Genomic DNA, 144,179 nt, shown 5'->3' on the forward strand with positions numbered 1-144,179 from the left:
ATTTTCAAGTTTTAAGAGTTTACCATCTAAATAAATACACAAATTGAAATTTTTTCCCCCCACACTGGATGTCATGATTCTGGGTTTGGAGGTTCAAGTGTACCGATGACCTGCATTCCATGTCCTCTTAGGTGGGAGGAGAATTGCAGAGGCTAGTCCTGGTCACACCCATTGACTCAGTTAACTTAGTGTTTGGCTGCTTGGCCTGAGCTGCTTCTATTCCACATTGAAGGTAGAAAAAGTGATTCTAGAAGGGGAATTTTATGAGGCAACTCGAAAACCATGTGGAGACCCTAATTGTGAGCCATTTCTTAATCCTGGCTCCAGTGAGCCATGGGCATGAGATGAAATTAGTTATTTGTAGAACTCCTAACAGTTCGGCATGAGCACTCAGTGAGGTCATATATATAACATCCCATGAGAAAAGCAGAGTTAACTTTATTGCCACTTTCTGCAGAAGAGGAGCCCAAAGCTCTGAGAAGTCCCATGGCCAGCCCCACTGGCATAGTTAGAGATGGCAGAGATGAGACCCAAACTTTAGTTGTCGAGCCCTTTCTATGTGCCCGGCTGACTGCCTCCTGTAGGGCTTCCTGGAGTGACGTCACCTGGAACAGATGTACTAAAGCGAGCCTCACACGTGCACTGTTTAACACTCTCATTGTTTGGATACAGATATCGGAGTCATGGTAGCTTTCACCCTGAGGAAACCAGGTTGGTATGGGGGTTTCTGTGTGTCTTGACTTATCTTGGGGTGGTCCTGGGAGGATATTCAGGTGATCTGAAACCAGAGAGCCCCATCCTTTTTATGAAGTGAGAGAGGTTCCCATGCTGGAATCCTCAGAGTACTGAGTAGGGGAAAGGGGTTTGATGGCCTCTGCCCTGGAAACTTCCTTCCTAATTTATTGGCTGATCCCAATATACTGGCTAGAAACCCCTTGACAACCTCTCATTTGTAAAAATGGGAAATAATAGCATCGGCATGGTGGTATGTTACGAGAATCCTGGGAGGTAGCATGTGTCAAGTGGTGCTCCTGGCACATAGAGAGTTAATACAGTTTTAAAAAATATTAAACTAAAAAAAATATTAAACTTAGGGGAATATTGTAGCACATTTCCGTATCATCGATGTTGTAATACAGGAGCTTGTAGCATGTTTTATACTTTCCAAGCCTTGTTTCCTGCTTCGATGCCTCCCTCTGAATTGGGTAAAAAATGCCTTCGTATCACATGGTAATGAAACATGCTCATCTGGGTTAAGTATCCGGTCCTAAATTCGAGACCCAGCAAGCGGTACAAGCAGGCCTATGAGCTATCTTCTCTCGTCAGCTCACTCTCTGCTGCCCAATCTGCCAGTGGCACGGTTATTCTAGGCTAGTGAGCCATGCCTTCTCTCTACTGCAGATGTCACGGGGCTGAGGAGGAAAAATCAATTTTCATCAAGAGGTCTTTCATGCCGGGAATCATGCTGGAAGTGCCCTTGATGACTGACTCAGGGTTTCAGGCAAACAACCTTGTGTGTTTGTGGAACAAATATCAACCCATCCAGGAGAGCTGAGCCGGTGGTAAATCCATTGGGCATTACTGGAAGGCTCTCTGGCTTCCTTGGTAGCTGAGTCTGAGCTGTGCCTACAGCAGGGATTCTCAGCACTGGTTCTTTTCCAAAGCAATTACAAATCTCTAAAAATGGTTCCAGACACCGGCATCTTTTAAACTCCCTGAGTGCCCCTAATGGTCAGCAGGACAGAGGTTCCGGTTCCAGAGAGGCAAGGGTACCCAATTTTCTCTCTGCCTCTGCCCTCATCAGTAACCTGTTACTGGCTGCTCGATGGGAGACTCAGAATGCTGAGGCCATCCACAAATGGTCATGGCATGGAGCCTTTGGACACTACAATGGCAAGTCAGGGTTTGGAAGGTTCTGGACTTGGCCTTCTGTTTGGTAACGGTCTTTTCAAAAAAGGAAAGTTATTGGAAGCTGCCTTTAAGAAAGTTCAGAAGAGGGAAATCCTCCTTGTGTATGTTCTCCTGAGATTCTTGGGAAACTTAGAATGATTTGCATCACAGATGATGGCAAATCAGAGGGGGAAATGGTACCTCCAGAAAGGACACATTCCAGCACTTTCTATATATTAGGAACTGCCTTCAGGGCTTTGCTTACTTCACCTCATTTTATCCTCATAATTCTGTAAACTAGGTACCTTATTATTTATTTCCATAGATTTATACCCATGGGGAAACTGAGACTCAAGGAGTACTGTGCTTTGCCCAATCCATCCATGTCTGGGGGCTTCCAGAGCCCATTATTTCCATTCTACAGTATCTCGGGGTCTTAAAAGATTTCCAAGATCTCATAAACCAGTCCCCATCTTCTGATGTTTGTTTTCTCTACAACATCTTTTTCCCAGTGGTCCCCAAGCCTTGCTTGTACACCTCCAGGAACAGAGAGCTCACTTCCACTCAATGCAATCCATTTCACTGTTCAGACAATACCAATGTGGAGGGCTCCTTAATCCTCAGTTGAATTAAGGCAGGACATAAAAAGAATAAGTCAACAAATAAGGAAAGAAAGAAATGGAGTGAACTTCTGTCACCTAGTAGCTTCCACTCATTGGTCCTAATCTTACCCTTTACAATACTAACAAGAATAACTAACATTTATTGAGCAACCAGTGTGTTCCAGCTACTGTGCTAAATGCTTTACATTTCTTATCTCATCTTATGCGTGAAGACCCTAACATGCAGAAGGTTAAGTCTGCATAGTTAGTACTGGGACCAGAGCCCAGATAGACTGCTATGGAGTCCCCTGGTCTTAGCGCTTCATGAGTTGTATATCTGTAGACACACTGGATAAGTTCGATGGCCCTCCACACTTCCCTCACATTGTTCCGGGACTGCAGAATGTTCCTGGGGAGGGTTTGCTGCCCTCCCCTCTGCTCTGTCCTTGTTCTTCCTTCTCCATTCCCCAAGGGCCAGCTCACCAGCTGCCTGACTCAAGGCCAGGACTTTCTTCTGTACTGGATCCATCCATCCTTCCATCCAATGTTCAGTCCCTCAACTCCAGAAAAGGATTCTCTCAGGAGGAGTGTCCAGAATGCTTCTGTTGTCTGTCAAGACAGAGGAGCAAGGCCCTTTCCTGGGGTAGAAGGAGGCCCCAAGTAGCTTTAATGACAATAATAGTAGTAGTTGATATTCTGGGCACATACCATGTGTCAGCTGAGCAGTGCACTGGTGGGTCCTCAGTAAGTCCCAGGGTCTCTTGACCTTGGAAGTGGTCTGAGAGCCTGGCTCTAGAGAGGGTGTTCACTCTGCTCACAGGAACCTACTCAGGGCGTCCACTGATTAGAGCCTAGGTTCCTGTGGTAGTTAGTTCTGACATTCAGAGCTGTGGGGCCTCAGAAACACTACCTACCCTCTCTGGGTCTTGCCTTTTTATCTATATGATGGGTAAGAGAGGGTTGTTGTGCTGATTAAGTGATGTTATTAATTTTGAGTACCTGGTACAGGTAAGTGAGAAGAAACAGCAAAATTCTAGCTGGAGCTATTTGTATTCATATTCTGGCCCATTTAAGTTCTAGGTGGGCCCCATGATTTCTGGTGGGGCTTTATGGTTTCTGCCAATGCAGAGCTATCTAAAGAGTTTGTTGGGTCATCCTGACTCTTGTCTTTTGATCCCCATCCAGGGTGGAAGAGGAGGCTGGTCAGCTTCCAGGAGAACTCACATTGAGAGAGAGAGAGAGAGAGAGAGAGAGAGAGAGGTGTGTGTGTGTGTGTTTATTTTCTCCTCTCTCTGAATGACTCAAAGTTACTATTACAGGGTTGTTTAGTTTTCTTTTTCTTTTCAGAAAAGGGATGTTTGGGCTCAAGCTGAAGAAGAGGAAGAAGAAAGCAGAGAAGGGGTTAATCCTAGCCAATAAGGCTGCCCAAGGTGAGGCTTTGGGGGTGGGGATAATCACTACCCTGGGACCCACAGGTCTCACAGAGCTAACCCATCTTTGGCTGAGAATGGAGCTGTCCCTCTGTGGGAGTGAAGTGGGAAGTGTGCTGCCTGCTGGGTCTTCAGGGCCTGATGGTCACAGGTACAGCACCGCCCCAGTGCAGCTGGTCACCTGGTCACTGGACCCAATAGGAGTGGGGTGGATACCTGGTGGGTCATGGAAGAGGACCTCAAGGGAAGGCAGTGGCAAGGTTCAAGCTCCTGTTTCTGTCCTAATTTGCTTGGGGTCCAGGATAGTCACGACACAGTTGTGATTCTCAGCTTCTCCCTCTGTCAAGTGGGCATGATGGGGGTTGCTGGGCTAACCTCAACCTGCCACAGAGAGGATCCAGTTAGATTTTAAAAGATAAGAGTGAGGACAGCAGCTGCTATAGGAGAGGCTTTACATTTATTGTCTCATTTGATCCCACCATCATCCTACCAGTGGGTGTTTTTGCAAGTGAGTTTGCTGAGATACAGAAAGAGTAAGTAAAGGATGGGAAGGACAGCTGCCAAATTAGCAAGGCACAGTGAAAAATGAAAATGCAAAGCCATTGTTATGAAATTATTAAATTTCTGGATGGCAATAGCAGAGTATTGAGCCAAGTGCAGTGAAGTCCTTTAGATCACAGGACCCTGTGTGGCTGCATAGACCCAGAATCCCTCCCGAGACTAGGAGCACAGAGCCAGAAGGCAGTGGCATTGGGATGTGAGTCCTGGATGTCTGACTTTTTGCCCTCAGAATGGGCTACTTGCTTCTTCAAAAGAGCAAATGAATCCCCAAGTTACAGTGTGAACTGTATTAGTGGGGCCAGGCCTGGCATCAGGTAGACACACCTGTTTGTTGAGTCAAATAGGATTAACCACTCCTGATGGGCAGTTCTTTAGTGGTCTTCTAGAGGCTTCTGCTGAGTGGCTCTGACAACAACCAGTTCAAGGCCAGCTTTCTGAACCACTTCTAAACCAAAATGGTGCAGTGGGTTTGCTTTATCTTCACCCTTCTTGTCTTCTTGCCTCCTCCACTTTTCACTGCTGTCACTATGGGTGTCTTGTAGTTACATGTCTATCTCCCCCAACTCCACTTCCTGCCCTCACAAATAACCTAGTATTACAATAAAAACCTGTGGAAACTTAGTCATACTAAAGTGTTGGTAATAACGATGAAGTCATCCTTGGATGGGATGAGAGAGGCATTTTAAGTGAGCACAAGGCTTAAAGCTTAATAGAAGTACTTGTCTGTTCAGTCAGATTGAAGGTATCAGGGAGTAATTGGGAAAGGCTTTTTAGGTCTTTTCTGGTGTCCTTGAAATTAGGCCACTGGAGTAGATCCTGGGCACAAGGTTGAATAAGATAGTCCTTTACTTTCAGGATGTCATGAAAAATGATGTTTATTACACACTTAATAAGTCCCTGCTGCTTTTTAGTTGACATGCATCACTCATGACTCTGAAATGTAGGATCCTTTGCCCCTATTTTACAGTAGAGGTGCAGAGAGGTTGAGTGCTTGCCCAAAGTCACGCAGCTAGTAAGTGGAGAAGGTGGCTCCTGAGCAGAAGTCAATCTTACACAAGAGCCTGAGTTTTCCTACTCCATGGGTCAGCCTCCAGTTAGGAGCCTCTAGTGACCACACAGAGGAGGAGAGTACAAGCTGGTGGAAATTTAGATCAGTCAACCTGAAGCATTTCAGAAAAGCTGGTTCCCATGGCTCATTCTGATTAGTCTTTAGCCCACAAGGCAAACAGGGCAGAGGGGAATCAGGCCCCTCCTAGAAAGTAAATAGCATTCATCCTGCTGGCCAGGGATTTCCACTGTAAGAGACTGACAAAACAAAGTCAATAGAACTGAGTACACTTTGGTCTCTCCTTTTTGGCCTGGCCTGGGAAGTTAAGGCTTAGCTGGACGAAGCATTTGGAAACTCTCAAAGTGGCTCTCATATCCACGTATCTGAGGCATAGTGGCTATGTCTTAATTTCATAAAATCCCAATGGTCCTAACCCATCCATTAATTAGTTACCTAACAAAGTTATTGGGTATCTCCCAAGATCAGCCATTCATTCATTTACTCAACAAATGCTAATGGACTGTCCACTGAGTACTGGGTCCTGTGCTAGATTCTGGTATAAATGGTGAACTCAGGTAGTTTAGAGGGAGGATAGCCCTGTGTAGAACTCTTCCGTTTGCCTTTCCAAATCAATTCTCCACTCTTTTCCACCTGTTCTTGGTCCCAGGAGGCTGACCTGTATTGACACAGAACCCAAGTCCTTTCCCCAGGGAGGACCCCCAGCAGGAAGTATGAGGGAGGGAGGAGTGTGAGGTCAGGTCCGGTGGTTGGATGTGTCCCTCCACTGAAGGGTGGTTGCTGCTCCTCGTAAGGAAGCCAAATGAACCTGACTTCCTCTCTTCCCAGGTTCTGGTAACTGCTGTCTCACCTCATTTTGGAGGCCTCCAAACAGAAACAGCTTGGCTGCTGTGAGCCCTGGAAAGCTAGCTGCACAACCCTTTGTGATTTTCTGGCACCCACACCTTTTTCAAAAGTCCTCAGGGGCACTTGGGTGGTGCAGTCGGTTAAGCCTCTGACTCTTGATTTTTGTTCAGGTCATGATCTCAGGGTCAGGGGGTTGAGCCCTGCATCAGGCTCTGTACTCAGCAGGGAGCCTGCTTAAGAGATTCTCTCTCCCTCTCTCTTTGCCTCTCTCCACTTTCTTTTTCTCAAAACAAACAAACAAACAAACAAACAAACAAAACAAAAAAGGCCTCAAATCATCCTGTTCTGGCAGGAGCATCTTTTATCTCTTGGGATCTGAGATGGTAACTGCATTACAGGTTGAGAAAAGTGCCATAAAGAAAATAGGCAATAGGAAGATAACACCTCTGTGAGGTAGGTAACATTGGCTTTGCCTGGCTTTATTGATGAGGACAACAAGGCTGAGAGAAGTTAAGTAACTTGCCCCAAGCCATAAAGCAGCAGAACTGGGATTTCCCCCCTAACTTTTGGAGTCAGGGTTTTGAGCTGTACCGTGCAGTCTCTTAGGGCATAAGAGTATTCCACTCACTCTTTGGTTTTTGGCAAAAACCTGACCGAGAAATGCTTCTTAGGCCTTGCTACACATTAGAATCACCTGGGGAATTTAAAAAAAAACTGACATCCAGGTGAAATCCCAGATCAATTAAATCAGGATCCCTCAGTAGAGGAAGAGGAGGTCTAAAGAGTATGTTTACTATCCATTCATTTAAATTTTCTAGACACTAGTGCATTCATTTCCTGTGGCTGCCATAATAAATGACTACAAAATAACCCACATTAATTTTCTCATAGTAATGGAGACCGGAAATTCATAATCAGTATCACCGGGCCAAAATCAAAATATTGGCAGGGCTCCACACCTTCAAGAGTATCTGATTCCTGCCTCTTCCATCTTCTGATGGCTGTGGTGGCATCTGTCCCATCTCCGTCTTGTGATCACATTGCATTCTTCTGTTCTCTGCCTCCCTCTTCTAACGATACATATGATTGTAACTAGGACCCACCTATATAATCCAGGATAATCTCCTCATTGTAAATCCTTAATTTAATTACATCTGCAAAGACCCTTTTCCAAAGTAACATTTACAGGTTCTAGGGACTAGGACCCGAGGTCTTTGGCGAATATAATTCAACCTAGGTGTCCTAGGTTTTACTCAAAATTGGCCCTCAAACAATCAGGAACAGACCTACATGGGACATTGCTATTAGAAATGCAGATTCTTTGAGCTCCAGCTCCACCCCAGACCTACTGAATCAGAATCTGCATTTCAACAACTTCCCAGGTGATTATTTTTTTCTTAATATTTTATTTATTTATTCATGAGAGACATAGAGAGAGAGAGAGGCAAAGATACAAGCAGAGAGAGAAGCAGGCTCCATGCAGGGAGCCCGATGTGGGACTCGATCCTGAGTCTCCAGGATCACGCCCTGAGCTGAAGGCCAATGCTCAACCACTGAGCCACCCAGGTGTCCCTTCCCAGGTGATTCTTATGCCCATTAAATTTTACCGATGAGGTTCAGAGGTAATAAATACACCTATCTCAAGGTCCACTGTGGCAAGGTCATAACTTGAAAGCCTGTCTTTAAACTCCTAATCCAGTTTTCTTTCCACAATACCATGTATATAAGTTTACTTTTCTTTGGAAGCAGAAGATGATTTTTTTTAAAGAAAAATTAAAGTATATGCCTGTCTTTTCTGCCAGTGAGATATTAAGTTTCATGCTGGCAGGGATTATCTTATAGTCTCCTTGGACCCCTTATGGTCATGGCATAGTGCTGGACAGTTGAGGCCCAGATCATCACTGTATATCATAATTGACAGAGTTTTCTTCCTGTGTTTGCTTCTCTAGATGGCGAAAGTGAAGCAGAGGCACCACAGGAGGGGCCTTCTCACCAGGAAGGACTTGGAGGAGGTTTTATTTGTGATCATGAATCTGCCACTTCTATCCCTTCAGCTCCTCCAAAGAGAAGGTACAGTGTTGCTTCATGCAGCCAGCACACACTACTGAGCACCTCCCTTGTGAAGATACCCTGTGGGATCTGAGGAATAGAGAGTAAAACCTGGTCATTGTCTGCAAGGAGACAAAGATGGGAAGACAGAAGTCTGTGTTTACTCAGTTTCCTCTATGGCAGTGCTGGCCTCTAGATACTGGTCAGCCTCCAGCAGGTCAGGGGCCCAGCTCTACCAGCTCTGGTCTTAAATATCCTGAGTTAAGGTCCTCTTGTGCCTCATAATTCAAGAATGACAGCAACACCAGGAGACAGACTCAAGACCTGTCCCTCACCTGCTCTTTCATTCATCAAGGTGCCAGATATCTCAGCTTTGTGTTTGTCCCAAATGTTGATACTACCCAACAAAAAGTTGGAATAGACTGGCCTTATACATGTGATTTGCTGTTATTTACCAGTGCTTGATGTGTAACAAGCCCAAACTCAGAGGCTTAATACAAGGATGTATTATTACTTATGAATCTATGAGTTAGTTGGTTAGTTTTATTGGTTCCAGACAGTTATAGACCCATCACTCATGTGTGTGTCTGTTCATTTGGTAACTATACTGATTTTAGTTTGAGGGTTGGCTGGTGGTAGGCTGGTCTAGGATTGCTCCAGTTGGAACCACTGCACTCTCCTCCATATGACATCAGATCCTCTAGCAGGCTAGTCCAAGCTTATTCCAATGGCAGTGATGGCAGAGTTCCAAGAGAAGGAAGAAGGAGTTGGAAGTACACAAAGTCTCTTGAGCCTATGCTTGGAACTAGCAAAACTCATTTCTGCTGCATTCTATTGGCCATTGCAAGTCACAAGTCCAGCCCATGTCAGAATGAGAGACTACAAGTTACAAGGCAAAGAGCATGGATCCAAGGAAGCTAATAGTTGTGGCTAGCAATGTCTCCAGTCCACCATATTTGTTTATGTCAATTTCTTACTCATGGTAATTCCTCATGCACTCCCTTCTATTTCCACTCAGAATTCTTACTAGCAAATTAGTGCTTCGCTGTGTGGCAGACCCTGAATTGTTATAACTGGGCTGCGACAGGATGGTACATAGTAGATATGTGTAAGGGGCAGAGGGCTTGAGAAAGACCTGGAAATCAGAGATCGTGATAGCTGAGAGGTTGCCTCTTAAAAGGAGACATGAATTTGTATGCATATACTCACTGCAGTATCCCTTCCCCCTATACTGCACCATGACAATCATGGCCCCCGAAGTCCCCTGAATCAGGATTTCAATTATTTTTAAATATCCTTAAAAGGATCCCTTGTGATTATCTCACCAGAATAACAGCACTGAATGGAGGAAGGCAGGAGAAAAAAAGGAGTAGACTTTTTATTTTTCATTCTGCATCAGTTGAAATTCTACCCACCAACTAATGCTCATGACATCCGATCACTCATAACATCCAATCTCTGCAGTAAAGTCTGTTGCTTACCTGGATCTCAGGAATGTTTCTCTTCTTTGAACCTGTATCACATTTTTTTCTACAACACATTTTACATTTTCTAGTTCTTTCTTGATATGCTTTGGTCCTCTGTCTTTGGGATGGGTTGCTAGGTTTATAAGGGCCAGGCTGCTGGCCATTCATCTGTACTTCCTCTGAGAACACAGGGCTTTCTCTGTGTAAATGGTCAGTATGAATTTGCCATTTTATTAATGGATATATATACCTTTTGAAATCTACACTTCCCTAGAAGCATTATTTCCTTTAATCCTTAGAGCAACCCTATATGGTAGGAATTGTTATTTCCACTTTCAGATGAAGAAATTAAGGGTAATATCATGAAATTGGGAAAAAAATTTTAATTTTTAATATTAAAAATATTTTAATTTTATTTTAATTCAGTCTGACTTCAAAGCTTTGAGATTTTTTTACTAGCTTACTCTGTTCTCCACTAGACTCAATTATAATCAGAAATGGAATGAAGTCAAATTGCAAGATGGTATCATCAGAAGGCAAGAGAATAAAATTCAATAGGAACGCAAGCTCATTTATTTCCCACCCATTGCCACCTTGATGATGACAGAAATTCTTTACCTCTTTTTACTACTACCCAGTTTCTAAATGCCCAGGTGTTGCACATCTGTTTCCAATTACTTACGACAGTTCAGATAAATGAAATCCCCTAGAATGTGAAATCTCACCAAGATGGCATCTTGGTCATTCTTTCCAATTTTCTCTTTTACTAATTTTTTTCATAAGCAATCACAAAACTCAGGGTTATTATATCTACTAGAAATGGCAAAGGAGGGCAGCCCGGGTGGCTCAGCGATTTTGCGCCGCCTTCAGCCCAGGGCATGATCCTGGAGTCCTGTGATCGAGTCCCATGTCGGGCTCCCTGCATGGATCCTGCTTCTCCCTCTGCCTGTGTCTCTGCCTCTTTCTCTCTCTCTCTATGTCTCTCATGAATAAATAAATAAAATCTTAAAAAAAAAAGAGAAATGGCAAAGGAGTCTTGCGAATAGGATGAGACAAGACATAAGGGAGATCTTTATATAGACCCAGCTCTGCCACTGACTTTCTGAGGCATCTCAGTTTCTCATTCTGTAAAATAAAAGATAAATGATACTGATAATCATACTCACCATAAGACTTGACATTTATTCTTGCTAAGCCCTGGGTTAAAACTTTACATGCATTATATCATTACATTGCATTATATCAAAACTTTACCTCATGTGGTAAATGCTATTATTAGCTCAATTTTGAGGACTGAAAAACTGAGTCATAGAGAGGTTAAGTCACTTGCTCATTTACATTTATCTCCTCCAGAGATGGAGAGAGAATGTATGATACAGTATAAATAAAAGCACTTAGATGTGGGATGCCTGGGATGTGGTTCAGTGGTTGAGCGTCTGCCTTTGGCTCAGAGCATGATCCCAGGTCTGGGGATTGAGTCCCACATCTGGCTCCCTGTGAGGAGCCTGCTTCTCTCTCTGTCTGTGTCTCTGCCTCTCTCTCTCTCATGAATAAATAAATAAATCTTAAAAAAAGCACTTAGATATACCCGGGAAAATATTATCATGGCTTATTGGATCTAAAACATGTTCTTACTTAATGAAACAAATATGTTAAATTTTCTTTTAATAGATCAAAACTGTTGACTAAGATCCATGATGGGGAAGTCAGATCCCAAAACTATCAAGTAAGTGAATGACTCCTCCTGCCCAACCTCCCCAGTTCTTGTGTGAATGGTGAATGAGCAGCAAAGTCCATAGTGCACACATACTGCTTTGTGTTGCAGATTGCCATTACCATCACTGAGGCTCGACAGCTGGTGGGTGAGAACATTGATCCAGTTGTGATCATTGAGGTCGGGGATGAAAAGAAGCAAAGCACAGTGAAAGAAGGAACCAACAGCCCATTTTACAATGAAGTAAGTTGTAGAGGCCACTAAAATCCTCTGAACCAACACTCCCTCCACTGCCGTCTGTGGTATTCTTCAGCCAAATAGAAAGCTGTGCCGCTCCTCACTGCTTCCCAACTCTCATCTAAGCCCGGGCAAACTCTCTGAACCTACTTACAAACAACTCCACAGAGTTTCACAAAAAGATAAGGAAAAGTAGAGGTGATGAATTCCTACTGATTTTGAATTCATTGCTGTGTTTTCAATATACTCATTTTCCTAATTCTTGTATGCTCATCTTCATCCATTATAAGCTCTGTTTTTATATTCAATAAATGTATTCAGTGTTGGTTACGAAGAAGATAAACATCTTTTTCATGAAAGAGACACTAGAAATTTAATCATTAATTTTAAAATAGGCATGTTGCATTGGAAAGTAAAGCAGGTGTATTTCTTTAAGCAGTAAAGAAGTTGTGAACATCAAAGAGAGGAAAACATCAGACAGGAAGCTTTTAAAAGAGAACACTAAGTTCTCTTTTTAAATAAAAAATTACATAGTAAAAAATGGTAAAAGATGCAAAGAATATAAAATGATATATGATGAAAATTATGTGTCCCTCTGATCTTTGATCCCTAAGCCCTCACTGCCCCCCAACCAGTTCTCACTAGGCATTTGTATATCCTTCCAGAGATATCCTAGGTATGTACAAGAGTACAAATAAATATTATAACCAAATAGTAGCATTCTGTCCATACTGTCTTAGATCTTGATCTTTTCACAAAACAATGTGTCTTAGAGATTAGTCTGTGTCAAGATATATAGTTCAATCTCATTTCCCCCTCATTGGTGTAGTTTCCCATTGTATTAATACACCATAATTTACTAAACCAGTCAATATCTCATTGATGGATATTAATTTTTCATCTTTTGGCTACTGTTTATAGTAATATGGAATAACTGGGGCAAAGAGTATGTGTACTAAAAATTTTGATATCGCAAAATTGTCCTCTAAAGAGGTAACAATTTGTACTCCAAGTAATAGTGTATAAGAATGCTTGTTTCCCCACAGGCACTTTGATACCATGAATTATCAAGAAATGCAGCAAACTCTTAATTATTTTTCTCATGGGAGTAGTAATTGAAAAGGGAGACCACATAATGAAATCAACAGAAAATAACAAAATCCCATTTGAACTGTAAACTCCTTTCCTCATTATCCATCACTTCTGCCTCTGAACCTTTTACCATGAGTTTTTTCCTTCCTGTCCTGCCCTTACCTCCATAACAACTTTTAGCATGGATGCAATATGAAATACTGTGATGAAATGCTTTAAAACTGCAAAGATCTACAGATTTTGACATGACATGGGCCCATGTGTCATCAGTAGGCACTCAAGAAAAATAACATAGAAGTTGAACTGAAAACCTTTATTACAGCTTTTGATTTTAATTTTCAAGCTCTGGGACAGTTAAGTGTTGAAGGAACCAGTAATAGGGGCTGGGGAATATTTTCCAGCTACAAAAATGTTTTGGGCTCAAAGGTCTAGGGAGTGTGAGGCAGCTGAGTTTGAAATCTGAAACTCAGCAGAAAGCAGTAGACATTGCAACTAATTTATTGGTCCAAGGAACCCATAGCATCTCATGTATCAGGATAAGGAATTTTATGTGAGTTTTCCACAGAAAAGAAATTTGAACAATAAAACTCTTTAAAAGTTTGAACATACACATGAAAAACTTTCTGAAATGTCATGCCAATTTTCTCATTTTCTTAAACAGAAGACAATGAATGTAAGGTGGCTTCTCATTGATACCTAGGGATCGACATTTTGAAGGTTTCTTTATTATGATGTATAATGGCATCTTTCAATTTCCACATTTGGTTTTTCAGTTTTGCCCTTTAAAAGCAGGATGTGAGCAGTCAGTTCTCCCCTTCCTACTGCTGTCCTGTCATCTCTAAGGTCCCTGTGTTGTTCTTCCACCTGAAGCTCAAAAACAAATCCAGGAAGCAACTTCCTGATCCTGCCTCCCCCACCCCCACCAGTCCTCCCAAAGACACAACCCACAACAAAACACCACTCCAGTGTTTTACATCTTAGGAAAATTTAACTTCACATTTGTAGAATATAGAGACTGGTCTAGAGAATATCTTCAAGTCTAAAATTCAATTCAATTTTGATTTTCTCAAAAATCCTGAGAAAACTAGATTTGAATCGAGTTCACCCTGAATTAAAACGCTGAGATATGATTTTCACCCATCAATATTAATAGCAAAAAAAATTAAAGGAATTGACAATATCAAGGGTTGGCAGGGATATAGAGAAATGTCTTTTTAGTGTGCTGCCAGTGAGGATGTAAAATGGCTTGGCCTCTTTGGAAAGAAATTTTGCTGTACCTACTAGAAATTTACATGCACATAAGCCATAACCCAATAATTCCACATTTTATATTCATTTTAGAGGAAAATTCACATATATCTTGTGCAAAGATGGAGATAACAGCATTTTTTTTTTTTGCATTTGAAAAAATTGGAAAGAACTTAGGCGACCCTAAATAGGGGATGGCCAATTGATTCACAGTATATCAATGCCACTGAGGACCATGCAGCATTTGGTTAAAATGATAGAAATCTACAACTAGTCCAGTAATAAGGTTCTTAGATGGAAGCCTGTAATTTACGGTCAGAATGAATTTTATGTTTTTTAGTACTTTGTCTTTGACTTCATTGGACCCCAACTGCATCTTTTTGACAAGATCATCAAAATCTCAGTAAGTATATCATTGATGATGGGAGTGGGAAGTGATGGGAAAGATTCTAGGTATTGGGAACTCCCTAAAACAACTCAGCCTGCTGAGGGGTGAATAGGTTGGGAGGGTGAGTGTCAGATGGTGAGTTTAAAACCAACAGGTTGGAACATGAAATAACTAGTGCAGAGGAATTTGGGAAAGGAAACCTCCTCAAAGAAATCTGTGCTTCCTGGAAACAAATCATAAGCTACTCTCAAGCCATCATGAATTGAATCATGGAGTTTACTAATGTGGGAATGTGCAACATGTGCTTCAAATGCCATCTTGACAGATTGCCATTTTGAGTTGATTTATTTCTTTTTATGAGATGAAATGTGTTTCTCTTTTGGGATGATATCCACACTAATGATAATTAATTACATGGCTCACTCCTTCTAGTTGGTAATAAATAGAGAAGTAGAAAAAGGCACCAGGAGGAACCAAATACATCAGTAATGCTGGATCAGAGAATGTGATTCGGAGCAAGTGGTTGCCATTTGGCCTCTTTATCGCTGCCTCTGAGTGCAGACCTTTGGACCTGCTCATGGGGGGTTGTGTCTGCTGCATAAACCCTTCCTCAGTCCTGCAGGTGAATTCTTGTCTCTACAAATCATGTCTGAATAATAAAGACAGAGAAGCTTCTTGGTCTAGACAGGTTGTCTTATCTGGGTTGCCCACCATATAGAGGATAGGAACAAGGAGGGGAAATGCCCATACTGAAGCTGTACTAGCCCAAAGAGAGAGAATGGGGGCCAGACAGGAGTGATATCAAACTCATATCACTCAGTAAAAGCGCAGTGAGACCAGTGGGTGACAGACTGCGTTTATTTCACCAATCTGGGAACTCACTCTTTCTCCCATGAAGAGGGTAGCGTGGCTATGCATGCCTGAGAGAGGTGGAGTGGGTGGTGGAGGGTAAGTGTTCTTCTCTTAATTGTTCTAAAAAGACAGACTCCATACTTTATGTGCCAATATAAGACATGTGGAGAATGAGAAAATGTTTTCCTCAGCAGTGACACTAACTCTAATTAGAATTTTGAATATGGAAAAATTTGTCTTGGAGACTTCCTTACCTTATCTTATCACCCACCTATTTCTGTTATATTAATTATATATCTTATATTACATATGTACATAGTAATATATATTATATATAATATATAGGTCCTGAATTAAGTCCTAGGCAATAGTGTAATTTTTATATTCTCTTTCTCAAGGTCATTTGAAGAATGTGACTCTTGAAGAATGAGAAGTTATCAAGAGTCAAACATTCTTTAAAAAAGCCATTCTGCCTTTCTTTTCTTTTCTTTCTTTCTTTCTTTCTTTCTTTCTTTCTTTCTTTCTTTCTTTCTTTCTTTCTTCCTTCCTTCCTTCCTTCCTTCCTTCCTTCCTTCCTTCCTTCCTTCCTTCCTTTCTTCTTTCCTTTCTTTCTTTCTTTCTTTTCTTTCTTTCTTCCTTTCGAAAGAGAATCTTAAGTAGAGTCCATCTCAGCACGGAGCCTATTGCAGGGCTTAATCTCACAACCTGAGATCATGACCTGAGATCAAGAGTCGGATGCTTAACTGACTGAGCCACCTAGGCGCCCTGAGCCAAACATTCTTAATTTGAATTTCAGGCATGATAACAAGTGGTGCAGAAGGTATTTTGGGACCTGGGGCATCGTCTAGGACTTTGTTACATTGCATAGCTCTGGCAACCATCTGTTTATGAGATGGGCAGTGTAGTTGAGTCCTAAGGAACTGTCTAGATTTCAGACAGTTAATAGCTAGATTTTTACACTGTAGCATAGACAAATATCATGACTCTCTGGACAGTGGATTTTTAAACTGAGGACCAGAGCTGGTATTGCCTATCTTTCTTCCTCTAACTTGTAAAAAGAGAACAGTTTGAGCTTTCCAAATGACCCTTAGGGGCAGAGACCAAAGATTTTAAAGGGAAAATTCCCTTTGGAGGGAAATGTTTATTTTTTTAAGATTTTATTTATTTATTTATGAGCGACAGAGAGAAAGAGAGGGGCAGAGACACAGGCAGAGGGAGAAGCAGGCTCCATGCAGGGAGCCTGACGTGGGACTCGATCCTGGGTCTCTAGGATCATGCCCTGGGCTGCAGGTGGCGCTAAACTGCTGCACCACTGGGGCTGTCCCGGAGGGAAGTGTTTAATACAAGTTTTCTGATGGTCCATGAACCAAAAGTCAATGTGCCCCAAATAAATTCAACATGGGATAAGAAGGGGGGAATACAGCAAGCAGATGCTATTAGGATAGCAAGGCTGTAGCAGACTTTGGTGGTGCCAATGATGGTGGTACTATCTCCCCTTGTCAGTGGCCCCAGGCATGCAGGGCCCCTAGCTCTATGAGTGTCATCTCCCTGAAGTTCCTATAATCAAATGCTTGCCCACACCAGAGTTACCTGGCTCTCAGACTGTGTGGATGGATGATTTGAGGAGGCCTCTTGTTTTATTTAAAGCTCAAATGGGCTCTTACGTCCCGTCCCATCGTGCCCACAGGGATCCAGATGCCTTTGACCTGAGAAGAGAGCCTGAGTCAGGCTTGTGTTCTTGCTGGGGCCTTTGGGAAGCTACCTTAGCAGCCACAAGCATGAGGAGGTTTAGAGTGAGCTTTGTATGCATGGCCTTAAATAACTCCTCACCTCAAGGCAAGCTGTCCTTACTTGCCCTCAGTTCTCTTAACTCCCTTGCAAAATTTGGGCAAGGGAGTAAGGGTAGATAGGGAAATGCAAAGGGCTGTCATTTCTTCATTTCCTAAAGTCAACTGAATTTATTTTTACTGATTGCCCCCACCAAAAAAAAGCTGTTTATAAACCACAAAAGTCTCCCCTTCATCCATCATTCAATCAACCAATAATTCATTAATTCACTGAATGTCTATTGAATACCTATTCTGAACAAGGCCATGCATGTGGTGGGTAGAAGAAAGTAGGAAACTGTCTTTGATTCAAGGAACTCATATAACGTCATAGAAGGAAGCCCAGAGGCCCTCTAGTCTAACTTCCAGCTGGTGCTGGAATCCCTGTCACCACCTTCATGACATGGGGTTTTGGTGCACTGCTTGGTTATATCCAGTGATGGAAAGTTACTATCTCTAGAAAAGCCTATCCTTTGCTGGGAAGTTCTGTTATAAAACCTGTCCTTATAGTAAGTCTCTCTTCCTGTGACTTGGATCCATACAGGGAACTTACTCCCTCTTGTACATGGCAGTGTTTCCAAGATTGGAAAACACTTAAGTTACCATTATCCCTCCTCCACACACCCAGTGTTTTCCTTTCTGAGTTAAGGGTTAAATTACTCCTGCTTCTTCAGCAATCTCATACAGTGCACTTTCTGGACCCAGTGCCAGCTCTGATGCTTTCCTTTAGAACTTCCTCGATAGCATTGCATTAAAGTGTGTTGCTATCACCAGTCAGGCACTTTGCTGATGACTTCTAATCACACAAAATATTGGGGATGACCACTTCCCTTGTTGTGACTATTGTACATTCCCAAACTGCTCAAAGCCATATGTGATGAGTCCTCTGGGTAACTTGTGAGCAGAGTGTTGTGGAAGTTTAGGAAAGAAAGGGGACTTTCAGCTGCAGGGGGCTCAGGAAAGGCTGCTTGGAGGAGGTAACATTTGCTTTAGGCATTGACGGATGGGTAGAGTTTCAATAAGCAAAGATGAGTGTTGAAGGGTGGTCTGTCCTAGAGCTCACTTTGGCTTAAAAAGGTAGTTTTTCAGACAGTGAAATTTGTTAGATGTCCTTCAATAGCTGAAAACCTGCTAGGAGGAAGAGGCACAGGTGAGATACTTCTGGTTGCCCTTTCACTTGATGACCAAATGTCATTGTGCTCTAGACAAGAGTGAAGGGCAGACAAGCATCTAGGTTTAGAATCCTTGCTGAGGTGTCATGAACCCATTTCACAGATTTATCCTCAAAGAGAAATCTAGTGCAGCCAGATTCACTGTTCCATCTCTCCTCAGGTTTTTCACCACAAGCTGATAGGCAGCATACTGATTGGCTCCTTCAAAGTAGACCTGGGGACTGTATATAACCAGCCAGGTAAGAAATCATCACTTCCCAATCTCCCTTACTCATCTCTAGTTTGCCACACCTGGAGGTCACCTCATTCATTTACCCATCCACTTACCCACTCATTCAATAATATGAGCATCAACTACACAATTGGAGCAACACCTGGCTCGTTTCCTCAAAATTTACAATCTAATGACAAAGTTATCTTCTATGTCCATAATTCTGAGCAGTTTTTTTTTCTCCCAACAAATTCTGTCTATAATTTAGTGCTGTGATGCTGTGAGACACAGGCAAGAAAGGTTGCCTAGCAGTTACACATATGGACTCCAGAGCCAGCTTGCCTGGCTTCAAATTCCACCCTGCTCTTTCCTGTTATACAATCTTGGGCAAATCATTTGACTTCTCTGCACCTCAGTTTCTTCATCCGAAAAAATGAAGATAAAATAGTATCTCCTTTCCATGGTTGTTGGAAGATTAAGTTGATAAATATATATATAAAGTGCTTCATATAGAACCCAGCACAGAGTAATGACTGTGGCATGCCATCTAAGGGTTTGCTGTCATAATTCTTATTATCCCTGATATAATGGAAAATGAAACTCAGAGAAGGCAGGTAATTTGTCCAAGGTCAGGAGCTGATAAGGAAGAGGGCCATCAACAAATATAGGTCTTCTCAGGAAAAGCTCCTTCTCTTCTAAGCAATTCTAACTTGCATGAGTCCAGGGGCCAGGCCATGGGCATAACTGAGCACTGTGGGTGGGGTTGATACACTGAGTGGTGCTGCAGGCTGTGGGGAACAGAAGAGCTCATAACCCACATGAAAGGAGCAGTGGCTACTCAGCTCCTTTGCTACTTGCTGACGGGTGGAAATGTGCATCCTGTATTGGCAGATCTAATAATTTTTTGGGGGTAAGCCAGAGGTCTAGATTTTCTAAGACCTTTTAAAGTTTGGACTGATTCACTTGATGGGATGAGCACTGGGTGTTATGCTATAAGTTGGCAAATTGAACTCCAATTAAAAAAGGAAATAAAGTTTGGACTGACAGAAAGATCCATGAGCCCCATTGACAGCCTGTGAAATAGTATGTGACATCTCTACTCCATTAATGTCCTTCCAACCTGCCAAAGCTAAGAACCTGTCTAGGTGATTAGAACTGGGTTGAAGGCTTTCCAAACACCTGTGGCAGTTTGGAGAAGACTGAGAAGAGGGTAGAAATGAAAGCAGAGGAGGGAAAGAGGGGAGGAGCTGCTGCCTCCTAGGGAGCAGAGCCCAGGAAGCCTGGGGTGTGGGACAGAACTGGGTGCACTTGCTAGATCCAGCTGTGCAGGGGATCTGAGCTGTCAGGACACTTTTACAGGTCATCAGTTCTGTGACAAGTGGGCCCTGCTCACAGACCCTGGCGACATCAGGACTGGCGCAAAGGGGTATCTGAAATGTGACATCAGCGTGATTGGGAAAGGCGACGTCTTGAAGTCCAGCCCCAAAACTCCTGATGCTGAGGAGCAAATAGAAAAGTGAGACAGGCCCATCCAGGGTCATGCAAGAGAAATGATATCTCCCAGGTTCTATGTCTCTTTCCTCTCTCTCCTCTTTCTTCTTCCCTTTCCTGTGGGTACATGAGAACTGCCAAATTCATGACTTGTCTACCTGGGACTCTGCTCTATCAGAAGCACCAAGATGTGTCTTATCCAAGGTGTCACGAGCCTTTGGGAGGTCAGCTCCTAGGACAAGGACAGCCTGTCTCCCTATAACAACACAAAATAGATAAGCTGTTCTTGAGCTTATACTATTTATCTGAACTTGGCTGATTTTTCTTTGAAGGAATTATAATTTCAACCACTGGTTTGTGAAATGAGAAGACTTAATGCACTTCTTTTAAGGTGCAGAGTGGGAGACAGTGTTTATTCTATAATTCAAGGACTTGAATGAATTTGCTTTCAGTGTTATTCATACCCCTCACTGCCATTTACACCACAAAGAAAACTCATTTTAGCAATGAATCCTAATCTTTTCAGTCTTTTCCTCCTATATTAGGATCCTCTGTCTCCAAATTGCTTCTACCTTTTCTCTCTTCTTTCAGATGAGAGAGCTTTTTTATTTTTTATTTCTTGTTCCCTCTCAAGGAACCTTTTGATCCCTCAAGGGTTTCCATCAGAGAGACCCTGGGCCAGATTCTATGTGAGACTCTACAAAGCAGAGGGGTTGCCCAAAATGAACTCCAGCATCATGGCAAACGTCACGAAAGCATTTGTGGGTGACAGTAAGGACCTCGTGGACCCCTTCGTGGAGGTGTCTTTTGCTGGGCAGATGGTAAGGAATGTCATCACCACCAATAATGGACCAGAATGCTGCTCTTTACCAGGGACATTTCTAATCAAATGATATCAAGCTAAAATAAAAATTAGGAAGTACATGAGAGAGAAAGCTTTTCAGAAAAGCCGTTGAGTCACAAGCAGGAAAGTGGGGGTGATGGTGTCCCACTCACTTTCCTTTTGAGATCATGGAGAAGAGCATGGGGTATTGGGATTTAGGACTCAGGCAGATGGCTTCCTTCCTCACCTCTGGCTACTTCTCTGAGCTGTTACCTAGTTCTTAGGCTCTGTAGCATTGCCACCTGCTTCCTGACCTGCTCCCCAGGCTCTCCACTTGACCCTTGACCTGTGTAGCTTGGACATCTCTGTTCCCCGCTGTTCCCTGGTCAAGAGCCATTGGAAGTACCAAGGCCTGGGCACATGGCCACAGCTTAATCCTGATTGGATGGACTTGAAAGCTTCAGCTAACGCATATTGTCTCTGCCCTTACAATGTATATGCTACTCTAACTCCTCCTCTTGGCAGAGGGAACACTGGAGTATTTTTTACTTGGACCCCTTGAGTCAGATAGAACATCAACTCCATTTTATCCTATTTATCTGAACTTGGCTGATTTTTCTTTGAAGGAATTATGATTTCAATCACTGGTTTGTGAAATGAGAAGAACTTAATGCACTTCTTTTAAGGTGCAGAGTGGGAGACCATGTTTATTCTATAATTCAAGGACTTGAATGAATTTGCATTTGGTGTTATTCATACCCCTCGCTGCCGTTTACACCACAAAGAAAACTCATTTTAGCAATGAATCCTGATCTTTTCAGTTTTTTCCTCCTATAGTAGAATCCTCTTTCTGTCTCCAAATTGCTTCTATCTTCTGCTTCTACCCCATGAAGCTGGGGTCCAGACAACAGAAGTGATTTGCCTAAGGCCCTACTTTTATAAGACACAAACTCAAGGTCTAACTATATCTGCTGTATTCCTGGAGATGCGTGGAAACAACTCATGTCCACAACACGCATGTTGTGTAATTATGAGAACTTCCTGAGGGCAGGACTCATCAGTTACTCACCTTGTCCCTGTTGCCTGGCATGGTGTCTGGTGCAGAGCAGGATGTTAGTATAGTATTCCTCCCTTATTTGTTGTTTTGCCATGGTTTCAGTTACTCATGATCTACTATGGCCTGAAATTATTAAATGGGAAATTCTAGAAATAAACAATCAATTACTTTTAAATTACACATTGTTCCAACTAGCAGGATGAAATCTCACACTATCTTGCCTCATTCTACCTAGATGTGAATCATCCCTTTGTCCAGCGTATGGGTACGGCCAGTGGTTAGTCACTTAGTAGTTGCCTGGGTTATCAGGTGCACTGTGGTGCTATGGCAGTCCTTGTGTTCAAGTGACCCTTAGTTTACTTGATAATGTCCTCTAGATGCAGGAGCAGTGGTCCTGGCAATTTGGGTACACCAAAGAGAAGCTATAAAATGCTTCCTTTAAGTGAAAAGGTGAAAGTTCTCAATGAGAAAGGGAAAAAAATTATACGCTGAGGTTGCTAAGATCCATGGTACTTTTATTACAGTATATTGTTTTAATTATTCTATTTTATCATTAGTTATTGCTGGTAATCTCTTACTGTGCCTTATTTATAAATTAAACTTTATCATAGGTAAGTATGTGTAGGAAAAAACAGAGTATATGTAAGGTTATTACTATCTGTGGGCTCAGGCATCCACTGGTGTCTTGGGATACATTCCCTGCAAATAAAGGGGGGCGGTTACTGTAATGTTCTTGGGTGCAACAGATTTCTATTTGTATTGGGTGGAAATAGGTTCATTACTTCTGGCAATTTGCTTTCTATTTCCAGCTGGTTTGAAGAATTATCTTTAGTCAGGTCAGGGCACCTCTTCTTTCTTTCAACAGCTCATGTCTTGCTGGCTTTGTTTTTAGGGGCGCACTGCAGTGCAGAAAAACTGTGCTGATCCTGTATGGAATGAACAGGTGGTCTTCAAGGAAATGTTCCCTCCTTTGTGTCGGAGAGTGAAAATCCAGGTGTGGGACGAAGGCAGCATGAATGATGTAGCACTGGCCACCCACTTCATCGACCTAAAGAAAATCTCCAATGAACAGGATGGAGATAAAGGTAAAGCTTCATGTGTCTGACTTGGAGATGGGGTCACAAAATGACTGATTTGAAGCCCTCATTTTTTATAATGAGAAGATGGAGCAATGTGTTGCTCCACACATTTCCATGCTCTATGTGGTTTGTGGTTTGGGTTGGTTCAGAGCAGTGGGTGGAGCCGGCCCGTGAGAGCTGGGAGGCTTTGTTCTGGTCCCAGGTCTTCCATGAACATTGCTGGGTTCTTGAGGTAGTCACTCTCCCTTTCTGGGCCTTAGGTTTCTTAAATGAAAAACAAAGAGTTTAGATTATATCAGACATTGATAGGCTATGGTCCATGGGCCACATCCAGCTGACCAAATATGTTTGTATGGCTCATAAGCCAAGAATGGTTTTTACATGTTTAAATGGTCCAGAAAATATTGTGCCCCAACTCATTGTGAGGAACATGTGGTCCTGAGTATTGCACGATGTGCTGCTGACTGTGCATTCAGAGAGCCAGGGAGGGAATGAGGAGTCCCAGCTAGTCCACCAGTCAGGGGAAAGAGCTTTTACTCTTTCTTTATTTGAAAAACCTAAATTACCAGGTGATAACTTTCTAAATATTCCAACAAACCCTCCTTCTTTAAAAATCCCAACACACTTTTTCTCTGCACTACAAATTGGTGTTAATTGATGAATATACTTATGAATATATACGTGTGTATGTACATATACTGAAGGCTTAGCTTAAGCAGAAGACAAGATTTACATATTTTTATGCCTCTCACAGTGTGACACCCCAGAAAGACTCAATAAACACCTATTGTTTAAGTCTTTATATTGTGGAAGGGTTTGCCACAGGATTGCCTTATACAGAACACACACTCCACTCACCCTCAGAATTTCTCAACTTGATGTAAGCATGTTTTACCCCAACTTTTCAGGAGCATTTTGATGGTGTTCAAAGAAATGTAGAAATGAGTTTTTTTTTTTCTGCAGCATAAGGTAAATCTCCTGCGTAGCACTTAAAATGTAAATATTTACTTGTTTAATGTTTGCTTCTGCTTCATTCTCCACTGGGCTCCATGTTTAATGTCTAGAGCAGTACTAGGAGCATTAGATGTCAATAAACATTAGATGAACAGACAAGGATGCACGTCGGCCTTCATAGTATCATCACAGCTGTGAACAAGTGTAAATGTGTGCATGCAAGAAGGACTAGAAGGAAACACAGCAAATATAGCAAAATGGCAATTCTGGCTCTTTTGGGGATGGACTATTCTGTAAATATTTTCTCTTGTCTTTTCTGTATATTTTACATTTTAAATGAATGTGAACAAGTTTCATAAAGCTAGAAATAATCAACTTGGAAATGTTACTGGGCAACTAAAACTTGGGGCTTTTGCAGGCTTTCTACCAACCTTCGGACCTGCCTGGATTAACCTGTATGGCTCACCCAGGAACCACAGTCTGATGGATGACTACCAGGAACTGAATGAAGGCTTTGGAGAAGGTGTGTCATTCAGGGGAAGAATCTTGGTGGAAATTGCTGTGGAGATCCTTTCAGGAGGGGCACAGGAATCTAAATTTTCCAAGGCACTCAAGGAACTCAAGTTGTCTTCGAAGGACAAAGACTCCAAATCTTCCAAAGGCTCCAGTAAAGACAAGGGTGACAAAACTGATGATGGAAAATCCCAGCAGGCTTCAGACAAGACCAACTCAACGGAGGTTGAAGTGGAACGCTTCGATGTGCCCCCTGAGGTAGGTCTGAGCACTGTTCCACAGCCCCTGCCAGGCAAGCCCAGAGTGGAGGCAGCACCTGCCAGCCCAGCTCCCACAGGCTCCCAAAGGTGTGCAAAGGTCTTATTCCCCCTGCAAAATGTGTGTTGGCCCAGCCCTGTATTCTGGGCTGATCTGCTGCCTCTTCCTGACATCACAGCCATCTGTTCATGATAAATCCCTCCAGTGTCACCCCAAAACACAAAGTCCCATGAGAACCAAAGTAAAACCAAAGTAAAACCAAAGTAAAAGGAAAATAAAAGTATTCCAGGGAAGCGGGTGGTGGGGGGATAGACTGAGCTCTGTGTCCTAATTTTGTTTAGCTTTATTAGCTTAGTGTATGTTCTGGATGTAAGGTAATGTGGGATGAGGAATAAAGAGGGGCAAGAGTAGGTAACACGCTGAGATGAAAGAATGCGAGAAACATTCCCCTGTCCAAGCCTGGGGGGAAATCACAATTCAAAGGAATGCCTATCACTCAACATAAAACATGTTAGCATTTTTCCAGGCCAGTTCTTCTGTGTGATGGAAAAGAAATCCAGGTCTCCGAGATGGATACAAGCTGTGAATATCCCCTCAACTGTTTGTTTGGGAGAGAGAGAGAGAGAGAGAGAGAGAGAGAGAGAAAGAGAGAGAGAACATGAACATGACTGGGGGAGGGGCAGAGAGCAAGTGAGAGAATCCTAAGCAGGTTCCACACTCAATGCCCAATGCGGGACTCAATCTCAGACCCTGAGATCATGACTTGAGCCAAAATCAAGAGTCAGAAGCTCAACTGACTGAGCCACCCAAGCGCCCCCCCCCCCCCACCTCCCAACTGTTTAGATTAGCAAGACTGCTTTGTAGTTAAGCAAATGAAGGAACCTGTGTTTTGTTAGTAACAGAAGTGAGTGGATTCTGGCTCTTAACTTGGATGATTCTGCCTCTGGGAGTGTGTTTCCTCAGGTCAACCAGACAATCATTTGGGGTGGGAGGTGATGGCTGGTCTGGGTCACCTTATAGCCTTGGTAGAGCCACTTATTTTTACTGCTTAAGAAACAGTGTGGGGGAGAGGTGGGTTGTTTCCAAGGGCTGGAAATCTTGAGGGTTGGTTCTATTCATGGCTCTGATACTAATACCTCTCCATGTTTTAGTTTACTCATCAACAGAATGGGGGTAGTAATAGTCTCTTTGTCATAGGCATCTCCTGGGGGAAAATGAGGGAATACCGATTAAATAGGCATTCTTTGCACATTCATGGTAGTTAGGCAGTACATTTGCTGTTGCTATGACTGGTGTTCCTATGATTTATTCGGAATTCTCCACTCTATGTTTTGGACCTACTTTGGATATTTTGTGGACCTCCTCAACTCTCCTCTATGAACTTGTATATTGGGAAATATTCTCTGAAAATGTGTACTGTCAATTTGTTATGATTAGAATTGACATTGCTTTGATGTGATTCTATTTATGTGTATTTTTTCAGAATATATGCTAACTTTGGAAACATTTTTTTGACTTTGCCAGGTACCTTAAGTAGCCACTTATGCTAATAGCTGACTGTATCTGATTCTATAGCAATCTTTCCTACTGTCAAAACAATCCAATCTTTTCTAGACAGGAATTAGCCAAGTAGAAAGGGCCTAATAGAAGATTTTATTAACTCATGTTAATATCTTCAAGATATTTTGCTGAGGCCCCTTGAAAAAAAATTCTAGCAGAAAGCAAGGGTAGTTGGGAATATATGTAGAGTATACATTTCTTTTTTTTTCTTTTTTTTATAGTGTACATTTCTTATAAGACCAAGGGCCCATCTTGGCTCTTGGATAGAAGGTGGTAGGAGAGGAAAAATGCATGTCTCATTCAAACCTTTATTTCTCCTTCTTTGTCTCTTTGTCTTGGATTCTTGTTTGTGGTCAGTTTCTTGCTGAGCTTATTAGTTATCTATTGCTCTATAACAATTACCCCCAAATTTAGCAACTTAAAATTACAACCAATTATTTTTTCTGTGGTTGAGGAATTTGGGAATACCTAGCTTGGTGGTTCTGGCTCAGAATTTTCCATGGTATTTTTTTTTTAAGATTTTATTTATTTATTCATGAGAGACAAACACAGAGAGAGAGAGAGAACGAGAGAGGCAGAGACACAGGCAGAGGGAGAAGCAGGCTGTGGGACTCTATCCCGGGACTCCAGGATCACACCCTGGGCCGAAGGCAGGCACTAAACTGCTGAGCCACCCAGGCATCCCATCCATACGGTTTAATTAAGATGTTGGTAGAGGCTGTAGTCATCTGACAACTTGACTGGAACTCTGGGATCTACTTCCAAGATGGTGCACTGTTATGGCTATTGCCAGGAGGACTTGGTTCCTCACCACACGGACCTTTGCTTAGTATCTTCATGGCAGTTGGCTTCTCCCTGAATGGAGTGGGTGATCCAAGAGAGAATAAGGCAGAAACTTCAATGTCTTATGACCAAACCCTTAGTAGTCACATACTGATATTTATGCCACATTCTAATTGTTAGAAATGAGTGACTAAGCCCAGCCCACATTGAAAGGGAGGGGTATTAGGCTTCATCTTTTGAGGGAGGTTTTTCCAAGGATTTGTGGACATATTTTAAAACCACCACCCTGGGCTTCTACCTTCTTCAGAGCCTCAACAGCTCAGACGTCACCCTTACCAATATGGTAATGTTAATATCTATCCTTGCAGCATCTTCTTTTTTAGCTCTTCGGGGTTCTGAGCTCCTATCTTCCTTGCTGCAGCCATGCTTCATTGCATCCCTAGACAAGTGAGATCCCGTGACATTGGCTTTTCCAACTCACACCATCACCACTGTCAAAGCTTATCTTGCTATGCCAAGCTTTCACAGAACATAGCTAATCTAGTAGATGTGTTCATTTTCAGATTCTGTGAACATGTACTGACCAGCTTCTTTTTTAAACATCATCCTCAATATTGGTAGGAATACAAATAGAGTCTGACTCCATGGAAATTATGATATAGAAAGGGAGGTAAGACATACAAAATAAATGTGCAGGAAGTAAAAAGTGATATGTACAATAAGGAGCTAAAGATAAAGGCTAATATTTCCTGGAGTGGGTGAAATATTATGATTAAAATGTTCTCAAGTAAGACAGCTGGATTTTAGATGTGGCAGTGGTTACTGCCCAGCCTATAGAGAGACATTGCCTCTGGGTCTTAGGGCAAGTGACATAAGCTCCTTACACTTATTTCCAATAATAATCTCTACTTCATAGGCTCACAGTGAGAATTTAAATTAATTAACATACACAAAGTGCTAAGAATGGAGCCTGGCACATATTAGGCTTATTTAGTAACTTTGGACAGATGTTTTAAATTTTCACAGACTGCATTGTCCTCATCTTTTAAAAGGTAGAATGAAAGCATCTCCCTTCTAGGGTAGTTTTGAGAATTACATGAGATAAAGCAGGTAAAGGTCTTAATACCACATCTGACGCATAATAAGGGCTCAGGAAACATTATCATCATAATTTCTCCAACTCAGGAAGTCAAAGTATGCTTCCAAAAGAAAAGGCCATTTGAGTTAGACTGCAAAGGATGGGTAGAATTAAGAGATTAATTTTATCCATTGAAATGCTTGCCACAACTACCCTTCTTGTGACATTTGTATGTGCAGGCTTTACACATACAATGAGGTGCTCCACGTGGATGGTCTCATTATTCCCCCCTGTAGGCCCTGCAACAATGTTTATTTCACAGACAGGGAAAAGTGACACCCAGAGAGTGGACGTGATTTTCCTTAAGTCAACCAGCTTGGAAGTAGCAGCACTGGGGTTTGAAGAAAGGTTTATCTGGCTAGGAAATCTGACATCTCTCTTCCTATTTACATTGACCACATTCCCACCAGGTCTCCAAATACTTTTTGACCTCCTCCCAGAGAGTAAACTTGGCCCCAAGAAGGCAAGATAAGTGGCTTCTTTACAGCCAGTGGATACCGTGGCAGCAGGTGGGAAGGGTGTGTGCTCTGTGACTAAGATCTAGCCCTGGGGCCCCACCCTGTCCAATATCTTCTGATCAATAGAAACATTTCCTGCTGCTGTCAATGGCAAGGAGGCTACTATGTGAAGGAAAAAGTCACCTTTTTGAGATCTGTTGGCTCTCTGAGGGATAGGATTCAGAGCTCTTGATTGAATGGGGCCCTTAGCTCTAAAGCCACAACTACTTATTTTCCTTAAACGAACCTTATTGCTTCTCCATGGAATTTAATAAATCCAACTGGGAAACCAGGAAGCACAGACTATATGTAGCTCATTAAACCTCTTTGTTCAGAAATGTGATGCTGTGTCAGTGTGTCAGCTACATTTCAGCTATATCTGCTCTCTGGACCATCATCAACCTGTTCCACATCAATAGGAGTCACCTACAAATAGTAGTCCTGTCTTCCACAATGTAGGCTACTTGAGAGGGCAGCCTTGATGGAAATCAAGGCTCAAATCTTGGCTGATTTCAACATGCTTTGTGACCTGGGGAAGCCCCTTAGTCTCCCTGGGCTTTAGTTTATTCAGATAGAAGGAAGTTGAACCAGAGGAACTCCAAGACCCTTTTCAGTGTAAAAACAGATGTGATCCTGAGACCCTACATACTTATAGCTCATCCTGGATGCACTGGATTGGCTGATGTTCATGCAAGTGCCTAGCCCTCCTGTCTCTTTTATCCAGGCTTGCATTGTTTCAGGAAGCAAGATCTGTCTTTGAGCAGCAGCAAGGTGTTGGGTTATGACATAGGAGCCCAAAGAGCACCGGCGTGTAGTCAGAATACTTGGGAAAGTTACTAAACTCAACCTTAAGTTTAGTTTCCTTAGCTCCCTTCCCTGTAAAATGGGAATGGTCCAGATTTGACCTCTTGAGGTTTTTGAGGAACAGATATAATGGATGTGACCATCCTGTATAATCCATAAAATAATGCTCCAATATAAGGGTTTGATCCTGTGACTGTGTTTTCTAAATGCCTGCTCACCTGAAGGTCATTCCAGACCTGTGTTTTGCCAATAGTACCATAGAAGCATACACATGCCAACCTTTGTCCTTAAAATAAATTAAAAAAAAAAAGATTTTAATTGCAAGGTAGAAGCTCGGAAGATTACATCATTCTAGATAAATGGCTGAATCTAGATTTGTAATTTGTAGGTCCTGGTTCCTGCCTGCCTGATTGATTAATGGGGAAATGATGTGCCATTCTAGGGTGACACCAAAACTCCAGTGCCCGTAAATCATCCTGCACCAGTTAACATCACTAATTCAGCTTCCTGGTAATAAACTAAAAAAAAAATAGAGCCAGGCGTGTCTAATATTTTCTTTCTTCTATAGATTATACCAGAAAAATATGAGGAATTTTTACTCTTTGGAACATTTTTTGAAGCTACCATGATTGACCGGAAGATTGGAGATAAACCCATTAGCTTTGAAGTTTCTATTGGTAAGTGCAAACAAGCACAGTACTTGGCATATGGCATTGGCTTTACACCTGTTTCTTGAATGAATAAGTTAGTGTCTTCCATAGAAGTGATAGCATTCTGGCAGAGAGTTGCACCTCAGAAAGAAATGAATATTCTTTGTTCACTTTAGTGTTAATATATGAAGGATAGATTTATTTTCATACTTCATGAAAATAGTGGTAACTCCTCATAGAGTTATTGCAAGAATGTAATGAGTTAATGCATGTGAGGTCTTGTGCATATTATAAATGCTGTTATTATAACTCCCAAAAATCTTTCTGGGCTGTTGTATGACTGGGAAAACCTTTCCAAGAAATAGCATTCCATTAGAGAAGATCTTGTTTCACATCAGGAGAGTGCCTAAAGAGCAAAGGAAGTAGAGATGGAATCCAGTTAATTTGTGACTTAAATAGTTTTTACATAAGAGAACATAAGAGGTATGTAGATGATGGCTCACCATCATTGTCAATCTTATTGCTTTGGTTTGACGATCACATTTCCCATCTTCATACTGAGGTCTTATTTTTCTGCCCTGGGAGGATATGACCTTGGATCCCTACTGCCAAATAGCCAGATTCTGCTTGTTGACACCTACCTGGCCTTTCTCCCCTTGCTGTGATCTCTATAGGTAATTTTGGGAACCTGCTTGATGGAGGTTCCCATCATGGAAGTAAGAAGAAGTCAGCTGAATCAGCTGAAGAAGACAATCTCCCACTCCTGCAGGAAGGAGAAGGAGATGCAGCCCACAATGTTGCCATCTCTATGCTCTCCACCACTCACCCAAAGAAACCACTTGTGACAGAAGGGAACAGGTAGGAGACACAGGACGGGAGAACAGCCAGGGTTCTGACCGTTAGAGTCTGATCTGTTTCTGGGACTGTTTGATTCAGATCTTCCCTAAAACAAAAAACATCATTTTTTAATCTCGGTTATGGGAGCAAGGCATGAACAGGAGCAACATGGTCAGTGACACTCTACTGAATCCTAAGTGACAAGTTGACAACTCTCTAAATGTCACATCCAGTTATTCATCTAAAGACAGACCAATGATGATGGCTATTATTACCATATCTATAACTTTGAACATAACAAGGTAGGAAGGTCAGAATTTAACATTTCAATCCAAGCCCTTTTAATAGTTGCTATATTCATCTGAGCTCTGTGCTGTTATGTAAATGGGATTATTGGATACATCATTTCTTATCTTGTTTTTGCTGCAAACTAAAGAACTCAAAAAACAACTGTCAGCCAGCGGAAAAGACCATTTTGGGAAAAATCTGGGGTACCTCCATGCACTTATGTCTATTCTCAAAACTCACTTATCCTTAACCTACATAAACTTTCAACATCCAAAGAAAAGTAAAATTCTAGACCTCTGTTGTAAGAAATTGATATTGAGCATCAACCACGTGATTTACAAGAAGAAGGCAAAGCCACACACAGGGAGAGTTTTCTGTAATCTGAGTTTGTGCTATGAGAAAAACCTTTATCTTCTCATTAGGTTCTCATAAAAGAACATAGTTCTCCCCCTTTGTATGTGAGGAGATTGGAACCACACTGCTGGTGCTCTTCACTCTCTCCGCTCTTCCTGACCTAGACACTCTCTCTGGGCACAGGCCCATAGCTTACTGAGCACTGTCAGGATAATAAGGACTCCCAAACACATTTCCCCAGAAAGCCCTCTTCTCTGAGCAGCAGATGCAAACACCCCTATTGGATGTCCCAAGGTTGTAGCAGGTTCATTGTCTCCATAGACAACTTTGCTCCTCTTTCTATCTTTCCCATCTCATGGACTGGCCCTACCATTCTCTGTGTCCTCTGAACCACATACCAGAAAGCTGACAGCTGCCCTCTTTTCCCTTCCTTCCCACATCCAGTCAACAGTGAAGTCTGGTCAATTTTGGTTCTCAACTATTTCTCATATTGATTGCCATTTCTTTATTTCTGGCCATTGGCATCTTTGAACTGGATTATTCTAAAAACTTCCTACTTGACTCAGATCTTCTTCAAGAAATTCACCAAACTGAAAAAAAAAAAAAGAAAAAAAAAGAAAAGAAATTCACCAAACTATCTATCAGAGCCAGTTACTCTGAAATCATTCATTGGCTGCCTGTGGCTTTCAGGATTATTTTTAAAGGCCACACCTTGTCTCCATCCCCATCTACTTCTCTACCATCGTCTCCAGTCACTCCCCACACTCCACCATCCCTCCAGACACTCAATGTCTCTGGTGGTTCTCCAAATGTGTCCTGCTATTTGCTGCTTCTGGGCCTTTGACTATGCTCTTCCCTCTGCCAGTCAACAAGCCTCCTTGTCAGAACTTCTGGTTCCCATCACCCTTCAAGGTTAAGCTTACATTCTCTTCCTTGAATCCCAAGTCTGATTGGACTTCTGGACTCCCCTCCACCAAGTACCAATCACACTGCATTAAGATGTTTTTATTTGTCTGTCTCCTATGAGACTCCGAGCACTCTGAATACAGGGACTGTGTCTTATTAACCTGTGTATCTGTTCTTCTCTAAGCCTGGAATGTAATAGGTCCTCATAGATGTTTTTGAATGAGTTAAGGAATTACCATAACTGGATTTGGAACAGGGTACTATGGGGACGGAGAGAGGAGGCGAGTAACTTACTTTCCCTGGGGAGGAGGTGAGGAGTTGAGAAAGGTTACGGAAAAAGTAATATCCTAAAGGATGGGAAGGGGTTTAACTAGTGGAAAGAGAGTGTTTGGGACAAAGTATGAAGGAGTGAGTAAAAAGAATCTTAGCTGTTTATTAGTTCATTTTTGAGTGTGTCCTATATTTTCTAAATCCTGTCCTTCCCATAGACCGCCTTCCTTGAGATGTTTTTTTGCTCCCTGGAAGCCATATTTGGTTGTCCATTCTTGTTTCCACACCCAACAAGGAAACCAAACTTCCAAGTCTTTTGATGGTTTCTTTGTCTATTCTCAAAACTGAGTTGATCAATGAGTCAACTTATTACAGATCAATAAGTTGGTCTTATCACTGGATGTGAAAACTCAGGGAGACTTTTCTGAGAAAACTCAGAGATAGTGTTCATCCTTTTATTGGGACCAGGCAGGGAAAACCTCCCCTCCCTTGTTGGACTAGCCCATTTTTGATGATGGTTGAAAATGTCAGATCTAGTGTGGGAATGTTTTGGGGAGGAAATCAGAAATATCAAAGTACTCCTGGATGGACCTCATATTAGTTTTGGCCAGCTGGCTCAAGGAGACCAAAATTAATCATGCTGTTTCTTGGACTTTCTGTCTCTCAGGAATATTTCTCAGTCACTATATTGAGGTTCTGTTAACATAGTGGCAAACCAGAGTGGCAGCAGCTGCATTGGAAGATCCTATGTCTATGATAGACACATGTGTGCATGGATACATGGACACACAGAAGCATGCACATTCATGCACACACACGCACACAACCACACAATTGAGTTGTGTGTTGCCTTCATTAAAATGCTTCCTTGAGTTTGTTCTAGGCTTTACAGTTTTACAAAGCACATGCATTCACATATGATTTATATGTTGGGCTGGAGTTCAGAATGAGATGGAGCACAGAACACTCATAGCAGTTCATCATTTCATTCTCAGGACTCTAGGGCTACCCTTGCCCAAAGTCACAAGGTTGGTCTCGTGTCAGGGCAGCCATTCAAACTGGCAGCCTTCTTTTCCCACTGGCAGCACAGTGCCCTCATGGTGTACTCCCATCTGCTGTGCTCCATCTGTAGTGAGTTTGCCTGAGACCCAAAGCATCCCAGTCCCAGATCCAGTATGACTAGGAGAACTCTGGGAATCCAAAAAGACAGAGTCCCTGAATATCATTAGCACAAAATAATCTGAACCATAGAAACCTTAGAACAAAGGACAATTTTGGGCCAGAATGTATCTTGTTGGATTCTCAGTACAATAATTTTAAAAGAAATGGAAGCACAGTTTGATTTCTAACTTATTTATTTATTGTTCTCCTGCTATAATAACAACCTCAGGTTCTGCCAAGAATTTATTTGGCTTCTCTTCTAAATGGATGCTTCCTGATTTATTTTTTGCAGAATAGACTATAGGACACCTTTGCTAACTTTATGGTCCCCAGAAGAAATTTGGGTTGCAGAGCTAAAAAGAACAACCACCCATTCTTTCAGGCTGAACTTCTCCTTAGTTTTCTGGAATGAAAACAAAGCTTTCTCTCCCTCTGCCTCTCCTTTCTCTGCCTCTACATATATGTGACTCCAAACACCATCCACATTAATAGAGCCACACATCTCACAGTGCCCATTCCAAGAACTTTGCCTTGGCTTTCCTTCCCTGTTTCTCTTCTCAGTCCCAGCTGTTTGTAGGAAAATTACAGAAGGCATGAGGAAAACCTAGTCAAGGATATAGCTGTCATTTGTCAGAGAACTTCAACTTTTTGCCACACTTCTTCCACCTTACTGTCTCACCCCATTCCCCTTTTCCTGGGGGACCAAAACTGACAAATTAATTCCTTCTTTTGTGTCTTTAATCTCACCATGTTGACTATCTTTTTCTCATCAGCTTTTAAGCATATCCAACCATCATCCTCAAATATTTCTTTTGGCTCCAAATCTCCCCTTTAGCTATGTTGCCATTCCTTTTGTCTCTTCTTAGCCAAGTGGGTCACCTGCATTATCAGCCCCAAAGCCTGGCAGCGGTAAATTTTGGATACATGCATGAATGGATGGATGGATAGATGGATGAATGGATGGACGGATAGATGCATGGATGGACAGAGGACAAATAGATGAGTGATGGATGGAGGGATGCATGGATGCATGGATGCATGCATGCCTAGATGGCAGCATGGTTGCTCCAGTTTAGATTGCGGAACATGCTTCATCATCATTAATAATATATGACACTCTTAAAGTTCTCTAGCAATTTCATTCACATGTTATCTCAATTGATTTTCACACAGTGTGTATCTTGTAGACATTAAAGGGAAAATGTTAGTTTTTCTCCTTCTCTTCTCTTTTCAACCGGAAAGAAAAGTTCCTCCTTGCAGAAGTTTTGCGTGATAAACCCTGCCCCCTGGTGCTCAGCTCTAGGCTTTGCCTTGGGTCTGATAACTAGCTGTTAGTATCTCACCATTATCACTACATATCTATTCATTGTTTATTTTTCATAGGTCCCCAGTTAGAAAGGAGTTAATAGTTTGATTGTTTTGCCACCGCCTCCTTCATCCCATTCAGAATGTAAAAAACATGAACATGTGGCTGGAATTGCCTGAAAAATACCAGTTGCCAACTAATGTCCAGACCAAACTTGTTTTCACAGGAATTACAACTATTTGCCTTTTGAGGCCAAGAAGCCCTGTGTCTATTTCATCAGTTCTTGGGGAGACCAGACCTTTAGGCTGCACTGGTCCAACATGCTGGAGAAAATGGCAGACCTACTGGTAGGTGATTCTCAAAGGTGATGGATTTGAACACTGGGTGGATGGAGGCAAGGAGAGGGTGCCTCCTTTTCACTTAGGAGAGGGTTTTGACCTCAATTTAAATACAAATAAATTGCAGCTGCTGCATTGGAAGGCACAGAGTTCCTACCCTGTGGGTGTAGGGGAATGAGAATACATTTTTACTTTAAATAGAAATATCTGGATTAGAATCCCTGCTCTACTTAACATTATAGGACCTAGGGATAGGCTGTTTTCCTTATCTTCAAAAGGCAGGAGATTGACAACTTTCTCACAAAATTGTTAGATCAAGGCTTCAACTCATAAAAATTCTAAGTCCTTAACATGGAGAATTGCCTACACGGTGAAGTCCCGCCACCTCTCCAGTCCTGCCTCTCACATACTATCTCTTTTGTCCCAAGCACCTTGGACTTTTAGTTTCTTGAAGAACGAAGTTTCTGCATGCCTGATTTCCACCTCCATGCTGTTCCCTCATCTTGAGCTACTGTTCCCCTCCACGCTTCTCCTATATCACCCATCCACCTGCACAGTTCAGTTTCAACTACTTCCTCAGAAAAGACTTCTGGCTTCTCCCCCTTATCCTCTCTTGTAATACTCTGTGCTTTACCTTCAGAGCTCTCTGTACTTTACAATTAATTTGTGTGTTTATTTGTTCAATAACCATTTCCCACTGTTCTTTGGCATCTGGCATAAGACCTGACACCTGAAAGGGGCCGAGAGTTATTTGAGGGATTGAATGTTTGGGAGTATTTTTTTTTAAATCTTTTTTTTTTTTTATGATAGTCACACAGATAGAGAGAGAGAGAGAGAGGCAGAGACACAGGCAGAGGGAGAAACAGGCTCCATGCACCGGGAGCCCGACGTGGGATTTGATCCCGGGTCTCCAGGATCGCGCCCTGGGCCAAAGGCAGGCGCCAAACCACTGCGCCACCCAGGGATCCCTGTTTGGGAGTATTTATGACAGAGCCAATATGCAGTGACTGCTGGCTTGTTCTACTCAACCCTGGGGAGGAAGGCACCCCTGGGAACTCTGCTTCTTTGGGCAGAGCCTGCCTTTTGCAGCTCTGCCTCTCTCACATTTCTCTTAGTGCACACACAGCTTGAAGGAGCGTCCTCTACTTTCTGTCCCGCCATGCCTCACCAGGTGACCCTTTCATTCCATGACAACCTATTCTAAGGAAAGAACAAATTTCTCTCTCTCATTTGCTTTGTCATTCTGTCTTTAGTTGTGTGAAATAGAGAATCACCGCTGGCCTTGGGGAATCCAGGCATCATGGAGATAGAGCCTAAAGGGGGTAGAGGACCTTGGTCTGGTGTCACATTATGTGGAGGTGTAGACTCGCTTTGTAAGGCTGATTTTGCTTCTCCTTCAGGCAAAAGAGAGTTTATTTATAAAAGTCCTGACAAAACAAAGCAGAATATTTCCCTAGAGACCACAGCTGCCTTTTCATTCATTTCTAATTCCTTTCTCAGTGCCAGGATCCCTGCCACACTTGGCATATTGTGGCTAACGTGATTGAATGTTTACTAAGCACTAAGTAGTGTTTGAAGAAGTCCACACCTCTCTATGGTGCTATAGGTAGCCGCTATTATTATCTGATTTTATGGGAAACTGGGCATAAGGGGGTTAGTTCACTTGTAAGAATAGAGCCTGGATTTGAACAGAGGTAGTTTGACCTACACATAAATTTTTAACCACTCCGCATTTTGCCTTTCTTATAGTGAAGGGGAAAGAGGGAAATGTATGTCTCCAGACATCAAACTTTGATGTGTAGTAGATAATGTGGTTTTTGTAAATTTTAGAAAAGCAGTGATAACATATACATTTCCTTTTAAGTGTCCTATCCCTCCAAGCCACTAAATGGAATACAGCCTTTAGGCCTAAAAAAGAAAAGTATGATTATTAAATACACAAGCATAGCAATTATCATATGCAATAGCAATTATCGTATGCAACCTGTCCTCCTCCTCTATAACACTTCACCCCCTGCTCAAACCCCTATAATCAGAAGAATTGATAACCCTTGAAATTCAGGATTATTCAGTATTACTATATTCCCATATAACCAATCAACTTAAACACTGCTTTTGAAGGTTTTTTTTTATAATTGTATCTAATTTACTCTATTTTGTTAGGTATTTCCTGACATTAGGTTTTCCCACAGGGTAGACTCTAAGTAAATGGTTCCCCTTTAGGAAATGATCTGGGATAGAAATTATGAATTTGAACAACACAGGAGATGACTTGTATTTGGAATGATTCCAGTTAAGAAAAACAAGGTTCAAAGTTAGAATGCAGTAGCATTTCCCAGATAGGGCATAAGAAAATGAGGAAACTCTTCATTCATTTCTAAAACACAAAATCAACAGAATAGTATGTCTGAGATAGTACAATCAGTGTCTCTGCTAGAGTGTCTCCTTCTGCCTCTCATCCCTCCACCTCTGTGATTTGTTTTCAGGAAGAGAGTATAGAAGAAGCAAGAGAATTGATCAAGATTTCAGAGACAGCATCAGAAGAGAAAATGAAGACAGTGCTTAGTGACTTCATCAGTCAAAGCAGGTACTGGGAGAAACAGCTGGCATATGAGTTGCTGAGCTTATATGGAATCAGCTTTTAATTACCTTAGAAAAGAGTTGATTTTCTATGCATTCAGATGGCCATTTTATAGAGCTCTATCCATCTTTATTTTGTTCAGTAATTTAGTGGCACTTCTGGCTTCACCGTTGCTTCCCGACATTTAACTAAAGCATAAAGCAAAGGGGGGGAAAAAGAGAGAGAAGAAAAGAAAGACTCACTGCAGAGACTTTTAAATGAAACAAGAAAAATGCTAGGAGTGTTATGCCCAGCATGCTTCCTCACATTTGGTAGCTACTCAGCAGCTATTTGACAATTAGATGGATAAGTTATATCAAATACCATTTTTAAAAAGATTTATTTATTTATTTATTTATTTATTTATTTATTTATTTATTTATGAGATATACACAGAGAGAGGCAGAGACATAGGCAGAGGGAGAAGCAGGCTCCCTGCAGGGAGCCCTATGTGGGACTCCATCCCAGGACCTCGGGATCATGCCCTGAGCTGAAGGCAGACACTGAACTACTGAGCCACCCAGAAGTCCCTCAAACGCCATTTAATAGAATTTTTTGTATAGCACAATAAGTACCACATAAGGACTCTGATTCCAGGTGGCAAACAATATAACAAAAGATTTAAAAATAGAGTATATTAAATGATTTTTAGAAAGTAACAAATAATTCCCAATTTTAGTGGCTTAACATAGTATTGATCTGAGTTTATGTGAGTTAGGAGTCCAGGTGTGGCTTAGCTGGGTCACTTGCTGAGACCCTCTCAGAGACTCCCTACAGTCAAGGCATTGACTGAGGGAGGCTGCAGTTACCTTGAGGCTCCAGTGGGCAGGATTCACTGCCAAGACCACTCATATGGTTATTTGCAAAATTCAGTTCTTCACGGGCTGTTGAGTTGAGGACTTTCAGTTCCCTGCTGGCTATTGGTTGGAAGTCAGCCTCAATTCTTTACCATGTGGGCTACCTCTCATGACATGGCAGCTGACTTCATCAGAGTGAGCAAACTGAAAGAGTCAGAGAGAACATGCCAGCAAGATGGAAATCATGGTCTTGTATAACCTAATCTTGGAAGTGACATCTCATCACTCTTGACATACTCTACTATGAGCAAGTCACTAGGTCCAGTGCACATTCAAAGGGAGGGTATTGCCCAATGGCATGAAGAGCAGAAGAAGGAGGTCACTGGGGGCCATTGTAGGAGCTGCCTAACACATAAAGAAATGACCTAGACTAACACTTGAAATTAATTAGCTCAAGACTTAAGCAAAAATGAGAATTTGTCATAATGGCAGCAATGAAGTGGCAGAGATTTATTTGATGGAAGGCAAAAACTAGTAGATAAGGGGTAGCTAAGTAGATAAATGCTAGTGTTCTGCTTTATAAGTTCTATCCTTCCCAATTTCTCAATTACTTGTCATTTTTGCTTTAAAAAAGGAAAAAAAACAAATAAATATATATATTTTCTTTCTATTAACCTTACTTTTTCATTTCTCATTATAGAAGCAATGTGTATCGGTGCTATTCCTGCTGTGAGCTAAATGCCACCTGCAATTCTCTTTAAGCATCTTTGAAAAGCTTCATGAGCTCATATTTTTAGAAACCATTTATGGGCAAATTATAGCTCAATAATTTTCTATATTAGGGGGTTATTTGGGATGATAATCATTGCCCTTTTTCTTCAAGTTTACAAGCAACTGTCAACATATTTATGAGGGTCACACAGAGCTCAAAACGTTAGTTTTATATTTGGTAAACTTGGATTTGAGAAAGCATCTTGGATCTGAGGTCAAGGTGGGCTTCCTATTCCCTCCCCACATTTGTGGTTAACCACATTTGTGGTTGAGCAACTGGACTTCTGGGTCCCACCACCTTCGCCACTGCCTCAGAGGAGACAGGCCACTTGCCACATGAAGGCAAAAAGGCTGTCCAAGGCCACAGCAGGCTGAAAGATGAAGAATGAACAGAAACAGGTGTCATGGTCATTTACTCTGATTCTGATGAGGAAATCAATGATTTCTCCTCCTGTGAGAAAGGGAGAGAAATCAGAAGTGCCTACCTTGTCTCCTTGAGCTGGTCCATCCTGGGAGTGTAATGGGATTTCTTGCGGCTCTCAGAAAGGTAGACATGTGGCAAAAAGATGCCTTCCTCAAAATAGAATCCATTTTATTCTTTTTAAAAATTAAGAGAAAATAACTTGACCAGTATGTCCACAGAGGATTTCAGGTAAGGTTTCTAATTGCTCTGACATAGGACCCCTCACTGTGAGGTCTGGCATCTTAGACTTCCCCTTTTGTTTCCTTGTTTGCTTTCATTTCTCTTTGATTTTTCTCATCACAGTATTAAATGTTCATCTTACCAAAAAAAAAAAAAAGGTAAGAATATATAAAGAAAAAGTATTCTCAATTCTCTCTAATCCCACTCTCCAGAGACAAGTGATTTGTCATCCTGGATTTTTTTCCTGTGCATTTGCAAACCCACACATTCCTAAAAACACTACATTTTTTCACAAATATTATACACTTTGTTCAGCAAGTTGCTTTCCCACTCTACATCCTATCACTGGCATATTCCTACAGTAGTCATGATAGTGCTCAGTGTTTAATTGTGTGATATGTATGACATATTTAACTGGTCCCTGATATATTAGTTATTTCTAGTTATTTTCCTACTATAAACAATGCTACAATAAACATTACTATATGAACATCTTCTTGCAAAATTTTTCAATTGTTTTTGAAGGACAGAATTCTAGTTTAATTTATGGATCAAATTATTTTGTTAATAATTCATTTTTAAGGGCAGCCCAGGTAGCTCAGCGGTTTAGCGCCTGCCTTCAGCCCAGGGCGTGATCCTGGAGTCCCGGGATCAAGTCCCACGTCGGGCTCCCTGCATGGAGCCTGCTTCTTCCTCTGCCTGTGTCTCTGCCTCTCTCTGTCTCTCCCTCTCTCAAGAATAAATAAATAAAATCTTAAAAAAAATAATTCACTTTTAAGACATTTAAATTTTGGCAAGTACTATCAAATTGTCTCTTGAACATTATAACAATGATTGGAGGAGAGTGACTATTTCCCCCACCAACCTTGAATATTATCCAGTTTTTAATAAGTGAAAATGGTATTGATTTTAATTTGCATTTAAGTTATCACTAATGAAGGCAATATATTATTTTCCCAAGTTTTAAAGCCATTATATTTCTTCTTCCATTGCATTTATAACTTTTATCATTTTCTTATTGAGCACATTTTAAACATCATCCCTCAAAATGTTACTAATCAGTCTTTTGTAGGACTGTGAGGACATATCTCAGGATTGAGTCAAAATATTTTTTACATACAACTTTTCAGGAAACTCTTGCTGTGTGTTAAATGTGTAAAATGATGAAAAACTGCGTTATTTTGTGTTTGTTGTTATGATCTTGGATAGCAATCATAATATATATGTATATGAAAGAAAGTAGGAAAACAAGCATCTATTCCTCCAAACTAATATAAAGTCTGGGCATCATTTCCAATCCTCACTTTGTCTCTTAGAAAAGTTAGCACACCATTTCTTAATTCTAAATGAGAAATCTTGGTTCTGCAGCTTTATCAACTTTCCCATTGTATTGCAGAAAGTATATTTGCAAATCTCTGGAATTCCATAAATGGATTTTCACTAAGTAGATTTCAGAATTGTTATTCTTCTCTTATAGTGCCTTTATCTCTGAAGCAGAGAAGAAACCCAAGATGTTGAACCAAACCACTTTAGATAAGAAACGACTTACGCTCTGTTGGCAGGAGCTGGTATGTGAAAATCTATTTATACTTTGAACAGAATTATAACATGTGCTTTAAAAATAAACCTCACAGATGAGGCATAGGTCATAGACCAGATGAGGATAAGGTTCTAAAGGTTATACATTTGCGTGATGTAGAAGCATGAGTGAGAAGGGTAAACAGGAAAGGAACAGCATTTATTGACCATTTATAAGAATGATCTAGAAGCCCACCAGTCCTACATCTTATTCTGATGGATTTCTCCCTTGCCCATTTTCTCGACATCTGTATTTTGTCAAAGACTATAAACTCTTTGACTTGACCTTTGCCTGGCAAATGGAGAGACCAGAAAAATAACTGTTCTTCCCCTCTTCCATTTCCTTCCATTAAGAATTCTGTTTTTAAAAAATTAAGAGAAAATTTAACTTGACTAGTATGTCCACAGAGAATTTCTGGTGAGGTTTCTAGTTGTTCTGACATAGGACCCCTCATTGGGAGGTATGGCATCTTAGACTTCCCCTTTTGTTTCCTCTGTAATTGATTTTCTTCATCAGAGTATTAAATGCTTATCTTACAAAAACAGGGCAGGAGTGCTGTGTCCTGGAGAACCCACACAGCATTGCATGCCTCACAGATCCTCAGTCCCTGTTGAATGAGTGATGGCTGAGAAATACCAGACCAAGTCAGACTCTGGATTATCTTACCTCAAAGCTTTAGTTCCAGCTGTGGCACCAAGGGATGCTTTGTATGAGGCCATGATAATTCCACAAAGAAAAATTACTCAGTGTTTGACTGGTCAGGGACATTTAAAAGATGTGAATGGGTCCCAGAGAAATTAAATGATTTTTCTAAAGGTCACAGTTAATTAATCATAGTCTAGACACTAAAACCCAAGTCTCTAAAGTGGTTTACCTTTCTTTCCAGGAAAATAAACAAAGGTTTGTGTATTCCTCCTCTGAACTCCAAGAGAGGCCAGATTTTCACTATATAGAAGATCTCCCTCCTATTTCATTTCTTCTTTAGCATCTCTGACTGCCCTTCCCTGCCTCTACAACATCCATATACTACATATTGCCCTCAGAACGCTACTGTCTTCTCAGAATCCAGCAGTCCTTGGCCCTGAACAAGTCCATGAATTTGATATCTTGTAGTGGCCCACCTTTCCCTCCTCATCTCTGGACCTCTACTTCCACCTTTCCAATGGACACGTCACCTGCTTGTCTCACAGCACCTCCAACTCAACCCATCCTATTATACCCATCAGCTTCCAGTCTAACCTTATTCCACATCCTGGATTAGCACCACTAGCTATACTTGCTGCTCCAACCAGAAGCTGGAACTCAACTTTGAATATTCATTCTTAACCCTCAACAGTCAATTCAACCACTGGCTCTATTGATTCTTCCCCTTGAAGACTCTGGAACTTGCTCCACTTCTTCATCCCCAGAATTGTTGCCTATACTGAGTTCCATAGCACCCACTAGGCTTAGACTACTGCCGTAGGCTTCCTCCAACCCATCTTCCATACTATAACAAAATGGTCTTTCAAAAACACAAACCCGATTAGATCACTATTGCTTCAAAAATCACTGGCATCTGTCAGCCCTACATACCCTCCATCTGTAACTGTTTCCTCTGTCTGGACTGTCTTATTTCTTCTTATTACCTGATGAATTCTGTTCATTGTTTAAGACTCAGCTCAAATGTCATGTCATCTATAAAACCTAGCTCTGCCTCTCTCTGGTCCCCTGGTATTTTGTACATATGTTGCTTTCAGCTCACCAAGCTATCGGAGTCTCAGGAGGAGGAAGCCTGTGTCTTACCCTGTCCTAGGCCTTGGCTCCTAGTACAGTGCCTGCTACATAGCAGGTATTCAGTCCTCCCAGGCAACACGTACATAGGGCGTCCTATGTGCCAGGCCCTGTGCTAGGTCCTGGGAACGCAGAACCATGAGGACTTGGCACTTGCCCTTGAGGAATTTATTAATTGACTGGCTTGTTCATTCCACAAACATTTATTCAACACCTGCTATGTGCCAGGAACTCTGCCAGACACTGAGAATATAAGAACAAAGTAAGACCAAATCAGAGGAGGTCCCTCTCCAGTGAAGTTTATATATTTGTTACCTTTAGAAAGGTATGCAACAAATAAACAAAAATGATTACAGATTATGATTATGAAGGAAATTTTTTAAGGGTACAGTGATCTGGAGAATGTGGGGGACATCGTGTGGTAGTGACATTTAAGCTGAGTGTTGAGAAGGAATGAGCCATGCAAAGTCCAGGAAAGAATGTTTGAGCAAGAGGAAAGCCCATGCATACCAGTCTTGAGGATGGACTGAGAGAGGCACGTTTTGGGTCCCCTTGAGGACCCATGTGTCAGGGACCCAGCCTAGGAAGCAATACGAGATGAGGCAGAGAATAGGCCAGGGGCACTCATGCCATTGTCTCAGAAATCACTGGAAAGAGTTTGGGGGCTTCCTAAGCACAAAAATGTGGCTGAATGAATGAATTCAAATAAACACTTTCAGATGTTCCAAACACTTGTATGGAGCTCACTGCCAGCATTTCTCAAATAATGCCAGCTTGGTCTGGAAGCAACCCCCAAGCCTCTAGAAGAGGTAGTAAGAGCAGTGAGGAAGGGCGTTGGTTCTGGACCCTGCTGGGGCTCCACTCCAGCTCAGCCTCTCAGTACTGCATTTACTCTCCTTCCTCTGCTATGATACCCACCTGTCAAACAAAGGTGAGAGGACTTTCACTGCCTTCATATGCCTATGAAATTTCTGTTAAATGGACAGCATGCACACTGGCAGATCCTGACTCAGGCTCATGAGTGGCTCAGGGTGGAACTTACAAGCCCCTTCAGGATCCTCCAGCAACAAGATAGTCCTTGTCCAGATTTCTAGAAAGAGCTACACTGACCCTTATCTTGTTTCAGGAAGCAATGGCCAAGGAGGCCAAGGGAATCATTCAGCAGCAGAAGAAAAAGTTATCTCTTGATGAAATCATCCACGAAGCAGAGAACTTTGTGGAAAAAATACGCTTCCTTGTTGATGAGGTAATCAACTCTAAAGGCAAACTTCCTTTGGGAGATTAAACCAAATGTATTCCTAGTGAGGTTTGAATGTTTGATAAGAGTGCCTGAGCTAAGCAGGCACTATTAGTTTAGGGTTGTAAAGGAGATTTTTAAATTAAGCCAAATATGTACAGCTTTGTTGATTTTTAAATGAAGTCTGCATATTCAGCAGAAATAAAAAGCACATTCCTTAATGGAATAAAGAAAAGTCAAAATAAGTATGGGACCTTTGATAAGCTTTCAACTGTCAAAGGATTTAAACTCATATTCAGCAAAAGTCCAAACAGCTTCTCATTTTAAAGTTAGTTGTAAACACTATCTTCTGTGACTTCTAGAATGATCTAAAAAGATCCTCCTATTTGCTTCTGTTAGATACTGGGTTTTGTGTTGGAAGGTTTCAAGGAGAGGTACATACCTACTGCTTCTGTCAGTCTCAAAAGTTGTATTTCTTGTTGCAAATCTATCACTCCCTGGGGACCAAATAAGCAGTGAGATAGGAAGTCATGTCAACAGAGGCAGGAATTTTATTAAGCACCTAGAAGGTTCAAACCAAGCATCAGGACTTTAGGTCTGTGCCTGACTGACCCTCTAGGAAACCTCCTCACTGATATTTCTGTTTCCATATCAAGAGAGAAGGCATGCCCTTTTGGGAACAAATGACACCAGAGGATTATAGGGTTAAAAGATAGAACACCTGCTTTGAGCCCAGGAAAGTCAAAGCATAGTTTATGACAATGCACCTCCCTTTTGCTTTGGGCCAGCTATGCTGGCTCAGAAATATGCATTTCAAACACTCACATCCTAATGGGCCTCTTGGCAGGGAATTCTGTAATTCCTATCTCTATTAGCTCAATTTTAAAGTAGAATTTTATGTGCAATTTAGTCAAGTTTCTCCTGAAGAACCACCTAAAATGGAGCTTAAATACTTTGCAGCCATATTTTACATCGTAAGTCCCTTGTAGAATTGTTTTTTCCTTCCTTGACAGTAAACAGAAAGACATTCATGGATCTTTGTTTCTGCTTTTTCATTAGAATATTCTGGAGTGTTACCTGGCTCTACGGAGCACCCATGTTTGAGGATAAAACATTATTATATGATTACAAAAGAAGCAAAAACAAAGGGGAAGATGTTTTGTTTTATAGGCAGACATAAGTAGGCCACCAGGGGTGCCAAATCGTGGGTACACCTTGCATATCAGTAAAGCACAATAGCACAATTAGGTATATGGGGTTTGCACGTACTTGTAAGTCATGATATAAGACTTTCTCAAAGAAGCTGCACTTCACTTGCTTGCTTTCATAGATGGGTGAGTGGCTAGATGGTTTAAGTCACAGAATTTATTTTACAGAGGGGGACTGTTTCAGGATAGGGGAAATCTGGAAGGGTACCTGTTAAACACCAACTCATCAGATCCATTCCCCTTCATTCCCACAGCCACAGCACACCATTCCTGACGTCTTCATCTGGATGCTTAGCAACAACAAGAAAGTGGCATATGCCCGCATTGCCTCCAAAGACCTGCTCTATTCCCCCATCAGGGAGCAGATGGGCAAACACTGTGGGAAGATCAAAACTCATTTCCTCAAAGTAAGTCTGCACTATTTTTGACTCAAAGACAGGAAATCTCCATTTTTCTCAAGTCTATCAGTATTCCTAGTGTTTGTCTATATATCTGACTCTTCCCCCAAACTTTCAAATGTCTGAGAACAGACAGCAGAAACACCTAGTCCCCTCTTGATTCAAACTGTGATTTTGTAGATCATCTTGAGGCTGAATATTTTTCAGTTTTCCAATTACTATGTCAACAGACATATATAAAGGTTTTTTTTTAACCTGGGGGTGTACCTCAAGATTGCTTTAATTTTTATTTATTTGATCACTAGGAGAAACAAACATTTTTTTCTGTTAGTTTTTTTATCTTTTCTCTTGTGCAATTTGTCTGTGTCATGTTTTCATGTGAGTTCATCTACATTTTAAAGATAAATTACAAGAGAAAAGATTTGTATTTCACAGAACTGGTAGCTTAGGATTCCTGTGGCCTTCAGTTGTTAAATTCATCTTGGGTCCATGCACCCTTCATGAAGACAGGTCACTTAATGCCTCATGAGTGGACAATCATAGATACAATCTTTGGATGGATGCTGCTGCTGACTCTAAATCAAAATTTGAGCTTTCTTAGAGACCCTGTGTAATTTATCTCTACTACAAATTTATATCCCAGAAGTAGGCTTGAGCAAATCTGGAGAAAGAGTGGTCCAGAGGCTTACCACTCACCACTGATTGACAAGAATGTGTAATTTGGCTGATTAGCTCTTCCTAACTCATCATAGACTTTCCTAGCAATTCCAGTTCTGATTTCTTGCTATTATATAATTATCTTCTACTGTCTCAGAGGGAGGGTGAGAAGCCTCATGAACCATGCCATATGAAGAATGGGTGAAGAGAAGACTGCTTGACTGAGAAGAGTCTTGATGGCATGATAGAGTTTTGAAGTGATTGTAGGGCTACCACATGGCTGATGAGTTGAGTGTGTGTGTGTTTCCATAGGATAGAAGCTGGCACCATGATAGCTGTTGTAGGGAAATAGCTCCCTATACAGAGGTCCATATTTGTTCTTTGTCCCCTTAATATAAATACAACAATGGGCAGCTAGGTTAGATAGCCTCTAAGCACCATCCAAACGTTAGAGTCTACCTTAGATGTGATTGTTAAATGTCGCAGACAGAAGAGGCAATAGGGATAATGGTTTAATGCTTGGGCTTTAAAACAAGGTGAATCTGGGTTGAAACTTGAATTAGTTGGTCAGGGCTGCTATAACAAAGGACCACTGAGTGGTTTAAACAACAGAAACATCTCACAATTCTGAAGGTTGGAAATCTGAGTTTAAGATATCGGCAGAGCCATGCTCCCTCTGAAAGTGCTAGGGAAGCACCTGTTCTAGCTTCTGGTAGTCCCTTGGCTGGTGGAAGCATAACTCCAATCTCTGCATTATGTTCTCTCTTTGGTGTGTATCTCTTCATATGAAGTCCTTTTTGTAAGAATCATATTCCAGTTTGACTTCATGTCAACTATATCTGCCATGACCCTATTTCCAAATAAGATATTGGGGATTATGACTTAAATGTATGAATTTTAGGGAGATACAGTCTAACCTACTACAGAATTCTGGGGCTAATATTTATAAGTTGTGTGACCTTGGGCAAGTCACTTAACATCTTTGTCTTTCCTATTCTTCACCCATCAAATGGAGATGGTACTGAGGGCTAAGTGGGTAATTGCTCATAAAGAAGGCAGAGTGGACTCATCCTGAATAATCACTCAATAAATGTTGGCATTCAAACAAATAGCATCCAACATCTAGAGAACGTTTCTGGAATCGTGTTCCTGTTCATATCTGGTGAAGTACCTGTGGCTCTGTATGTTATTTTCTATCATGTGTGTCTCATGATTCTTAAACTGATCTCTGTAAAATTGTAACGGAAAAAAAACATTCACTCTAGTTATTTACCACAAATGTCAGGGTTCCTCTTCAAATTTCTCCATCCAAGGAATTCTGGGGTCACAAGAAACATTTGTCTTAAAAATAGCAAATTGTTTCAGACGGCTCTATGCTAAAAATACTAGAAAAGCAGTGTAAAGTTCCTCCCTCCTAAATATTGTGATGTATGCTGTCTTTATTTAAAATTAGAACAAAGAACAGCTGTCACATGAAGCCCAAGGATGGACATAACAGAATTTAGAAGCTTCACCCTGTGGCCTTGGCTTACGTCTGTCTGTATTTTCCTTTTGCTGTTGGAATTACTTGGGTGATAGCTTTTTAAATTTTGTTGAATTCAATTGCACTGACTTGATGAGACATCTTGATAAGATGACTCAGCAAAACTATTTTCATTTCAGTTTTGATTGTCACCCTTTCTTTTCCTTTCCTCTCTCCACTTCTCTTTATGTCCCTTTCTCCTCACTGAAATGGTAAGTCTGAGAAAAGCAAGAGGGGCACCAGGGAGGGCAAAGTGTTTACCCACCTACCAGTAGCTCTGGTTTCTTAGCTGGGAATTAAAAATGCAGGAAGACAGAGCAGAGAATGCAAAAATTTCCAAAATCTCCAGAACAGAGTTTCCTCAAAATTTATGCTGTGGAACAGTTAACCTTTGAGTGGCTCCATGAGCATCCATGGTCAAATTCATCTAGGAGGTTGCAAGTGCCCACTAGCCAGTAGAGGGCTCCCAGAAGTTCTGCTGTCAGGAAACATCTCTAACTTTTAAGACCCATGCTTGCCAACATTATTCATCTAGAATAGTTATTTACAAATGTTAGGAAACGACTTTTACTAGGGTCCCAGTTTGGGGAATATTAATCTAGAGGAAACCAAAGTGCCTCATCTGAAGGCACATGGCCAAATAAATAGTAACAGTAAATCATGATCCCTAGTTCCATGGTCTTTCTTGTTTTCCAATTTAAATATGTTCATAATGCTTTAGTGAACAGGATAGAACTGCTGGAACAAAATTTTCTGAGCTCAGCCCCGTCCATCCTCCAAAGGAGCAGAGCTTTCCTGTTTGGCTTAGGTCTTATCACCTCTGTAACTCTCGTAGCTGTAGGATAGAAAAGGACATTCCTGACCAAAAGGAAACTACTTGTGGGAGGAGATAGATGCAATCAGAACCCAGATAGAGGGTGGCATTTCACCTTCCTTTTCTCTTCACCTGTGTGAAGTCACCACTCCGTGTGAGTCCACCCCAGCTGGACTCTAGGGAGCCCCTCTTCCGTCTCGCCTCCATCTGAATCCCATCTCCTGAGTCCAGTCACTTCTCAGGACCCCAGCCTTCAATCCAGCCTTCCCTAGGATGCAGCACCAAGTGGTGGCTGGGTTGTGCCACAGACTGAAATCTCTACAAGGCAAGCACACCCTCTCTTTCTAATACCGGTTGACCAACTTCAGCACGGTTTGTGTGAATTACCATGTCTTGTCCACATAATGAGCAAGATTCCTCAGCCTTGTCTGTGTCATTCTCTTTCTCCTCTGAAGGCTTTTAGCAAATCCCTTCTTGGCTCAGAGTAAGCATCACTAAATGTTAGCCTGTATCACCACAGTTAGTTCCCAGCCTTGTATCTTGGTTCTCGCCTTCCCTCTTCCTGGGATGCCTTCTCTCACTGGTCCAACTCCTGAAGTATCCATTAAAGCCCAGTGAAATATTTGACTCACAAAGAAAAGATGGAAATACCTGCTACTGCTTCTCTGCTCTCTTAGCATTTTCTCCCTTACACCTGACCTTCCACTTGAATAAATGAATGAAAGTCGGCCTCCTTGTCTAGATGTGAGCTAATGACAGGGGGCCTGGAAGTGTGTCTTGGTCGTTGTGTTGCCCTCCCCACCCCACTGCCTCGGGAAGGCCTAGTGGCACTTCAGGTAGTTACTAAATTCAGTTGCTGAAAATCCATTTAAGGAACCCACAGAGCAAGATAGAAAGGTAAACAACCATGCTCAATTTTGGATTCAGGTGCTCTCCACGGGTGCCCTGAAATCTGTCAGAGCAAACTGTAGCCTCTCATGTAGGATTTTGTGATTCTTTCTGGAAAAGAAGTGGTTTGTAAGGAAGGGGAAAATATGGACCGGAAATCTGAGGAAACACTAAGAGACACTTAGCCGAGTCAACAAGATCTGGAGAGATAGCTACTCTCAGAATGAAAGTCTTGCCATCAATCCTGAACACAGCTGAGTCTGGGGTTTGGGAGTCCTTAGTTGGAGGAAGGAGTCCCCTAACCCTGGTGACTAGGAAATAAAGAAGCCATACTGCATTGAGTTATATCCTCCACATCTTGAGAGCACATGCACCTGCATATGCACATCTGTATGTGCAGACACATACTATTTACACTAAGACGCACAGATTCAAGCAAACATAAATAGAAATCCAAATCGGAGTACATTCAAAGGAGAGCATGCAGGGTAAAAAGTGAACTTGAAACCACGCTGCATCAGGAAGGAATGAAGGGACTAGAGATGGTTAAGAAAGGACAGCAGTAGACAGGTAGGTCTCTTCAAGCACAAGGAGGCCTGACTTTTGGAAGAAGCACATGAGTCCTTCTGAATGAAGCAAAGAGGTAGAGAAGCTGTGGTTGAAATTCCAGGTGCCCGGAAGTTCTGGGAAAGGAAGTTTCAACTCAGTGTTGGAAGAGGCAAGCAATGGGGGTACAGAAGCCAGCACCTTCCTTGCTCTGGAACTGTCTCTGGTCGAGAAGTCAGCACCTGGCTCTGAATTATCTCCTCTGGATTTGGGTGCTGGCTTTGTCACTTGCAAGCTGAGCGATCTTCGGGAACTTCTTAAGCCCCTCTGAGCCTGAGTTTCCTCAAATATAAAACAGGGGGCAATAATCATACCCTCATGTTAGATTTAAATGATCTAGGGCTTGGAAGTAGCTACTTGAACTTCAGGCCCCACTAAACCTGGATCCTCCTCTGGAATGGTACATGGTGGCAACTGGGGTCACTGGTCTCATTTTGATATAAGATTAGGTCCTGAAAACTGTTCTCTGAATACCTACCCTGGGTATGTCCCCAGATCCACAGAACCTTTTTTCTCAAAGAGTGAGGCTCCTACTAATGAAGGGGTCTTCCTTGTAACCTCTCCCCAGCTTCCTGGAAAACGGCCAGCTGGTTGGTCAGTGCAAGCAAAAGTCGATGTGTACCTTTGGCTGGGCTCCACCAGACACTCCAGTGCCATGTTGGACAACTTGCCAGTAGGCTATGAAGCAGAAATGTCCTCCAAAGTGGCTGGCGCTAATCAACCCCCAGCCAACCTGCTCTACCAAGGTATGATGTCCGTTGGGGGTCATTAGGTGTCTCTGGTGGACTTCTGAGAAAACGATGAGGAGGGTGGCATGTGTGAGCTGTTTGTACATTATTTTTGGATCAATTTATTAATCTTTTCAAAATACAGTTTCTAAATTTTCTTCCTTACTTTCCAATGTCCCATCTCAAAAGAACAAAGTGAAGCCGTTAAATACATCTGGAGTAAAAATTTGTTTTTCTGCTAATAGAATGCAATTTGGGTTTCTTCTTTGGCAGATTATATAGATTGAGTTTACATTTGAAGCAGAAGATGTCTTTTAAAAACACATTGTAAGTTCTTGCTCTGATATGACGTGTGGAATTCCTTTTCAATAGAACTAGGATTTTGACATATAAACAGCATTTACATTTAACAGTAATGACCTAGTGGGAACTGGTATCACTGGGATCACTTGTGTTTCTTTAGCTTGGTTCTTGATTGGTTTTAGAAATTCAGCATGCTTTATGTAATCCATTCTTCTATGTAGATATTTTCTACTGGTGCTGTTATTTACATTTTCACATAATTTTGGATTATAAATATAATAAACTGCCTTACAGTTGCAATTTGCATTGTTTCCAAATGGCTTCAATTTGCAGGATCTTCAGACATAGTAGACTGCGGTTTCACCTTCACTTCAACTGAAGATAAATTTGAATTGAGCTGGTGCTGGAAGCATAGGAGAGCTTCCACAAATCCAGGTTTTCTGTGTTACACAAGGCTCCTCTGATGTTGGTTGACCTTGACTGCCAGTGGAATTTAAGTGGCTCACTAGTTGGAGAAGACAAGGTTCTAGGGATATTTATCCAGTGGTTCAGCTCATGGCTTCCATGCCCAGTGTCAATGCATAAAAGCAAGGAAAGCTCACCCCTGTCTTTTTGGAAAGTGCATAACCCTTACCATGTGCCAAGCATTGTGTCCTCTACTTTATACCTTAGACTGAATTTATTTGTCACATCAACCCTGGGTAGTTTCTTCATTTTACAGAGAGAAATAGGATGTATCAGAAATGCTTAGAAATTGCCCAAGATCACATAGTTAGTAAACGTTGAAGTGAACTTCTCCCAACCCTGCTTTATTTGCACTGCTTTCCATCCTTTCTTTAAAGAGTTTTCATCTTTGAATGAAAGATACCCACATCAAGTTATCTTGTTATTTCTGTAGATACTATCTCTAGAGATCTAAGCTACCTGGACATATTTGCTGTCCCAGCTACTAACAACTCAAAGGAGAGGAAAGATTTTTTTTCCAAAGCTTTCCAAAGAGGGTCAGAAACCCTCTGCAGTGTGTTATTTCCATGGAGTGACCTAATAAACTTTCTCTGCTGTGCACTGACTTTGATGGCTTTGGCGGCCTTCCAAGCCCACTGGAGAATTTTGCTTCTTCACTTATTTTTGTGCTTCAGAAAATATCCATCCAACCAATAATTAATTTGCACCTACATATGGCAGGCGCGGTGGGAAAACTAGCAGGGGATGCACAGATGAGACAGGGGGCGTCCTGCTGTCTAGTGGGGGCGATCAGACTTGTCTCTACTAACCACAAGTGTGAAAAGTGAACTATAACGGTGGGTCACCAAATCGTAAGAGTGAAGAGGAAACTGAATTTACTAGTCTAAGGGGCAGTGCTGATAAGGGGTTTTAGAAAAACAAAAACCTCAACTAAATAAATGGCTCCCCTTAGAGTTGTGCATTGTACTGCCTATGTGGCTGCAGCTGGGGGCTCTGAGGGACACCCAGGTGGCCCCCAACTGTTATTATCACAGATATTGAGTAATAGTAACAGCCACACCACTAATAAAGTTCTTCCCATATGCCAGGCATCAAATTCTTAGTCCTTTGATCTATCAATTTGACTAGCTCTACTTAGTTAAATCAATAATAGTTCTTCGTAGGGTTATTATCCCCATTTTGTAGGTGAGGAAATAAAGGCACAGAGAGGGATAGTGACTTTGTATGAGTCCATGTATAGACCTGTGTGACATAAGTCTAGGAGTGGCATGGTCGGGGGAGGGTATTTGCACCCTTAATTTAACTAAGTAGAGCTAGTCAAATTAGTATGTGAGGGTTCCTGTATCCCAGTCCCCACATCAACACAAAACACTCATATCCTGAGCACAGTATAATGTTGCCTTTGGGGAGATGGGGAACGGGAATAGGGAAGGGGATAAGAAGACGTAAAAAGCAAGAGGGGCCTTACAAAGTCCCATGAACCTAGGAATTTAAGTCAACTCTCACTTGGGACTCCCCCACCAAACCCTGGTCTGCCCTCACCTGCAGCCCTCTCTCTGCTCCTGTCCTGTCAACAGATGTGCTCACTTCTGCGTTTCACATCCATGTCCTCTGCCTGCATTTCTCACAGGATGTGAGTCCCTGGCCTGTCACTGGAGTGTAGGTGCTTGTCTTATCTTCTCCCCACTCCCTGGCACTCCCTGATGGCAGGGGCTGGCTTGGCCACTTCAGAATCCTGAGACCAGACTGTACCTGGTACACAGTAGGCACTCAAAATGACATTGGGTGGCTGAATGGAAGAATGGATCAGTGACTGACCCAAGAGTTTATTGAAGCAAAAGCTATTAGCAGGGCAGCCCCTTTCTTAAATATACACACATGAGTGAGCGCATGCACCAATGGAAACAACGAGATCACAAAAACATAAAATGTGGTATTTTGGAAAGAGAAGGTGAGTTTGGAATCTGATAGAAGTGAAATCCAGGTTCTGGCATTTGATAGTTCTGCAAACTTGGAAGAATTCTATCGCCTTTTTGTGAGCCATTTTCCTCATACGTATATGGGGATGATTATATATATAATCACAGGGATGTTATGAAGATTAAAACCCAGGATGTGGTAAAGGTGCCAAAGACAATGCCTGGCTCTGAGGTACTCATAAATGCCCCCTCCACCTTTCTTCACTGCTTCCACTCCAGTTTCAGAGGCTGGTGATGCTCCTAGTCTTTGCCTCTGGACACACCCGCAGATGCACACGGCACAAACACCTATTCCCCCTCACTGTTGGGAAAAGCCCACTGATGCCTGTCCCTTTCCACTATTTGTCCCCAGACCGGCATGTCTTTCAGCTGAGAGCACACATGTACCAAGCCCGGGGCCTCATCGCAGCCGACAGCAGTGGACTCTCAGATCCTTTTGCCAAGGTCACGTTCCTTTCCCACTGCCAGACCACAAAGGTAACCAGGGAAGCCCACCTGTCTTCTTCCGGTAGCCCACAGCTGGTCCACAGCAGAGCCCAGAAAAGGAAAAAGCAAGAACATGTTGCAAATATCTGCGTCTCTGGGTATGCAGGTTTTCAGATTCCAAAGCACATGTGCAAGGAAGAGTTGGCATAGGGAAGGCCTCTTGTTCCAATGTGACCCATTGTCCTGCAGCTGAGAAAGCAAGTACCTGAGGTGAAGGAAGCGTGTGGGGAAAGAAGGATGAGGAGAAGAAGTGAGACCTGGCACATCTCGAGGCTTATGATCCAACCTTTGTGACAGGTCTTAACAAGGAGGAACATTTTACAGCTTTGTAGTTAGGAAGCTTTAGACTTTGTACTGTTGCTTTCTACTTACCAGCTGTGGAGCTTTGCACACTTTTAACTGTACAATGTGGTGTCTCACTCTGGAAAACACAACTTCCTAATGGATGTTGTAAGGATTAAAGCAAATGGGTCTATACCAGTTTTCTCTGGGCTTTCCCCTCTTCCTATACACTAAGTGCTGAAAAGTAGAAGGGTCTCTGATCAGCAGGTGTCCAATTGGATATTTTTCCCATTAGATCATATTCTCCAAGGATTGACTCTGTTCTCTGAGGATTCGGTGTTCTGAGAGGGAAGAGTTCACAAGGGATTCACCATCTCTGGTTGTTAAGACAAACACCGAGGACTCAAAGAGACCTGAGTAGCTCATCTATTCTCTGGCCACGCTTACTCACTAAACCTCAATCTGTTGTCTAAAAATAGGACTGTTGTAAAGAAGCACAAAATTAAGTGTATAAAGTGATTGATGAATGGTGGTCATTACATAGGCTGATGTTACAAAGGCTGCCATGTCTCTCCAAAGAGAGGCCCATGCCCTGGGAAATTGCATTTGATTTGTGACACACCAACCTAGATCATAATATGAATCATCATTTCGTCCATTTCTCCAGCACCTGCAGGCTGCTTGCTCTATGACGGGTCCCATGCTGGGCTCAGGGGCTGCACCCCGGAAAACCCCATAGTGCGGGGCTAGACAAAGTCTTCCAAGAGCCATGGAGAGCTAGATTAGTTCTGTCTGAGGGGGGGAGATGAGAGAGACCTCAGAAGGAAAGTGACTGCATCTTCACCTAGTGAAGGAGCATGAAAACACATGAGGCATGAAGACTCCAGACTACTTTCTCTTCCCTGTGTTTTGGGAGTTAGTGCATAGCTCAGTGATTAAGAGTATAGACTCTGGAGACACATTGTTTGAGTTCTGATCCAAACTCTTGAAGCAAAGCCCTCATGATGATGACATCGTATACAATTCCCAGAGAATAAACCACTCAGGACAGTGCCTTGCTTGTAACAGTTTCTATGTGACTCCTTGTTATTATTGTCATCAAGGCTTCCCATCAGAAGCAAGGAAGATTCTCAAAGAATCCCTTGAAGCATTCCTCCACTTGCCACAAAACTGTGGGATTCTAAGCCCTGGTGATCCTGGAGCCCTGGATGGGGAAGGAGTTTGAATGAGCCCACTAGGCTGTAATTATCTTCCTATTTTGCATCTCTATCCAGTACCTTCATTTGATTTGGACTCCTATCTCAAAGGAATAAATGGTATTTATCAAATAATCATTTGAATGGGAAAACAGCTCCTGTTGAGCTCTGGACTTTGCCTCCATACTTTTGAACCAAGTTCTTAATTTTTGTTAGTTATAATAGCTGCCATTTATTAAGAGCTTCCCATGTGCCAGGCATAATGTTAAGCATTTTATACATGTTGTTTACTACATCTCACTAGAGCCTAAAGGTGGATGTTATTAGTGTTGCATTCTGCAGATGAGAAGGTAAGGCTTAGGGGCTATATAGGTAGAAGGTGGTAGAGCCAAGATGGAAACCCACGTTGGTCCAGTTCCAAAGCCACTTTGCTTAACTACTCTGCTTCCCTTTTGGTAAGCAAAGTTTCTGATTTCCCTGCTGTTTCAGTGCTGTGCTGCCTCAGAGCATGTGTAGGATATGCCCCACCTTCGCACTCTTCATGATGAGGAAAGCTGAGCCTGGGGTCCCTACGATCATGTTTGAGCTCCACTGTTCACCTGGTAGCACCTGCCTGAACCAACCACATGGAGCACAGAGAAAAAGTCTCAGCAGGGTTGGTCCTGCAGTCAGTCCTTTTTAAAGTGACGTCATGATCTGAAATATCTCAGAAGGGGAATCCAGTTATTCTGGTGACCAAAGGATCAAGGGAAAGGGAGACAGCTCCTCAAAGAGAAAGGTTTGGAGACAAAAGGGCAAAGGGACCAAGTGGCTGAGAGGAGCTTTAGAGGACAGGAGAGGACATCACGGGGGGTGGGGGTGGGGACAGTGCAGAAGCTGATATTTTAAGGAATCAGAGTCCTGAAGACACAGACTGTCTCCTATTAAACAAGAGTACCCAATACACAGACTGCATGTGGGAGATGTTCAGTATCTGCTTATTGATAAATAGTGTGGCGGGGGTGGAGTCAGGTGGACAAAAAACATTTACTGAGCACTGACTGTGTACTAGGCACTTAATACACTTTATCTCAGACAGTGATCATCACAACTCTACAACATTGGCACTAACCCCATTTACATGAGGGAAGTGATGGTTCACAGGGGTTAAATCACCTGCCCAAGTTGAGGCAGGTGATGGTACTAAAGTTCTATCCCAGGGATATATGATTCAAAAGCCATGCTTCATCCATAGTATCTCATTCCTTCTTCAAAGTGTCAGCTAAGTACTACCAGAATCTCCCAGATGGCAGCAAACACAGTCATAATGCATAACTCCTCAAGGAAGCCCTGAAGAAGAGAAGCTAGTCATGAACACTTTGGCAGAGAAGTGCGAGAATGTATTTTTGTTTGGGTGAGCCTTTTAGTACCTTCACCTTTAGTGAAGGTGGCCACAGGGCCTTTATACTCATGGGAACAACTCTGAGGACAGGCCAGTGTCATTCATTTGTTCTTGCAAATAGTGATTGAGCATGCCGTGTTGGTGCCTAGTACTGTGCCTAGCACATTGTTTGTTGAATGTGCTAAGAAATATATGTTGAGTAGATGAATGCCGGTATCTGGAATCTTATTAAGTGGTATTTATAGCCCAAGGTGTCAAGAAAGCCATCAGAATATTTCTATATGAAAGACGCTGTGAGGATCATAAATCACTTTGGTATCACGTGTTGCATGCATACTGTGAAAGACTTCGCATTTCTATGTTTAAAACCAATGAAAAACCCATGTTTCTTTGTGATGTCAGACACCCACCTAGGGTCATTTTTCATTGCAACTACGTAACTCCTGTTTGTAAGTTGGTTGAAGCCATTTTTTTCCTGTCCAAAAAGTTCAAAAGATTTTTTTCTGGGATTCGTGTCAAAAACATCAGTGTCTGAAGCATAAAGTACTCTAAAAGCAAAAAGCAAGAAAGGAAGGAAACAGTAAAATGCATAGTATTTTTATGACTCACATTGAAGAAAAACAATAAAAAATTCTCTCCTGACCACAGTGCGAACAGTTTAATGGTGTGACTAGAGATGCCTCCTGACATAAAACTCCTAGATGCCATTTTGATTTGTTCTTTGAAGAAGTAGATCCAGGCTGGATCCCTCTCTGACCACCTCTCCCCATCCCGCATGCAGAGTGAGAAGCAAGGGTGTAGTTCAGAGGGGGTGTGGAAATTCCCCATGTCCCAGCACCCTCTGTGCTGTGACATCACCTATTTGTCTGCACAGCCTGGAAGAGAGGGAAATGTGACTCTGGGGCCTCTTTCCAGGACTAGCCTCACACATTGACAGACCAGTTTTGTGCCAGGTACAGAATCCACCCATCCTGCAGACAACCCCAGTGTTCAGCTCTGTGAAACTGGCAGATGTCCAAACATCTAATTGACTAGAGTAGAGGAGGCAAGACTGATAACATGCCCCCTTCTGAGGGTAGCCGTTGAATGGCCTGACAGAGGGGCTGTGAACCACTTCCAGGTGAAACACTCATGGTTCTAAACCAATAATGCAGACTGTTGTCCTCGGTTCTTTGGTTAATCCATCCGTGTGATGGACACAGCCAATAACCAACGTCACAGTTTGCTATCGCAGAGAAAAAGATGTCATGCAAAATGGTGAAGGTTAGTTTGGAGACTCTGATTAGTTCAACGCAGTCAAATAAATATCCACAGAACAGTGGAATTCCATAGAAGGAATATTAGAGTTAAATCCCACTTTTGAGTGACAAAATTTTATTTGTTCATACGTGAAGATCCACTAGATCTTCCTCATCCTCAGTGTGCCCTTCCATAAAATATTAGCATCTACTTGGTGAGAGTGGATGAAGTTAGCAGCCTAGGCTTTGGCGCCAGAAGATTCAAGTTGAGTCCCAGTTCAGCCACTTGCTGGCTCCAGATAAGTGAGCCCTGGTTTCCTGATCTATAATACATGAACACGTAACTGTCAACCTCTCAGAGTGGTTGTGAAGTTTGAAGGAGACCACAAAGTGCGACAGCTGGTATACAGGGCTCAACAAAGTGTAGCTTACATTACCAGCACAGCCCTTCTGGGAGGCTTGAGTTGAAATTAGGTATGCAAATAAGATGTTAATCATTACAGAGGGCTCTACTCAGGAACCTATGTAAGCTCTTCAGGACAAGGAATCTGCAACCCCTAGCATCTAGCATGCTGTGGCTTGGATGTTAAATGACTGAAGGGGTATGACTGGAGTGGGTTCTCTTCGTCCTCCATCAGGAACTGTTGAGTGAATGCACCCCTCTCCCTTCAGCCCTCTCCAATGATCTTTTGCTTTTCTTTTGGCCTCACCGTCCAGGTCATTTCCCAGACCCTCTCCCCTACTTGGAACCAGATGCTGCTGTTCAATGACCTGGTATTGCATGGAGACCAGAAAGAGCTAGCAGAGTCCCCGCCTTCGGTGGTGGTGGAGCTCTATGACAGTGACGCAGTGGTGAGTGTCCCAGGAGGTGCTGACTGGACTGCAGCCCATTGACCTCCTTTGTCTAGCCAGCCTGTGACTGCTCAGGACCTACAGGTGCCCACAAGCCATTCTGACCTGGGAAAACAATGAATTACAGAACCAGGAAAATGGGTGGTGGTCATTTGCTTTACTAAGGGCTTTTTCACTTAGATTTCCCATTCAATTGTACTTAGAATAGGATCCTGGCCACAAAACTTTAGTCCATACATGCTTCTTCAGGAATAAGATACTTGTATGAAGTCACCTGCAGCTGTACCCAACCTCCAGCTATGTCCCTATTGCTGCTCAGTAAAAATGCTCAATAAGTATGTCCAGGCCTCAGGGTGCCTGGGTGGGTCTGTACGTTGAGGGTCTGCCTTTGGCTCAGGTCATCATCCTAGGGTCTTGGGATCCAATCCTGAATTGGGCTCCCTGGTCAGCAAGAAGTCTGCTTCTCCCTCTGTCCCTCCCCCTGCTTGTGCTCTCCTCTCTCTCTGTCTATTTGTCTCTCTCTAAAGTAAATAAATAAAATATTCAAAAAAATGTCCAGGCCTCCTGAAAACTGCAGGTAAGTTTACTGACCTCACTTGCAGGGAGAGAACTGGGTGGGGACTGTCACCAGTTCAGAGACCCTTGTAGCTGGGTCTCTTTTTCCTCTTGGATTTGATTCCAAGCCCAGCAACAACACATTTGTCTCCATCCCATTTCTGTTATGATGTTAACCAAAACTTTTCCTCTCCAACGATGTTTGTGTTCCATACTAAGTAGATTCAAAAGCTTACTGGAGGATTTTTTTTTAATTACTAAGACAAACCTTCTTTTTTTATTTTATTTTTCTTCTCTTTTAAATTAAAAAAAAAGTCTAAGATAAGAGGCAAAGGCTTATTTCTTTTCTTTGATGTCATGGCCCCCTTGGGAAGTTGACAAAGCACAGAAATATTAAGAACAACAGTTGTTCCAGGAAGCCTTCCTATGTCTCCTCACCTCCTCAAGCATGCTGGCAGCTCTGATCTTGGTGCAAGGTCAGGAGGAAATTAGCATGAGAGAATTGTAGAGGATGAGCAGGGACCTTGAAGAGTATGAACCCCTCTTGCTTCCTGGAGAAGGAACCAGAGACCCAGGAAAGTCAAATGCCTTGTTTAAGGTCACAGGTAGCAGAAGGCTGAACCAGAACTTGAACCTAGCCTCTTGTGTCCATCCTTTCCTGCAAATGTGGGAGTAGCTGGTATGGCTATACCCCTTTAGACACACACATTCTGTTTTTCCATGTCACTCTCCCTGTACCTTATTCCTCCAGCTGTAAATTGTATATATTTATGGAACACGAGTTCTACTCTTATGAATATAGTATAGATTTTCTGTATAGACAGCCACAAAATCGATACCTTTTCAATTTTGTTGCTAACAACACAATTCCAGGGACGCCTGGGTGGCTCAGGGGTTGAGAGTCTGCCCTCAGCTCAGGGCGTGATCCCAGAGTCCTGGGATCGAGTTCCGCATCAGGCTCCCCAGAGGGAGCCTGCTTTTCCCTCTACCTATGTCTCTGCCTCTCTGTGTGTGTCTCTCATGAATAAATAAATAAAAATCTTTAAAAACAAAATGAAACAATGTGATTCCAGTCCTAAGTATTTTTTTAATTTGAAAATCAGTAACCATAATCAAGCATCTTTGCCAACTCCTAAACCAACCTACTGTACTACGTGGATTTTCCTTTGCTGTCCCTTTGCTTTTCGGACCCCTTCTTGATCTGATCTCCATTCTATTATTGCCCTCCTGGGCCCCACCTGAACCAGACCCTTCACAGAAAAACAAAGCCTACATTTTTACCTCAAAACCAAAAGAAAATGTAGGAGAGAAAAAAAATATATGAAAACTGTATTTTCTTCCTGGAGAGATACACGTAGACATGTAGAAGGTTCTGTTTACACCTGTGGGCTGCAGCTACACCCAGGCCCACAGCCTTCTAGTGGTGATCAGATGATTACATTCCAACTCTGCCAGAATGTGCCTCCAGTCTAAAACTTTCTCTCATCACCCAGTGGCTTGTACCCTCATTAGGGCCCGCTGCTTCTCTAAGCAATGTGTTTTTATTTGGCAAATTAGCTCAGGTTTAAGTTTGCTCTTTTATTCCAAGGCAATTTTACTTAATTATTCCCAGTAAGGGTCATGGATGAAATAGAGAGCAGACCACTTGCATCCAGTTGCCATAACTCCATCCTATGAAGTACAGTTCTGAACCCACCAGTGGATACAAGTAGGCAGCTTTGTTTGTTTTAAAGTCAAAATAATCATCTAAAATAATCATAAAATCATCAAATAATCATTAGTTTAAACTAAACCCCATTTCCCCCTCAACCAAGTTTCTTACTATAGCCAGGAATGCTAGTGCTGGTTTGAGTCCCAAGGGAATGAAACAGAGCAGCTGAAGCCCTGTGCTGAATGCGGGTGCTGTCCCTGTCCCTTCAAAGTCATTAATGCAACAGCTTTCACTCAATAAATGTAATGAGTGCCTGCCCTGTGCTGGGGGACACAGCAGTGAGTAAAACAGGCAATGCTGCTACATGGAGTTTACATTCCAGCCATTCCTGAGATAAATAGCAAGGCAGCCCCATGCTCTAGCCCCATGCTGCTCCTGGAGGAAGGACATGGTGCCCTCCCATAGTTCCTAAAGTATCTTGAGGCCCACATACATACACACATACAAAAATGCTTCAATGGCCTCTTATTACCAAGAAAAATGGGCAGAACTGCTCTATCACTTGAATATACTGACCTTCATCACCATCATCATCTTACCACGTATTGAGCACTCACTGTATACCAGTCACTGTGCAAAGCCCATATACTATTAAGTCAATCTTCACAGCCCCATTAACAGGTATTATTTTGAATCACTTTTAAGGCGTGAGACTCAAAAAAGTTGAGTAAATGGCCCAAGGCCATAGAGTTAGAAAGTAGCTCATGGACTCATGGTTTGCCTGGACTCCAAAGCTCGTGTTCCTGACCACAGTGGTATTCTGCCCTGGAGAGCTTTTGGAATGTTTGGTGCCACCTATTTCTTCTTTTCCCCTTCAAGTCTACCTAGATGATTATTTAACTTAATCCACTGAGCCCCCTTTGTTGAGAAGAGAGATAATCCCTAAGAGCCTTGTGCCCAGAAGTTTTCCCTGGGAGTCCAAATGGATTCCCCTGACCTCCTGGCCTTGGTAAGGGATAAAAGGTTCTTGGCGGAAGAAGAGAGTGACTTAGTAGCAAGAGGGAGACACTGAGGCTGGCAGTTTTTTAAAAGTGCATTGATGCAGGTCAGAACTAGGTAGGTAACCATCAGGGACAAATTCCTTTCTTTTCTGCCTTAGGGGAAGCCAGAATATTTGGGTGCCACAGTGGCTGCTCCTGTTGTGAAACTAGCTGACCAGGACTATGAGCCACCCAGACTGTGCTATCACCCCATCTTTTGTGGAAGCCTCTCTGGAGGGGACCTCCTTGCTGTATTTGAACTGCTACAGGTATGTGAACTGAAAGTGTCATCTGCACTGGAAATCTATTTTGTCTTCCTGGCCAGAGAAGCTGTGCTAGATCACTGGTCCTGGGTCTGAAAGTGTCTCCTTCTTGGGATCTGGGAACTGCCACTTAAGAGTTCAGGTAATACAGGCTATATCTAGAGCCCCTATAGGTCAGAGTCCCAGGATGAAACATCCTTATGGGTTTGGCCAGCACTGCTCGAGCAGCCCTATATGCAAGTCCTGGAGCTCATACAGACCATGAGAGAATAAGGGGAAGAAGGGAGCAAACCTGTGGGCACTCACCACATGTGATGATTGCTGCCTCACATAACTTTCATCACATAGACTTCCCTCAACCCTGTTGAGGTATTATGAGTCCCATTTTCCAGAATATAAGCCCAGGATTGTCGCAGTTGACTGGCCAAACTCATCATGCAGCTAAGAGCTGAACTGAGACCTTTAAAGCCTCTTGCTTCTTACACCGCATCACATAGTTTCCTGAGGACAGGGAACTCTTAATCAGTTCCACTAAGACATAGGGGAATTTATGAACATGTGCCTCGGAAGACTTTTCCAGAAAGCAGAGGCAGGATACTGGGGGGAAGCTGAGATTCTTAGGTCTGACTGCCCAATGGAAAACCAAATGGGACATGGAGAAGACCTGGAAAAGAAGTGACCAGGGTAGGGCCTCTATCAGAGACCATTGCATTCATTGAGGCAGGTGGCTCTTTACCCTTGGGTCTGACCAATTCCTCTAGAGGTAAGCCTGTTTTTTAGAAATCCCATTTTTAAAAATTCACTTGGTAGAAAAACTATAAAGCAAGTACTCCTCACACATAGAGACCAGGGAGAGGAAAGGTGATAGAGTCAGATCCCATGGGTATGGATCTCATTTCCACCACGGAGTAGTGTGTGACCTTGGGTAAGCTACTTAATCTCTTTGTTTCACCTGCAAAACGGGGATGATGATCAGTCTACTGAAAGTGACTAGCATGGAATTAATGCTCAACAAATACCACCTATTTTATTAGTAGTAGTAGTATGCCACAGAATATTAAAGCAAAATGTCTAGTCCCACCTATTTATTTCACGTGAAGAAACTGAGCTGGTAATAGAGAGGTAAAGCCTTGCTTAACATGGCAGGTCAGGGCCTAGAATCTGGCTATACTGATGGACTCCTTGATTGCTGAGAGGCTGGAAAGTATAATGGGGCAGGGAACACCTGAAAGTGCCTTTTAAAAAGATGAATGTTACCGATAGGAACATTTCCCAAAGTGTGCTTCTTGGAACACCAGTCCAAATACAGTGAAAGGAAAGTTTAAGAAATGCTTCACATTATATATTACAATAACCTGTTTTCATTGGTTTCCTTTTTAAAGTTGCTTTTCATTTGTGGTAAGTGGTTCTTTTTAACCTAGCAACACAAAGTTCCCTTTTTCAAAGCAAAATAATACCTCATGAAAATGTTCACTGGATAGTAACACATGTGGTAAAAGTGGTAGAGGATCGGCCGGCTTGGAAAACTAGATCTGGTGCAAAGCCCCCATTTCGCGTGTCAAGAAGCTGAGGCTCAGGTTAACTGGGATTCAGTCAGCTGCTTTTTAACCACTGGAAGCTGCTTTCTCTGCTCTGAGCCTGAATCCCCTAATCCCTCCATGAGGGGCTGGGTGACTGGTACCTACAGGCTTCCTGAAGGATGCTCTCTGGGTTCCATGGTCTTCCTTCCCTCCATGCTGAGGGCCCCCTTTCCTCTCGCTCCCTCCCTCCATGGTGAGGGTACCCCTCCCCTCTTCCTCCCTCCTTCCCTTCATGCTGTCTCCCCTCCCTTCATTCAGCGAGGCCCCCCTTCCTCCCACTAAGCCTACAGTCCCCCCTCCAGTCTTCCCTCCCTCCACTGCTGAGCTGAGGGTCTGGGGGTGGAGGGGAGGGGGGGATCCTGCTGCTTCCTGACAGCTGCATTAATTGTCAGAGGTGAGCAGCCTAGGAGATCCAATTCATTAGGGTTTCATTAGGACTTCTCATTTGATTGCTTGTTCAAAAAGTAATTTGATCATCAGCGTGACAATCTTAGTATGTGGATTTCGTACGTGCTGAGAAGACGAGCTGGAAAATGCCTTCATTTGTCACCAGCTGCTCTCAGTTTTCATCTGTGGGTGGTTTGCTTCAGCCTTTCCACTTTCATTACTGAAATGCTTCCCTGTCTCAGGAAAGATTTGATAACTCGGCTTTTCCATGTCTAGCCTGAATGCACTGGCTCCACTTCCCTCTCCTACCCAAGCCAGCAGCCACCTATCTGCGCAGTCCTGGTGCATGGCCCCACTATTCGCCACTGTTCTCTGCCTTGACAACTCAGACTCAGATTTAATTCTTCCCTCTGGGGCCGCACTCTTGGCCAGACCAAGCCTGTCCATGAACGGTTACCATCTTCCCAGCTGCCATGTAACTCTTCTCTTCATGTTTCCTGGTCTTCTAGCGTCTTATCCTTTTCTTGTTCACATCATCCTCTACATTCCTTCCAGATGACAGGTTGGCCCGTTCCACTCTCCTCTTCAGAAATCATCAATGGCTCCCCACTTCTTACCTCCAGAAACATGTCTCAAAGTCTATTTTGTGGAACACCAAATACAGTCTCTCTAGATACAATGAAGAGAACGTTTGAAAAATGCCTCATATTATATCCCTCCTGAGGACTTGGAATGCCCACTACCATGGTCAACACCCTGAGAAGATCTGAAATTTCCCAAATGTGACTGTGAACCTTTTGTGTGTGTGTGACTATGACCTTTGTGTGTGTGATTTTCACATCTCATGGAAAGAAAGCCTAGCTCATAGGAGAATGTCAGATTTCTGCAGCTTAGCATCCAAGCTCTCCTAAAAACTCCTCTTCAGACTGCTTCTTCAGCCTCATATTTCCTCATATTACTCTGCATACTCTCTGGCCTGTGTGTGCCAGCCTGCTCCAGGTTTCCTGACTTCACCACATAGATGTGCAACTCTGCTTTTAGTCCTGCATTAGCCCATTCTGAAATGTCTCCCCACTGCACCCATCCCAACCTCCATCCTGCACCTACCTGTCTAGGATAATGGCCATCATCAAAGTTCAGAACAAGAGATGCCTCCTCCAAGAAGTTCTCCCAACCCTCACTTTGGTTAAATGAAATGTTTTCTCTTCTAACCATCCTATAGCACATTACCTCTTTTTCTTTTTAATTCTGGCTGCAGTAAGGTCAATTGTTTACAGGCTTATGTCCATTGATTTGTAAGTTTTTTGAAGGCAAGACTATTTCACTCATTCATTCATGCAATCAAACAAATATTAAAGAGTATCTGCTTTGTGTCAGTCATGTTCTTAATAATTCATCAGTGAATAAAACAGGCAAAACTACCTGCTCTCATTAAGACTTATAGTCTAAGGGGAAGGGGAGATAATGTAGGGTACTACATAAATTATAATGTAATAGCAGCATGATGATAAATGCTAAGAAGAAAAGGTAATGCACCATGAGGCGTGGAGTGGACATGTGTGTGTTGGGGGAAGGGGAAGTTTGAAATTTTAGGCATCCACGGAGGTCTCACTGAGAAAGTGATATTCAAGTCAAGACCTGAAGAGGAGGAGCTAGTGGGCCATGCAGGTATCTGGGCAAAGAGCATTCAATGGAGAGGGAGCAGCAAATGCCAGCCCCTAAAGATTAAGTGTGCCTGGCATGTTCAAGGACCAGCAAGGACACCAGTGTGACTGGAATGGAATGTAGATGAAGTCAGAGGAAAAAGACTGTGTAGAGCAGTGTAAGGAGTTTGACTTTTATTCTATAAAAAATGAGAAGCCAAGAGAAGATTTTGAGCCTAATGTCTGATTTATGTTGAAAATTATGGATGCTAGATTGAGTATGTGCTGAAGGGGTGCAGGGGAAAACAAGGAGGCCAACTGAGAAGCTCTTCAGGGAATCCAGATTGGAGAACTGGGGACTTGTATCAAGAGTGTAGCCATGAAAAAGGAAGATTCTGGTAGAGTCCACAGATTAGGAGATGGATTGGAAGTGGAGTGTGAGATTCATCTCCATTCACACATGGAAGCCAATAATAAACATATAGTAGACTCTCAGTACAGTATCTTCAAACACGCCTCACTCATTCACAAAGATATGTAGAGAAAATCTGAGTATAGAGTGATAATACTTTCCTTGCAAGAGGATTTAAATTTGCTTCTGAGGTAATCTGGGGCACTAGTAATCCTAGATCACCTGAATCCAAGATTAAGACGGTGTGAAGCCGAGTTTACACCTTTGTTGTTTCCAGTTGACCCATACTCCTAGGGAACTTACATGTGTTGGAAGGTGTGCCTGGTGCCTTGCATGCTGCCTCAGGCATTCTTCACAGCAATCCATGAATTAGATATCATGATCTTCACTTTACTAATGACAGAACTGAGACTCCGAGACACTGGGCGACTTTTCCAAGTTCACACAGCCAACAAGCGATGGGGCTCTGGGCTGTGCTACCCATGGCACCAAAGAAGAGCGGGGGTAACGCAAGTATATATGATGAGCTAAGGCACACAGAGGATACAGAAAGTCTTCTGAGCAGCAGTGACTTTTCAGATGAGCAGGGTTGGGACCAAGGTCATACATGACTCTGAGAGTGGTACCTCCCTAAATTTTGCAGACTGCGTCCTCATCCTAGCCCTGCATCTGGACCTCTTTTGAGGTTCCAATATATTATCTCCACTGGGATATTAATCAGCTTTTGGATCAGCCTATTCAACCCACCTCTGATGCTTACCATCCTGCCTTTGTAACCATTCTTTATCCTTCCTCTGGCCCCACGCACCTTGTAAACTACACAACATGCAGTACTTTTATAAAAGCCCAGGCAGGGGCACCATCCTCTGCCACCACCACAGCTGTTTTGTGGCTTTCCCTCCAGATCTGAAGAAACACTTAGCTTTCCCAGGGAGGTGAGGTTTTGCAGGCTGAGTCACTCAGGCTGGGCGGTACTGGGCGGGTGTCCTCATGGCTTCCAGCACCTTTACTAGTCTGGTTCTGCAGCTTCATTGTCTCCAGCCTACTTGGCGCCCACAGTGTCTGCTGTCTTCTTTGTCTGAGCTTTCTTATAATTAGCTTAACCACATCTGCCGTTGCCAGCTAGAATATGCCTGTGAAGAAGAAATGGTGATGTTTGTGCTTTGTCTGTTTTGATGAGCAATTAAGCTTTTTTGAGCATATGGAGCTAATGTTTCTGTCAGTCAATAAACATTTATCAAGGACCCACTGGATGTGGAACACTGCTTCAGGGGCTTAGCGGATGGAATGAAGTAAACAGAGGCTTCCTCTTGGCCAAGTCAAACGAACATGCCCAGTGCATCTGGCTCTCAAGGGGCTTGGAGGGCCATCTGGCCCAATATCTGAGGCCCAGAGAGGGGAAGGGCCACAAAGCGGGGCCTGGCTTCCAGGCTCAGTTCACTAATTTCTGCACAAAGCTTCCACAGAAGACACACTGCATTCCAAGAACTGAAGGGTAGGAGAATCACCACAGTGACTGGATCCCTTCAAATCAGGGACAGCTTTTTGGAAGACATAGCCATGGAGCCAGGTTTGGAAGGCAATGTGGGGTGGCCTTCATAGACTTGGCAAGCCCTTCGTGTGCGATCACAGTGAAGCACAGGGATTATCCTCCTACAGCTTCTGTATCTTCAGATGCACAGGAAAAGATGCCTTTTCATCCTGAGGTCTGTCTTCAAAAGTCTTTATTCCTGTTTCACTGATGAAGATGTAGTCTCTTTTTGACTAAATAGGTATCGCTTCCATAGACTTGAGTAATGGGGGGGTGTAGCCAAGTCTCAGAGCTCAGAAGCGGACCAGAGCCCTTCTCCACCCCTGTCCTGTCTGTCATTCTAGTGTTATTCCACCAGCTCCTGAGGACACGCTTGTCTTTTCTTCTCCCCTCTGTATCATGAGCTTATCGAAAACTTATTAACCTATTAACTTCACGGCACATTGTAATGGTCACTAAATGTTGGTCACCCTTGTGAAGATGTCAATGAATAAATATTTGTCAATTAATAAATAATTAAGTGTGGTAAAAGATACTGTTTGTCTATACTTTAAGCTGGAAATATTACTTTTGTTAAGTTAGGGTCACGTGGACGAGGTGGTTGTGTGGCAGCTCTGGTCTTCCTTGCCTCTCTCCAACCTTCTAACCAGCAACTGTTCTGTGTGGTAGGTCCCTTCATCTGGGCTGCAAGGGCTCCCTCCCGTTGATCCACCAGATGTCGCCCAGATCTACCCAGTTCCCACCAGCATCCGGCCTGTGCTGAGTAAATACCGAGTGGAGGTATGTTGCAGGGGAGGACTGAGTTGTTCTTTGGGGCTAAGGGCAGTGATGCACTGCTGTACCTGCCTGCCTTGTCTGAGGGGATTGTGGGGTGGATATGAGGCATAGCTGATAGGATGGGGCCCTCTGGAAGCTGTAAGAACGTACTTTAGTTCCCAGGTAGCACATCTGGCTTCCCATGCCCAGGCCAGGGCCTGCATGCCAGCTCTTCCTGGGGTCTCTAAGTGACAGCTCTGCTGGTCCTCTTGTCAGGTCCTGTTCTGGGGAGTCCGAGAAATGAAGAAGGTACAGCTACTCTCTGTGGATCGCCCTCAGGTCCTCATAGAGTGTGGGGGACGAGGAGTCAAGTCCTGCGTGATCCAGAGCTACAAGAACAACCCAAACTTCAGCATCCAGGCAGATGCTTTCGAAGTGGTACAGCCTCTCCTTCTTCTGCCCACTCATTCCCTTCATTTCCACGGATGGGACCCTCTCCTTCATTAACTTGGCCTTGATGAGATGTTTTGGAGTTTGGGTGTCTACCACCTACAAGGGAGAACAGTCTAATTTAGTGAAAAGCAAGAATCTCAGAATAGGATATAGACTTTTGTTATTGCTGTTGTGTCGTTTTGCTTTTAAAGGTTCAGTAAATCAAAGTAGGTTGACAGTGGTTCCCAAAGTGTGCATCCCCTGGGAACTTGTTAGAAATGCAGATTATCAGGTCCTGCCCCAGTTCTGCCCAATCAGAAAGTGCTGGGGGTTGGGGCCCAGACCCTTCTGGCTTAACAAAGCTCTCCGGTGACTCTGATGCATGCTAAAGTTTGTGAACCACTGGCCTAGAAGATTCCTTAATGAAATGTATATTAGTAGTTAGATTTTTTTTTAATTATTTGTATGTAGCATGTCAGTGGCTTGCATGTGAACTTATGCTTCTAAAGTAATGTATTTTGATGCCCGAGCTTCTGTTTATTTCAACACACATTTTGTGCTTTTATCTTGAACTAACTGTGAAGAAAGTTTACTTTGCACAACACAATTAGCTCCAATGGACACATCTAAATTAGCAGAGAGTGGAATTAGAGAAAGTGCACGGTGTTTGCAAACCTTTCACACTGGGCATTGCTGAGCTTCTGGGGCCACCAGAGGATACAAAAGGGAGGGCACTGGCCCCTTACCCTCAGTCCCACTTTTAATGTATCCACTCTCATCTGTTTTCTATCATGGACCTGGGTCATCGTTCACTTGAGTTGAGAGTTCTGGTAAATAATGACAAAATAAGATTGAAGACTATTGCCGTAAAGAGTTGGGCAGTCTGTTGTTGTTGTTGTTGTTTTTTTTTTTTTTCAAGTTACAACTGGGATGACTTGTTTGTGACCTCCTCATATAATGGGTAATGATTCCCTAGCTAAGAAGGCAAAGCTCCAGACTTCTGGCCAGCTGCAGGGGTGACCTGGAGGGACAGAATGACAAGGCAGGGGCAGAGGGGGGATGGACGCCTGCTTGCTTTGATCCTGCCCCTGAACAGGTCAGCAGGGCACCAGCAGCTGGGCTCAGCCCAGGCAGTGCTCCCTACTTCACCCTGGTCTCTCCTCCTAGGAGCTGCCTGAGAATGAGCTTCTACACCCACCTCTGAGCATCTGTGTGGTGGACTGGAGAGCTTTTGGGAGGAGCACCCTGGTGGGCACCTACACCATCAACTGCTTGAAGCAGTTTTTGTGTAAATCCAAGGAGCCACTGGCCCTCAGCTCACAAGTAGATGGAACCCAAGTTGAGCAAGGTAGGAAGCATCTTCTAGATTCCGGAGCTTCAGACTACAAAGCTGTAGTGCCTGCAAGGGCCTGCTAAGGGACCCCACATGAAGAGGTGCCCCACAGTCAAGTGGAGCTTTCTGAAGAATTTGCTGCTACAGTGCCCTCAGCTTCTTTAGCTGCCAGACTATGACTCTAGGACTGACATCCAGGTCAGCTCCTCTAAGTTGGCTTCCACCAATGTGACTCCAGCTCCTTCTACCTCCACTCGCTGACATTTTTCTATGTTTGATGTTAACTTTGATTTGTTCCATTTTGGATCTCAGGTGCCGAGTTAACTTCTCTCTTCATGCTGTGCAGTCATCACTGGTCTGGTCAAGGCTTCTGGCTTATGCCTCCGCCCTTCTGTACTTCATTCCCCATTCCCATGCCCAGCCCCCTCCCCACTGTAGACCCCACACTGCCCTTCTTTGTAAAATCTCAATCCATTTCAGGGACATATATAATATGACACTGTAATCTTTATCTGGTTTCCAACTTTTTTGCTCAAAGCTATGCTCTTAGATCTAACCCTATTGCTGGGTGTACACTACCTACTGATCTATCCCACTTTGCTTTTCCTTTTCCTTTATATTAGACCCCTAGACTGCCTCCAACTCCTCACTTCCACAAATGATGCTGTTAGGAATATCCTTGCGAGTGCTGCCAGAAGGAGAATCCTGCAAGGGATTTTCTTTGCCATATACTGGCTCACCGGGAATGTGCACATGCAATTCCACTGAGTATTGCTAAAGGGTGCTCTAGAGAGCTTTACTGGTTCATATCAGTCTACACCAGTCTATACCAGTCTATACCTGTTTACATTCCTACCATTACAGCATCTGGAGTACCCTCTTCTTCTTCCTCCATACCACATGATTTTATCCAACTTCCTGAATTTTTGTTTTGTTTTGGTTTTTGCCACTCTGCTGCATATAAAGTAGTATCTCATTTTTGTTTTAGCTTGGTTGTCTCTGATTACTACTGAATTTACACATCTCTTCACATGCTTGTGCCATCTTGATGTCCCTCCTGTGATTTGCCTGCTTGTATCACTTCTCCATGTTTTTATGTGTTTCTTTTTAAATTTTCTTTGTCTTTTCTTCTAGGCATCCTGTAGATTGTATCTTCTCCTAGTCTGATAACTGCTAATCTGTCTATGATCCCCATCTTTGAACAGAAATTCTTAGTTTTAATGTAATCGTATCCATTTGAATTTTAAACTTAATGGTTTGTTCTTTCAGAATTTTGTTAGAAAACCCTTTCTCAATTCTTGGCCACAAAAATGTTGTTTTATGTTTTTTTCTATAAGTGTTATGTTTTTAACTTTTACATTTAGATCTGCCATTTTTCTGTGTTTGTATGTGATTTAAGATAGGGGTCCTACTACATTTTTCTCCATAGAGTACATCATTTTTCCCCTAAAGAGTCTATTTTCCCTATTGTTTTGTGCTACCAGAGTTTTCATAAATCAAGTAGCTTACATCCCTAGTCTACTTTTGAGCTTTCTATTCTGACCCCCGATCTTCTCGTCTCTGTGCTAAGCACAGAAAATGCCTATTGAGTTAGTATATGAAGCTGAATTTGCTGTTGAAAACAAACTCTGGAGGCCATGCACCCATGGAGGCTCCAGCTGGGAAATGTTTCGAAGTACTGGATTCTACAGCACAAAATGGAGAGAAGAGGACCCTTGGCAAGAGAGGGCAGTGTTATGATGTTTTTACTGAATCAACAATCCAGTCAAATATATCACAAAGTCCAGGAACCTACCCCTGCTTCGTGACAAGCATATGTAATATGTACCCAGAGTCTAGCCTGGAGTTGGGATGGGAGCTCATAGACCTCTGGAGCCTCCAAAGTTTTCCTGAGTTAACTGGGACTGGGAAAAGACAATCCACGCAGTGGACCTGTGCTCTAAACCTTGATATGCATTTTCTTTGTGACCAGTTTTTTAAAATGGCTCTCAAGGATCAATAATAAGTACAACCATTTATTGATTCCTGATTATGGACCAGCTGCCTTATATCATGATCTCATTTATCTCGCAATGAGATGGGTTGTTTTTTTTTTTTGCTGTCATTTTATAAATAAGGAAAATGAGGGTCAGAGATGTTAGGAACTTGCCATATTTGAATCCAGATCTGTCTGATTCCCAGTACTGGGTGTTTGAAATGACCTCCCTGTTTTGCAGCCCTGTTTTCTGACCTGATGTACTTCCATTTTAGCTCTTTCAGATTCACCAGTAGCCACTGAGCCCTCTGGATCCCTCAGCTCCTCCCAGGAGCCATCAACAGATCATATCTATGTGGATGTGGAGCCACCTCCCACAGTGGTACCTGACTCTGCTCAGATTCAACTAACCAGCATGGTTGATGTCCCTGACTCATCTCCTATGCTTGAGCCTGAACCCAAACCTGCAGGCCAGGAGCCACCAAAAGGTGGTAAAGCTAAGGTCAGAATGTAATCCTCCTTCATATTCACAAGGCTTTGCACTGAAAGCTGTAGATACTAATCCTGCCACCTACTAAGCTGTGTGACCATGAGAAAGCAACTTCATGTTTCTGAAACTCAGTTTCCTCATCTGTAGAATGAGTATACTGATACCCACTTCACAGCATTTCTGTAGAATCAGATAAGCCAATATACATGAAATTCAAGTGTTAGATAACTGTGGCAGTCATATTTAATTGAACAGAAACTCTTCTTAATTTATTAGCTTGGAAAGACAATTGTTTCTTTATTTAGATCTATCCCACGAATATTTAGAATCTACTTTGCACAAGGACAAGTAAGACAAAAAAAAAAAAAAGTATTCTCTGGAGCCTAAAGAGAAATGAGATTCTCATCCTCAGCTGAGATTCTGGAAGATAAGATGGACAAGTACACAAAGATCCATAAAGCATAAATGTGATGAATCTAAGTCATAAATTCGAGTGCAAAATCCTGGTGTATCAACCCATTGAAGAACCAGCCAACTTTTTAAAAGTCCTGAGGGATTGCCTACCCAGCACATGGTAAAGGCTGAAATAAAAAGTGGAGTAAGACAGAGTTTTTTTTGTTGTTGTTGTTTATTTAAGAGATAGAGAGAGCAGGAGTGATAGGGAGGGACAGAGGGAGAAGCAGACTCCTCACTGAGCAAGGAGCACAAGACATGGGGCTTGATCCCAGGACCCTGAGATCAGGACCTGAGCTAAAGATAGACTGTTAACCAACTGGGCCACCCAGGTGCCCTCTGAGTTAGACAGATTAATGGATATTTGCTCAGGCTGCTCCTATGTTATGTATGCTCAGTGAGACCCTCCATGGCTCAAGGGGTTCTCTGCATCCTGCCAGCAGTGAATTTGCCACTTCATGTTAGAATTCCCAGTTTAAGTGTATGTTACCACCATAAAATTGTGAGCCCCATCAGATCACAGATGATTTTTTAAAGATCTCTGTATGTCCTGTTCTTAATAGAGTGCCTGACACATTGTAGCTACTCCAGAGATGTCTAAGAGCAGACAGATGATGAGTCTGTCATGGGACCACTGTCTTCTCCCAAAATGCCTCCTCTCTGTTGTCCATGTATCATTGCCACTCTTGTCTCTCCATCCCTTATGTTGTTGGTGTCATTGATTTGTACCCATTCAAATCAGAAATGATGCTAAAAGGAAATTGTCTACATTACATCACTTAATCCTGCAACAGTGAAGTAGGAAGATATGATTGCCCCCACTTGAGGAAACTGAGAATTACAAAATTTATATTAATTGTTTGTCAACTAATGCCTTGTCTGCCAAAGCACACTGTATCATGCAGCCTGCCTATCTTCTCTACTGAACTAACCTTCCCAAATGCAGGGATTGTTTCTCATTCCCCTTACATCCCCAGTGTCAGGCACAATATCTCACATCTGTGTGTTTAAATAATAATAAATATTTGCTGAATAAATGAGTGAATGGGTGGATGGATGACTAACATGTCATTTATTGAAATGATACAGAGAGCTGCAGCTACAAAAGCTGCGCATACCCTTATCTGCTTCCAAAGATCTATGTGTTCCCTTCCTCAGGAAACCAGCCAGACACCAGCAGGCAGATCCATGAGGCCTCACTAATAATGCATCTCTCATCCCTTGCCAGGATGCCAGGAAACCTACTCGAAGGTCAACCAAAAAGAAAAAGAGAACCATAGCAGATGAATCTGCTGAAAACGTCATTGACTGGTGGTCCAAATATTATGCCTCCCTCAAGAAAGCACAGAAGGTAGAGTCTTTCCTGGCTATGACAGCCAAGGGATTTGATAAGAAAACACAGCACCTTTCACAACACCACCTCCCATCTCACATTATCCCCTTCTAGATTCTACTATAGGTAGGCCCTTCTCAGGTGCTGTTCTGTTAACTGCAGAAAGATTCAAATCCTGGAAGGACCAGGGATCCAGAATTGCAAAATCCTCACCCTCTGGCTAGAGCTGACACTAGGACATGGCTCTGTTGTAAGTGCTGGAAGGATGTTCAGTTCAGCATAGCATCATAGAGATCTGCCCCCCAGTCAGACACAGAAAGGTCCATCCATGAGAAAAGGTGTATCTGGATAGATGGGCATAACAATGAGGGCTTCAGGTGTACCTGGAGATATCGAGATTGAAGGGCCCCAGGTCTCCAGCAGGATTTTAAGTTTGTACGGGAAGCTATCAAAGTAAAGGCAGAGGAGTTGGCCTTAGCAAATGGGAGTTATCAACAGGTTGCCAGAGCAGGGCCTCATGCACATGAAACAAAAAAAGGATTGAGTTATAAAACTGGAGACCCACTGGAAATTGGGTCAAGAGATTCAGGCAAAAGCTCAGTGGTTGAAATTAGTAAAACTTCTCATCCTCGAGTAAAACAAGGAAAGGAAAATTAGTTGTATGTTATCACATTCAATTGAATAGAAACTCTTCTGATTATTTCATTTGGAAAGAGCATAGTTTCTTCATCTAGGAATAGCCATGAATATTGACATATAGTTAAAGAAACAAACCTAACAGTGATATCTGCCTCCAAACTCCCTCCTGTTGCTGCAGTGGACACTTCCATTCCTAGTGATGGTTCAGCTCTTTCCCCTTGCTCTTCTAACCTCCCAGTCCCTGGGACCAAACCAAAGATCCAATGACCTTTCATGACAGCAGATAGAACTCAAGGTGCCAACTAGGTGATGCTCTGGGGAGGTGGGAAAATAAGGGAGAGAGGTAGTGGCCAAGAGGGGGCTGTGCACACAGGGCAGGGAAGTCTGCTGCTTGCTGACACTTTTCTTGGACACATGGGCGCCTCTTCTGTAGGGCCAGGAATTTTGCTGATAGTCCCTGGTCAATCAGCAAGGCTTCACTTGGGGGCTTTCTGGGCACAGTATGCAGTGTTTTAAAATGGCATCTCCAAGAATGACGAAGCCTGAGATAATGGAATTGGGACTATTGGCTGTCAGGACTCATATATGAGGCATAGTAGGGTCAATAATCTTATCTCCCTCTTTTCTCCAAGGAAAAAGAGAGCAATTCCAAGGAGAAAAGAAGCAATGAAGGTAAGTTATTTGGGCATGGAAACAGACCATTTGGCAGAGAAAATACTAAAAGGAAGTGGTGGGAGGCACGCTAGGTCTCCGCTCCCTCATTTCCCATGTGAGAAACAATATCACGAACATGACAACATTCTAAAAAGATCACATAGATGATTTAAGCTGGACTGGGACCAGATCCCAGGTCTCCTGAACCCAGTTCAATGCTGGAACTGCCCCTCTGGCTCATGGCCTAATGTAGAAAGAGCAGAGCAAAAGCAGGAGGAAGATGGCATGATGGCCCAGATCCAGGGTGGTGAACTTTAATTTGGGTGACCTGGATTTTAGGTTCCTGACTTGATTTATAAGATTAGGTAGATCTGGCTTGGCAGAAGTTCAAATGGAAGAGGCCAGGGATTTGAAGTGACCACAAACTCAATTCAGGCCAACGGTAGGTCTTGACCTAAAATCAACAGTGACCACTAGTGGCCGGTACTGTTTCAGGTGAGAAGTAGGAAAACCAGAACCAGGCACTCAGTTCCTTGGATCACTCCTAATTGGCAGACTTAATCCCAAAACCAGTCCCATGACATTAGCAACAGTATCTTCCTTCACTTTGCAGATGGTGAAACAGAGGTACAAAGAGACTGAGTAGTTACCTCAAGTTTACATAGCTGGAAATGAGCAGAGCTAGAGGTCTGTCTCAGATGGCATTTTCCTAGAGGCTGCTGGAAAACTCCTAAGCAATCTCTCTAACTACATTTGTGAATTGGTGCGAGACCCTTAACATATCTGAGCCTCAGTTTGCTGAACTAGATGAATCTCAAGTCCCTAAGCATATCCAAGAGGAAATGTAACTAACAGCTTCAGAGTCTGTCCATCTTGGGTCTGTTCTTGGCTAGTTGGATGACAAGGCAACTTCCTTCCTTCCATCTCTGTGCCTAGTTTAATGAATTCTTACATATCCCAGGACAGGCTAGCACATTGCCTGGCCCTGGGGATCTGCTGTCATTGCATTGCTCTGTGAGCTGCATCTCCTACCATCCTGCAGCACACAGACTATACAGGGCTGTATGTAGCAACCCTGTGGGGAAGTGTTACTATTTCTTTTTGAAAATAAAAGTCCTAACATGTGATGGAACAGAGGGAAACAAGGAGCTTGACTTTGTTTCTTCTCATCTGAATGACACTGAGAAGTCTAACAGTTTCCACTATCCACAGAGGGGAAACCAGATGAGGTGGTGGTAAATATAGAAGATGGGCCAAAGAAGAAGAAGGACAAGATGCTCAAGAAGAAACCCAAAGAAGATGAAATCCCCAACCTGGCTGTCTTACAGGTGTGTGGACATGGCCATCTTGACAATGGATGGGGTGGGAAGTTCTGGAGGCAGATTCTATTAGTGCCTCAGTCAACCCTCAGACAGACAGTAATGCCTCTGTCTGAACGAACTTACTTTGTCTTCATTATGATCATTGATGCAGAGAAATGAACCTTAACAAGCATGCAGGCCCAGACAATGAAGCTTGCTAACTTTCTATTTTCCATGTCCTCATACTGAGAAGGGGCAGAGCTTACATTGGTTAGCCTGGATCCAGCAAGGTAATTTGCAGTGGATGAGTTCCCCTTGGCTCACCTCTCAGAATTTGTCCTCAGCATCTCAAAATATGGTCAAAATAGCAGGAGTTTTGCTTTTTTAAACAAGATATATTTATTTATTTTTAAGAGAGAACATGAGTGCAGGGAGGGACAGAGGGAAAGAGAATCCTCAGGCAGACTCCCAGCTGAATGTGGAGCCCAACTCTAGGTTTCATCCCAGGACCTGAGATCATGACTTGAGCCAAAATCAAGAGCTGGCTACTTAACTGACAAAGCCACCCAGGTGTCCCCAAAATAGTTGGAGTTTGAACTCTCACTGAAGTCAGCTCCATCACACAATCTTAACATTAGTCAGAGGCTATTAGCTAGAGGCATATTTATGGGTATGAAAATTGAGATTATGAAACTTACATATAAGAAATTTAGATAAGTAATTTTGATAGGAAATTTGCATAAGTGATTTAATTATATTACCAAACCTGAAACTCAATTCGATTTTGCATTTCTCAAGTATATATACATATATAACTATGCACTTGGAAAATTCATGTCTACATGCATGATAATAAAAATAAATTATCCATCATTTCATATGTGTTAAAAATTAAATGCTTAATGGACATTTATTGATTTGAATGTTCTCAGAATATTATAGATTGGATCCAACAACCAAATGATATCAATTGCTATAAAAAGTTTCCTCATAGCTATAATCATATATATATATATATTAATTTTGGTTTAACTATACTTCTTGGAACTTCAAAGTTTATCCAAAAGACTTTATACATTTCCAAGTGGTAGCTAGTTCTAGAGGTACTGAGTCAATCATATTCCTTATTTTGCTAAAAATAAATGAACCATGCCTCTTAGATTTTTCCGATGGGCATATATCAAGGCTGGTTTTGAGAATCTTGGCATTCTTCTTGGTCCTTCCTTCCTTTGAGCACTCTCTTCTCTTTTTTCCCTAAAGATATACGATGGTGATCTCGAGAGTGAATTCAACAATTTTGAAGACTGGGTGAAAACCTTTGAGCTCTTCAGAGGCAAGTCTACAGAGGATGACCATGGCCTCGATGGGGACCGAGTCATAGGGAAGTTTAAGGCAAGTTCCAAAGTTAACTCTTTTATTTGGCCCTCTGGTCTGTAAATGCCAGATATGACTCAATTCCATTAATGAGATTGTAGTGTAGGATGTATATAAGAAAATTCCCTAGTCTTTACACAAGAGCCTCTCTAGAACCCCACAAGGCATAGCCCTGGTCTTTTGAGATATATGGTTTGTGGCCAGTGAAGTGGGTTGGAACTCAGTCTGATGGGATATAAGGAGACAGAGTTGTTACCTAAAAGGATCACTGAATTTTAATTTGCGTCTGCCATCTCTGACCTTCGAAATATATGATCTTATCTGTACAGACCTACCTATTGGATGATTAAACTAATCAAACAACAGTAACCCTTCATTCCGGCAGAGTCGTGGTGTCAGCATCACAAAGCAGTAGTTGGCACTTGACTCTGAACTGTGCGCTGGGCCATTGGTGCAGGGCAGTGTGTTGGAAATAGCACAAGGACTGAAATTCACCACTCAATGATATTGTAATACTAACTAGCTTCCTGATCTTGTACTTGACCTCCCTGAGACTCACAGGCAGCATCTGAAAATAGGAATACTGCAGTCAGGCTAGAAGGAGATACTGGGGAAAAAGCACCAGCTCAGCTTCCTGTGTATTAAAGGTACTCAGTATCCCATCTGATGCTCCTATCTACATCCTCCCCTAACAGCCCTGTGAGGAGGCTGTTACTGTACCAACACAGATTCACGGACACACCGTAAAGAAGCTCAGATGCAAGCAAGTTATGTGAACTGCCTGAGGACACCCAGACACAAGGGTAGTGCCACAAGGGTAGTGCCAAGTCCTGCTGGGTCCCAGGCTATGATCAGTTTCCTAGCACTATGCCCTCCCTGGCTTTTGGTAGAGCGTATGACTGTCTTGTTTCACTGGGTTGTACTTTGTGGTTCTAGGGCTCCTTCTGCATCTACAAAAGCCCCCAGGATTCTGGCATTGAGGACGGTGGGCAGCTGAGAATCCAGCAAGGGGTTCCACCCAACCACCCGGTCAAAGTCCTGATTAGGGTGTACATTGTTGCGGTAAGCCATCCTTGTTTTCTCTGAGGAATTGTCTTGGTCTACTCAGGTTGTTTAATCTGGGTGACATAAACAACAGACTTGTATTTCCTCTCTGTTCTGGAGGCTGGAAGTCCATGATCCAGGTGCCAGCTGAGTTGGTTTCTGGTGAGGCCCCTCTTCCTGTCTTGTCAGTGACCACCTTCTTACCATGTACTCACATGGCCTTTTCTCTGTGAGCACACATGCACTTGTACACACACACACACACCAAGAGTGTGTGAATGAACAGAAGAGAAAGAGAGAGAGAGAGAGAGAGAGAGAGACAGGGAGGGGGAAAGCTTGTGTCTCTTCCTCTTATTTTTTTTAAGATTTTATTTATTTATTCATGAGAGACATAGAGAGAGAGTCAGAGACACAGACAGAGGGAGAAGCAGGCTCCATGCAGAAAGCCTGATGTGGGACTTGATCCCAGGACCCCAAGATCATGCCCTGGGCCGAAGGCAGGCGCTAAACCCCTGAGCCACCTGGGGATCCCCTCTTCCTCTTCTTATAAGGACACCAGTCCTTTTGGATTAAGGCATCACCCTTATGACCTCATTTAACCTTAAACTAGCACCCTAAAAGCCTTGTCTCCAAATATAGTCAATTAGGGCTTAGACATAGAATTCTGAAAATGCACACTGCAGTCCATAGCAGGAGGTATGAAGTTTGGTTGATAACATGCACATTTGCTGGCTTTTCACTTAAGAAAAATACTTCCCAGGCATATTAGACTGCTCTGGGTAGCTTCATTTGCTGTCTTGTGGTTGCCTGATAGCTGGAAAGAAAACCAAATAGGACTAGAGCAGGAAGCTCACTGGCAAAAGAGCAAAACCAGGGCAGAACAGGGCAAGGATCACTGTGAAATCCTCCCCCGTGGCTCTGCCTCTGCATTGTCACAGTCAGAAATTTCATTTCAAATGTATTTCCAAGAAAAATCTTGCTTTTGTTCTAAGCTTCCTACTTTCTGATGAGAGCACTACACTTTTTTCTCTTTTTTTTAAGTTTTTGTTTCTTTTTTTATTAATTTATTTGTTTATTTAATTTACATTTTACCTAGTGAGTATACAGTAAACAACTGGTTTCTGGAGTAGAATTCAATGATTCATCACTTACATACAACAGCCAGTGTTTATCACAATAAGTGCCCACCTCAACATCTTTCACCCATCTAGCCTATCCCCCCACCCACCTCTGTCCTTCAGCCCTCTATTCTCTATGGTTAAGAGCCTCTTGTGTTTTATTTCCCTCTCCCCTTCCCCCCTACCCATATGTTCATATATTTTGATTCTTAAATTCCAAATATATGTAAAATCAGTAGGTATTGTTCTCTGACTATATATTCTCTGACTTATTTAACTTAGCATTATATACTCTACCTCCATCCATGTAGTTGCAAATGGCATTCTTTCTTTCTTTTTTTTACTAAATTAATTTTTTACTGGTGTTCAATTTACCAACATACAGAATAACACCCAGTGCTCATCCCGTCAAGTGTCCCTCTCAGTGCCCGTCACCCATTCACCCCCACCCCCCGCCCTCCTCCCCTTCCACCACCCCTAGTTCGTTTCCCAGAGTTAGGAGTCTTTATGTTCTGTCTCCCTTTCTGATATTTCCCACACATTTCTTCTCCCTTCCCTTATATTCCCTTTCACTATTATTTATATTCCCCAAATGAATGAGAACATACACTGTTTGTCCTTCTCCAATTGACTTACTTCACTCAGCATAATACCCTCCAGTTCCATCCACGTTGAAGCAAATGGTGGGTATTTGTCGTTTCTAATGGCTGAGAAAGATGAATGGATAAAGAAGATGTGGTTTATGTATACAATGGAATAAGTTTTTGTTTCAATTCCAGTTAGTTACCATAGAGTATAATATTGTTTCAGGTGCACAACATAGTGATTCAACACTTCCATACATCACCAGGTGCTCATCACAACAGGTGCATCCTTTTTTTAAAAATATTTTATTTATTCATGAAAGACACAGAGAGAGAGGAAGAGACATAAGCAGAGGGAGAAGCAGGCTCCCCGTGGGGAGCCTGATGTGGGACTCGAGGCCAGGACCCCAGGATCATGACCTGAACCAAAGGCAGATGCTCAACCACTGAGCCACTCAGGTGCCCCACAACAAGTGCATCCTTAATCCCAATCACCTATTTCCCCCATCCCTCCACCCACCTGCACTCTGGTAACTATCTGCTTTTTCTCTATAGTTAAGAGTCTGATACTTGGTTGAGAGCACTACACTTTAATTATGAAACTTTTTGGCCTGATTGCTTGGAAGCTTGTGGCCAAATTTGATGTTCAGCCAAAGCAAATACCTGCCAAACCTTTATGGTTCATGTATTTGTTCTCAGGATACTGCCCTTGGAGTTGATTTTCATATCCTATTTGATTTCAGTAATCTTATTTTATACAAAATTCCTTGTTTAAATTGCCTATATCATTTTTTAGAAACATAAATGAAGCATAAAGCAAAGATGAATTATTCTTTAATACTCAGGGAAAATTAAAATGTTCCCATTCCATGATGCAATTCCCATGTGTCCTGAGCAGCAGCATCGCCCCTACCACCATGGTCCTGGCATGTTATAATCACCAGGGATGTGATGATGAAAAAAAGCAGTTTCTGCCCTCAAGAAAGTGGCCATCTAGTTGGAAAGATTACTAGTGCTTATAAAGAATCACTGGCAGTTCCGGGTAACCTATATTAAACACCCACTCAGGGCACTTGGGTGGTACAGTCCGTTAAGCATCCCACTCTTAGTTTTTGGCTCAGGTCATGATCTTAGGATTGTGATCTCAGGGTTATGGGATCGAGCCCTGCATCGGGCTCCACACTCTGCATCGAGTCTGCTTAAGATTCTCTCTCCTTCTCCTTCTGTCCCACCCCATTGTGTGCTCTCTCCATTTTCTCTCTCTCAACTAAAGAAATAAACCTTTAAAAAACCCTACCCAACCACAGGATAGTTTAGACTACCTTTTTCAAAATTTTGTCCAAGAGGTCACTCATGTCATGGGAGAGACCTTTAATAGGCATTCCTCAGGAAGTGGACCATGTGTTCAAATACATTTGAGAAATAGTGCATATAATATTTTTTCCCTTTACTAGCCTCTGGGATTCACAAAGCTCTTTAGCACATTCATGGTGTGAGAAGTCCAGAAGCAAAGAAACCTATTTAACTGTGTAATCTTTAACAGCATTTTCTAAACTTCTTGCCCATACCTTTCTCCCCCCATCTACATAAAACCTTGCAGAACTATGGCTCTTTGGGACATAGTTTAAAGGAACCCAGAAATAGAGGGTATGAACAGCAGGAAGGAGGTTGGAGACAACTACTATTTATTTGTTCATTCAGCAAATATCTACAACACACTTTGATGTGTCTGGGATCCTTTCCACAAAGGCCAGGAATACAAATTGCGCTCCTGCTCAGGAAGTGGGGGAGGTGGGAGGACTGCTCCAACAAACAAAGATTCAGTGGGTGGCAGCCCTGGTTGTGGAGAGGATAGGCTCCCTGTGATTAGGGACAGGTGGCACCTTGCATCGACATTTCCAGTAATAGTGATTGTGTGATTTGCTCTCTCATGCTAAGATGTAACCAATTGACTAAATAATAAGTTATTTTTAAAAATCTTTTAATTTAATAAAACATCCAAAAATGTAAAAAAAAATACTACTACTTAAGAGTTGTTCCAAGAAAGAAATAAAATCTCCCTGCCTCTACAATTCTATCCCCAGAAATGACTCATTTTTCTTAAGAATGTATACATACATCCATATCTATAGTTGACTATTGAACCATGATGTGGGGGTGAGCAGTGTCAACTCCCCCTCAGTTGAAAGTCCATGTCTAACGTTTGACTCCCCCCAAACTTAACTATTACTAGCTTACTGTTGATTTGAAGCCTTACTGATATCATACCCAGTTGATTAACACATATTTGCTGTATTATATGTATTATACACTGTGTTCTTAGTAAAATAAGCTGGAGAACAGAAAATGTTATTAAGAAAATCCTAAGGAAAATACATTTATAGTACTGTATCGTATTTATTGAAAGAAAAACATATAGAAGGGGACCTGCACAGTTGAAACCCATGTTTTCAAGAGTCAACTGTATTTACACTTGTCTACAACTACATCTAAGTAGTTATTTAATGAATCCTGCTTCATGCATTATATATTGATCTCTTTTTTTCTTACTTAGTATAACTTGGACATTTTCCAGGTCAATACATATGGGTGTTCCCTTCTTTGTAGTAGACACCTAGTGTTTTATTGAATTAATGTAGTACCCATTTATTCATTTGTTCAACAAATATCAAGAAGACCCTGTTCTAGGTCTGGAGATAATGTAATGAATAAGATAGACAGCACTCTTGCTCTGATGGGGATCCCATACTAACCAGGGGTGATGTGGAGATCAAGAAAGGACAAAAATAAGCAGAGGAACAGTTCAATGAGATGAATGTCAGAGATAACTGCTATGTCAGGGATTAAAATTGAGGGATGAAGGATGCCTGGGGGGCTCAGTGGTTGAGCATCTGCCTTTGGCTCAGGTCATGATCCTGGGGTCCTGGGATTGAGTCCCACATCAGGCTCCTCAAAGGGAGCCAGCTTCTCCCTCTGCCTTTGTCTCTGCCTCTCTCTGTGTCTCTCATGAATAAATGCATAAAAGTTTTTAAAAAACTGAGTGATGAGATGAGAACAAATGGGGAAAGGATCTTTTGGATTCAGTTTCTAAGTAATTGACAGGTTATTTACAAATTTGCTATTAAACAATGATCTGATGAGCATCCTTAAAAACAGAGCCTTGTGTGCTTATGAATTCCATTTGGAGGACAGAATATTAAAAATAGCATAGTTTCTTACCCAGCTGTCATTTCTGCAGTTTCTCTGTCTTATCATTCCTCACCAGCCCCCTACCTGGTACATCACCTAGAAAGCCTGTCTTTGGGGTGGGTTAAGCCAGGTTCTCTGGAAGCAGAACTCAGCTGAGACACAGACCATTACTCAGGTGGCCAGTGCTAAATGCCAGCCTGATGGAGTCATGGATTCAGAGCCCAACAGGTGTGGGATAGGCTTTCAGGTCCCCCACCCCATGATTTTACAGATAGATCTCAGAGAGGGGACACGGCATGCCCCAGATCACATAAGACATAGGACTAGAATCCAAAGTCATGCCTTCTGGCTCATGTCCATCTCAGTGCTCACTACTCTGTGCCAAGTGCTGCTTTTCCCTGAGGACATGACTTCAGAGAAAGTTCAACCTAAGATGATAACTTTTCTTTCAGCATCAAAATGGACAGGCTGAAGGGGTGGTTCTTAACCTTGGCTGCACCATGGAATCATCTAGGGAGCTTCTAAAAGTCCCAAAGCTCAGGGCCAATTTAAATTTGAATCTGGGGATGGAACTCAGGCATCCATATATATTTTTAAATCACAGGTGATCTGAGTGTGCAGCCAATGTTGGGAACCACTGGACCAAAAGGATTTTCTTTCTCCTCTCCAGGCATTTAATCTCAGCCCTGCTGATCCGGATGGCAAAGCAGATCCCTACATTGTGGTCAAGCTTGGCCAAACGGAAATCAAAGACCGGGACAAATACATCCCCAAACAACTGAACCCAGTATTTGGAAGGTCAGTGGCCATGTGGGTCATGAGATGCTGTCCTGTGTGTGTTTGCTCCTGCTGTGTTTCCATGGAGGGGCTGGTGTATGTGCGTGTGTGTCCGAGTGAATGTGGCAGAAAGTTAAGAGCTGGACTCTGCCTGTGGTAATAGCCAATCAAACCTTCGTGGAGAGCACCTGGGTGGCTCAGCTGGCCACAGGCCTGCCTTCACCTTGGGTCATGATCTCAGAATCCTGGGATCAAGCCCTGTGTCAGGCTTCCTGCTCAGCAGGGAGACTGCTTCTGGCTTTGCCACTCCCCCCACTTGCTCACTCTCTCTCAAATAAATACATAACATCTTAAAAAACCAAAAACTAAGCAAAATTAACCTTCATGGAGAAGCGCTAAGTTCTTTCCTTGGTCCCTTCAGGAATTTGGTGGTACATGGTGATTTTCATGCCCATAGTTTTCCAAGAATGATTTTCTTAGGTCTTAAATTTAAAATAGTCATCTTCAGCCTCCTGCCTTTGAACAGAGAGATTTCCTTCTTATAAACAAGGCAGGTGCCACCCAGAGAGGTTGAGAAACTTATTTAAGTTCACTAGCTCATGATTGGGGAAGAAGGGGCCATACCTTTGGTCTTTTGTCTCCCATCAAAGGGGTTTTTCCATCAGATCATTTTGCAGCTCATTTGAGGCCACCCCTGAAGTAAACAAATTGAATTGTGTCCTCTGCTTGTGTTTTGCAGAGTGTTTCAACGCACATTGCATTTGTGCAGCAACCAGCTCACAGCAACCTTGTGGGCCCCCCTGGTCCTCTAACGCATTTGTGTTCCCTGCTTGGGGTTGTGTACGTGGTAGCTGTTGACTTTGGAGTCTGTTAAACATGGGTTACGTTCTGCTACAAGTAAGCTGTGTAGCTCTATGAAGGTGGCTTAATGGCTCTGATCCCAGTTTTTCTACCAAACAATAATAACCCTTGACTCTCAGTGGCCTTTAAAAGAGTAAACACACAGCACTTGGCACATGGTCTATGCAAGCATGTAGTTGACACTCAGAACACATTCACTTCCTCCCTCTCCCCCCATGATAACCATTTTAGCAATGGAGATGTCCTAAATGTATTTAATTTCTTTTTTTTTTTCTGGAGTAACAAGAAGCATATGAGAGGAACTCTCCATCAGCCTCATTTAAATTCATTTACACTTTCGTGATCACTGTGGACCCTCTGACATTTGATCAGAATGAACCTCTTAACACTTTATAGCTCCGAGGGAAATGAAGCAATAAGTGATCTTGCCTGTTCAGATTAATGAGAATGATTAAAACAATGGTGCCAGGGAGACTTACCCTTGCTTCCCTGATCCAGAGATGACCTTTATTATTGCTTGCCATTTATGTAACCGGCACTTCATTTTGCCAAGTGCTTTGTAGTCACTTTTTATTAGGTACTTCCACCGCAGTGCCATGAGTTAGACTGGTTTTATTACCTCCTGTATGGCTATGGTAAACAAAAGAAGAGGATGATGGAATATTCCCTCCAGCTTCTAGCATCGTAGAGCTTCTGCTAGAAGCCTTCCGTATGTAGATGCTTTCTTCAATGTGTTTTTTTTTTTCTTCAATGTGTTTTTAATTGTTACTCAGGGACAGAATTTGCTGGCTCAATCCTTCATGTTCTAGTAGGCAAAGTAGAGGGCTCCAGTCCCCGAGCAGGGGTCTGGGGAATCCCTCTCTGAGACATCATTGTATGAGGATGTCCCTGATGTCCTGGAACCTTGCCTGCTATTACTCCTCCTTGCTTCTGACATAAATTGATACATTTCTTTGTTTATTGGCTGTCTCTCATCTCCCCACAAGAAGCTAAGCTCCCTTTGAGCAGGGACTTGGTCTAGTATGTCCAATGCTGCATCCTCAGAACCTACAACAAGGCCTGGCACAGAGCAGAAAGATGCTCAGCAAGTATTTGTAGAGTGAATGAATGAAAAAATGGATAAACAAACCTGTCAATTTCCAGGCAGATTTAATAGGCCCCTGTCACTCTGCATCATCTTGAGGTGGTATATGTCCACAGACTTTGGCATTTCCTCATTTTCTTAATTCACAGCACCTGGCACACAGAAAATGTATAATAGATGTTATATGGCACACAGAAAATGTATATAATAAATGTCATATAAACAAAAGAATACATAAAAGAATGAATGAATGAACAAAGAAACAATGGGACATCTTGGCTCTGAATCTTAGAGGTACTGAGTGTTTCAACAAGGCTCAATTTTAATCATTTCATGATGCATTCTTTCTCTTTTTTAAAGTAATCTCTACATTCAACATGGGGCTCAAACTCACAATCCCAAGATCAAGAGTCATATGCTCTACTGACCTAGCTCGCCAAACACCCCAATGCTTTCTTTTTCTCAACCATCATTGTATTTAGAGGTAGTATCCCACTGACTCCCAAGTTGGTATAAGCCTACTGTCTCCCTAAGTGACTGGAAGTCCAACAATGGTGAACTGTTCCTGGTAGTTCTTTTATGATGGCTCCAGTGAAAATTCAGGAGAGGTTCATCTGTGAACACTCCTCTTGGGAAGATGGGCCAAAGCAACTGAGTCTTCTGTCACAGTTGCCAGAGTAGTTAAGCACTTAATAAATCCTTCTTCGGTGACAGCAGCCTTGTGATGGCCAACCTCAGAGATAGTGGATGGAGGCTTCCTTGTGAAACACCTCCAGAATATTAAGCCCGGTTTGGAATCTACATCTTGGAGCTCCAGGCAATACTATGCCATCTGATGGAAGACATACAGATTTCTTCCCCACACGGCCATATCTCCAGCCTGTTAGAGGTGTTTCAGTCCATTTGTTACAGGCAGGGGAGCTGTGGTGCCTCTCTGCCTCTCCCTCGGGGAGGTTTAATTGACTGGGGGGCTGTGCTGGGATGTCAGAGGCTGCCACACTGGATAGTGAAAGCCGGGCTAAGTGAATCTGACCACAAGGGCAGCAAACCAGACAGGCCTGTGGACACAGAGGGAAATAATGAGCATTCCATTCTCCCTTTATTCCCACTCCCTCTTGGTCCCTCGATCACCAACTGGGTCACTGCACCTGTCCCAGGGCAGCCAGAGTTGGGAACAGCTGGAGAGCCCTGGTGTGTTTTTTATTTTGTTTTCAAGACACTTCCCTAAATTCACTCCAGATTTACTTCTTTTTTTCTTTTCCACCAACTTTTAATTTAAAATCTGGCAAGCTAACATACAGTGCAATATTAGCTTCAGGTATAGAATTCAGTGATTCGTCCCTTATATACAACACTCAGTACTCATCAGTGCAAGTACCCTCCTTAATTATCTTTTGTAATCCTCATCAGCATGGATAATGCATCATTCCAGGAAATTCCACAGCACTGCTTTTCCTTTTAACACATCTCATTGGTGTGGTATCATGGAAAGAGCTCAGAACTAGTGGTCAAGGAACTGGTCCTTACCCTACTGTGACCTGACTTACGGTCTAGGAAAGTCACTTCCCTTCTCTGGATTTCAATTTCCTTATCTGTAAAATGAAGGGATTGGATATGGTGATTCCTGAGATCCCTTCCTGTTCCAGAAGACATTTATTGCTTACTCTCTGCAGCTGAAGCCAGGCCTCTCAGCAATGCAGAGATGGAGGAAGGTCCTGTGTCTCAGAATTTTGCAGAGATGGCATTGCAGTCCTGCGATTCTGTTTTCAGAATTTTCCATCTTCAAAAGCCTTTTCATTTAAAACAAACTCAGCTTCATGAAGCAATAATGGAGGGGAAAAGAAATGGCAATTCATTGGGTACCAGTTGAATACCTGCAAGCTAAATGTGCACTTTGTATAAACAGTATCACATTTAACGACCATGGTATATTATAAAAAAGATATATTGATCCCCATTTACACATAGCAAGGTCAAGAGGGATGAAATAATTTTCCCAGCATTTTATACCTGGGAGGTTGCAGATTCAAATCTAAAAATGGAAATCATTTCTGTTTGAGACCAAACCCCCAATTTTTTTCATGCCCATCCTGCTGTCACCCAAAACAAAGACTGTAGGACATGACCCATGGAAAGGAAGATTATTGGCTGCTGGAAATTCATGGTGGAATTGGAAACTGATTAAGTCTCAATGAAACATTAAAACAAATAAATACCTACTGAGTATTTGCTGAGTTGCTGAGTATTTAGTGAGTTCCTATGAACCACAAGCTAGCTAGGAGCAAAGCGGGGAGACGTCCCCTACATAGCCAGATATTGTTGGACTCCTAATGCTTTTCCTTGGACCACAGGTCATTTGAGATCCAGGCCACATTCCCAAAGGACTCCCTGCTCTCCATCCTGATCTACGACCATGACATGATCGGGACAGATGACCTAATTGGGGAGACCAAGATTGACCTGGAGAACCGTTTCTACAGCAGACACCGAGCCATTTGTGGCTTGCAGAGCCAGTATGAGATGTAAGTTCTTCCTGCAAGGGGCAGGGGAGGGGGACACAGCTGGGTCCGGCCAAAGCTCAGCTTGAATGTCTCAGAGGGGTTCCACCTCAGCAGAGCTGGTTGGGGAAACCATGTGCTGCCCTTGAGGGTGGTTGGGGCTGGGGAGGCAGCACTGATTTAGAACCCAGGGGAGGTTCTTCAAGAGTCAAGAGCTGAATCAACATGTTCACTCAATCAGCTGGGCCTGGTGGGCAGAGTTGCAGGTGAAGAATGATATCAGAGGAAGAATAATAGAACACAAATGCCAATATCCCAGTTAAGTGTAACGAACATTCATGAGTGCTTATGATATACCAGACACTGTATCTCATTCAGTTCTCTCAAAACCCATTGAGGTGTTATCCCTACCTTACCACGAGGGAGGAATGGACCAGCTCTCACTCTTTACAATAATTTTAGACTCTACTTCATTAAAAAATTTTTTTCCAAAAAATTTTATTCACATATTTGAGAGAGAGATTGAAAGAGAAAGCATGCACATGAGCAAAAGGAAAGGCAGAGGGAAAGGGAGAAGCAGACTCACCACTGAGCAGGGAGCCCAATGAAGGACCCTCAGATCAGGACCTGAGCCAGACACTTAACCGACTGAGCCATCCAGATGCCCCTCTGCTTTATTTTATTTTATTATTTTATTTTATTTTATATATTTTTAAGATTTATTTATTTATTTATTCATTCATTCGTTCATGAGAGAGAGAGAGAGGCAGAGATATAGACAGAGGGAGAAGCAGGCTCCATGCAGGGAGCCTGACGTGGGACTCAATCCCAGGTCTCCTGGGCTGAAGGCTGTGCTAAACCACTGGGCCACCCAGGCTGCCCTGCTTTATTTTAAAATACAGACTACGAGCTTAATTTTTTAAGTGTGTTTTTTCTTAAGAAAAATCTTAAGAATTTCAGCCAGAAAAATATAAGAACATTCATTAGATTTCCATGGTGTAATTTTAGAAATGTTTTTCTTGAATGTAAAATAATATATATTCATTGCAGAAAATTGAGAAAATACTGAAAGTACAAAATTATGCTCAAATTATTCCACCCAGACATAACTTATGTAAAAAATTAACTATTTCCTTTTAGTATCTTTCCTATGTTGTTTTTCCCTGAAGTTGGCTTCACACTATCCATGTCATTTTATAAGCTGCTAGTGGCACCTACTCTTGTATCTTAAGCATTCTGTAGGGTTTTTAACTATTTTTTAAAATCATTATTTTTTTAATTTTTAATTTATCTATTCATGAGAGACACGGAGAGAGAGAGAGAGGTAGAAACACAGGCAGAGGGAGAAGCAGGCTCCATACAGGGAGCCTGACGTGGGACTCGATCCCGGGTCTCCAGGATCACGTCCTGGGCTGGAGGCAGGCACCAAACTGCTGAGCCACCCAGGGACCTCCGAAATCATTATTTTGATAGCCTAGAAATCCAGTTCAGTTTTGGGCCCTTGTAAACCCTGAGGTATTTACAATCCCAAGTACCTGAAAAGGTGCCATTCAGAGAATGATTAGTTGTTCTCCCTCTGAAATCAGGAAAGGAAGCCAAAGGCCAAGATGGTGCCTCTTCTGTTCCTGACAGTGGAACCACCAAGGAGCAGAAGAGATGGCTCTTCTGTAAGGGACAGAACAAAAGTACACAAGAACCTCATGCAAAGAAATCCAGACAGAATGCAGATGGCTGACTGCCAAAGCCTAGGTTGGGAGGGGAAGCAAGGAGCAACCACTTAATGAGGACAGGGTTTTCTTTTCGGGTGATGAAAAGTTTGGGGAACTAGGTAGAGGTAGTGGTGGTACAAGATTATGAATGTACTACATGCCACTGAATTGGTCCATTTTATATTTATGTGAATGCCACTTCAGTTTTTTTTAAGGTACATATCTTAAAAAACACAACCAAACAAAAACTATCTGCAAAGGATTTTTATGTCAAGCTGCTCAGAAGTCCTGCCTTTCATACAAGTATGCAGATGCAGAGGTATGAACCAGAAAAGAGAGAAAACAAAATAACGAATATTATCCCAAGTGCATAGAAAGGCAAGAAATCTGAAGGAAACCACAGATCATACTTAGGTGGTCTTTTTACTAGATACTTTGAGTATGTCCTCCCAGGAGAAGACAGGCCTCGCCCTACCCATCCTTCTTCTTTTCAGAGAAGGATACAACGCCTGGAGAGACACATCCAAACCCACTGAAATCCTCACAAAGCTCTGCAAAGACAACAAACTGGATGGACCCTACTTTTGTCCTGGGAAGATACAGATAGGAAATCAGGTCTTTTCTGGAAAAACAGTCTTCATGGAGGAGGACACTGGTAATTCCCACAATGTATCCTGCTGACATGCTCTTCTTTCGAAATACCTGTTTCTGGTGGAATTTGTGGCTGGGGATAGTGGCCATCTATTGTAAACTAATCACACTCATGGATAGGAACTTCGGAAAAGTAAGGAGGATAAAGAAAATCGCTCAGAATCCCCAAATTCGGAGATAAGCATGCTGCATGCTGGTGTATTTCCACAGTCTGTGTGTGTGTGTGTCTGATATTTTCATAAACTTGGAAGTGTACCATATATAGTTTTGTATCCTGCCTTTTCTGTTTCTAATGGATTGTGATGCTTTTCCTTTGTCCTTTGAGACTGTCATGGATAATACTCCTTTTTATGGTTGTGTCATTTAGTTGCATTCTGTCCATTGTTTTTTGTAGTGACACGATGCCACCTTGAACTTTCTTTAAATCTTTTTTTTTTATTATTTATTTATGATAGTCACAGAGAGAGAGAGAGAGGCAGAGACACAGGCAGAGGGAGAAGCAGGCTCCATGCACCGGGAGCCCGATGTGGGACTCGATCCCGGGTCTCCAGGATCGCGCCCTGGGCCAAAGGCAGGCGCCAAACCGCTGCGCCACCCAGGGATCCCCACCTTGAACTTTCTTATACATATTTTTGCATATTTCTGATATTTCTATAGCATATATCACACAAATGGGATAGTCGTGTTCAAAGGTAGGCAGTAACCTTAAAATGAATATTATATAAAAATAAATAATTGGACACATACCAAATTACCCCAAGAAATAGTATACCAACAACTCTCTTATTTCAGCACCAGGAAGCAGATTTTCCATATAAGCATCAGGAGGATATACCAGGAAGATCCCAGAGAGGCTTTCATAAATTTAGGATGAGAAAAAAACCTTTACTTTACTTAATGATACAAAACAATTCTCGTAATAACATTCCCGTCCATTTGATGCAAATCAATAAGTGCAGACCTATAAATATGCAAAACATAGGTTCAGAATTTCTGATGCAAAGCACCAAATTAAGGACATATCACTGGGTGTTTTCACAGTGTTATGGTGATCCCACCACTTTGATGCCTAATTTCTTTCACCTTGTTATTTTGACCCTAAGAACCTCTTGAAGGTTTTTGCATGTAAAGTAATTGACATTTAGATAAGATATTAATGACCTATTAATGAATTTCTCTTGAGAAAAATATTTTTTCACAATATACTCTCTTAGGCCAATTTAATTCCTTGGTCAGTATTCTACATTTCATGATGAAACCATATATTTCTTTTCTTTTTTTTTTTTTTTTTTTTTGCCCAACAAAAATCTGAAATGATGTTCCTTTCAGTTGGTCAAGAACCAATTAAACTTTATGTCCACAGATTATGTTTACAGATTTTAGTTCACAGATCATGTGTTTATCCCCATCAACTTTTACTGATTGTAATTATTGCTATTGGGAGATTGTGTGTGTTGTGTGTGTGTGTCCTTTTAAAAAAACTGAATTCAACTTCCCTATGTCAAATTTGGCCATTCTAAACTTTATCAAAAAGATTTGATTTTTTCCAACATCTTTTGTGTTATTTTTGCAAGTACTTTTTCTATCAGTAGTTTTTATTATGTATCACCTTCTTTGGTAAGATAACCAATTCGAGAATCTTCCCTATGAGTAGGTGTGTTGGTGGGAAGACCTCCACGAACAGATACTGTGCGAACTTCACTACCTTATTCAGGACCACCCTGGTCCACAATGCCCTCTCCTACTATGGTGTTAGCAGTCTTATATCTCCAGGAAATATATCCTTTCTAGTACCTCAAAGCCAAGCTTGCAGTTCTTAGGCTCTTTAGGAATCAGATTCAAGGGGCAGATGGAGCCCCTAACTCAGACCTTGACTGCTCTCTGGTCTTCTTGTCGACCCATCTCACTTTCAGCTCTCTAAACCTCCTGTCTCCTTCTCATCCCCTCCCCCCATCTCTTTCCATTTTCTTTTTGTCCTTTTTGTCTTTTTTCAGTTTTAATCTCTCCCTGTGCCTCGGTTCATTTAAATTTAACCTTTAAGGGAGCATTTAAAAGTGTGCCTGACAGCCCATCACTGTTCCATTACGGGAACCTGTATCTGACAAATATCTTTATTTTTCTCTCTTCCTTGCAGAGCAGATGGTGGAGTCTTATGAGCACCTGGCCCTCAGGGTTTTACACTCATGGGAGGATATGCCAGAGGTTGGGTGTAGACTGGTTCCTGAGCACATAGAAAGTCGGCCGCTGTACCACAAGGATAAGCCAGGAATGGAGCAGGTAGTGGCCGAGATGGTTCTGGCTCCAGTAGGAGTGTTCATCCCCAAGGAACAGTACTTTATTCCTAAAAGTTAATCTCATGTGCCCTAGAATTGTGGTTCTCAACCAGAGACCATTTTGCCTCCCTGCCCCCGACTTTAGCAATGGCTGGAAATATTTTTGGTTGTTTCAAGTGTGTGGGGGTGCTACTGGCGTCTAGTGGGTAGAAGTCAGACATACAACCAAACATCCCTTACTGCACAGACAGCCTCCCACACCAAAGAATTATTCAGCCCAAAATGTCAGTAATGTTGAGATTGAGAAATTCTGCCCTAAAGCAAGAGTTGGGTTTAGTGCTTTTTGCCTTTTTAATGGATTTGAGTTATCACACTCTTTTGAAAGAATGCTGATATTTGAGAAACTTCAAAACCCATTTGACATGCCCCAGACCTTGTCCAAAATCTCTCAGTAACCCCACAGCCCATTAGTTTTCCCAGAGAAACAATAGATAGATGGTGACTTATTTTGAAGAACTGGCAAGAGGAAGCTCTGTGGAAAAAATAACCAGAGATCCAGGTTATGAGTTAGAAGGGAAGATCAACTTTATTAAGAGCCTTCCTGATACGTACTTACTAATTATATTACATAATTAATAGTATGTAATATTATTCATCTTAATATAATTAATATTAATATGCAATATTAATAATATGTACTAGACTCTTTATGTAGATTATCTCACCTAGTTAGGATCATTATAAATTTGTTTATCCAAATGATGGCCATTTTGAGAATGAAAGAGGTTGCTGTTAATAACTAAGCTGGTACAAAGGGCACCACCAGAATTTTCCTAGACAAAGAGGGGTGTATGGGTCACCTTACCTTTATTTCCTTATACAGCCTCATTGTGTACTTACTATGATCCTTTTAAGATGAAGAAATTGAGGTTCAAAGAGTTAAAGTAACTTGCTCAAAGTTACTCAGCTATTAAGTAGTAGAGTGGGATTTCACCCAGGCTGTTTGAGTCTTAGTCCTATCCCATCTCTGGACTCATTCACTGTGTTGCTTGGGCAAAACACATGAACTTGACTTTGATGGAGCAGGAACACCCACACTGCCATCTCAGTAGTGATGGGCTATAAAACTAGTGATAGCATGTGTGGGAGAATGCCTTGAAAGAATAAGCTTTTATCAGATATAGAAGCCTGTGGTTCCTGAAGTTTACTACCAGATGTTTAAAATCATTTGGTTACTGGTATCCATCATTTTGCCATGTGGCTTTTTGGTTACAAGTGAACGTTAAGGTCTCCTTAGAGACCCTAGGATTGTAACCTCCATTAATTGGTTCTTCTCTTCCCAAATACTAAACGTTTTGCTTACATTGTCCCTTCCCCAAGAAAGCCATTTTCTTTTCTAGCCAAAGCCACTCCTTCACCCAATCCTACAGATCCTCCCTTCTCTGTTGAAAACGCCACTTCCTTCATAGGAAATCTCCCCTTACCATCCCAGCCCTCTTGATCACTCACCTTTGTCTGAGCTGATAGAGTACTGAGAATATATATAACACAGCTGAGCATTAAATCCACTGGGCCTTCTCCCCACACGGGCACTCAGATCCCTTACAAAAATGTTAATTCTGATGTATGGAGTTCAAAGCAATGGATGGGAGGCCTCATTCTGCTACTAATTAGCCACAGGACTCATATCATTTCTTTGCCTGCTCTAAGCCTTGGATTTTTTTTTTTTATGTTTAACACAGAAATGTAGCTGGGGTAAGCATGTATGGAGATAATGATATTAAAGCACAATGGAAACAATGAGGCATGATACCTCTGACAGACAGCATTATCTTTTTAATCCTTAGGAGTTTATAGAAAAAGCAGAGTCTCTGGAGTCAACAGACAAGGGTTCAATCCAGACTCTGCTACATATTGCCTATGTAAGCACGGGCAAGATGTTTTCTCATCTGTCAAGTAGAAATAATAACATCTACCCACTGGGGATATTGGAAGAATTCATGTAATGTTTTGTCGAATGCATTGCACTGTGTCTACCACATAGTAGGTGCTCAATAAGGATTTGCCTGCCCTTCACCAGCTCTTAATATATGCTCTATTTCTTAATAAAAATGTAAGTTTTATTTTTGTCAACAAATATCCTGAACATGTATAATAAGAATAATATACATATGATAAGATATGATATATAATTAACATCTATTTCTAGTAAAGGGATCTGTTAAAACCATGAATGAGCAGTTGCCCATGTGACACCCCACCAAAGTTAAAGGATATCTTCTTTTTTTAACAAGGGCCGCCTGCAGATGTGGGTGGACATGTTTCCCAAAGATATGCCTCAACCTGGACCACCTGTTGACATTTCACCAAGGCAACCAAGAGGGTACGTCAGCTGCAGCCCAGCTTTCAAGGGAAGAGACTATGGTAGCCTACCAAAAGATCTTGACATTTGATAGATTATATTGATTGTTGCGTTGTAACAGCAGTTACATTGATCAGTCAACACTTGATAATCACATTTCACTTTCCATCTGGCCATTTACCACAGGGATGAGTGGTAATAATGGTAGCAGTGGTGATGGTTGAAATGCTGGCCTCTGCTTTACATAAGGGCTACTGTGCCTCAGTATTTTCCAACATTCTGAAAACTGTCAGCTAACAGAAGCAATTTCTGCTCAGAGAACTTCATGTCCTTGGTGATTCCAGCTGGGACACTTGGTTTTGATGGAACCAAGATCCTGAGTGTTGATATTTTTGAACTTGGTCAGGTTGAGGAGGCCTATTGACTCACAGTAATACCAGAATCCCATAGACACCAGCTGACTCGGCTTTCAAGGTCATCAACCTAATGCTCCCTTCTCTTATCCCAGGTACGAACTGAGAGTAACCATCTGGAACACTGAAGATGTCATTTTAGAGGATGAGAATATCTTCACAGGACAAAAATCAAGTGATATTTATGTTAAAGGGTAAGGTCATCAACATCTCCCCTCTTCCCGTCTTTGATCTCTAGCCAAACCTATGCCTCATAGAAGATACTCCACCCACTTCCTACAGAAAGAGTCCATCTAGTCACCTTGTTAGATAAAGTCACTTCCTTTGTCAAATATTATTTAGTCATTTTGCTACAAATTATCTTATGAAAATATTTTTGTGAGAAAAATCTTACTTTTTTAAAGATTTTATGTATTTATTCATAAGAGACAAAGAGAGCAAGAGGCAGAGACATAGGCAGAGAGAGAAGCAGGCTCCCTGCAAGGAACCCGATGTGGGACCAATCCCAGACTCCAGGATCACGCCCTGAGCCAAAGGCAGACGCTCAATTGCTGAGCCACCCAGGCATCTCTGTGAGAAAATCTTATTATGTAAACATGTCTTTCAGTTAAATGTTGTGTACCTAAGCTTCTTGAGTGACATTCAAAATACCTTTACACCTGAAGCATGTAGAGACATAGTGTAACTGATGAGAGATTCATTGTTAAGAAGATTATAAGACTAATACAAAGCTAAAAGTTGCACCTTACCCTATGCTAGTTTTACTGGTAGGAAAGACGCCAACCTAGGAAACCACACGTGCTTGTGCGCTCTCTCTCTCTCTCTCTTTCTTCCTCTCTCAGCTGTGACACAAATGCCTTGGCAAGCTTCCCTTGAGCCCCTAGACATGGAGGCAGATGAGATGGTGGAGAATCAGAAGCGCAAGTGACTCAAAGATGTCCCCCCTTGGATAAAACCCATTTCAGAAGTAGGGAGCTCATCTCAGCCTCATTTTAGTATCTCTTTGCCTTCCCCAAACAAGGAACCTTCTTCACTGACTCCATTTCTAATATGCCATTGATTCCTGTCCATTTTGCTTCCCAAATAGCTGTCATCACTGTCCCTTTCCATCCTCACCATTCCACCACCATAATCTTTCTCTCCATCATTTCTTGCTGAGGCCACTGAAGTACCAATACCATGTGGCTTGGCCTCTTTGTATTCACTCTTGCCTCCTACAACTTGTTCTTTATGCTGAAACATGGGTTATCCTTTCAAAATACAATCTGATCAAATCAATCCTGTACTTTAAACCCTTTAATGACATCCTATTTTCTCTGGACACAGATTCAGATCCCTAATATGTTCTAAAATATCCCATCTGACTGTCCCCCCTATCTCTTCAGCTCCATTTCACTCCTTGCTTTGTGCTCTCTAGTTGTTCTAAGCTTCTTTCTCTCATCAGAATATGCCACCACAGGGCCTTTGCACATGTCTCCTGGTGACTTCTACCATCGCCTCATCTCTCCATCCCCTTTCTTCTGTGGTGGTATCTCTATGAAGGCAAGGACCATCTCTGTGTGCTTCCATTACTCCTCTAGCAACTAGCTCACTCCTTGCCTCATAACAGATACCACATATGTATTGGTTGAGCGAGCACCATCTTTACCTAAATAATTGCATCTGTACGCTAAGTGGTACCACTCCTCTGGGATGAAGAAGGTCTTTATCCTTCCGTGACCTGTGGGGAAGGGATATCTGCTTTCAGAAAACAAGTGGTTTGGAATTACCAGTTAGTTTGAATTAAAAGCACCTATTTTCTCAATAATTCACCAGGGATAAAGTACTAGGGGAAGATGTATTAATGGTAGCTTACTTTATACTGGAGAGGGAGGAGGATAACTAGGTAATACTAAAAGGAAATAACATTATATGTAACTTGGAGTACACAAAGCCCTCTGCATCTATTACCTCTTGTAATTCTTCAGAGCAACCCTATCAACTAGGTCCTGTCATGGCCTCCATTTGCCAGATGAAATAGAGGCACAGGGCTTCTCCAGGGCTTTCTAGTTAGTAATGACAGAGCCAGGATTACAATCCAGGTGGGTGCAGACAGGCTTATACCCTCCATGCCACGTCGATGCAGGCCTGCTGGGTTTTGAGATACACTCTCAGAACCAGAGAGGAGGGAGCCAACCATAGACTTGATACTGAGAGTCTAAACCAAGCCAATTGTAGAGGCCCCAGGCTAGTGGGTATAGAGGTGGCCCCAGGGAGAGAGGAAACTGATTACTTTCTCTTCACATTTCCTGAGTCTTCCCTCTTTACTACATGGGGATTCAGGTTTACCCCAGAACAACTGGAGACATCTCTCAAACCTGGCTTAGAATTAGAGTCTTGTTTCTGTTTCAGACCCTTTGATTCCTGTTTCTCTCTTTCAGATTCAATGGAAAGAAAGTTCCATCTGAATCTAACTGTATCATAATTTAAAAACTACAATCTGTGACCACACTGAAATGAGTCAAATCACTCTTGATTATACTGATGCCTGAATAATGTACTCAGGGACTTGGGATGTCTAATTCTTTTTTTTTTTAATATTTTATTTAAAAAAAAGATTTTATTTATTTATTCATGAGAGAGGCACAGAGAGAGGCAGGACATAGGCAGAGGGAGAAGCAGGCTCCCCATAGGGAGCCTGATGTAGGACTTGATCCCAGGACCAGGATCATGCCCTGAGGCAGACACTCAACCCCTGAACCACCCAGGCACCCTCTAATTCTTTCTCCATCTTTATTCAGGTGGATAAAGGGTCTGGAGGATGACAAGCAGGAAACAGACGTGCATTACAACAGCCTGACTGGTGAGGGGAACTTCAACTGGCGCTTCCTGTTTCCGTTTCAGTATCTCCCAGCTGAGAAGCAAATGGTCATTACCAAGAGGGAGAACATCTTTTCCTTAGAGAAGATGGAGTGTAAGACACCAGCTGTCCTAGTGCTCCAGGTTTGGGATTTTGAAAGGCTGTCCTCGGATGACTTTCTGGGTAAGCCAGTGGCTTCATAAAGTTCATATTAATGTTAGGATTTTGTCCCAGTTTTTGGAGAGCTTGGTCTGATTTAGTTACAAAGATAATAATTTCAGTGCTATTTATGAATAGCAAAAAATTAGAAACACTTCAAACAGCCATTAGTAGGGGATTGGCTGAATAAGTTATGGCGTATCCTTATAGTGGAAGACACGTTTTCAAATAGACTTAAATTCATCTTTGCTCTACTGCTAAAAAGCTGTTAAATTGTGAGCTAGTTACTAGTCCCCTCTATGCCTCATTTTTCTTCAGTTATAAAACAGAGATAGTAATATTACATACCTCAGAGAGTGTTTGGAGCTGTACATTTAAAGTACAGCTTCAAATCTAATATAATTTTAAATTTTAATTTAATATAATTAAATATAAAATTAATATAACAATATACAAATATAATTTGATTTAATAACAAAAATATAATTTAAAAGCACACATAACACTCAATAATGATAGTCCTGTAGCCATTAAAATATTTGAATATTTAATAAGTTGGATAGTTGTACAGGATGCAATTAAGTGAAAAAAAGAGTAAGAAAAAATCCCCTTTCTGCAAAATACATGTTTATATGTATCAGAGTCAGAGATAGAGACAGGTAAAAAAACAATAACTGACAGGATAGGAACTAATGTGTCGAGCAGTGGTCAACTTTTGGGGGATGGCATTATGGAAAACTTTTCCATTAATTTCTGGTTTCTGTACATGTTCTAAATGCTCACCAGTAACAAATATTCTGTAATAGGGAAAGGTTATTAAAGAGAGAGAGATAAAATAAATACTCTTATTCTCCATAATAGTCACTCATTGGAAATACTTTGTTGGGAGCCCACTAAAGTCTTGGAGAGTAACTATGAAGATAGTAAGACTTAGTCCTCCAACTGGAAATGCTTAGGGGGAGGTGAGTTGGGGGAGAAGCAGGTTCATGCTAAGGCACAGGAAAGCTCAGAGAACAGGCACAGAATCCCCGTGCATTCAGGGAGTTGAATAGTGTTGGAGTTGCCCAATAGTGACAACACCTGCAACTGAGGCTTGGAGGTTATATCTTGTAGCCCTGCCCTGTCTTCTACCTGCTACCACACTGGGTACCTTGAGGGCACCAAACATATCTTGGTCATATTGTATCCCTCAAATCCTAGTACATACTAATGATCCAATGTGGTGCTGGTTGAAGGACTAATGAATGAATGAATGAATGAACAGGTGGGTGAATGATTGGTGGTGATGGATACTGAAGCTCTTCCATAACTGTCAAGGGTATCTCTTCACAGGCTCCTTGGAAATGAACCTCAATAGTTTCCCCCGAGCAGCCAAGTCTGCCAAAGATTGCCAACTCACCAAGTTTGAAAATGCAAGTGAGGAGAGCAAGATCTCCATATTCCAGCAAAAGCGTGTGCGGGGCTGGTGGCCTTTTGCTAAAAGCAAGGAACTCACGGTAAGTGGCTGCTGTAGGAGATAGGGTTGGGGGGGGAGAGCAGGCAGGCAGGGGACATCATGCTCTTGAAATGAGTCAGTTTGTAAATGTCAAGTCAAGTGCCTTGAAGTGACACAGAGCACTTTAGGGCAAAAGTTCTGTTGAGAAGCAAGAATTTTGAAAACGTTATAAATGCATTAAGCTTCTGTGTTTCAGCGTGCTTGATTTAATAGCCATGTCAGGGTGGTTTTCTAACCTCTGGCTTGAATTTGTGCCCCTGGCATTATTTTTTTCCCACATTTCTTGAAATTATGCATTAGGTCTTCACTAACGTACAATCTTAATGGAGCCACTTCATCCCTTCATCCTCAAATGCGGGACTCAATTTTGAAAGTGATCCAGACTTTAAAACTTGGAGAGAGCCATTTCCCCTTCCCCTGCATCGCCAGCCTGGTCCGTACTTTGTGGCACCTGCTGTGGGCGCTCAGTCCTTTTGCAAACATTAGGAAGGAAATTCTCGCAGCCTTCTGAATATCCCTCCGTAAAGGAGGGTGGATGACCCACATGATGGGCAGGGTTGAGGAAAGGGAGTGCATTGGTGGCACCTTTCCACGCTGTGTCCTCCTCTTGGTAGAGAGCATATTGTCCCCTCTGCTCCTGCATCCAGCGGCAAAAGCACACCTGGATTGGAACCTTCTGGTCACACCTGGTTCTCTCTCGCTGCTGTAGGGGCCTAATGTATGTGAAAGGCAGGGATTCCTTTTGCACCTGATTGGCCTGACTCCATGGCGTCTAGTTTTATTATGTTTTCTGGAACATTTTCCCTTCTCATCATTCTCACTTGCACCCCCTCTGATGGACAAGGTTTGGTCAAGAGAATGAGTCTGCAGGCCTCACAGGCTTAGTACATAACAGAAGCTCAGTCAGTGAATTAATTGATGAATGAATGAACTCAGAAATGAAGTAAGCATGGCCTCTCCCCTCAACCAACTCAGAGTCCAGTGAGAGGGACAGATGTGTCAACAACCCTGTTGCATGCATCCAATAGTCAACGTATAAGTGACACAGGGAGGAAACAAGAGGAGGGAGAAACCTAATTCTCTCTGAGGGTGTTGAGGAGTCAAGCAGAGCAGAGCAGCATTTTTTCAAGAGCAAAGGATGACAAAAAAGCATTTTCTAGATGAAGAAGAGGGTGGCTATCTACTTCAAGCAGAAAGAACCCTGAGAGCACAGCATGGAGGCATGACGCATCCTTAAGAGAAGGGCTGATGGCCCACTGGTCAGAGTTGCCAGAGTTCAGCATGAGGTCGAGAAATGGGGACTGCCAAGTCCTAAAATCCAAATTCATGTCTTTTGACATAATTCCTGTTTCTATAAATTTGACAGTATTATGTATGCATGATGACATACTGGCAGTCATCATTTATTACATTTTTATAGCCCTTTAGAGTCTGCCAACTATGTTCAGACTTCTGTTTTTTCATTTGATCTTAGTTGACCCTTTATTTCTGTCACATTTCTTTCTTCATTTCATACAACAAATATTTATTGAGCATCCATTAAGTGATAGGCCCTGGGAATAAAATTTGAGTTGTAACAGACATACGTCTCTGCCAGCATGGAACTTACAGTTCAACATCAAAGACAGACAAGCACAAATGCAGAATCACGCATGCACACCAAGAACCCAAATACTTAAAACAAGGGCTGGGGAGGAGACAACGTGCTGAATTAAAGCATATCCAGTGCAGATATTCTCACTCCATAGGGTGGTGGGAGGCCTTTCTGTGACTGTGGAACTTTTGAGTCCTGAAGAATGAGAAGTAGGGAGCCATCAGAGAGAGACAAGAGGAAGTGTGTCACCAAGCAAACACTACAGGCAAAGGCCCTTGGGTAAGGGAGGAATGAAAATACAACGCCCCCCCCCCTACAACAAGCAAATGATGAATGAGGGTGATGCCAATGAAGTGGAAAGGAAACCAGAGCCAAATCACACAGGCCACAGACTCCATGTTGAAGAGTTTGGATTTTATCCTCAAAGCAAGGAAGCCACTGAATGGTCTCCAGCAGGGAGGTGAGGGGATCTGACTCACATAGGAAACACAATCCCTCATTGCTTATGTGGACAATGAGTGGGAGAGGGTCACAATTGAAGAAGGGGAAGAACTAGGTAGAAATGAGGAAAGAAAATGATTAAAATGTGTCTGAAACATAAACCTAGAGAAGAGTATCTTTGGAGAAGGACAGTTGGGTCACTGTGTCAGATGCCCCTGAGTGGTCATAAAGGAAGCAGAGAAGTGTCCTTTGGATTTAGCAATATGGAGGTGACCTTTTGAAAAGTAGTATTGCAAAGGCTCATAGCAGCACTATTCATTAGTGCTGCTATTCACTATTCACTATTCATTCGTTCAATAGCAGCACTATTTCCCAAAGTAGAAAATCCAAATATCCATCAACTGATAAATGGATAAACAAAAGATGATATATCCATACGACGGAATATAATTCAGCCATAAAAAGGAATAAAGTGCTGATACAGGCTCCATCATGGATGGACCTTGAAAACATTCAAGTGAAAGAAGTCAGTCACAAAAGACCACATACTATATGATTCCATTTATAGGAAATGTCCAGAATAGGCAACCCCCCAGAAAGTAGATTGGTGGTTGCCAGGTGCTGGAGGGAAGGGAGATGGGGAGTGACTCCTAACAAGTACAGGATGTCTTTTTGGAGTGATAAAAGTCTTCTGGAATTAGACAGTGCTGATGACTGTACAACTTTGTGGATATACTGAAATCTATTGTGCACTTTAAAAGGGGGGACTTTTTAAAAAGATTTTATTTATTTATTCATGATAGACACAGAGAGAGAGAGAGAGACAGAGACAGAGACAGAGACACAGGCAGAGGGAGAAGCAGGCTCCACGCAGGGGGCCCGACGCGGGACCCAATCCCAGGACCCCAGGATCATGCCCCGGGCCAAAGGCAGGCGCCAAACTGCTGAGCCACCCAGGGATCCCTAAAAGGAGGGACATTATGTATGGAAATTATAGCTCAATATTTAAAAAGCAGTTCAAAGGGATGGTGAAGACAGACATAGGCTAGCATACACTGCAAAGTGAGTGGGGAATAAGCTAGTAGAGACGTGTAGACGCTAAAAGCCTTCATGGTTCCACCTTTCATTCCTCCTCTCAAACCACACTAGCCATCCTTAGCTGCTCTTATCCCCAGCCACTCCCTGTTCCATCCCACACCCCTGCTTTTCCATGGACTGGTACTTCTGCCTGGAATGCCTTGACTCACATTTTCTCTGGGAAAACTCCTCCCCCTTAAGTATTTTGAGATTCTTTTCAGCAGTCACCTCCTCTGGGAATCCTTCCTGATACCCTAGTCTGGAATAGGCTGGCTTGCCTTCATGCTTCCATAGCTCTAGTCATACTGATTCATAATTGTCTGTATATGTCATGGTTCTGCTGTGAGTGACCTGAGTCCAGAGAGCGCACTTTCTCTTCAGTTTCTTTTCTGAATTTTTAGTATCTAACATGGTGTCTGGCACATAGTACATGCTCAATAAATTTTTACTGAATGGCTCATTAAATTCAGGGACAATTAAGACATTGACCCTACCATCAAAGAGATTATATGATTTCCTTCTCTTTTTATTCAGTGTACTGAGCACACAGGAAGTGTCCAACAAATATTCTTTGAGAACAAACACATCAACACACATTTATTTATAAGACTAAGTGTCACGGTAGAAACCAGAGAACAACATGCCAAAGAAATAAGAGAGGGGACAAATAGATTTTAATGGTGGGAGATTCAGAGGATACACAGGTTGTTTGGGGACATTTTAAAAAAGATTTTATTTATTTATTCATGAGAGAATAGAAAGAGAGGCAGGGGGCAGCCCCAGTGGCACAGCGGTTTAGCACTGCCTGCAGCCCGGGATGTGATCCTGGAGACCCGGGATCGAGTCCTGCATTGGGCTCCCTGTGTGAAGCCTGCTTCTCCCTCTGCCTGTATCTCTGCCTCTCTCTCTCTCTCTCTCTCTCTCTCTCTCTCTGTCTCTATGAATAAATAAAAATAAAAAATAAAAAAAAACTTTATTAAGAAAAAGGAGAGAGAAGAGGCAGGGACATAGGCAGGGCGAGAAACAGACTCCCTGTGGAGAACCTGATGCGGGACTCGATCCTAGAACCCCAGGATCACAACCTGAGCCAAAGGCAGATGCTCAACCACTCAGCCACCCAGGTGCCCCATTTTTTTAATCAAAAAGAGTATTTTAATAAATCACATGAGCAAAGGTTGTACTTGTTCAACAGAATATTAAATTGATACAACCATGTTAACAAATCTTTATACATAATTATCTCTTATACCAAGTCACTATAACCATGTGAGCAAAGTAGTAGACAGCCAATCAAAATACAAAAGCTATAAAACCACAGATGCCTGAACATTAATGTGAATTCACTTTATAATTAGCTCACGGTAAGTATATTTAGCATAGCACATAGTGTGCTTTCCTAGACTGCATTAAGTATTAGGCAGTGGTTAAAACCAAAGGAAGTAGACATAGACAGCTTGAGTTTGAACCCTGTCCTCTCCCGATGAACGGTGTGACATGAGGCAAGTTTCTTAGCCTCTCTGTGCCTCAGTTTCTATATCTATAAAATGGGGATTGATAATAGATACGTATCTTACCAAAGTTTTAGCACATAGATGAGTTAATATATGTTAAGTGTTTAGGATCATGAAAAGAAATGAAGACCACCTAGATGCCAACAGGCTGTTTATTTAGAGCTTGCTATTACAAGAGGGTCAGCTACCATCACCCGGTAGAGATTCAAAGACAGGGGAGTAGGGAAGCTTTATAAAGAAAAAACAAAGGGAAGACTTCAGGTTTGTTCTGATTGGAGGTTGTTGGCAGGCAGAGTAACTAGAGCGGGGCATCCGAAGTGACTGGTTAAGGGAGAGTACTGGAATACTGGGGCGAGGGGCACACAAAATTAGGGACTTGGCCTCAGATAGGCATCTTGGAGCCCGGCACCCACAGAAACTGGGAGAGAGGGGTGGTCTCTCTCTGGTTGCTTACATTGCAAAGAGTTGGCTCCTGGGTCTTTGGGAAAGGTGGGTCCTGGGTATTGAGACAAAGGACCTATCTAGTATTCAAAGGGATTTAAATGATCTTCAAAGAGAAACCAAAGGGTTTACGATTACATTTTCTAAAGTGTCCACTCTTACAGAAAGGAGATGGAAGTCTCTTCCTTTATTTGCCACCAGAAAAGTTAAGCTTTTGTTTTTAATCTGGTTTTGTCCTTACACATCCTAAAGGGAAAATGAGAATTTACTTCATCCCCAACCACCTGGCAACCCCCAAATCCCTGGTTTGGCCTGCAGCAGCAGGGGTATAACCCAGCTGACCCTCGTCCATCCTCCTTCTCCCGCCCAAAGGAAGCAGTAACTGCACCAGGGAAGCCAAACCAGTAGCCTTCTCTGGGCTGGCAGCGAGTGGATGAGTTGGATGAGCCAGGAGTAAAGTAGGATAACGTGAAACCTCAGTCAGGGTCCACCACCTCCTAGTCCTGCCATCTCCAAGTCTCAGTTTCCATGTCTGTATAAGGAATGGTTGGACTGGGTGCCCCCAAGGTGCCTTTCCAGCATGGACACCCTCTTCTTCCGAGCTCCCACACCCTCCCTCCTGAAGCCAGTAGTCAAGAGGTCACCATCCTGTTCCAGGCACCAGCTGGCCAGCAGGAATTTGCTTACAGCCACTGCTATGTGCCAGGCTTCTATTTAAAGCTGCTTATCTGTACACCCAGGCAGTGCAGTTTAGACATCTGGATCACAGAGCTCCTAGTGTGGAATGTGGCTGGGCTTATAGTCAGTGGAAAACAGCTCCAGGTGAGATTTGCAAAGAACGGGTACCCTCGGGGACAAAGGGAATGTGTATTGAGCAGGTGCTTCATGGGACACATTGCACTTTGCATTTTATATGTGTTACCCTATGAAAAGCAACCCTTTAAAGATCACTGCTTTAGAAGATGAAGAACCAGAGGTTTCCTTTACAGGTGAATCCCATAAATTGACTGTCATATAGTCCAGCTAAGTCTCCAGAACATCAGCAACTAAAATTAAAAGGGAGGTTTCTTTTTTTAATTTTTTAAATTAAAAAAAAATTTTTATTGGAGTTCAATTTGCCAACACTTAGCATAACACCCAGTGCTCATCCCGCAAAGTGCCCCCCCAGTGCCCATCACCAGGTCACCCCAACCCCCCGCCCACCTCCCTTTCCACTACCCCTTGTTCATTTCCCAGAGTTAGGTGTCTCTCATGTTTTGTCACCCTCACTGATATTTTCACTCATTTTCTCTCCTTTCCCTTTATTGCCTTTCACTAATTTTTATATTCCCCAAATGAATGAGACCATATAATTTTGTCCCTCTCCTATTGACTTATTTCACTCAGCATAATACTCTCCAGTTCCATCCACATTGAAGCAAATGGTGGGTATCTGTTGTTTCTAATGGCTGAGGCTGAGGAATATTCCATTGTATACATAAACCACATCTTCTTTATCCATTCATCTTTCGATGGACACCGAGGCTCCTTCCACAGTTTGGCTATTGTGGACATTGCTGCTAGAAACATCGGGGTGCAGGTGTCCCGGCGTTTCATTGCATCTGTATCTTTGGGGTAAATCCCCAGCAGTGCAATTGCTGGGTTGTAGAGTAGCTCTATTTTTTTTAACTCTTTGAGGAACCTCCACACAGTTTTCCAGAGTGGCTGCACCAGTTCACATTCCCACCAACAGTGCAAGAGGGTTCCCCTTTCTTCACATCCTCTCCAACATTTGTTGTTTCCTGTCTTGTTAATTTTCTTTCTTCTTTTTTTTTTTTTGGTATTGTTAATTTTCTCCATTCTCACTGGTGTGAGGTGGTATCTCATGGTGGTTTTGATTTGTATTTCCCTGATGGCAAGTGATGCGGAGCATTTTCTCATGTGCATGTTGGCCATGTCTATGTCTTCCTCTGTGAGATTTCTGTTCATGTCTTTTGCCCATTTCATGATTGGATTGTTTGTTTCTTTGGTGTTGAGTTTAATAAGTTCTTTATAGATTTTGGAAACTAGCCCTTTATCTGATACATCATTTGCAAATATCTTCTCCCATTCTGTAGGTTGTCTTTTAGTTTTGTTGACGGTTTCTTCTGCTGTGCAGAAGATTCTTATCATGATGAAGTTCCAATAATTCATTTTTGCTTTTGTTTCTCTTGCCTTCATGGATGTATCTTGCAAGTTGCTGTGGCCAAGTTCAAAAAGGGTGTTGCCTGTGTTCTCCTCTAGGATTTTGATGGAATCTTGTCTCACATTTAGATCTTTCATCTATTTTGAGTTTATCTTTGTGTATGGTGTAAGAAATGGTCTAGTTTCATTCTTCTGCATGTAGATGTCCAATTTTCCCAGCACATTTATTGAAGAGACTGTCTTTTTTCCAGTGTATAGTCTTTCCTGCTTTGTCGAATATTAGTTGACCATAAACTTGAAGGTCCACTTCTGGATTCTCTATTCTGTTCCATTGATCTATGTGTTTGTTTTGTGTCAGTACCACACTGTCTTGATGACCACAGCTTTGTAGTACAACCTGAAATCTGGCATTGTGATGCCCCAGCTATACTTTTCTTTTTCAATATTCCCCTGGCTATTCGGGGTCTTTTCTGATTCCACACAAATCCTAAGATGATTTGTTCTCACTCTCTGAAGAAAGTCCATTGTATTTTGATAAGGATTGCTTTAAATGTGTAAATTGCCCTGGGTAACATTGACATTTTCTCAATATTAATTAAAAGGGAGGTTTCTGTGCTTCCAGTTTAATGTGAAAAACAATCATCAGTAGCTACAGTGGCTACACACTCATACACCAGGCAGTAAAGTTTTAACAGTGAATAAGACAAATTTCTGGCATGAAGAAGTTCACAGCTTAGCTGAGGAGGTGGTAGACACATAGATGGTCTAAATAGTAAGTACGTGGCAAATTCAGATTCTCTAGGAGCAGAGTGGGTAAGTATTTTCATGTGAAGATTATTTAAAGAAAGTGTAGGTAATATACATTTACAGGAAATTAAAAAGACACAAGATTATAGAAGGAAAGAAATAGCACCCACATGCACACCACCCAAAGCAAGCCATTGCTAATGTTTTGGTTATGCCCAATTTGTGTAAATTTTGGTTAATTTTGCATAGTAGTGATCATTCCTTATTAAACATAGTGCTTCTGTGTGTGTGTGGGTGTTCTAAAGAGCATTTCCCTGTGCTATGTTATCACTGTTATTATCAATCTTTGTATTCTCAAAACAGAAATGCCAGTTTAATCATCGTTTTGTTCCTTAAACATTTATTCACTTAAAAAAGTTAAGATGGAAAAGTTGAAAGAATAGGACAATGGTCAACCATTTTCCACCATCTAGATTCAACACTTGTTAATATTTTGCTATACTGATTTTGTCTATATATGTGAGTATATGGTCTCACCTCCCCCTGCATACATACTCATTGGCTGAACTGTTTAAGAGTACACTGTATACAGTCTAAATACTATACCTTGCTAAAAAATAAAAAAAGTAATTTTGAGTAAATTTGAGGATCTAATTGGCTTTATTAAACAATTCATGAATAGGGTAGCATCCCATCTAGCAAGTAAAGGGGAACTCCCCCAAGGTAAACAAAAGGAAAGCTTTTAAAGGCAAAAAGAGGGCATAAAGAAAAGAATTTATTAGCAAGGAATGCATTATTTGGGCAAGGTGCTCTCCTAAGAGGAATGAAAGGGTGTCTATATGTAAATTTCCAGGTTGAAATTCCATGTTGGCTGCCTAAAGGTCAAATTAGGGCAGGTATTAAATCTTGGTTTGTTGACATGAGGCCTTAACCTGAGTAACTCCATCATGAGCCTGTGGTCTTCTTTTTAACAATTTCTGAATACTTTAGCACGCATCTCCTAGGAATATGGACACTCTTGTACATAACAACAGAGCCATCATCACATATAAGAATTTAATAATGATTACCTAATCTGATATCCCTACCATATTCATTTCTCATCTATAAGAATGGTACCCTATTACCCTCATATAAAAATGTATTTTATAGCTGTTTCTTTTTTCAAAACAAGATTCCGTCATATAGTTCATGAGTTACCTTTGGTTATTTTGTGTCTTTGGTCTATTTTGTTTTAGAATGGTCTTCCACCATTTTTTCCCCTATGATAATACCTACCTGATGAAACTGGCCTGGCTTGTCCAGTTGTTTTCTCATGATGTAGCTTATCTTATTCTCTGGACCCTGTATTTCTTGTGAACTAGAAGTTAGGTATAACAACATTATCAGGATCAGTTAAGCAGTTTTGGTAAGAATACTTAAGATCTGATCCTGTTTCTTTCATATTGAATTATGGCAGGAGGCACATGCCCTCAGACAGCCTCACTAGTGGTGATGTTGTATTTACTCACTTGATCATGTCAGTGACCATGAGGTCGCTTCATTGTAGAGGCACATTTTCCTTTTTGCAATTAACAAGTAACCAGTGGGTGACACTTTGGCACTCTGGGGAATTCCTATCCTGTGACAACCTTTTACCTAATGGTGATCATTAATTATTTCATTGGTGTTGCAAAATGATTTTTCTAATCATTTCTTCCTTCTTTACCCATTCTTCTGTCCTTCTTTCCTGCCATCCATCTATCTCTATCCATTTATCTGCCTGTCATCTAGCTAGCTAGCTATCCATCCATCCATTCATCTATCTATATATCCCCACCATCTATCTATGTCTATAATTCTTTCTCCATCTATTAATAAGAATTTATCAGTTAAAAAGAGCTTCCTCTCAACAAATGGAAATAAATTATGGTCACCACTTCCTCAAAAAAAAAAAAAAAAGACAAGATAAATGTCTAATTCTATCAATTACCACACTGTAGAATCAAGAATTTGTATGAGAGGTACCTCCAATGGTGTAAATGAGATTTTTTTCTCTTGCATTTTTTTCCCCAGTATCACTATGGACTTATGGATTTAAAAAATATTTTTTCTAGCTCTGTTCACTTGAAAGGACCTAGAAGTAAAAATCACCAAGTAGCAAGAAGACTCCTAGCATCTGGATCCTTATATCTAAATACCGATCTCTACTCAAAGAACCAAGTGTCTTTGGCTGACTCCAGGTCTAGGACAGATAGAACCCAAGATAAGCCTGGGACCTATCATTGTGACAAATAAGACAATTTGAACATCTGACAGAATGACTGATTTGATATTAAGCTTTCTATGAGTTTTGAATTATTTCCTTAATTTATCTGCTCAGAAATGGCATGTCTAGGTCATGCCTAGGTCTAGAGTATAAAAGGTAATACACATACACTTACATGGACATTATGTGTATGCATGCATAATATGTGCGCATATACATGTATGTATACCTATGTGTGTCCCTCCTCCTAAAAGACTTTTCCAGCACATATCCCTACCATTGAATACCTTATACCAGTGAGAGTTGTGTTTTAATAAGCAATAATTATCTCTGAAGGAGGCATATCTGACCTAAAGGACCTATACCCCTCCCCAGAACATCCACTCTTTGAGCATAGTGATGTTCGAAGCCCATTAATAACACACTTAGTGCAACAAATCTAGTTTTTTCAGGACCTTCCCTGGTCATTTTCTTCCATCCACAGATGTCATCAGGTTAATAGATAGTCTCTCAAACTGTCCGGGTTTTTTTCTTCTAGCTCTGATTTAATATTACATTTGGAGGATATTATTAGCTTTAAGACCTCACCTTGGTGCTTGGTTGAATATCAATAATTAAAATAAAGCTAGAAACCCTCTGTGTGGAGAGATATGGAAAGAAGAGTGGTATTTATCAGAATATGTCAGTAAACATTTCCTTGCCACTGCCTGAGTGCTATCAGAAAAAATGCTTTGCAACCACTCAAGCAAGGCAGTGAAGTAGGGGCAAGGCTCTTCATGGTAATAATCAATGATTCCTGTGCCTAGGGTGGAATTAATTTCATATTCTCTGCTTCCCTTTTCTTTGCATTTTTTTTTCCTGTGGGAAGTGGGTTTTCCCTGGGTATTTTCTATATGGGCAGATTTTTCCTATCAAATTATGTGTTTCCATCCATGAAATAGTGTGGAAGGGAGCAACTATAAAATCTTAAGACTTTACTATTTACCAGGCACCAGGCTGAGCACTGTATACATGTTATTTTATTTATTTGTCAAAGCAAATCTGTGGGGTGCATGCTGTTAACATCTCCAGGACAGAAAGACTGAGGTAACTCACCGAAGGTCACACAGTTAGTAAGAAGTAGAGCCCAGTTTCAAATGCAGATCTTTCTGCACCAAATCCTATTCACCTGACTCTTACCCTATGCTATGCTACATGATAGCAATCCATAAGCTACCCTTGGATGAAAGCCAAAAACATATCATACTGCCAGGGCCATGGCAAGGATTTTGGAGCTTCTCTTGAACATTTCAAAAAAGGTGCATTTCCTCACTGTTAAATGTATAGCTTGCTTCTTTTCTTCCACAAAGAAGGGCCCCCTGGGTACAGTGAATAGCAGACGATGCGGTTTGGTGTCATAGTATCTCAATACAAATCCTGATTTTGTAACACAAGTTGGCAAACATCATCAAGCCTTGTTTTCCTCAGCTATAAAATGGGAATAAAAGTATTGTCCATTTTGCTGGTTGTCAGAAGGTTTAAATGGAATGATGTATGTGTGAAGCACATGCAAGTTATACAGAACTGTGCCTGAGCTTATTGTCAAGGAGTGGACAACAAAGAGGCAGCTGTGATCCTCTTACTCTGCTCCTAACTTTTGTCCTCTTAACATTCTCGAGCCCAGCAATTGGTTAGCAGCCCTTCAGATGATTTTTTTTAAATACAAAGGATTTGGATGAGGCTGCTAGCTTATAAATATACTACTCAGTAAGAGATTAGGTTATCTCTGGAAGACCTCTGGGAATAAGCCCTTTTTGCATATTGGAAACCCCTCTGCCATGAGTTGTAGGCTGCCTCTTGCGTTTCTTCCATCCCTCAAGCTTTGCAGGATCTCCTGCCTTTCATGAAACCTAGAAGTTATAGCCATAAGTTGCCTTAAAGCACATCTGGCCATTTAACAGGTATGGAATCTGAGGCACAAGAAGACAAATGCTTTCAAGTGGTAATTATGATGACAATAAGCCAATCATCTCATGTTAGAGTTAGGAAGGTCCTTGCAAATCTTCTAATCTGACTATCTGGCAAATGCATGAATGAGTTGGGAGGCAGCCCGCTATCATGGAAAGAGCATGAGCTTTGGCATCATACAGACCTCAGTTCAAGTTCCAGTTGGATGGCTTACTCCCTGTGTGACCCTGGGGAAGTTATTTAACTTCCCTGCTTCATTTTTCCATCAAAAAGAGGTGACCTAACTTGCTTGTCGCTATGATTTATTGATAGGTCAATTGAAGGAATGTAGGCAAAGCAGGCATTCAATAAATATTGCAGTTACAGTTAGAGTTATAGTACTGTGACTCCACTGTTGGTAGAGGTGGAGTGGAGTGAACAACAGCTTTATATTCCTTCTTTCCTGATTTCCAAATATTTACTGAGTACTTATATATGTAAGTCATTACCCATAGGGCCAAGATTTGTCAATAGGAATAAGAGACTATATATATATATATATATACATTTCTTTAAAAATATGTGTGTGTATGGATAAAATAGAAATAAGAGACTATATATATATATATATATATATATTTTTTTTTTTAAAGAATGTTTCTAGACCATAGGACATGTAATGCATTCTTAATTGGGCCAGAATTATAGTCTAAAGAATGGATGGGACGCCCTAGATTTGAACTCATGACTTCACTGCATTGTAGTAATAAGCCCACTGTATTTCTTTACTAATTCAGACAACCATGCCACTGTGTCTATTCTCTGGCTTCAACCACACCCCAGATACACTGCTCTTCTTCACTTTCTCCCATAATTACATTTTCATGGTTGCCAGCAACCATCCTCTTGTTAAGAAGTCCTGGCTTTTGGGGCATGAATGGATAAGTTAACACAGGCCCATTGGTTCATCAGAACCTTTCATCTTTTCACCAGGATAGGAAATCAGATTATGTCCCATCCACATGTAATTTTAAAAGACAAGCTTTTTTTTTTAATTTTTATTTATTTATGATAGTGAGAGAGAGAGAGGGAGAGAGAGGCAGAGACACAGGCAGAGGGAGAAGCAGGCTCCATGCACCGGGAGCCCGATGTGGGATTCGATCCTGGGTCTCCAGGATCGCGCCCTGAGCCAAAGGCAGGCGCCAAACCGCTGCGCCACCCAGGGATCCCTAAAGACAAGCTTTAATGACAATCATCAGTCTAAAATACTTCTGTGATGCTCTAGTCCTCCACTGGTTCTATCCCTCTCCTATTACCTTGAATCTCAATCCATAAAACCAAAGAAGCAGAGAGAGGGCCTTCTTCACCAAGAACTGGAGCTCTAGGAGATCAAGGATCCCATTTTTCTTAATCATGAAGTCCCCAGGATCTAGAATAGTACGCAGCATACAGGGGGTCTCCAAAAATAGTGAATGAGTGAATGAACAAGAAACAGCAACCCTTACCTTTTGCAGTGGTCCTGTCTCCCCCTTTGAAACCCCAAGGCTTACATCAGTGCTAATAACTGGAACAGCACTCTGAAGAAGCACATGACATCATTTTCAAACCAGAGGGGCTGCTGCTTATTGAAGGAGAAGGAAAGAGGAAGTGCAAGAATAGAAGAATAATTTTGAAGCAATTTGTGGAGACAACAGAAACAAAGAAGGGTGACAGAAAAGCCATTTGGCAAATGTAGGGCCCCACCCACCAATTTCCTCTGGAGAATCATTGGCAGAGAAAAAAGACTGTAGCAGATTCAAAAGGGTTCTATCACTCAGGTAATTAGTACCTTTTCTAATTGCTATTGAGTTTCTATATAATCAGGTTTTGATTGAACGAGTACAGACAAAATAGCACAGGCAACCAAGGACATGTGTGTCTATGTATGAGACCTCTTCCTTCAGAAAACTCAACAGCAACATCATTTCAGAGCTTTTACAATTGGTCATAAAAAATGGCTTCTCCCAGAACCAAAAAGGTTTTGGTTTTTCTCAAAATAAAGCAGCAGGATAGCCAAAATACTCCCTGGCATTCCCCCCCACTGTACACTTCTAGAAGGTTAGCATTGCTCCCAGCAGGTCTTCATGACTTAGAAACGGAAACTTTTGTCTTTGTACAGGGCAAGGTTGAAGCCGAGTTCCACTTAGTGACAGCAGAAGAAGCGGAGAAAAATCCTGTTGGAAAAGCCCGGAAAGAGCCAGAGCCCCTGGCCAAGCCCAAGTGAGTGGGGTTGTGGGTAAAAGCATGGGAAAGGCCCTTTGTAGTCGCCGTAGCAGAGGACAGGGTAGTTGTCTAGAGGGCCCCTCTGGGAGAACTCAGTCACAAGGAGGCAGCTAACAGGTACATTCCAATCCAGGTAGCTTTTTCTTGCTAGAATTGAGAAATATTCTCAAAACAATATAGACTGTTTGGAAAATGGAGGGAGTACTTTTCTGTAATACTGCCACATGAGCATTTCTAGAATAATTTTGTATATTTTTTCCACTTTTTTTATCTGAATATGAATTCCACGTGAATTTTTTTCTACTTGTTTTTGTATCATGCATACAGGATTGTCTTAATGTTTCATTTATCCTGTGCTGCAAAGTTTTGTTTTGTTGCCACAGTGGTCATAATTAGGATTTTTTTAATGCCTGTGGAATATTCCATAGACTTGGTGCCCAGAATTGACTTGGTCACCACACTAGAATTGGATATTTAATTTACTTCTACCTTTTTCCATTATTGCAATATAATGAAAATATTTCCCTTTTTTAAGTTATTTATTTATTAAAGATTTTATTTATTCATGATTGACACAGAGAGAGAGAGGCAGAGACATAGGCAGAGGGAGAAGCAGGCTCCATGCAGAGAGCTTGATGTGGGACTCCATCCCCGGTCTCCGGATCACTCCCTGAGCCAAAGGCAGACAACCTCTGAGCCACCCAGGTGTCCCTAGAAGTTATTACTTTAAAATAAATTCCCAGAAGTAGAATTACTAGAAGAAAGGGTTGTCCAAATCAGTTTAATCTATGGTTATATAAAAATTAAAAAGTAAATATATGTGGATATGAAGTATGTATACAAAATACTCTTTCAAATTGTGTTGGTCTTATCCTTCCTGAGATCCCAAATGTCTCAAGATGAGTGGTCCCTTCTCTACCTACTTTTCATCTAGTGTTAGAAACATAATGGAGGGACACCTGGGTGGCTCAGTGGTTAAGTGTCTGCCTTCAGCACAGGCCATGATCCCAGTGTCCTAGGATCCAGTCCCACATCAGGCTCCCCACAGGTGGCCTGCTTCTCCCTCTGCCTTTGTCTCTGACTCTCTCTCTGTGTCTCTCATGAATAAATAAATAAAGAACCTTAAAAAAAAAGGAACATAATGGATACTTACTTATTCATTATTTCAAAATTATTCGTTAAGCTCCTACAATGTGACCCTACTTAAAAAAACAACTACAACACTTTGAAGAACACTGAAGAACTTGTAAGATACAAGTTCTATCTTCTAAGAGCTTCCAATCTGTTTAGGGAGAACACAGACTCATAAAACAGTTAACAGAATATGGAAGACCAGCATGTTAGGTTCAAAAGGGAGCTAACGTCAAGTGATAGATGAGATAGGAACTAGGAAGGAGGGGGATCTTTATGGGCAAGGTGGTCAAGAACGAACTCATGGAAGAAGTGAGGCTTGAGGTGGTCAGGGTTGGACTAACATAGAGCAGTCAGACTCTTGCCCTCCTCCAGACCAAGCTTTAAAATGGTGTAGGAATCATCACCCAAAATGTTGGATCGCTTCTGCTTCAAGGCAACATGGACTTCTCCCATTCCCAGGCATCCCCTTATGGGCCTCTAGAAAGAGGGAATAGAAATATTTCCTGAGGTCTGAAGAATCCCATAGGTTGAATCATGGTCCCTTTCCTGATTTTCACTTGCTTCCCTTCTAGCCGCCCAGATACCTCCTTCTCCTGGTTTGTGAGCCCCTTCAAGTGCCTGTACCACCTCATCTGGAAGAATTACAAAAAATACATCATCATTGGTTTCATTCTGATCATCCTCATCATCTTCCTGGTCCTCTTCATCTATACCTTGCCTGGAGCCATCAGCCGAAAGATCGTCGTGGGCTCCTAGAGAATCATGGAGGACCCAACCCCTCCTGTTCCACTTATCCTCTCTTCTTCCTCATCTCTAAATATTTAAGAGCATGTGCTATGTGCAGGCTCTGTGCTGGGTCCTAAGGGGATGAGCCCAAAAGGCTGAAGAACCAGCCCCTCTAAGGACAGAGCAACCCTTCTTGGAGGAAATGGGAAAGGAATCTCACCAACCTGCCCCAAACCCTGCCACCACCTTTCAAACTCAAAAGCCTTAAGCCATGTTTTCACCCATGGACAGCATGAAATGATGACTCCTTTGCCTCAGAGTAATCAATGGTGACCTCAAATTGACTTAGGTGAATGTTTTCTTTATGTAATCGGTTTTATTCTGAGAGGTCTAATTCTTGGTCTCAGATTTATTGGAAGCACTTTCTTTTAAATAAAATTTGTACAGCAAATAAACTGAAAACATTTTAGCAAATTGCTAGACATTCAACCTGCCCCATATATCTTAACCTTGTTTAAGCCTTACGGTTTAGAGAACACACTCACTTATTCAGGCTGTGAAACTGGTTTGAAGGAAACTTTTATCACCTAAAATACGTCTTTTTGTTGGTTTTCCATTAAAGTCACCACTTATAGAACATGTTCAATAATAGTAATGAGTTCTGGAGAAATCCATTTGGATTTATGCTCATTAATATAATTCCCAAGTGGGAATTTTATAAATATGAAATATAATTTGTGTATGTGTGTATTGGGGGGGACCCCCATGATACCAGTAGGAACTCTCTTTACCCAGATATGTAAGCCCCACCAAATATGGTGTTCCCATAGATCATGCTATGAAGACCACTATCCTTAGGACAATTCAGCACTTAGCCTTACCACTGTATGTAGTAGGTACTATCATAACTCTTAAGCACAAATTAATGTAAAAAGCAGTCCCAGAAATAATAACCTATGTACTTGTCAGATGGGGTCAAGTTTTTTTTGTGAAAACCTTTGATTTCAAAGTACACTATCTAGATCCTCCTCCCCATCTAAAGCAGAGAGTGGAAGTGAGGGCTGGTGTTCTCAGTCAAAATAAGGAAACAAAAGAATTGGAGTGTGTAGTCTCATACACAAATAAATATGGCAACCATTTGTTCTTTCAAACATGAGAGGCCATTGGGCAGTATTGAGGAGACTGGATTGGGGTTCCCTTCTCAACACCAGAAGCACCTGGGCAACGGCTTTCTTTAGATCATCTTGCACATATAAAACTCCTCTAAAATGAAGGATATTTACTTCCACATGGAAAGTCGTTCTAGAATGTTTCTCGCTGATCAAAATAAGATTGAAGCATGTTCTGCGTGATTTTAGACTCAGTATTGTTCATTGAATTCTGGTCCTAGGTACTCACTGCCTCGTAACTATAATGCCCTATTTTCCTGAAGTGATGAAAAATAGAGCATTTTTTGGCATTGGCCACGTTCCTAGCAGGATTAGTTACATAAACTATGCTTATTCTTGCTGTAGAATAACACAGGCACCAGTAATGGTGGAGTCAAAATCACTTGATGGCATGAAATGTATACATTGAGTACACTGTAAGTAAAAAAATACATGCTAGAAAACTGTATGTACAGCATGATATAAAAAGAAAATATGTATACATGCATAGGTAAAGCCTGGGGGGATATGCCAAAATGTTAATAGTGATTATCTCTAGGTAGCAGTATCTTTTTTTTCTTGTTTTTCCTAAAATTTCTAAAATAAATGTTATTTTTAATGTAAGAATTTAATAAGCATAGAATATGTTCATTTAAAAATTTTTATCGTGGGATCCCTGGGTGGCGCAGCGGTTTGGCGCCTGCCTTTGGCCCAGGGCGTGATCCTGGAGACCCGGGATCGAATCCCACGTCGGGCTCCCAGTGCATGGAGCCTGCTTCTCCCTCTGCCTGTGTCTCTGCCTCTCTCTCTCTCTCTCTCTCTCTCTCTCTGACTATCATAAATAAATAAAAAAATAAAAAATAAAAAAAATAAAAATTTTTATCGAGTGTCTCTTATGTGTTGGGCAGTGGGGATGCAGCAGAGATAAGACAAACCTAGCCCCTTCTCCATGGATTTTACATTCTGGTAGCTCCTCAAGGTATGGTTTTTGCATTTATTTACAGGGCATCCAAGAAGGGCACTGAGTAAGAAATGTGTTTCATGCATGAGGTTTAAGAAAAAGGACAACATACATCTGTGGTGTCATTTAAGAGGAGATGAACACCATTATTTTAGGATAGAATTAGAAATAAAGTATTATACTTTCTGCTGGATTCTGAATAGTAAAGTGGTAAATTTTGACAAAATAATGCATATTGTTCAAATCCACAAAATAAAAAGCTAAAAATTGAAAATCCTTCAAAGTTAAATAGAATTCATCGACTTTGCTTTGGTTCCAAAAGATGTCCGAATGCTGAAAAGCCTTTAGCAGAAGTATTTGAAACACTTTCAGATCAGATGGCATCATACGAAATGTGTGAGAAGAAGTGGCAAGCAAGGATAATTTTGGAATCAGCTATGTCTGGTGTTCTATACATAGGTTATCACTTATGGTCCATCCTGCATGTAAAAAGATAAATAAAATAATGTTCTGGGCCTAATTTTGCAGTCTTGTCCCTAAAGATTAAAAACTTTTTAAAATTAAAAAGCAAAAACCCATTTCCCAAGAAGTTGCTGTGAGTACCTACTCATGTTCTTGAAAAATATTAAATTTGTTCATTGACAGGCTAGAGTTTTTCTTCCAGCTTAAATCTGTTTCAGAGCAGTTTTATTTTGTTATTATTATTTTACAATATTTGAATCCTTTCCTCCAAACTAAGCAAAACAAAGTCAATACCAGCAACACCACCATCACCAAACAAACAACCCAGAGGAAGATACCCAATTCCATGTCTCCAGTAGTTAAAACATTTGGTAACTTCCTTGTTCTTTCCCTTAAAACACACATAACTGGAAATTAAGGGATTGACTTCACAGCTGGGGTCATTGGTATTTATTCATCCAAAGGATAATTATTGATAATTATGAGGAATTATCCTCATTCCTGGTGCTGTGATCAACACTGGCTACACAAAAGTACACAATCATATAAAGTAAATCCCTGCTGTAGTGGAGCGTAGAGTTTCGTGGAGAGAAGACATTGATCAAATAATCACATACATAGATAATTACTGACTGAGGAAAGTGTTGGGAATAGAAAGAGCATCTCATGGAGGGCCCACACTCAGTTTGGCAGTCAGGGGGACTTCCTGGGGAAGGAATGGCTGGAGGGAGAAGAAGGATAAGGAAGATGGAGAAGAGCAGTCCTGACAGAGAAGATAGCACATGCAAAGGCCCCGAGGTGTCAGAGAGTGAGGCACAGGAAGGAGTCTGAAAGAGGGTGGGTCTTATAGTAAGAGACAGAGGGTGCAGTGGTGGAGCTGTAAAGTCATGTAAGGTCACATCCTTAAGAGTCTGGGTCTTTGTTTTAAAAGCAATGGGTGACAAAGGATTTTTAAGCAGTGGAGAGACATGATTGGATTTATTTTTCATATGAAGTGCAGATTGGAGGTACTCTAGTCTTTCCTACAAGACAGGATAGCTGTTTTCACTCAGTAATGAGGTCAGAGGAGGGAAGTGGAGGGATCAAAGATTCCCTCTTTAAAGCTCTAGGGTGGTCTACTAGGGAATTTGAAGTCTAGTATTGACTCAGCTTCATACAAGCTGTGTGACCTGAGGCGGATAACTTCACATCCTTGTCTGTCATGATGGCACTTGTATATACAGTGATGAAAAGTCCATGGCATATTCTGGTGCAAAATTAACATGTTAATTTGGTGGATCTGTTCTGTAGAGAGTTTGAAGGGATGGGTTGACCTCAGAGCCAGATTGTGAGGGACTTTGAATGCCGTGCTAAGAAGCTGAACTTTATGTATCACAAAGTGGGGTCCCCAAGGAGGATTTGGGCAGAGAAGTCTCAAGAACAGGTCTGCATATTAGAGAAGTTATTCCGTATATGATGCATTGGATGGATTCATGAGGATGAGATCCAGGGGTGAGGGGGATGTCTTAGGAAGCAGTGGCCAAAACCCTGGAGGAAGGCAAGAACCCGTGCCAGAGATAAGTCCAAGGGGCCAGAGAGGAAAAGCCAGATTCTCTAGTATGTTGGTGAGAATCTGTCTACCACCCAGGTGCCTGCCAGAGAGGACAAGGAAGTTTGAATACTAGATGCACCATTTCTATCTGGGCAGTTCACTCTGAGTCCTAATTTCTCACCTAATACAAAGGAATCACCACTATTTGACAAGAACCATGAAGTTTGCAGGAAAGGTATGTGAAGACTGTCTCACACGTGCCTGGCATGAAGCCAGTTCTCAAAAGGATTGCCCCTAGGGGCACAGGCATCATTTCTATGGGTAGAATCAACAGAATGTGGAGTCTAATTGGATATGGGAAGTGAGTGAAGAGGATCAGACCTATGTTTTAGGAATGTTCTCGCTCATAGGCTAAGACACTTCTCAGCCAGGAATACTCCTGAGTGTCCTTGTTTCCTATTGCTGCTGTAACCAATTATAACAAACTCCAAGGATTGAATGTATCATACAGTTCTATCAGTCAGAAGTTCAGAACGGATCACTGAACAAAAAAATCAGAGCTGCCTTCCCTCCTGGAGGCTTTGCGGGGGGCGGGGGGTATCTGTCTCCTCGCCTCCTCCCGCTTCTAGAGGCTGTCTGCCCTCCTTGGCTCGTGGCTCCTTCTTCCACCTTCAATGTTACATCTCTGTTACATCAGTCTCCTGTAGTCACAGGCCCCTCTGACTATAGCTGGGCAGGTTCTTGCTTTTGTTTTGTTTTGTTTTAGATTTTATTTATTTATTCATGAGAGACACAGAAAGAGAGAGGCAGAGGCACAGGCAGAGGGAGAAGCAGGCTCCCTACAGGGAGCCGGATATGGGACTCGATCCCAGCACTCCAGGATCACGTCCTGAGTGAAAGGCACATGTGCTCAACCACTGCACCATCCAGGCGGCCCAAGGTTCTAGCTTTTAAAGATGCATGAGATTACACTGGACTCACCCAGGCAATCCAGGAAAATCTCCCCCCCCCCCATCTCAAGGTCCTTAACCACATCTGCAAAGACCCTTTCGTCTTGTAAAGTAACATATTCCCAGGCTCTGGGGATGAGGACGTGAACTTTGTTTTGGGAGTGGGAGGCCTTATTTTGGCTACCACATGAGCATCACCCAGGCATTGTGATTCGGCCCAATTTGGAAGCCATTTCAGCAGAGCTTTGAAAGCTGGGATGATTACTAATTATGGTACATGAAAGAAGGAGGCTCCGCAGACACTATTCTCTCTGGAACAAGATGTTTCCATTTGTTGTTTAGCCTCTCAAGTGACAAGTGTCTCAGAGAAAAGGAAGGACTGTGCTCCATCCTTCCCTGACTCATTAAAATCCTCTCAACCATGGTGGATGGATGAAGGGCATTCAGAGCTGGTAGGGGAAAGACTCCCAGTTCCTCCTCCACGTCTGCCCTGGGAGTTTCTAGACCGGCCTCTGAAGTTCAGCTTTCCTTGAAGGCAGCACTAGCTCCTCCCAAATCGAGAGATAACACGTGTCTCTGCTCTTCCTCATTTATGAAGGGCCATTTGAGAAAAGAGCATCCTATTTTTCTCTGAATCTCACCAGGAGAAAGAAAATGGAAAAAAAAAAAAAGAAAGAAAGAAAGAAAGAAAATGGGCTTTGGAGGCTGAGATAGTGGCATAGAAGCCAGAGCACAGATATTAGCTGTGTGACCTTGGCCGAGTTGTTCAACAACTCTGAATCTCCTATGTATAAGATGAAGATGATGTCCATCTTGTAGGATTGTGGGAGTTTGGGCGTGCAGAGTGGTGGCTGGTGGGTCTCTAATGGGGATGAAACGAGCAGAACATCTTTTTAAGTCCAGTATTTTATTCTATATCATAGTATCCAAATGAACCATCACTTACTACATGAGTAACAAACACCAAATGTTCCCTGAGTGCTCTTACAGATTACAAAGTAATACATCTGCTTTCCCACTCACTCTCCCAAAGGTCCCATTGGGCAGACAAGGAAACAGCTCCAGGGGCTTCGGAGATGACCAAGCTCCTTTGTAGCAGGTCTAAACTCCAAAGCCTCCCCACCTCCCTCCTGTCCCTCTGCACTGTGCTCTCCTAGAGAGGCTGCCTAATGATTGACTCAAGGCAAGTGAGCCTGACCCTAGTCAGAAAATTTTTTGATGATTTTTTTAAGGTTCAAACATGCCCCGGGGGTTCAGACACAACCCCTGAAATATTTCTAGTGTGTTTTGCACAACATCATGGATGCAGGTTGGAGTCTCTTTTTCTGCTTACTTAAAGCACTGAGTTTGAGGGTGAGAGACTATAAAGGCAGCTCTCCCTTGTGCTACCCCAGATCTTTTCCATGTTCTTGTCTCATCTTGCTGCTTCTGTGGTAAGAATCCCCACACCCGCAGTGCAGAAAACGATGCAGACATTTAACTGAGCTCTTTCTAAGTCAGGCATAGAACTTAGACTTGGAAATTAGGGATATGAAGAAACAAGCAGGGCAGAAACTGCTAGCTGCATAACAAATATCCATTTTCTGCTTCCTTTTTGGTAACCGAATGCCAGCTGTATGAGGGCAGCAATGTGCCAAGCTCAAGCAGCATGTCATGCCTTGCTCTTAGTGGTAGCCTCGGCTATGTGAGCATAGCTCACTCAGTGGGAAGAGCATACAGGAAATCTCACTGAAGGGAGTTGACTCAGCTGACAAACCCATTGTGCCTTTTCTTCCTCCTTCATCCCACCTGAACCGTAGATGTGATGGCTGGGGCTCCACCAGTTATCTAGGATCTTGAGGCAACCTTGACAGTGGAAGCTGCCATAGGTAGTAGGGCAGAAAGATAGAAGGGGTACAGATCCCTGCTGATTGTGGAGTCACCAAACCATTCCCACAGGGACTATCTCCAGACTTTTCTACATGAAAGCAAAACTAACCTCTATCTTTCTAAAGCCACAGTTATTTGGGGGTGGTAGTTGTTGCTTTCACCATTCTATGCCGCTGTACCGAATCCTGATCGAGACACAGATGCTTTTCTGGACCTTACAGAATTGGCAATGTTTTGTTTTTTTTTTTTTTTTTTCCAGTCCCTTATCTGAATCTCTCCACCTCTGGCCAGTGAAGGACCAGGCATCACAAGTCCCTTTGTGAAGACGTATCTTCCTTCAGGTTGGACCTGAAACCCAGGGAGAATTGCATGCCTTAACAAGGCCTCTGCATTTGAGAACCAAATCAAGCAGTGAGCATCTCCCGGTGCAAGTTCTCTATTTTCCTTCCTCAGGTCTCTTAAATCTCGATTTTAAAAAAACTTTTTCTTTTTTTTAATATCAGTGAAACACACATAACCTAAAATTTACCATTTTAACCATTTTTAAGTGGACAGTTTTGTGGCATTAAGTACATTCACCTTGTTCTACAATAATCACCATCCTCTATCTTCAGAACATTTTTCATCTTGCAAAACTAAAACTCTGTCCCCTTTACCGGATAACTTCCCATGCCCTCTGCTACCTCCAGCCACCACCATTCTACTTTCTATGAATCTGACAACTCTAAGTACCTCATGTGGGTAGAATCATACAGTATGTGCCTTTTGTTTCACTTAGAGTAACGTCTGCAAGGCTCATCCGTGTTGTAGCATGTGCCAGGATTCCCTTCCTCTGTGAGGCTGAATAATACCCCATTGGATGTGTGCACCACCTTTTGTTTATCCATTCATGGACACTCGGGTTGCTTTCACCTGTTGACTATTGTGAACAATCGCTGCTATAAATGAGTGTACAAATATCTCTTCGAGACCTCTTTGAGACCCTACTTTCAATTTTTTTTTTTGAAGAGATAGACACAGTGATGGAATTGCTGGATCATATAGTAATGCAATGTTTAATTTTTTTGAGGAATTACCATACCACTTTCCATAAGGACTGCACCATTTTATCTTCCCACCAGCTGTGGGCAAAGGCTCTACTTTCTCCATATCCTCAACAGTACTTGTTACTTTTCTGTTTCTTTTTTTCCTCCTAAAAGCCAACCTAGTGGGTGTGAAGTGGTATCTCACAGTTTTGATTTGCATTTCCTTAATGATTAGTGATGTTGAGTCTCTTTTTGATGCAGGGAGGTCAGTGTGAGGACCCAGAGTGGTGTCCTGCGGGAACCGCCAACACGCAACCTTGGCTTTGTGTAAGGTAGAAAGCAAACACAAGCCAGAGAAAGTGAAAGCAGAGTTTATAGAGTAGCATGCATAACAGCAAATAGTAGACAGAATGTCTGGGAGACTCAGAAAGGAAAGGAGAACAAGTCTCGTCATTGCTTGGGTTTAGGAGTTTATGTTGGAAAGGGGTCCAGGGAATGTGTTCTTTCCGGAAGCCAGGATAGGGCCCAATCAAAGGAGAGAGTTGGGTGAGTAATAGGTGTTATTTTATAAATCACTGAAGTAGTAGGTGTTGATGCCAGTGTCAACCGAGGTTTGTTCAAAGCTAAATGTCCCAGAACATGTTTGGGATCCAGTTCTTAGATGTTATCAGGTATTCGGGGATCTAGGAGAAACTCAGAGAATGATTAACTCTCTTGCCTCCCCCTTAGATTTTACCCTGATGTAAAATACAGGACACGAGTAAATGGGGGCTAGCAGAGAAACAGCAGAGATGGAGCCTTTCTAAACTGGAGTCCCTCTGGCTTTTCTACCTCATTTCACGTGCTTATTGGTCTTTTGTGTATTTTCTTTGGAGAAATGTCTGTTCACATTCTGTGCTCGTTTTTAAGCTGGGTGGTTTGGTTTTTGTTGTTGTTGGGTTTTAGACATCCTCTATACATTCTCGGTGTGAATCATTTATCAGATATGTGACTTGCAATAGTTTCTCTCATTCTGTGGCTTGCCTTTTCACTCTGTTGATGGGATCCTTTGCTAAACAATTTTTAACATTTGATGAAGTCCAACTTGCCTTGCTTTTCTTTTGTTGCCCATGCCTTTGGTGTCATATCCATGAAATCACAATCATATCCAGTGCCCTGAAGATTTCCACTGAATTTTCTCCTGGGAGTTTTATAGTTGCAGCTCTTATATTTAGGGCTCTGCTACATGTGCAGTTAACTTTTGTATATGGTGTTAGGTAAGGGATTACCATCATTCCTTTGCATGTGGATATCCAGTTTTCCCAGCACCATGTGTAGTAATTCTTTCTACATGTGGCTATGATTATTCCCAATTCACAGATCAGAAATTGAGGTACCATAGAAATTCTATCTGGCTTTAAAACCATCTTCTCTTTCTGTTCCCAGTACAGCCAGGAGTCTGCTGGCTGGCCTTTTTGAAATGCTGTGCTTTACATGACAAAAGCTGTGGCACAGCTTTTTTCCTTTATCCTATCCCCTGATTCCTTCTGGGAATATAGATGTGATGCTTGGAGGTACAGCACTCATCTCTAGACATAAGGACTGAAGCCAAGGCCAATGCAATGATAGTGCATCAAGAAGCCTTAGTGCCTCACTGCTCCCCTTCAGACTTCCTGCTACATGGGAGAAAACAACCCCCAACCTGTTAGGTTTTCTGTTGCTTGGCAATCAGTAGCAATCCTAACTAGTAGAGATTGGCAAGGTACATGTCTCCAAAACTACAGGGGAAAACACACCCATCTGATTAAAAATGGTGGAAGAAGGACAGGGCAAGAGGCAGGGACAGGTCAGATTCAGGTGCAGAGTCAGCACAGAAATCCACAAAAATATAGACTGTGGTGGCCCACATTCATGAACAACCCCTCTCCCCATCCCCACCACCAGTACCACTCACATATAAGCAGAGGCCAGGGCCGGGGCAGGAATAAGAGAGAAACTAAAACTTCATAAAAACTCAGGAATTCAGTGACTTGGTCATTTGGCAAATTGGCTTTTAGTAAATTAGCTTTCAGAGAATGGATTTTCATCAAAGTGACTTACAACCTGTGTTTTCAGCTGGAACCACTGCCATTCCCAGGGCTGCCATGCCTTTCACGATAGCCAGAGCTGAGAGGCACAGTGCCCTCCCCCACTGACTGATGCTCAGGAAGGGTCTGGCCGAGGGCTGCTCTGTCCCAGAGGCCTCCGGGCATCTCAGCCCTGCAGCAACTTTACCTCCACAGGGTGGGGCACAGATGCAAACCCATGTGGGTTTTGCTCATACCCAGCCTCTCCTCGGAGGACTGGAGTTTTGATGCTGGCCAAGCTCAGGGTGCCTGTTTCTCCTCATCCAGTATTAATTCTCTCCCAGAAGGCTCCACTCCAAAGTCCTCTTAGGAAGAACCCTGTGCAGGTATGAGCCACAATTTTCCAGACAGGCCTCATATGACTGACCCCTAGCTGAGGCTTGAGCTGAGTTCCCAGGTTTCCAGGGCTTGTCTTGCGTGTGACAGGAGGTCAGTAGACACTTGTCCAATAAGTGATTATAATAATTATTGCCCTCTATGGAGAGCCTACTGTGTGCCTTGGCACTGAGCCAGATTCTTCATTTATATATACCTCAGTTCCCTGAAGCTACAGCGAGCCCTCTTTCTAGAAAAAGCAGGAATAAGGGAAATAAAACTGACCTTCAAGAACTATACTATGAGATCATCCTCTGGAGGAAATGGGTCAGTGTGAGAAGCAGGTCAGCTTCAGCTAAAGCTTAGAAATAGGGGGGGAGTCCCTGGGATGAAACAAAATAATGTCAATCTTTACCCAAGGCATGGTGTAACATGGTCATAGTCACCTATTGCTGTTTTTATCCACTCAGGATCACTTGCTTTAGGGGACTATGTCTTTCCCACTTTCAGTCCAGGTGTTTTTAGGTGGGTATAACTACCTCCCTTCCTCAGATATGTATCCCAGATTCAGCCCGTAAGTGTTCAAGCGCAAGGGTGCAGAGATTCAGTGAGTCATTCAGGGTTGCTCATGGAACCCATGTCAAGTGAAGAAGAGTCATTCCTAGGAATATCACAGCCCCTCACTATATTTGTGTAACAGGGAGGAAAATTTATGGTAAGTGCCTGCCTGAGGATAAAATCAGCCCTAGAAGAAGGCATCTCAGAGAAGAGAGAGAAAGAGGGAGAAGAAAAAGCAAGCTGGATCCAGCCATGCCTGAAGCACACACCTAACCCTGAGCTTCCCAGTTATTTTAGCCAATATATTTTATATTAAGCTAGTTTGAACTGGATATGAGAACCCAGAGAATTCTTCAGGGAGAAGACTTGTTCATGGACTTCACAGACTCTGATCCCACTAGCATAGTCACTTTTGTGCTTAACAAATATTACACAGAACCTCTGATTTCCTGGTTTTCCAACCTCAGATCCATCCATCTCCCAGGTTCCTCAACTAGATAAATCCATGTACACATTTGCCAAAATCCTGAGAGCTGTCACTGATTCTACTCTTTCCCATATCCACCTAGTTCCATTTATCAGTGACTGTCAATATGGGGTAGACACCAAAATACTCCACACCCTTCTACTCCTCTCTGATTCTTCTACCACCATCATGGCTGGCCTGACTGCTGCAAAACCCTCTCAATTGGTGTCCATGTGGCAGCTCTGCATGCTCTGGCCCTGCAGCCTGGGAGACCTTCCCCTGGCCCCTCATGCCCCTGCTCATCTGCTTGGGTTCCCCTGCTTCTTTCCTGTTCCTTGACCTTGCCCAGGGTCCCACAGCCTTTGCCCTTGCAGCTCTGTCTTCCTAGAATATTTGTCTCCTGGCTTCCCCCATGCCTGGTTCATTCTCATTTCTCTGGTCTCAGCTCCTCAGTCATGTCTCTCCTCAGAGGGACTTTCTGGCTTACTTGCTTTGGGCTCGTTTCCCTCGTGGGAATGGCAGCTCCAGGAGGGTAAATGCTACCCCACCCCCACAGTCTCTACACCAGTGTCTGGGGGGCGGGGGCGCTCAACAACAGGAAGTAGTTTTCTCACAGTTCTAGAGGCTGGACTTCTGAGAGCAAGATGTCAGCAGGCTGGCAGGGCTGTTTTCGTCTGAGCCCTCTCCCCTTGGCTTGCAGATGGCCATCTTCTCCCTGTGTCCTCATGTGGTCTTCCCTCTATGTCCATCTGTGTCTAAATCTCCTTATAAGGACACAAGTCACACTGGATGAGGGCCACCCAAATGGCCTCATGTTAACTTAATTACTTACCTCTTTAAAGGCTCTGTCTCCAAATAGAGTCCCACTCTATATAGAGTTCCTGGGGGTTAGGACTTCAACATACGAATTTTGGGGGAAATGATTCAGCCCATAGCAGGCATACAGTATTTATTTATTATGTATTTATTACATTAGTGCAAAGTCTGTTTTCTCTGCTTCGCACTCCCTCCAGTAATCTCTTGTTGGAAATTTGGCTTCCCGAGTGACTTGTTGATCCTATCAAATGTGAGCCTTCCAGTCCATGTGACAAATCTATTTTTCATTGTAAACTAATACATCAGAATTCTGGTGTTTGGCTCTGTCTACTGTGCACTTTAATCAGTGTCAGGCAGTCTCCAAGGCCTCTTTACCCTGGCACCAATGACTCCATCCTCAGCCTTCAAAACCAACACTCAAGTCCTGGGATGCAGTGGATGATGGTGGTACCACTGGTGCGGTCTTCCCTGGCTTCATCCCCACCCCTCTTCCCTCATTACTCCTATTTTACAGATGGTCAGAGAGGTTAGGTAAACTATGCAGAGTGGCCCAGCTAGACACTGGTGATAGAATCAGACTTCCCATCTGGTCTTCTCTGGCCCCAAAGCCTGTGCGTTGTCAAGGTTCTTCCTTCTGCAAATGAATATGCAAACACAGGTGGCTACGGATCACCTAGTTCCCCGGGGTCGGGGTCGCTGATGTCATTCCTCCGTGGGGAAACACTTGCTTCCTTGAAAACAAGAGAGGGAGGATAGCAACAGTGAAACCTGAACAGTCCGACAGAAGCAAGGAGCAGATGGCACCATGGAGCAGTGTCTGGTGGGGCTTCAACTCCAGCCACCCTCCTCACATCTGGGGCCTGAGCCACAGGACCCCAATCTTGACAGCCATACTTTGGCACTCTCCCCAGACCTGGATCTTGTCAGCCAGAGACTCCAGAAAAGAATGAATAAAGAACAGAGAACAGGAGTGTGTCCTCCATAGGGTCAAATCCTTCCGAAGCAGCTCTTGCCACTTCCCCTGGCCTTCGGCTCCACCGTTGGACCAGATTTCTATCTCCTCCCATGTTTAGTCTCATTTTGTTGCTTTGCCTCATAAGCCCTGCCAGGACCAGACCCTGGGCCCATGAGGGGGGTACCATACAGCCCCATGATTAAGAAGAAGCCTGGGCATTGACATCACAGAAATCTGACCGACATCCAGATTCAAGCACTTGCCTTCCTGGTGAGATCTAAGATGGGGTCAGTTGTGTAGGCCAGCTATGAAGACAAATGTGATCAGAAAGTCAAATTCTTGGGCACCTGGGTAGCTCAGTGGTTGAGAATCTACCTTTGGCTCAGGGCATGACCAGGGTCCCAGGATTGAGTCCTGTATCGGGCTCCCGCAGGGAGCCTGCTTCTCCTTCGCCTGTGTCTCTACCTCTTTCACTGTGTCTCTCATGAATAAATAAATAAAAATCTTTTTAAAAAATAAAGTCAAATTCTTGGTACACGGTGAGTGCTCAATAAAGAATATTGAAACCTAGACTTGTGGTTTGGGTCTTGTATAATGATCTCTTGGATATTGATAGCTACTTTCAGGAGTTTAATACTCACATGTCTTCCTTTCTTCCTTCCTTCCTTCCTTCCTTCCTTCCTTCCTTCCTTCCTTCCTTCCCTCCCTCCCTCCCTCCCTCCCTTCTTTCTTTTTTTAAGAATATAAGACATTCGTAGACAAGGGTTTGAATTCCAGTTTAACTGCCAACTGCCTTATGTGACCTTGGACAGTGACTTTACCTCTTAAAGATTCAATTTATTTTTCTGAAAAATAGAAGTAAGAGCTATTATTTAATGAGCCACACACTCTGCTGGAGGGGGCAGGCATTGACTCAGTATGTAATTTGATCTTCTTAACCCAATTGAGATGAAGATGTTTTTCCCTGATTTAGAGATGAGAGACTCAGAGCCAGAGGATACTCCACTAGTGTAGAAGAGCTCAGTCAGGATTTGAATCCTGAACTTCCAGGCTTCAAAAGTGCTGCCCTTTTGCCTGTCTCCCCCTCTTCCCCAGGAGGCTGACCATGCTGTCCCTCCCACATGGCTCTGGTGTGAACAGAGAGACAGGGGAGGTGATACTGCTTTCTGCATCGTAGAAAGGCAAAGAAAATGCCAGTTGTTATTCCATCTCAGAGGCTGGCTTCACATCCCTTCGGGACCTCTCTCTGAACCCACAACATCATCAGTGGGAGGAAATTGCCTGCAAAGCCTACTGCACTGTCCCTCAACAGCTTCCTCCTCTGAACCCAGGGATGGTTACCTTGGGAACCAAGCAATTTTCTTGCTGTCTGCTCTGAAGACAGACTCACTGAGAAAGCTGCCAGAGATGGGCTTCTGTCGGATTATCTGGTGCAGGGGCTATTGACTTTGCTGGTCTAAGACACCTGCTGCTTGGGCAGAAGCCAGGAGGTGTGGGGTGGAAAAAAAGACTTGTAGAAACTTGGATAGGGACCAAAACTGAAGTCAGGAAGACCATCCAACTGAATCCTGAATCTGAAGGGTACCCAGGGAGAAAAGGAGATGAGAATATGGAATATAGGGAGACCAGAAAGAGGAAGGAGGGTCGAAGAAGTTTAGAGTGGGAGTCAGAATCCAGGGAAATCACTACTATTCTTCGAGGAGAGTAGGAACCATGGGTAGAAGCAGAAGGAGCTGTCAGGATCCTGAGCCTCCCCAGATGGGCAGGTTCAATCTGTCCTTGCCTTTTGTCTCACAACCCTGAGGGAAGGAACTGAAGGATAGGTCAGTTTTCCTTGTTTTTTATAGACTTTATTTTTTTTAAGAGCAATTTTGTGTTCATAGTAGAATCAAGTGGGAAATACAGAATTCTCATGTACCCCTGTCGTCACACAGGAACAGCCGCCCCTCCTATCAACACCCCCACCACATTTATTACAACCAATGAACCTTTGCTGACATATCATTATCACTCAGAATCCATAGTTTATATTAGGGTTTGTTCTTGGTATTGTACATTCTACAGGTTTAGACAAATATATAGTGACATGTCTCCATCATTATAGTATCATATGGAATAGCTTCACTGCCCTAAAAACCCTCTGTGCTCCACTAGTCATCCCATAAAACCACTGCTTTTTTTTTTTTGCTGTCTCCATGGTTTTGCCTCTTCCAGAATATCATATGGCTACAATTATAAAGTATATAGCCTTTTCAGCCTTTCCATTCATATAGTAACATGTTTTTAAGGTTCTTCCTGGTCTTTTCATGGCCTAATAGCTCATTTCCTTTTAGCACCAAATAATATTCCATTATCTGGATGTACCACAATTTATCTGTTCACTAACTGAAGGACACCTTGGTTGCCTCCAAGCTTTGGCAATTACAAATAAAGATGCTATAAACCTCTGTGTGTAGGTTTTTGTGCAGATAGGAGCAAATACCAAAGGACACAATAGCTGAATCATATGGTAAGGATATGTTTAGTTTTGTAAGAAACTGCCAGAAATGAGTCAATTTTGATGGTAGGAGTAGACATGAGGGAGCTCCTCAAAAGATGGTGCCTGGTGTCTAGATAAACGGTAAAGGAAGGATAGTGGAATCAGAGATGCAAAAGAAGGGCAAGTAGAACATGAAGACAGTAAAGATTGACAAACCTGCTTCACAATTGTAGTTAGAGACCTCTTCTTTGCCTGACCTTGATTCAGCCTTCACTGAGCCAGAGCTGCCAACTTGAGTCACACCTGCCCTTAGGAAATTCACCAACTGGTTGTAAGAATCACAAATCATTATTCTAATTCACTGCTTTTCCATTTGGCCTCCTCAACAAAAAAAAAATGTTTCTTGTGTTTCCTATTTCACAGTGACCAACACACCCTGTTCATGCTCAGGAATACCAGCTGTGGGTAATAATACAATGAACCAAATTATGCTAAAGGCCATCCTCACATTCACACCCAAAACCCTGGACTTTTCCTTACTTTAAAGGGATCCATCTGCCAAAGCACTGGTATGTTGGAGATTGGGACTATAAATTACTCATTTGTGGGGACACCTGGGTGGCTCAGTCAGTTAAGGGTCCTGAGATCGAGCCCCATGGCAATCTCCCTACTTAGTGAGGAGTCTGCTTCTCCCTCTCCCTCTGCCCCTCCCCACAACTCATTCTCTCTCTCTCTCCCTCTCTCTAATAACAAATAAAATCTTTAAAAAAAATTACTCATTTGCCTCCCTTCCGGGCTATAACCAGTTGACAGTAGATGCAAGGATTCATAGACCAGAGAATCAGCTTTATTAATGGCAGCAATGTCCCCTTAACTCAGTCTTCTAGTATACCATCCCCTGCCCTTGTCCTGCATGGAAGGTCTATGGACCAGCAGTCAGGACTAACTTATTAACCAATCCACCACTTTGCTTTTTTGCTTTGGGTTCTGCTAAGGAAGACAGAGAATGATGAGCTCATGAGGCTTACTGTGTCTGGGCACAAATCCAGCAAGACACAAGAGCCCTGCCATGAATGAGCAGTGACTTGAACACATTAACTTTGCCCAAAAGAGCAATAGCTGAGTGTCAGCCTCTCACCAGCCCTCCGGTGGATGAGTCAGTAATCTTCCTTTCTGCTACTGGGACTGAAGGATTGCCATCATGTGGGATTTTTAATCCTAAAACCTAGAAGTCCCTGGCAAATCAGGACAGTTGGTCACGTTATATCCTCCTCAAGCCTTAGCATATGTGTTCTCTCTTAACGAGGAACAACAATGGAACAACCATGCGGAGAGAGGAAGAGGAGGATTTTTCCCTACAGTGGCTCTAGCAGAACCCCCAGGCTGATAAGAACTGGTGTCGTTAGTGGACTACTATGGGAGTAGGGGTGAAATTTGGGATGCAAATACAACACCCCCTTACCAACACTGCTCTCTGTGTGGTGAGACTACAGGTGATTTTTATGTTCTTTATGGTTTTCTATTTGTTCCAAACTTTCTGCAATAACCATCAGTAGCATGGGAATCAGGAAAAAAAAAGAATTAAATTATAATAAAGCAATAGGAATAAAAAGAGAAAACCAGTAATGTAAATAATAAACCCGTTTTTAAAGTGTGATCTTTTGATCATTTTCTCCTGCACCCAGATGGGGTATGTTCTGAGAAGCAAAGATACACTGATCAACTGGAGCAGAACAATGAGGAAAATGAGAAATGTGTTCCAAGTTTACTCTGGATGACCTTAGATTATCCGGTGGTCGTATTGCAATTTTTAGGAAGTTTCTGTTTCCCTATTCTTCCCTTCTCAATCATAATCAACTGTAAGTACTGGATTCTCCCAAAACACAAACTATATTACCCTATTCCTCCCCAAATACCTTCTCTAACCTGAAATTGTGATTTAACCTTATGCTTTGTTTAAATAGCATTTCGCCTTTTAAGCAAGTATTGCTGAAGATACAAATTTGCTCTATTACCTGCTTAACTAGATGGATTTTTGGTCTCAATTCAATTACTTCCTGAATGTATGGCCTTATGTGTCCCCAAGACTCGGGTTCTTCATCCAAAGAGCGTAGCTGGAAGGCACTTTTCTCCCAAGCTTGCATGCCTCTGGGGATCTCCATCAAAATCTATGAGCACAGAATTGCTCTATACACTGAGAATAGTGTCCAAAGATTTGCAACTACATATCAAGGGATTGACCTTTTTGCCTTAGGGGTCAGGAAACATAGAAACCAATTCAAATGGAAAAGAAAACCATTCATTCATCCATCCATCCATCCATCCATCCATCCATCCATTCAAAAAGCAGTTCCTAATCACCTCTGTGCTTTAGATACCCAAAGATGAATAGGTCATCTCTAGCCAGGGACCAAGTCTGAGAGGTATACTATTCAGTGGTGCTGTAGGATTCCACACCACCTTCTACCCACTCATCTTAGTTCGGCCCTGGAGCCATAATGAGGCCATAATGGGACCATAAGGAGACAAATCTCATTGAAAAGCAAAGCTTCCAACCACATCTCCACTGGTGACTGATAGAAACTCGAGTTTTTCTTTCCTTTTACCCAAAGGGAAAAGTAAACACTTTGAAAATGATGAAAGCCAAAAAAAAGAAAATGATGAAAGCCCTTTAATCAGGAGCCTGGACTCAGACCTAGAAAAACCAGACAATTAACACTTGAATTAGCAGAGAGAAAAGATCTTGCCTAAAAAGATTCCATGGGGCATGCACTGGAGAAGTTGAAAATAAACCCTTTGAAAAACAGAACAGGTGGGTCTCAGCCCCTTCATAACAGTTTATTGCAAACTCTATTTCAAGCTCTATCTTGGAGCAAAGAAGTAATTAAACACACAAAAGTAGACTCACTCAGACGGAGGAACGCCCACTCCCAGAGTACTAGGCCGAGGGCAGACAAGGATGACTTGCTTTCCCTGGACCAGATCTGCTTCACCATTAGGCAACACTCCATGTAATAAGGTGGCTATTGGAAGCCACCCAGCTCCCCAAATACCACATCCCACTCCAACTTGCCTTACGGGTATCTAAAACTCCACCCCACTGTAATTGCATCCTTTTAGGTTAAAATGGTGTCCAATAGTGTCCCTGTTATACAACCAATACCAGGTGTTGGTAAAAGTGGGCAAAATCAGGCAAGTCGAGTTCTAGATATTTGCAGGAAGAAAGGAGGTAGCTGTAAGTTGTTTGAAATGGAGAAGTTTTCTCCAGGATGCCTATAAAGAAAATGCTCCAGCTTGTAGGTTCTCAAACTTTAGTGTGCCTCAGAACCACCTGAAAGGCTTGTAAAACAGACTGTTACCCCATTTACCCCATGCCCCACATATACTTGGCTAGATAAAGAATTCCAGATTCAGGGGGCCTGGGTGGCTCAGTCGGTTAAGCATCTGCCTTCGGCTCGGTTCATGATCCAAGGTTCTGGGATCCAGCACCTCATGGGGCTCCCTGCTCAGTGGGGAGTCTGCTTTTCCCTTTGCCCACTCTTGAGCATGTGCGCACGTGCACACACACACACACACACACACACCCTCTTTTTCTCTCTCTCAAATAAATAAAATCTTAAAAAAAAGAACTCCAGGTTCAAAGGACACTTTGAGGCTGACCCTCTATTATCTGCTGGTATCTGATGTGGCTGAGATTTCTTTTATTCTAGTATGCTGTTACGTAATTTTATTTTTTATTTTTATTAATTCTATATGATTGTGACTAATTTTAAAGTATTTTTTTAGGGATCCCTGGGTGGCTCAGCAGTATAGCACCTGCCTTCGGCCCAGAGCGTGATCCTGGAGTGCCTGGATCGAATCCCACATCGGGCTCCTTGCACAGAGCCTGCCTCTCCCTCTACCTCTGTCTCTGTCTCTCTCTCAATCTGTGTCTCTCATGAATAGATGAATAAAATCTTTTAAAAAATAATAAAGTATTCTTTTATTATTTCTATGTCTTTTGAAATGAGGGCCATTTTTTTTCCATACTCAATCTATCATCTTGAGTGAGAAGTCTAAGCACGTGTTTTCAATCCTTTTCAATTCCAGGAAACCAGCCCCAGAACATCTCCAAAAGCCCAGAGATCAATTTGTAAAACTCACATTGCTCAATCTTAGAGAAATAGTTACCATTTCTGGTATCTCTCTGTATTCAGGAAGCATCATATATATGTGGTTTGTCTAGATGCTTCCTGATTCACTTGGCTCAACTTAATATTTAAAGAAGAAAAGAAGGGGAAACAAAGCCACCTGCTTAGGTTCTGATCTGAGGGGAATAATGTATACATTTCCCACTTATCAACCCTACTGTAGCATATGTGTCCCAGGAAAATCAAATCCGTAGCTTACCAACTAGTCTGTTGTTTCATAGGAGCAGGTTGTCATGTCATTTGTAGCTGTATCCTTTGTACCTAGCACAGTGCCTGATATAGAGGGCCATATTGCAATCTGTCTATTAACTGAATGAATAACCATAAGGAGTAAGTAGGATGTATGTGATTAAAACTATATCTCGCTTGGAAAACTGGGAGTCAGAGTCACAGCCAGGCACCAGAGTTAGGACGAGAACCTTGAATTTCTGACATTAACCCAATTCAGCACATCCCAGGAGAAACAACACAACTTTGTTGATGATTTACCGACTAAACATTTCTCCAAAATGTGTCTTGTTCATATGCGCTCATATGAACACATAAAAGATACTCAATAAGATGCTTGTTAGATTATCATGATGAAATGAATTAGTATAATTAAGTATTCATTTGTTTCTTAATACTTTTGCACTCATGGAACATCCTAGAATTGAATAACAGCATTACAAAACCTCTCTCTGGAAAAATGCACACCTGTACACAAGCACACAAACACGTGAAATTTTGCACCAATTTCAAAAGATTCCCAGAGCTCCTAAGGCTGAGTTAAACCTTAAAAGTCCCTTTCAAAATCTTGAAATATTAGGGCTTAGAAGGGGCTTACAGATGATTGATTTCAATGCCCTCACTTTACAAACACAGAACTGAAGACTAGAGACAGGGAATTTTTGGTAGATTGACTTCAGAGTGCCTTAAGGGAAGGCATGTGGTGTCTCCTGTGCAGAAGTCCCCAGGAGCTACCTGGGGAAGGACAAACACCACCTCCCTTACCTCCCTGAGCTTCCTGGAGGCAGAAGTGACTTACTTTAAGCTTCATAGCCAGTTAGGAAAAGCCCTGAGACCAGAATTTCCCTCCCATTGCCCTTTCTATGACTAGTGCTGCCCCCACAAAGTCTCTTGCTGTGTTTTCCTCTTCATTTTCTTTTTCTAAAAAAAAAAAAGTATTTATTTATTTATTTATTTATTTATTTATTTATTTACTTACTTACTTATTTTAGAGGGAGAGAGAGATTGAGCAGGGTTGGTGGGGAGGGGCAGATGGCAGAGGGAGAAGGGGAGAGAGAGAGAGAATCTCAAGTAGACTCCCTGCTGAGTGCAGGGCTCAATCCCAGGACTCTGAGATTATGACCTCAGCTGAAACCAAGAAGGATGCTCAAAAGACTGAGCTACCCAGGTGCCCCTCCTCTTCTTTTTCTTTTAATTGAAGTCTAGTTGACATACGACATTATATTCGTTTCAGGAGTATAATAAAATGATTCAGTATTTGTACATATTGCAAAGTGATCACCATGAAGTCTAGTTAACATCTGTCACCATATCTAGTTAGAGATTTTTCTTTCGTTGAGATGAGAACTTTTAAGATGTGTTCTCTTAGCAACAGCAGAGTCCCGTCCAACCTTTTCCTCTACCATCCCAGCCACCTGTTCTCCTCCCATCCTTCCCTCTGGGCTCTGTTCTCATTGACTGCTTTCTTGTGTTACATTCTTCTTGTTCTTGTTGTTATTGTTGTTGTTGTTGTTGTTGTTCTTCTTCTTCTTCTTCAAGATTTTATTTATTTATTCATGAGAGACACAGAGAGAGAGAGGCAGAGACATAGGCAGAGGGAGAAGCAGGCTCCCCATGGGGAGCCCAAGGCGGGACTGTATCCCAGGACCCCGGATCATGACCTGAGCCAAAGGCAGATACTCAACCACTGAACCACCCAGGCACCCCACATCCTTCTTTTTTTAACTAAAAATTTCAGCCTATAAAGTGATAGTTACATTAGGATGATCGAAACCAAAAATTACTTGTGTATGTACAGTGTGAGGTTCTCCAACCAAACTCTTTAAATATCAACCAATTAATCAATCATGAATCTCACTCCTTCCAACCCTGGGGAAACAGCAACATAAATATAACAAGTGGATAGGGCAAGATAAAAGGTAACATAAAATTGCGTACTGAAATGTCATGAGAAGCTTGAGTAAATCTTTATTATACTAAAAAAAAAAAAAAAGGAAAAAAATAAATGAGATCTGTGGAGAGAGATGGGACCTGAGCAGAACTGAGTTTTGTTGATACCACACTGTGATTAAACCAAATGAATTGACCCTTCTAGATAATAAAAATTGTTAACTGCTTCAGAAATTTAATTACATAATGACTGATGAAACAGATTCATTGCACAGAATTGAAAAAAAATCAAATGACAAAAACAAACTCTTATCAGGGTTAACCCCTGCAAGGCCCTCCAGAGCATACAAAAAACAGATATTTCTGAGTGTTTGGCCACCAGTGGAACCTAGATCTCAGGGCAGGGCAGTAAATTACCAAATTATACCAGCAGTAAGTCATACAGGCTAGATTTCCAGATAATGTATGATGTCTCTGAACTGGGTTTTTTAAAATAAATATTAATGGTAAGTTTTGTTTTCAGCAATAACTGACTAGGTTGTGTTGGACCAACCATCCTGCTGAGGACCATAAGAAAACCCAGACAAAATATAAAGAATGCCTATTTGACGGCATCAGGAAGCTACCACGTCAGAGAATTTAGGGCCTAAGTCTGGCCAAGTCAAGGGAAGTGAAGTGAGGAAATAGAGGTATTTTACTACTCAGTTCAATTGTTCCAAAAATAAAAGCTGCACTTAAGAGGCTGAGCAGAGCTTTTGAGATTCTCATAAGACTAGAGGGAAACAAAATGGCATTTTCAGTGCTTCAAAAAGGAGGGGTTTTAAAAAATATGCAAGGCTTTTCAATGGACAGTAGGAAGGGTACCTCCTAGGAGTAATAAATAATAGTGAAAGGGAATAGAGGGGAAGGGAGAAGAAATGGATACAAATATCAGAAAGGGAGACAGAACATGGAAGACTCCTAACTCTGGGAAACGAACTAGAGGTGGTGGAAGGGGAGAAGGGTGGGGGGTGGGGGTGACTGGGTGGCAGGCACTGAGGGGAGCACTTGATGGGATGAGCACTGGGTGTTATTCTGTATGTTGGCAAATTGAACACCAATAAAAAATAAATTTATTATTAAAAAAATAAGTGAGAAATAGAATATCCCTCCCAAGGTTGGAGGCTTCTAATAATCTCAATCCCTGATTTGATAAGGTGATCTGCCTTTAGTTTATTTAGGTCAGTTTAGGAAAGTTCTGAGGAACAACAACAACAAAAATATGACAAAGAGAAAACAAATAGCAAAATGTCAGACTTTAACACAGTCCTATAAATAATTATATTCAATAAAAATGGATTGAACACTGCAATTAAAAAGCAGGTATAGTCAAACTGGATTACAAAGCAAGATCCACAGGGTGCCTGAGTGGCTCAGATGGTTAAGCCTCCAACTCTTTATCTCAGTTCAGGTCTTGATCTCAGAGTCAGGAGTTCAAGCCCTGTGGTGGGCTCCACACTGGGTGTAGAGCTTACTTTAAAAGAATGTCTTAAAAGCAATATCCTATGTGCTGTCTATAGAGATGTATTTTAATACAAAGGCACAGATAAATAAGCAAAAGAATAGAAGAAATACACTATGAAAAAACTAAGCTACATTTTTGAAAAATGTTAATGTGTGATAGAATCACAAGTTTGCAAATACCTCTACAAGTTAGTAATTATTGACACTTCAATTGACCAGTTTATATCTTTCTCAAAAGTGAAGTTAACATTAATTTTTTCAAAGTGTAACAATAGGCAGACTTTTCAGAGAAGAGGAATCATAACATCCCAGAACTAGGAGCTCTGGCATTTACATTTTAGCTTTGGATTTTATATATAGCATATTATATTTATATTATAGAGATAGATAGATAGATAGATAGATAGATAGATAGATAGATAGATGATATATAGATACTATATGATATCTATGATTAGAAAGATTATATTAGGATCTTTTTTTAAGATTTATTTATTTTATTTGAGAGAGAGAGCACGCATGCACAAGTTCGAGCAGGGGGAGGGGCAGAGGGAGATTGAGATTGAGAGTTGACTCTGCACTGAGTACCCAGGAGCCCCAGGATCTTTTTTACTCTTAAAACATATATGTCAGGACACTGGGGTGGCTCAGTGGTTGAACATCTGCCTTTGGCTCAAGTCGTGATCTAGGGTCCTGGGATTAAGTCCTGCATCAGGCTCCGGCAGGGAGCCTGCTTCTCCCTCTTCCTATGTCTCTGCCTCTCTCTCCGCATCTTTCATGAATGAATAAATAATTTTTTTTTTAAAAAGTATATGTCAAAGTTGAAATTTTATATATATAAATTATATATATGTAATGTATATTTATATATAAATAAATTATATACGTATGTGTATACATAAAATTTCAACTGACATGCAAATTTTTCTATTTTATTTTTTAAATTCAAGTATAATTAACATACAGTGTTATATTTCAAACCTATATTATAATGATTCAACAATCTTATATGTTATTCAGTACAAAACGAACACACTTGTAAATGATAAAAAATCACTACATATCAAAATGTGCGAGATGCAGCTAAAACAGTGTGTAGGGAAAAATATATACAGCTTTAGTTACTTGTATTAAGAAAAAGGAGAAGGAAATTAACTCAAAGGGGATTAGAGATGTAAGCCTAAGACCTGATACATAAAAATCCTAGGGGAAAATAGAGAGGAAGCTCCTTGACATTAGTCTTGGCAATGCTATTTTGGATATGACACCAAAAGCAGAAACAATAGAAGCAAAAATCAACAAGTGGGACATCAAACTAAAAAGCCTCTGCACAGCAAAAGAAAAGATGTACAAAATAAAAAGGCAATCTACATAAACTGGATATGTGGTTAATACCTAAAGACCTCATCCACCTCAATAAATAAAAACAACAACACACAACTCTAAGTAAATCTACTAGT

The 144,179-nt window shown here is 42.2% G+C and overlaps 1 protein-coding gene across 1 annotated transcript; it reads left to right on the forward strand.

Moving 5' to 3' along the window:
- The first annotated feature begins 3,846 nt into the window (after positions 1-3,846).
- On the forward strand, positions 3,847-119,342 carry FER1L6 (fer-1 like family member 6). Its single transcript, XM_055314259.1, has 40 exons — positions 3,847-3,922; positions 8,345-8,465; positions 11,582-11,636; positions 11,736-11,867; positions 14,542-14,604; positions 18,600-18,678; positions 20,010-20,166; positions 20,776-20,962; positions 22,914-23,106; positions 24,473-24,825; positions 30,176-30,284; positions 30,932-31,115; positions 35,606-35,726; positions 38,204-38,304; positions 42,026-42,116; positions 45,027-45,146; positions 46,600-46,752; positions 51,799-51,976; positions 55,058-55,182; positions 60,006-60,140; positions 63,506-63,655; positions 69,872-69,982; positions 70,235-70,396; positions 71,558-71,738; positions 73,974-74,200; positions 75,870-75,992; positions 77,246-77,285; positions 78,480-78,595; positions 79,829-79,960; positions 80,879-81,004; positions 86,548-86,675; positions 90,951-91,121; positions 93,301-93,461; positions 95,592-95,734; positions 98,025-98,113; positions 98,601-98,699; positions 101,286-101,527; positions 102,836-102,999; positions 117,305-117,405; positions 119,115-119,342. The coding sequence occupies exons 1-40, from the start codon at positions 3,847-3,849 to the stop codon at positions 119,296-119,298; spliced, it is 5,583 nt and encodes a 1,860-aa protein (XP_055170234.1). The 3' UTR covers positions 119,299-119,342.
- Positions 119,343-144,179: the final 24,837 nt, after the last annotated feature.

This window comes from Nyctereutes procyonoides, unplaced genomic scaffold, assembly GCF_905146905.1.
Source record: "Nyctereutes procyonoides isolate TBG_1078 unplaced genomic scaffold, NYPRO_anot_genome, whole genome shotgun sequence".
Classification (NCBI taxonomy): domain Eukaryota; kingdom Metazoa; phylum Chordata; class Mammalia; order Carnivora; family Canidae; genus Nyctereutes; species Nyctereutes procyonoides.

What these genes read in the sequence shown, in the direction of transcription:
- FER1L6 (XM_055314259.1), top strand. Translation starts at nt 3,847, where the DNA reads ATGTTTGGGCTCAAGCTGAAGAAGAGGAAGAAGAAAGCAGAGAAGGGG. An exon ending in ACAAGATCATCAAAATCTCA is followed by an intron (nt 14,605 to 18,599) that starts GTAAGTATATCA and finishes ATCTCTCCTCAG; the next exon opens with GTTTTTCACCACAAGCTGAT. An exon ending in TTGCAGAGCCAGTATGAGAT is followed by an intron (nt 91,122 to 93,300) that starts GTAAGTTCTTCC and finishes TCTTCTTTTCAG; the next exon opens with AGAAGGATACAACGCCTGGA.